Here is a 142,229-nt window from a genome sequence, read left to right on the forward strand (position 1 = left end):
ATTAAAGCATAGTGATTAATCACAAAAACAATAAGTAATTATATATGTGTTTTCCGATGGTCTTAGGCGACCCCTGTGAAAGGGCTGTTCGACCCCCAAAGGGGTTGCGACCCACAGGTTGAGAACCGCTGCTCTAAACCAAGGGACTTCCCACAATGACCCGCGTATCCCATCTTGGATCTGGAAACCACATCCTTCTACCTTGGGTGGCCCAGCCTTCCCTTGGCCCTTTCAAGCCTGATGCCATTGACTCATCCTGCCAAGTTTGCTGCCTTGGGAAAATGCTGGATCTGATTTCCCCCCTCTCCGATGACTGGGAGAGGAAGCTGGATTTCCAGATGCCCACAGCTGGTGCCAGGGCCCGATGATCTCTGTGGGAGCCAGCCCGCCAGCCTGGCCTGGCCTGACCCGCCGGCGCTCCGGACACCTGGAAGGAGGCTGAGGCGTGCTGCTATGCTCGGCCTTTCCCAGTGACATTCGGATGAAAATAGCAGCAATTTAGAACTAATTCTGCAGATGAACATTTCCAGTTTCCCAGATTTGGCCATATGCCTCCCCACCACCACCCTTTTCTCCACTTGAATTGAAAACTTGAAGATGCTTGGTTTTCACCAATATGCAGGGTAAGTAGGGACTGGCTGGAGACCAGGTTCCTCAGCCAGGTACCTAGGGCTCTCACCAGTCTCTGCACCCTCAGTTCCCTCCACTTTCCCACTGACATGCACCCCAAAAGGCCAAGCATGTTTCTGTCTCCACATCTTCCCATACACCCTTCCCAGCACGTGGAGTGTGTGCTGCTCCCAGATGGCCTAGGAGGCTCCTATTTATCCTTCAAAACCCAGCTCAACTATCATTTCAGGAGACCAACTTTCCTTGATTCCCTGTCTCATCCCTCAGATTTACTTTTTTAAATGTATTTTGATTGATTTCACAGAGGAAGGGAGAGGGAGAGAAATAGAAACATCAATGATGAGAGAGAATCACTGATCGGCTGCCTCCTGCACACCCCACACTGGGGATGGAGCCCGCAACCCAGGCATGTGTGCCCTGACCAGGAGTCAAACCATGACCTCCTGGTTCATAGGTCCACACTAACCATTGAGCAACACCAGTAGGATAGGTCCCCCAGATTTAATCGCTGCCTGCCTTCTGCTTCTTTCGTGCCAGGACATCATTTTCTTGTAATACTATCACACTGCATTCATAAGGGGCTTACATAGCCTTGTACCTGGCACACAGTAAATATTCAATAAACATTCTCTTACTTACCTCCTCGATGGAGCTGGAAATGACTCAGAGCAAAGTATTACAACTTGCTCTCTGAACATAAAGAAAATAGATACCACTTACATTTCATGCCGTAGCGTGGCTGGCTTTCAGCTTTGGCCAAAAGCACTAAGTTATATTCTTGGCCTTCTCAAGACAAAATGTCAAGAAGGCCCCCCTTACATAAATGTAAAAACACTCACATCAGTTATCAACCCAGGCCCGTAGCTCCTTTCAAGTCCACATTTGTACTTACATGTGCCGTGGCTGTTTGAGTTACTGAGGGTAACCCTACTCTGGTCGATTTGGGGGAGGAGCCTCTACTGGGGGGGAGTGGAGTCCTCCACCACCCAGGAGTTTCCCTGCTCCCAGGAGAAACGTGGGAGAGAAGGGCCCAGGGCAGCGCTGCTCAGCTCCCACCTCCTGGGCCTTGACTTCCCTCTTCTGGACGAAGGGGATGAGAGCAGTTCCATGTTCCAGCAGAGCTGCGAGGTGGGCAGACCTGGCACAGTCCTGGACACACAGGGGATCACCGGTAAGTGGGAGCTTCTTCCCTCTCTCGTCAGCTCTTATCTCTCACACAGCTGACCCTCTTTGTGTCCACATGGCTGGGCTGTGGAACCCCACACATGTAAGACTAACTCATGGACCAGGAAAACACTGTGGTTAAGAGCTCAGGCTCTGGGACCAGGCTCCTTGGGTTCAAATCTCAGGTCATCAGCTGTGTGGTCATTTAACCTCTCTGTTCTCAAAGTGAAGGTACTATTTACATAGATTCCCTCTGGCCATCCTCAGAGCCGTTCACACTTGGGCCTGTCACAATGATTTGGGGTTTGTGGAGACTTGAATTCCCGACCTGCCATTCCTGGCTGCCCTTCACCCCAGCTCCTGGCCTGGAAGTGAGCGGAACCGGCTGCCGAAGCGGTCCAGGGGCACGAGGTAGTGGGAAAAGCCCAGGCTCTGGAGTCAGGCCCAACCTGGGTTTGAATCTCAGCTTTGTCACTTCCTGGCTTGCCCACTTTCCCCCTCCAATCCAGTGTCCTGCTAAGAACCACAGTGTGTATGTTAGAGGGTGGATTCGAGGATTACAGGAGACAATATATGCACAGCACCCCGGACGGAGCCAGGCCCAGAGGAGCTGCTCGGGGAATAGCGAGTCTCTTGCCTCCCTCTCGCTGGCATTCTGCCCCCTCCCAGCACTGGCACTGCCTACCAAGTTCAAAAGCTGCTGCTGCAGCTGTCATGTCTGAAAATACACTCCCTGGCTGCTGTTGTCTTGTCATCCACGTCTTCCCCAAAGCCTTAAGTATTCCTAAATCCAGGTTTAAAAAGACAAAAAAGCCAAGCTGACCTATCCACACTGCTAGTTGGCAAGTGTCCCAGAGGATCGTACTCTGCCAGTCACTGAGCTTGACATTCAGTTCCCTCCGTCAAATTCACTCACATCCGACAAGATCAATGAGGGAAACAGGCAGCGATGATCAAAAGGGCCAACAAAGGCTCTTGGGGTAACTCTCCCAGCAGGATTTCGCGCCACACCGAAGTGCATGCAGGGGGTATTCCATAAAAGCGCCTGCACTCACAGGCATCCCTCATGGCCAGAGACACCAAAAAAGCGTTCCCATGACAACGCTGCTGCAAATGTTATATATAAATGTGTGTGTGTACACAGCCACACAGAGACGCACAGAAATAAACTCTTGGCACATTTTTTTTTTCCTGTTCCAAACATGAAATAACCTGCGAGGATTGATTGCTGGAAGACAGGACAAAGAAGGTTTTGTACAAACCCGCTTGCAGTGGTCTGGCTCTCGGTGATGTACACCTGTTTCGTTTCCTGCACCTGGAATACTATAGTGGATAGTCCATAAATAATCCTTGGACGAATGAATAAGCGATAGATAAATGGAAGAAAGATAGGAAGGGGGGAGGTAAGAGGGAGGAAGATAGAAGCAGCCTGGAGTGTCAGCACTGGAATGGCTCCTCCTGATGATTCAATGTAATCTGACCCCCTAGTTTTCTGTTGGAGAACCTGGGGCTCAGAAAAGGGAAGGAATCTTGCCAAAAGTTGCAAAAAGAACTACTAGCAGAGCCCCAGGCCTGGAGATCCATTAAGTCAGCACTGAACGAATGTGAGTCAAATTTCTGAATAACAAACACTCGTTAAGCAATTATGTTGTGCCAGCAACTGTAAGTACTTACGGACATTCTCTTAATTGGCAGCCATGCAAGCGGTGTGTTAGGATTTTCACTGAACAGAGATGGACACTGGGGCTGGGGATTGAACCTGGGTTGCGAACACCAAGTTCTGAGCCCCTGCGATACACAGCCTCTCTCTAAAATGAGGGCCCAGGGCCTGGGCCAGATGGAGGAGCAAAAGGGGAAACAGTGGCAGGAACTGTTAGCTCCATCTTGCAGAGATCGGGGGCTCAAACAGGTGAAGAAACTCTAGTACATCATGTGGGGCAGGGACTAAAACTCCCATTTCAGGCTGCCAGCCCAGGATTTCTTCAAGTTTACACACTGCCTTCTAACAAAACACCGAAGGAACTGAAGGCTGGCTCCTCCTGTCAGCCCTCTAACGGGGCAAGGAGGAGACTCCCCGGGGTGGCCTTGAGTCCCAGAATTCAGTCCCAGGGAAGTGGACTCAGGGCTGATTCCAAGCGTCTCCTTAGGGTTTTGCGCCCTCGGGTGGACATATCTTAAAACTAGAAAGAACCGACTTGCTGGAACTCCTAGCAAACTCCCTCCCCAGTGTGGGTTTTTGCCCTCCGTGCTCTGGAAGGAAATGGAAATGGTACACGGGGCCCCGTGCAGGCTCCCTTCTGCCCCCGATGTGCCATGCTCCCCTTTTTTTTCTGCGTCCTGACTGATCTTCCCGCTTCCACGCCAGCCCTCCTGCAATCCATTCTCTGCACAGGCAGCAGAACCTCTTTTTAAGAGCCCAAAGCTGATCAATGTCACTTCCCAGCGTATACTCACCAATGGCTTCCCATTGATTTGAGGATAAAGCCCAGTCAGTCCTCTTTAAGGCCCAAAGGACTCTGCCAGTGGCCACTGCCTGCCTTTCTCTCTTTCTGACTCTACGCCCTCCTTCTTCCTCATCTCCAGCCTCACTGACCTGCCAGTTGCTTGTTTCTCTGTTCAAGCTTCTCCCTAACGCAGCTGTCCCTACCGTGTGCTGTTTCCTTTGCCTGGTGCGCTCTTCCCTGCCCTTCACTTAGCAAGTTCCTGCTTAGTCTTCAAGCCTCAGCTCAAGGGGACTTCCTCATGACACTTCTGCATTCCCCTGCACCTCTGGGTGTAGAGTGCTCTTTACAACTGCAATTTCTTGACCTTCAATGCTATATTCCCGGCACCTAGCACAATTCCTAACACATAGTAGGTTCTCAACATTTCTTTTTCTTTTCTTTTTTATATATTTTATTGATTTTTTACAGGGAGAGGGCTAGAGAGCTAGAAACATCCATGAGAGAGAAACATCCATCAGCTGCCTCCTGCACGCCCCCTACTGGGGATGTGCCCGCAACCAAGGCACATGCCCTTGACTGGAATCGAACCTGGGACCCTTCAGTCCGCAGGCCGACGCTCTATCCACTGAGCCAAACCGGTCAGGGCTCTTTTTCTTTTCTTTCTTTTTTCTTTTTTTTTAAAAATGCATTTTCATTGAGGAAAGGAGAGGGAGAGAGAGAAAGAAACATCAATGATGAGAATCACTTGCCTCCTGCATGCCCCACCATGGGGATTGAGTCCGTAACCCCTGACCAGGAATCAAACTGTGACTTCATGGTTCATAGGTCGATGCTCAATCACTGAGCCATGCTGGCTGGGCTTGGTTTGTTTTCAATGTCCAATTATATTGCATTTGGTAAGAGAGCATTGATTTCACATTGTGGAACCTGTTAATGTTTTCTTTGTGTCCGGATATATTATCAATTTTTGTCTTGCAGTTTTCTTCAGCTTTATGCTTGATTTTTTGAGTGAGAATTTTTATCAGTTGAGATGCTCTGAATTGCATTTCTTTTCTTTTCTAACAGAAGTTTTGAATGCATGTGATCTGCCTTTTCTGGTTCCGTTCATTCACGGACAAGACTCCCCACACAAGTGCGCCCTCTGCTGTCTGTCCGGCTGTTCCTTACGATTCTTAATTTTTCCTTCTTTCCCTTCACTGCCACATCTACAAGGGTATCACCTTTACACTATAAAACTGGTTCTCCCCAAGAATCAGTGCTTCTCCAAGGCTGCCCTGTCCACACTTTCCAGACTCTCCCCTGTTGCTGGTGCTGCTGGGAACCGCTATGCCCACCAGTGTTCACTATTTCAGCCTTCGGTGCTGGACAGCCCGAGAGTGACTTCGTCCAAGCCTGTCTGAGTTCGCCACGCCCCTTTACCAGTTTTCACAATGTCTCGTTTTAAAAAAAATTTTTTTTTTTATTGATTTCAGAGAGGAAGGGAGAGGGAGAGAGAAACATCAAATAATGATAAGAGAGAATCACTGATTGGCTGCCTCCTGCATGCCCCCCACTGGGGATCGAGCCCACCACCCAGGCATGTGCCCGTACTGGGAATCAAGCCATGAATGTAAATCAACAAAGAGAGGAAATAAAACCACACATGAACCTGAAATTACCTGAAGTAGAGAAATAACTCAAATTCCAACAGAACTCCCCGTGTGTGCAGCTGCAAGCCTGTGTGCTCGGACAGTGATGGAGAGGAGGCTTAAGAGAAAAGGGGGGAGGAGGCGAGTCAAGAAATTAGGAAGACAGCATTTTCCTCCCAGCATGGGGGTCCTGGTAAATGCCCTTTAAATGCAGTAAACTATCAAATTAGTCCTGGCAGTGGGTGACAGTGCCCGGTTTCCTACATCCTCAGCAACAAAATACCAAACTTCATCATTTTTGCCAATCTGATGGGTGAAAAATATTACCTCATTGTGGTTTTAAATATATTGCTCATATTATTAGTGAGATCATCTTTTTGAAATTTTTTCTTTTGTCTTTTTTGTATTTCTTCTTCTCTGGATAGTCTGTTTAAATATTTTGCTCTCTCTTTCACCTTTCCCCCCCCCCAGTACATCCTGGATTGTTAGCTCAGTATGTTGCATTTCATTTTTCTCTCTTCTGTCACTTGTCTTTTAATTTTACTCACTGTATCCTCTTTACAAAAGAATTGTTTTTTTAGATTATTTTTGACATTTTCAATAACTAACATACAATATTTTATTAGTTTCAGCTATACAACAGTGATTACATTTATATGCCTTATGATCACCCCAGTAAGTCTAGTACCTAGCTGACACTGTACAGTTATTACAATACTAGTGACCTGGTGCACGGATTCGTGCACGTTGAAAAATTAATTAGAAGGTGGCCAGCAGGGTGGGACTGGGCGAGATGGGCCAGACACACCCTGGAGCCAACCTTCTGTGGTCCCTCCCAGGCTGGCCGCACCTGAGGTGCCACCGTGGCTTAAAGGGTGTCTTCAGAGTGAGTGGATCCCTCTGGCAGGTGGGGTCCCTCAGCCTGGCCTTCAGGGATTGGGCCAAAACCAGCTCTCCAACATCCCCCGGGGGGTTCCGGAGTGCGAGAAGACACTCTACAAAGTTGCTGTCATACAGAGTGTGGAACACAAATGCAAGCATGCAGTAAACCAGATTTGGGGCCAACAGTACCCCAGCAACAACATAACCCACGGCTGAATTTGGAATCATGCGGCCCTTCGAGGAATTGGGCTCCCTCCTCTCTGGTTTGAGGGTGCATCACCTGAAACCACCACTGCCAAGTCACTGCAGCTCAGCAGCTCCTGCCCCCTGGTGGTCAGTGGGTGTCATAGCGACCAGTCAGATGGACACTTAGTGTATTGGCCTTTTATATATATAGATTGACTATATTTCTTATGCTGTACTTTCCATCTTTCTATTTTTGTAACTGGCAATTTGTACTTCTTAATCCCCTTATCTTTTCTACCCAGCTCCCCAAGTCCCCTCCTATCTGAGGAGCATCAATTTGCTGCTATAGCCTTGCAGTATTGTTTGATATTGGGTAGCATACCTCCAATTTTGTTCGTTTTCAATATCGCTTTGGGTATTTGGGGTCTTTTGCGGTTCTGTATAAATTTTAGCATTATTTGTTTTACATCTGTGAAAAATGCTGTTGGTATTTTGCTGGGCATTGCATTGAATCTGTAGATAGCTTTGGGTAGAAAAGCATTAAGTTTTGATGTTGTGAGATGTAGTAATCTTTCACATTTTTTCCTTTCATTTATGTTTTCTTAAAGACAGGTTTGCCTACTCATAGTTTTAACACGTTCTGTGATACAGGTTACAGTTATTCATATGGAAAATAATACAATAGTTAATAAATAACGCAAGAATTTCATGCACCCAAAACTGTAACCTACTTTTGCCTCACCCTGTATGTTATGAGACTTCTATGGTTTTCACATGGTTAGTTCCCTAGGATATGTGGAATTTATTGTTGTGAACTACGTGTGTGAGAACTGTGTGAGGGGGGCAGGATCTAGATTCTTTTTCTTTTCCCACGTGGATATCCTAACACCACTCATTTAATGGTTCTTCATTTCTCAGCTGATTCGAAGGGCTCCCTTGATCCTACACGAAGCCGCCCCCCCCCCCCCCGCCCCCGAGAATGGTTTCTGGTTCTCTGATCTCTGCCAGCTGTTCAATGTCTCTGTGCGCACGCCAGCTCCGGCTACATCGTTCCCTGCAGCCTTATGACAGTTTGAAAAGGCCGGCTCCCTCATGGTTCTTTCTCAAAATGGTCTCAGCTGGCCATGGCGCATTTTCTCTCCCAGGTGCATCAGCTTTTCGAGTCCCGTGAAAAATGAACTCAGAATGTTGGCCGAGAGGACATTGAAATGACAGATTAATTTGGGGGAATGACATCTTTTGTGGTATGGAGCCTTTCCGTCCATGATCGGGGTATTCTTCTGCATTTATTCAGCTTCTCTTTAATGTTCTCCAGTCAAGTCTTACAGTTTTCTTTGTAAAGGTCTCACCCATTTCTCAGTGGAGCAATTATTGAACCAAATTCTTTCACGTTTAGAACCTTCTCTCATCCCTCCCTCCTTCCGCGGCTCCTCCACCCGGACAGGGCCTCTGCGCCCCCTTTACCCACAGGCACTATGACAGGTCGCACACAGTTCCCAGTGGTTCTCAGGTTGCATCTTACAAGTGTTTCCAATTCCTAACTGCAGGGTAAACCCCTCAGGGCCAGGCCAGGGACATGCATGAGCTATGGGAAGGTCTATTGCTAACAAGGGAGGAGGAAGAGGAAGGGGTAGGAGGGGGGGCTCCATAGCAGGGAAGCGGAAGGAGCCCGTTCACTTGGTCTTTGGGAAACAGGAAAAAAAAAAATGCCGCCCTCTTGAACCTTCAGCCTGTGTGGCAGGATCCGAGGCTTCTGCTCCGGGAGGAGGTGCAGCTGGCCTTGATGACACTGCGGGCGGGGGGGGGGGGGGGGGGGGCAGGGTGCCCGTGCCCTCCCATAGCCCACAGATCACACGCCACCCTGAGAAGTCACACACTCAGTCACGTGGCCCACGGTACAAGTACTTTATTTCAATTACAATAGTGCCACACCAGAACTACAGTGGCACAAGACGTTAAGAATACAAAAACCAGATTCCCAGCCCAAACCCACGTCCGTGTACCTGCAGACAAGCCAGCCCAAGGGCTCCCTGGGCTTCAGGGCCAGGGCCTCCTCCCTGTGCCCTCCCCCGCCCCCTGCCACTCACAGTGCACCAGGGAGCAACGGGTGCAAATGACAGTCCCTCTGGCTGGACCCTCGGCTCTAGGACACCTGCTTCCGCCGGGAGGTCCCAGTCCTTGGTGCTGACAGACACTGGACTCACAGGGAAGGCTGGAGGGCAGGGGGGCACCAGGACTGGGACAGCCTGCTCTAGCTCCTGTCTGGCTCCCGGGCCTGCTGCTTGAGGGGCTAGAAACCAGCTCTGGGGCCGATCTGAAGGTGGGCGAGGCAGTGGCTGAGCTGTGGCTTCTGCTGGGCAAGGACGACCTGGCCTCCCGGGCCAGGCAAGTGCGTGGAAGAGCGGGGCCTGCCAGGCGGCCTGGGCTGTGGAGGTGGGAGAACCACGGGGGGCACTGGCTGCTCCTGCCTCCGTCACAGGCACTGCTTCCCCAGAGGGCCAGAGTGGGGCTCCCATGAGCTCCACCTGGGGGGCTTCTGAACTGTGGCCTCAGGGAGGGGACAATATTCCTGCTCCCCGACACCACAGGCCAGCCTGACCGGGTTGGGGGACCCCCCCCCCAGCCTCCCACGGCTGAAAGCATTTCCCAAGAAGGAGTCCAAATAGATACAAGGATTGTCTGGATTCAACCCAAGGGGCTGAGGGTATGACGGCGCTTGGGGCAAGTTCAGGGGTTCCTGTCCCGGACCCGGCACACTGACCTGTAGGCAGAGCTCAGTGCTGGTGTGAAGCAGCTCTGCGGGCACTGGGAGGAGGGGGTATGGCCTTGTGTTCCAGTCAGGACACTTGGGGGCTTCACTGAGGAGGCCAAGGGACCCTGGGGGTGAGGGCTGCCTCCTTGGGGTGCGCCCAGGGTCACAGCCTCCGATAAGGCACCAGAGAACAGAGGGCGGGGCTGTGGCCGGGAGCCAGGCCCAGCCGGTGGAGGACGGAGCTCAGGGTGGGTCTGGGGCCTGTGGGGAGGAAGGCTATTTCCTTTTCCTCCTCTGGGGTGGGGATGCTGGAGAGGCCACGGCCCCCAGGACAGACGGGGGTGGGGGGGTGGGGGGGCGACAAAAGAGGGACAAGAAGAGCACATCTGATGGGGGGCGGAGGGTCACAGAGGCCTGTGGTCCAGATCCAGGTGTTTGGGCACCGGACTGGGTTTGAGGGCCCTGCCCCGGCCTCATGCTGCTACAGCTGTCAGTCCCCTGCTGCGACTTGGGGATCAGACCTTCCTCGCTGGGGTTCCCGCTGTCGGGCTCTGGGGACAGATCAGGTACGCTAAGAGGGGTAGTGCTCATGAGCTGGGCCCCCCCGAGCTGGCCCCTTCCTGGCTGGCCCCCAGGCCTCTCCTCCCTACACCAGGCGATGGAGGCGGAAACCATATACTCCAAGGGCTGAAGACCTGCTCAAGGGCCCAGGGGTCGCTGCCCCGGCTCAGCCTTGCAGCCAGTGAGGCAGAGAGAGGGGTAGATCAGTGGGGCTTCCCTTGTCCACAGGTTATTTAGAAAAACAGAACATAATAAATATACCAAGCCTTTCCTTAAAAAAAAGAAAATGTGTTTTAGATGCATTATTTCCCTGAAGATTTCCAGTGTATTCCACAATGCTTAAAAAATAGTTTCCCCAAAAATATATATTTAAAGCATTTGACACAGTGGTATATCTGGTGCTGGATGTGGGCGTGGGGCTGTGCCCACTGCCCTTGTCAGCATGGGGCCCAGGCCTGGCGAGCCACCAGCCTGACACCCAAATGCCCTTCAGAGTTGGTGCAGGCGCTGCTGGGGTGACAGGGTCTCCGCAGGGGATCGAATCTCGGGTTATGCCGAGAACCCCCATCACAGGCCCAGTTCCGGCTGAAAACCCTCCAGTGCGGGGGCGGGGGCCTGGGCGGCCAGAGGGGCTGGTGGCACCCTAGGCACTGGACGGAGGGGGCAGCTGTGGGCTCCACCCTGCGGGCCATCCTCAGCCCCGCCCCGCTTCCGTCGTGGCTCGCTGTCTTCGCCCCTCACCAGACTTCACACTTGTGATGCGGGTTCATGGGTGAGCCCAGCGGGCAGTGGAAGTGTTCCGAGAACTCCTTGGAGTTGGAGACGGAGCCGATGACCCGGAAGCGGGAGGGGCTGTGGGGATCCGTGATGAGCCCCTCGTGGGTGCTCTCGGGCGTGCGGACGGAGCACCAGACCTTTGTGAGGGCAACAAGGGAGAGGCCGGGTCACTGCGGGGTCCGGAGGCGGCCGGACTGCTCCATGTACAACAGCAGAGCAATGAGCCCCCACCTGGTTCTAGGAGCCCCGGGGGTCAGCCAAGTGGCCGAGAAAGAAACAATGGACTGGTGTGTCCCCTGTGCCAGCATCCTCTACGGCAGTGCCTCCTGCTGTGCTCCTGTCCATGCCGGGCATCTGTGCTAGATTTCATCTGAACAGAGGATTCGGCCCCCAAACCATTTGGAAAACCTCGGATTGAGTCCACGTCACTCACTTCCCAGACAGAACAACTGCCTAATGGCCTGGCAGCTCTGAGTGCCAACGGAAGGCTCTACGCTGAGTGCCGGCTCCAGGACAACCGGGGGCATACTGAGTTTAAGAAACTTCTGGGGGTTAGAGAGTCACCAAAGGTCTTGTATGCATGCATATTAGCATAACCAGTGGACACAGACACTGGGGTCGTGGGGGCTTGCCCAGGGTGGGAATGGCTGGGCAGGGGTGGGGGTTGGGGGGGAGGCAGGGTGTCAATTGGGGGAAAAGGAGACATATGTAAAACTTTAGACAATAAAAAAAAAAAATTAAAAAAAAAAGAAATTTCTGGAACCCAGAACCAGAAGGACCCTTAGTGGTCACCTTGTCCTTTCTACCGGAGGCAGCAATGCCTTTGCTAGCACGCCTGGCCCGTCCCTCCTGAATCTCTCCCGTGAGAGGAAGCTCGCCTCTCACAGGGCAGCTGCCCCGGGGCGGTTCAGTGGACTGGGGGGTTCTCCATCGGGGGGGAGCTTGCCTTAGGCTCTCAGAGCCCCCGGAACGGTGAGATGCCCGCGTTTGGCTTTTTCCTAATGAACTCACCTGCGCGAACCCCAGGAAGAAGAGCTGGTCGTTGGTGAGCCCCAGGGTGGGCAGCGTCTGCTCGGGCCCATTCCGCTTCACCCAGTTCCGGTAGGCCTGGGAGGAGAGGACACAGTTCAGGCTCCCAGGACACGAGCAGGCAGGGCGGCAGCGGAGGGGCCAGCGCGGGAGATCTCGGAAGTTCTAGCCGACAGCTGGTTTCTGGGCTCTGGCGTCAGCTCTGACGGCCCAGCTCAGCCTAGGGGTGCCGGTTCCTTTCCCTGCGCTCATTCTGAGACGAGCGCATCCAACCCCGTGGCTTTAAATACCATCTCCATGCCAAAGGCCCTCCAGTGCAGCCTTGGTATATTCAACGGACTCAGCTGGACCTCCAACATGCATCTCCAACTTAACACAGCACAGGCAGAAGGAAAGGGTACACACACACACACACACACACACACACACACACACACACGCACAAAGTGGTATTGAGGCCCAAACCCCAGAACTCCTCTGATTCTTCTTCCAACCAAAGCAAATACCCCAAATCTGACCACTTCTCACACTTCCCATTGCTCCATCCCATTTCGGGCCTGGACAACCTCACACAGCTTTCTAACTAGTCTCCCTGACTCAAACCAGTCCAATTCCAACCCTCCCCGCCCCGACACGGCAACGTAAGCCATCCTTATAAAACAGGGGTTGGCAGACTTTTTCTGTGAAGGGCCAGAGAGTGAACAGTTTCAGCTCAGGAGGGTGACTGGTCTCTGTTGCCACCCCTCAGTCCTGCCCCCGTGGCGTGAAAGCGGCCACAGACAACGTGGAGATGGATGGGCCTGGCCGCAGCCCCCCAATATTTACAAAACCCGGCTGAGGGCTGCGTGTGGCCAACAGTCTGTAGGTTTGCTGACCTCTGTTTTAGAGGATGAATTGGCCCATGTCATTCCTCTATTTAAAAACCAGGCAGCGAAACCCACGGTAACCAGAATAACACCCAAGCTCCTTGCTCTGGGCCCAGCTGCTCCTCCAACCTCACCTCCCCCACTCGGCCCTGCTCTCCCTCCACCCACCTCCTCTCCTGCCCTTGAACTTTCTCAGCTGTGTGTCCATCTTGTGGGCCCTGCACTCACTCTTCTTTCCCTGCCTCTTCCTCATCGTTTAGGCCTCAGTTCAAATGTCAGCTCCTGACCACGCTCCCCACTGTCCTTGATTACGGAGCTCTACTTGAAATGATCTTATTTGTTCCGGTGGGTATGGCCTTTCTGTCCCCTCCCTGTCCCACTAAAATTGTGACTTTATGAGAGCGGGACTCCTGTGTCTTGCCACAGAAACTCCAGTGTCCACAACAATCCACACGGTGGGGGAAGGCCTGCGATACCTAGTCACTGACCAGTGCACGTCACACAAGCCACCGAATGTTTCTGGGCTGTTTCCTCAACTGCAAAGTGGGGGCTGTGAGACCTACTTGTAAAGGTGTGGGGGTACATGGTAAGGCCTAAGTAAACGGCACCTCTTAGTATTTCTGTTCTTTCTACCTGGTGAGGAAGCGGTCGCTCTCTGATAAATGCCTCCTCCTTTTCTCCCATGGCCTGTTGTCTCTCCCACCCAATCAGCTTCCATTCCTGAACGACACTCTGGATCAGGCCCTGTCCCAGCTGTCACGTGTCACACCCCACGGACACAGGGTTCAGCCAAGCACCCCGAGGCTCAGAGGTCAGGCGACTTACTCCAGAACCAGGACTCAGTCCGGATCTGGCTCTATGGCCAGGGTCCCTGCCCTTCCTTCTGGGCCTGCTGCTGCCTGAATTAGTGGCGGCCACCCCTGCATAGGAAATAGGCAGGACTTCGGCGGGTCCAGCCAAGCCCTTTCCTGACTCTCTCTGTCGGGCTGGACTCAAGAGCAGAAACCCTAACATGTGCCCAGCTCTGTGCCAGGTGCCTTCACAGACACCCTCTCCATGAGTCCTCACCACACCTATTTCACAGATGAGGGAATGGAGGCTCACAGGGCCACTACAGCTGGCCCCAGCTCGTCTGCAATGACCCAGACCTGGGCAGCCCAGGCTGTGTGTGGGGAGCGGCCCTCTTACCCGATAGGCTGCCTTGAGGCCCCCGTTATCTGCGATGTTCTCCCCGAGGGTGTGCCGGCCGTTCACCGGCTCCCCATTCACGCTGTAGTTGCCGTACTGCTGCACCATGCACTCGGTCTGCCGCTTGAAAGCCTCCACAGACGAGTTCTTCCACCAGGGCCGGAGGTTCCCGTCCTTGTCATACTCCCGTCCTGCAGGGGTGGAGGGAAGCGCCAGGTCAAGGGGAGGAGGCGGCGGACTGGGACCTGTTGCTGCTGCTGCACCTCTCCTCCCATCTGCCACCCTGAGCTGGGGAGATGTGCCGCTGAGCCTAAAGAGCTGGGCGAATGAACCAATCCGGGTGGGGGCGGGGGATGGAGGAAGGTGATCCAGGCAAAGGACGAGCATGTCCAAAGTTTCAGTGGACTCGCTGTCAAGGCTGCTGAGGGCCTCTGACCCTGAGCCACAGCCCCCGAGGCCCTGCCTCCTCCTTCTTGGCCTTGGGGTCCCCCAGGCAAGAGGCAATGAGGAGGATTCTGAATGTTAGTTGGTGAGGAGGGAAACCTCAACTCCTTTGGCTGTGGTCTGACCAGAGAAGTCTCTGGAACAGTGGACAAGTGTACGCTCCCACTCACTACCCACCCCCGAGGACCGGACACCTTCCAGGAGCAGGGTGCTCCACGGTGCGCCTGACAGGTCCTCACAGTCACCATCATGCCCATTTTACAGACAAGGAAACAGAGGCCCGGAGAAACGATGGGACTCGCTACAGTTCATGCAATCGGCAGGAGGATTTGAAGCCAGCTCCTCTGTCTCACAGCTAAGTAAGACCCTTAGAAGTGAAGGAAGCAAAAGCAGAATCAGTGGGGCCAGGAAGCTGAAGGGAACCCCAAGGAACTCATACCTTGATCATCAAAAGCATGAGTCAGCTCGTGGCCCACGACGACACCGATGCCGCCAAAATTTAAGGCCCTGGAGGGGAGGACACGAAGGTGAGAGTGATGCCACGGGGGCGGGGGTGGGGGGGGGGGCGTGGATCACTGCTTCCCAGGCCTGGAGACACAGCAGAGGCCCACAGTGCTCTGCGGGGACATGGCCGCAGCCTGAGCCTGATGCCAGTCAGAAGCTGGGTGTGTCGGGTGTGGCCAGCCTGTGCCCACTGGGTGCCAAGCACTGGGCTAGATGCTCCGCAGAACTGCGCTGTCCTCTTTGGTCATCGCCAAAGAGTTAGGCGTGAGTAACCGACTCTATAGATGAGCTAACCAAGGCCTGGAACGGTGCGACCACTTTGCCCAAGGGCCACCTGGTCGGCAAAGCGAAGCCCGAGGGACCTTTCTGAGACAGCACCCTCAGCTTCCCAGCCCCGGCTGTGACTGCCCTAAAACACCATTAGAGGCACATCCCCCCGAGTTCCCGCTGTGCAGGGGCTTCCAGAACCAGGAGACCCTGGAGGGAGGCCCAGGGAGTGGGTATGTTCTCTCTGAAACTTCTCTGAATGTCCCAAGCTCCCTGGTGAGTGGGGCAAAGGGTGCTCAGTGAGACCGGTTTGATTGTGTGGTCAGCTGTGGGCCACGGGGCTGAGCTGGAGCATCGTCCGTACATGGGTGAAGAGCGGGTGTAGAACGGGGCCTGCAGGATTCCGGCCGGAAACACAATCTCGTTCTTGGTGGGTGAGTAGTAAGCATTCACCATGGGAGGGGTCATGCTCCACCTGCAAGCAACATGCATATGAAAAGTCAGGACAGCCTGGGGGAGGGCACGGGGTGGGGGGGGGGCAGCCCACCTGGAGGATATCAAGAGCCGTGAAAATGTGGATTCCCTTGACCCCAGACCCAAGCGCACACAAGTACAGGGACATCCACAGCAACACTGGTTTTGAGAGGGAAACCAGAAAACACCTAAATGTCTATAAATAAGGGATCGGCTAAATCTAACATCACACCACAATGCAACACCGAGGCTCTTACAAAGAATATGAGCCTGGCCGGTGTGGCTCAGTGGTTGAGCATTACCTATGAACCAGAAGGTCACAGTTCCATTCCTGATCAGGGCACATGCCTGGGTTGCGGGCTCGAACCCCAGTGTGGGATGTGCAGGAGGCAGCCGATCAGTGAGTCTCTCATCATTGATGTTTCTATCTCCCTTTCCCTCTCCCTTCCTCTCTAAAGTTAATAAAAAATATATTTTTTTAAAAAACATCTTCTCTAGCTGGTTTGGCTCAGTGGATAGAGCATTGGCCCGTGGACTGAAGGGTCCCAGGTTCGGTTCTGGCCAAGGGCATGTACCTTGGTTGTGGGCACATCCCTGGTGGGAGGTGTGCGGGAGGCAGCTGATCGATGTTTCTCTCTCACAGATGTTTCTGACTCTCTATCCCTTTCCCTTCCTCTCTGTAAAAAAATCAATAAAAAAAAAGGGAAAAAAAAGAACATCGTTAGTGATGTAGCCACATCAATTTAATTAAAGCCAGACCCTTGAGTACGAGACCTTCAGTACTATGTGACCACATCTGTACCCGAGAGGACAACTGACAAACTGACATTTCAGACGTGGGTACTTGGCAGACGTTTTCTTGAAACTGAATAAAATGAGCTTGTCACCTTGAGGAAAATAACTGACACCATTTGACGCCAACAATAAAAATTCAAGGTTAAAATATAACTAGATGTTTCAAGCAAAAATTAAAATCCTAGAAAGCTTGTCTCAGTCAGCTTCCCGACCTTTAAAGGCTTTTCTCGGCAGCTCAGTGGTGTTACTATCAGATGTGGGTTTTTTTGGATATTGTGTCATCAAAGTCACTATTTGGAAGATATATGAAACCCAGCGAGTCACTGTTTTCCAAACGACCAATGTGTGATGTTAAAAATCACGGGTGGGTAAAAGATGGATCAAAGTGCCAGACAGACGGATGGCTTTTAGTATAATGAAGTCTGAAAAGTTCATGGAGATAGTTTCTGATTCCACAGGGCAATTAGCCTTTAAGAAATTACCACTTCATGAATCTTGGTTTAATGTCAATAAAGAATGTGCCCTCGTATGAGGAAAGACTATTACAATACCCCCTTTCCAACTACATATCTGTGTGAGACTAGATTTGCTTTATATAGTTCAAAAAACAATGCACTGTAATAGGTTGAATATAATATAGAGTTAGATTGCATAACCAGATTGTATGTAATAAAGAAACAGATATGAGAATCCAGATGTCTATGATTAAGCCAGAGACATTAAGAAATCTGAAAGAGTAAAACAATACCTCTTTTTTCCTCCTTACACTTATAAAAGTTTCCCCCCCCCATAAAATGTGCATAAAAACTGATGTAACTTTTATAAAAAAGCTCTCTGGGTCCAATAGTTTTGTAAAAGAGTGTAGCAGGGACCCCGACGGTATCTGGTACTGAAACATTCGGGCCCTGGGTGATGTTTCTGGTGTGGAGGGGAGGGGACCATGAGGAGCAGAGCGAGACAGGAAGGACTTTCTCTCTAAGGGCCTAGAGCAGCCGTGGGCAAACTACGACCCGCGGGCCAGATCTGCCCGTTTGAAATGAATAAAACTAAAAAAAAAAAAAAAAAAAGACCGTACCCTTTTACGTAATGATGTTTACTTTGAATTTATATTAGTTCACACAAACACTCCATCCATGCTTTTGTTCCGGCCCTCCGGTCCAATTTAAGAACCCATTGTGGCCCTCGAGTCAGAAAGTTTGCCCACCCCTGGTCTAGATGGTCACTCTGTCTCTCCAGGGGAGCCCCACGGAGATGTGTTAAGGGGCACCCCATGAAAGGAGACTGAGAACCTGAAAACATCGTATTTGTATTAAAATAATCATGAATACATAAGTGGGGTAGGAAATGACACTTCAGTGAAAAATTGTAGCCTAATTATAACAGACCAGATAAATTCAAGACCCTGTGGCAGTACCTGTGCCGTATTCTGGAGAGAAAAGACTGCCTTCTTGTGCATTTTAGAGGCACCCTGGTTGTAGAAGGGAAACTTAGAAGAGACAGATGCTCAAAGCCCTGCTGTCCACGAGGGGGCACCAGAGGCACAGCGAGGTTGCTTTTGCCTCCTGGTAAGCTTTATTCTGCAAAATGTGTTAGGCATAGGGGGAGATTAGTCTGAGAACTAGTACTGGGCTGACTGCATCTGAGTTTTCTGGGGAGACTATTAAAACAACAACAGATATCGGGTCTCACTCCGGGTGACGGTGGTTTAAGAACGTCTGGGGGACAGGCCAGAAAGCTATCTTTTATTTTATTCTTTTACTTTTTAATGTTTTAAGAGAGAAATAGAAGGGAGAGAAGAAGTAGGGGGTGGGGGCATCAATATGTGAGACACATCAATTGGTTCACTCCTGCATGCACCCTAACCAGGGCCAGGGATTGAACCTGCAACTGAGGTATGTGCCCTTGACCGGGAATCGAACCCGCAACCCTTTGGTCCATGAGCCGATGCTCTAACCGGCCAGGGCAGAAACCTGCCTTTAAAAAAAAAAACTCCCCAGAGACTCCTGATGTGCAGTAAGGTTTGGGACCCACAGCTGTGGGGGGCCTATGTGGAACCTTCCCCAGCCTCTGGGGAACTGCCCTGGGATCCACCGCTCCTGCTGGGGGGGAATTGGAGGAAACTAGCCCTAGCAGAGGGCCTCCTCTGTGCGACCCCCGCAGAGGTCCTCACACTCGGTGGTCACACCAGCTCCGAGTGCAGAAGTGGTGCTGGGATGTGATGCCAGGGCTGCTCCACTCGAGGCCGGGCTACTCTGCCAACAGCCTGGCGCCGGGGCACACAGACCGGCCGACCCCAGCTCCTGCCTCGGAACACTTCCTTCATCCTTGGGCTCCTCGTCCGGAAAGTGGATGAGGGCCCTTAGGACAGTTATATCGGCACCTGGTCCACAAAGGTGAGCTCAGCCCAGAGCACCCCACGTGCCGGGAGCCGGGAGCCAGCACCTCCCCGAGGCCGGACTCACTGGTCTCTGTTGGGAGCTTTCCTGAGCTGGTCGGCAGTGACCCTCCAGGAGAAGTTGGAAAAGCGCATGGCGTTCTCGAAGTAGAGGTCCGGGACTGCTGTGTACTGGACGAGAGCAAAGCCACAGGATCAGAGAGGCCAGGCCCAGGCGCTCGGACCCTGGAGCCCAGACCTCTTCTGAAACCGAAGGAACAGAGCCCGCGAGGTTAAGGGGCTGGTCTGCAGGTCCGAAGCCAGAACGGGCCTCCCTCGGCCCTCCCCCTGCTGGGGCCTGGCACCCTCTCCCCACCAGGACACAGAGAGCTTGCCCAGGGCCCCTGACACCAGCAGACACCCCGCAGCGTCGCAGGCCCTGCAGCAGCGCGCTGTCCGGCAGAGCAGGCTGCGCTGACAGGCACGTCTGTGTCTGTGCTTTTCCTGTTAGACACAGGCCACATGTGGCCGCCGAGTGCTTCAGATGTGGCTAGGGTGGCTTTTAAAGTTAATCTAAACTTTTTTCCTTTTTAAATTTAATTTACTTTTAAGTAATGAGGCTTTGATGAATTAGCCATCTATGGCTAGTGGCCACCATACCGGACAGCAGAGATCTGATCAATCAGGCTAGATCCAGCTCGGAAGCGGCAGGCACAGGCATTGCTGGGCATCTTTCTCCGCCTCGGCCCGGCCTTCCTGATCCTTCCAGGCTGGGGTTCTCCCTCAGATCCTCGGCTTTCTAACTTTACAACGAGGATCTAGGGAAACGCTGGGCCCTGCGGCAGGCCTCCGTCCTCATGTCCAGGAGCCCCCGTCTCCTGTCCGGACGCGCTGGAGCACCTTCAGTTACCCTCAGGGAAAAAGGCTGCAAAAGGCACCTCGCATTCTCAGAGACGATCTCAATATCCTTGGGTTTTAAATACGACCGTGATGAGACGTTATTATAATTGCAAAAGTGCCTGAGTTTACGAATTTCAATCACAAAAGAATATAAAAATGGACCTTTCAGGGCAGAAGCACGATGCCCTGAAAGGAGCGATTTGTAAACGTTCTAACTACCAGGGACAGGCCAGCTACCTCCGTTGCCTAAATGAAGCTTCAGCATGCCTTTGAGATTTATGCTCCCTTTTTCCTGTTAGCATTTCAAGGGCCAAACCAGGGTCAGGTTTCTCTGGGAAGGTGGGCAGGGTCCCGGGACAGGAGGTAACTCTGGAGTAGGGAAGGGGGAGGCAGTATGAGGGGTTCACGCTGTACTCCTCTGATGTTTTAGGGGGTGTGCCAATGCTCTCTGCACCTTCTAGGGCAGTGGTCGGCAAACCGCGGCTCGCGAGCCACATGCGGCTCTTTGGCCCCTTGAGTGCGGCTCTTCCACAAAATACCGGCTTCTGTGCACGGGCCACTAAGTTTCAATCGCACTGTATGGCCTGTGCGTGGTATTTTGTGGAAGAGCCACACTCAAGGGGCCAAAGAGCCGCATGTGGCTCGCGAGCCGCGGATTGCCGACCACGGTTCTAGGGTGTGTCCTCCCACTGTCAGCGGGGCACGGGGCACTGTTCTGGCACTGACTGCGGGGCACTGGCTGCTGGTGGCTCCAGGGAAGGGGGCCTCGGGCTGGCCCAGGAGACCAAGGAGCAGGGAGCAGCTTCCTCGTGCCTGGCGCAGGCCCAAAGCCCACAGCTCACCATCTCAAGATGTCTTCACAATCCCGGTGCCTCCAGCGCCCCATCCGGACCCAGCCTGCCTCTCCCCTTCCCCAAATGGGGGCCCCGGGGGCAGCTGGGAATGCAAGGGGGCAGGCAGGAACCACTCACATCGTTGAACACTTTGTCGAGCTCCTTGGGGTCCATGATGAAGTTGGGGTAGCCTATCATGTTGTAGATGGCGTCCGCCTGGACGGGGAAGACACGGAGAATAGACAGTGAGTGCCCAGCCGTGCTCCGTGGGGGCCGGGCTCAGGTCCTGGGCCAAGGGGACACAGGGCCAGGCACCTCCCACCCCAGGGCTTCCTCGTCTCTTTCTGGAAAGACTCCTCTCCTGTCTAAATTCTACTTATCTCTTAGGTATCACTTAAACGTCACTTCTTATTTTTTATTTTTAAAAAATTTTTTAAAATATTTCTTTATTGATTTCAGAGAGGAAGGGAGAAGGAGAGAGAGAGATAGAAACATCAATGATGAGAGAGAATCACTGATCGGCTGCCTCCTGCACACCCCGCACTGGGGATCAAGCCCGCAACCCAGGCATGTGCCCTTAGCCGGAATTGAACCTGGGATCCTTCAGTCCGTAGGCTGATGCTCTATCCACTGAGCCAAACTGGCTAGGGCTATAATATATTTTTATTGATTTTAGAGAGGAAGTGAAAGGGAGAGAGAGATAGAAACATCAATGATGAGAGAGAATCACTGATCGGCTGCCTCCTGCACACCCCACACTGGGGATCGAGCCCGCAACCCAGGCATGTGCCCTTGGCTGGAACCGAACCTGGGACCCATCGGTCCGCAGGCTGACGTTCTATCCACTGAGCCAAGCCGGCTAGGGCTAAATGTCACTTCTTAAGGAAAGCCTTCCCTGGTCCTCACCCACCAACCACCTCAGGCCCTTCACCCTCCATTAGACACACGGCATCTCCCTGCACGGCTCCCTCGCACACTCAGCATGTCATTTCCATGCGGTCGTGAACGCCATCGCGTGCTCAGGCTGTCCCTCCATCCCGCCGGACTGTCCACCCGAGGGCGGGGCAGCGTCTGGATGTGGTCTCGCCTTCCCCCCACTCCCATCAAGCTCCTGGCGGGCCTCGCCTTCTCCTTGGCTGATTTCCGCGTGTCTTCATCCATCCACTTGAGGCTGCTCAGGCTCTCCTCAAACGCCTTCTTGATCTCCAGGATGATCTCGCTGGCCTGCGGAGACAGAGCTGGACCTGAAGGGCGGGCCGTGGATGGGTACCCACGAGGGAGGATGACGGCAGGCAAAGACGAAACTCTGGTCTTGGCTCAAAGCCTCAGGCTCTCCGGTGCTGGGCTAAGGGGGGAGAGTTTTAGCGATGTTCTGCCCAGGCTGGAGAGGAACGGGCATTTTCAAGGGCAATGTCACAGGCAGACCAGGCAGCGGAAGGGTCCGGACCAGGGGAAGGCGCAGTTTGCAGCAGGAAGAGCAGAGGGGCTGATGGCTGGTAGAACTGGACTCAGGTTCGGCACCAGACAGGCTACTTCATAGGGGTGAGTCTCCGCTGGCTAACCTTTGACTGCAGGTAACATCCATGTATTTAATATTAGTAATAGAAACGATACAGCAGCTACCTGTTATGGAAGCCTTACTTTGTGCCAGCTGCTCTTACACGTAGCATCTCATTAATCGCCCCTGTGGGATGCACACGTTACAGGGGAGGTGAGAACATGGTCCCAAGCCCCCCGGCCCAGGAACTGGTAAATCCAGGGTCGGATTTGGTGCCTTCACATGCTTAGCCACGATGCTCCTCTGCCCGTCCAGAACACACCTGTCACCCTCGGAGTAAGGAAAACGTCAACCCTCGGCCTAGAGCTGCTCTCCCAGCCTCAGGTCGCTGGCCCTTCAGACCCTTGGGAGTGGAGAGGGCGGGACCGGGTGAGGGTTAAACGAGATGACACAGCTAAACGGCCTGCACTCAAGAGCAGTAATGCTCACGAGGGACTCTCATGATTCAGGGCTTTAGGAGACGAGGCCTCGGAGTTAAGGCTGGAGCCCTGGGGAGGGAAGGTCCAGACCAGACCAGAGTGTGGCTGCCAAGCTCACGAGCAGCCATCGCCGGCGTGAAGCCACAGCCTGCGTCCGAGGGGAGGCACTTACTATGTTCTTGCTGTCCTCGGCGAAGGTCTCTTTCACAAACATGGGGCCCAGGGCGAAGCCCAAGTTGTTCTCTGTGTCACTCACGCACAGCTTCCAGCGAGGAAGGCAGGTCTGGAAACAGAGGGAGGGGTTACTGGACCCCGGCCTCCCTCCCAACCCCTGATCGTCTGGGAGGCAGCACCAGCTGGGGCCCCTGCTTCCTTCCAGAACTCCAGGGAGACCTTTTCAGACCCCGTAGGAGTTCTTTTAGACACTAAACCAAGAGGCCACAGAACGGCCCTCATCACGGCCATCTACTCTTTCCTGAATGCGGGCTCCGTGCACAGCACTTCGCAGGTGGTATTCCGTGTGGCCATCAGAATGACCTGGGCGGCAGGGGGGGGGCCCTGGCCAGGTGAGGAAACAGACTCAGCACAGAGGAGTCTCTGGTCTAGGGTCCCAGTGACCAGAACTCTGCCACGCCTGACCCCACACCCCACGCTCCCCCCTGCCCTACCTCCTGGGGGAGGATAGGAATCCTGGTGACAAAGAACCTTGGGAAGTTACCTTGTCAACCCTGAGTAGCAGGAGGACCTTCCCAGGAGGCCAGGACCCAGCCCCATTTAGAGCCCCCAGAGAAAGAACTGTCACAGCGACACTGCCAGACTCTGAAGCATCCCCTCGTCCTGGCCTCACCCTCAAGCCCAGTGGCCTGCAGGACGCCTGTGCCGTTGAGCCAGGCACCCGGCTGCAGCCTCACAGAGCACGGCTTGGGGAAAGCATGGCTCGGGAAGAAAGCACCGCGGCTAGTTTTGGCCCCACCCGCTCCCTTGCCCAGCAGCCCTCTGGGGACAGTCTGTATGATCTAAGTGGGGGCCCTGCTCCCATAAATCCGTCAGCTGCAGAGGAAGCCAAGTCCTCTCAACCCTGGACAACAGGTGGCAAAACCCACCCATGTCAGGGCAGCCTGCTTCATAACAGCCCTCAACTGAAAACCACCCACACTCCCACCCGCAGGCGGAGGGAAAACAAAACGTGGTGTTTTTATACAACAGCACACGACCTGGCAACAACAAGGACCAACTCCTGATACAGCACAGATGCACTTCACAGACACGCTGAGCAGAAGCCCGACACAAAGGGCACCTCGTGTATGATTCCGCTTCACCCTTCTACACCCACCTGGGGGTGCGGGGCGGGGCTACTGTGAAGGGGCACAGAGAACTGCTGGGTAAATGGGGCGGTAGTTACACGGGTGATTTCATTTGTCAAAACTCACTGAACTGTGTAATTCATACATTTCATTGCATGTAAGTAATACCTTCATTAAAGAAAAATATTTCTTTCAGGCCAGAAGTGAGAAAGGAAGGCAAAGGCACTCTAATCTTCTCTAAGTTTAGTCACCCAAGTTCTTTTACGCTTTCCCACCCAGGTGCCTACCTGGACATCTTCCCTCTCCCCCATCCCCACCCAGCCTTCCCCGGGGGGAAGGCCTCCTGTGTGCTCAGGGACACCTGGGCAGGCCTCTTCAGTGGTCTTTATTCTCTGCCTCTGTCCACCTCCCTCATGAGTTCCATGCCCCTGGAGGGTACCGTGGTCATGCCAACCCCCAACCTGAGGCCTGGCGCATAGTAGGTACTCAACCCGTGTTTGGGGGTGCATAGTAACAGGCTCACCTTCTTGGTTCCATATATGATTTCCATTAACTTCTCGTCAGCATCCTGAAAGCGCTGATCAAGGAAGCCAGTTGTCTTCCGCACCAGGGTCCAGATCATGTAGTTGTTCAGCAGGCTGGGGCCAGAGGAGACAAGACATGCTCAGAAGCGCCCAGGGATGGAAATGTTGCAGCACTCCCCCCACTGACCTCTAGGGTGCGCTCACACCCAACATTCTGATCCCACGTGCTCTTCCCACGCCCCCGTCTGTTTGTCAGGTAATGAATGCTCTCTAAGCACATGGACTGTCACTTCCAGGGCAGAGCCTCGGTCTGAAAGGCCCTCAGTGCCTAGTGCAGTGATGGCGAACCTTTTGAGCTCGGCGTGTCAGCATTTTGAAAAACCCTAACTGAACTCTGGTGCCGTGTCACATATAGAAATATTTTGATATTTGCAACCATAGTAAAACAAAGACTTACATTTTTGATATTTATTTTATATATTTAAATGCCATTTAACAAAGAAAAATCAACCAAAATAATGAGTTCGCGTGTCACCTCTGACACGCGTGTCATAGGTTCGCCATCACTGGCCTAGTGCATTAATCTGTACACCACAAGTGCTCAATAAGTGCTGTGAGCCTCAAACTGGAACCAGCAGGGGAAGGGGTGAGTAAATAGCCATCAGTTTTCTCAGTGGAATACTATGTAGCCATGAAAAAGGAGGTCTGCAGAGGGTTTGGGATGACATGGATAAAATGCTTATGATAAAAGTCAAGGGAGCCCTAACCGGTTTGGCTCAGTGGATAGGGCGTTGGCCTGCGGACTGAAGGGTCCCAGGTTTGATTCCGGTCAAGGGCATGTACCTTGGTTGTGGGCACATCCCCAGTAGGGAGTGTGCAGGAGGCAGCTGATCGATGTTTCTAACTCTCTAACCCTCTCCCTTCCTCTCTGTAAAAATCAATAAAATGTATTTAAAAAAAAAAAGTCAAGGGAGGCCCTGGTTGGGTAGCTCAGTCAGTTAGAGCGTCATCCCCATACGCCAAGGTTGCAGGTTTGATCCCGGTCAGGGCACATACAAGAATCAATCAATGAATGCATAAATAAGTGGAACAACAAACTGATGCTCCCCCTCCTCCAAAAAATCAATTAAAAACTAGTCCAGGGAAAAGCAGACCATACCTCGAGTCACAATGACGGGGAAAAAGGGATGTGCATTAGAAACCCCTCTCTGCCCTTCTCTCACATACATGCTTTCTCTCTCCAATGTGCACACCCACAAACACACACATACCATAAGATCTACATTTGTATTTTAGGTGGTAAATATAATGTTATTCTGTAGCTTTCAAAAATTTCTACAACAAAACTTTAAAATTTAAGAAAACATCATAAATGCTAATACGAGCTAACCTTTCCTGGGCCCATTTCGCATCCAGGCACTATACGAAAACGCGGCACATGGGTTATCTCACTCAAGTCTCACCACAACCCCACAGGGTAGGTGCCACTTGTACCCCCATTTTATGGATTCGGAAAATGAACCCGAGAAAGGGTAAGAAACGTGCTCGAGGCTACAAAGCTGGCAGGTGGGGAGCTGGGATTTGAACCTGCGTTCATAACCATGGTGCCCTGCTGCCTCTCATAAGACCAACGCCAGGGCCCACTTTCCTGAGTCAGTCTGTCATCGCCCGGCCATGCTGCCTGAGAAGAGGCCCGTCCCAGGCCGCCCAGTGCCCTCACCACTTGTCAGTGTTGTTGATGAGGGCGGAGACCTGGCTGAGGTACTCCTTGTCGTAGACCACGATAGGCTCAGACGCATTGATCTCCACAGGGGAGAAGATGGCGTTGAGGAAGGGCAGCCAGTTGATGGCGGGCGCCAAGGCCTGGAAGAGAAGAGAACAGCGTGATGCAGAGCCCAGGTCTCCAGAGCGTGTCATGGTGCCTCCATCCTCGGACAAAGCAGAGAGCTGGGTGCTGTCCCACAATGCACTGGGCAGATGTCAAACGAAGGCTGCCTGGCTTTCATCAGAGATGCTGCACGTAGAATTCTTTTTTAAAAAATATCCTCACGTGATATTTTATTGACTGACCTCTCTGAAACATGTTAGAACTCATATGGCTAGTTGCTCAACGTGACAAATTCCTAACCAAAAAGATTTTAATGTAGGAAATGAACATGTGGACATTACATTCAGGTGGCCAAGTTCAAGAGGAACATCAACTAGTGTATTTCTGGGTTAATGGAAAACAACAGCGTGACAGTCACGCTCAACACCTTGGTTAAGTAAAGAGAGAAATGCGCAGGGGTGTCAAAGAGGCATGTACCCCAAAATTGAACGTGATGTGGAACTAGAATGGGATAGAGGAGACTCAGCAGCAGCAGCAAGAAGCTACTGTTGCCCTAGCCGGCTTGGCTCAGTGGATAGAGCATCAGCCTGCGGACTGAAGACTCCCAGGTTCGATTCCGGCCAAGGGCACATGCCTGGGTTGTGGGCTCGATCCCTAGTAGGGGGTGTGCAGGAGGCAGCCAATCAATGATTCTCTCTCATCACTGATGTTTCTATCTCTCTCTCCGTCTCCCTTCCTCTCTGAAATCAATAAAGAAATATATATATATTTTTAAAAAAGAAGCTACTGTTGACCAAGCCCCTCCCATGCCAGGTGCCATGCCAATCACTCACACATCTCCCAACTGGTCCTCATGACAAGCCTAGGAGGCAGGTACTGTTATCCCCAGTGTATTGATGAGGAGACTGAGCTCCGACGGGACTTAATGGGTAAATGTGTAGAATCTGGAACCCAAGTGCCTAGGTTCGTACTCCAGCTCTTACTTATGAGCTGTGTGACCCTGAGAAAGATGAGGAACCTCTCTGTGCCTTGGGAATCTGGAAAGTGGGGATCATCATCATAACAGAACATACGTCATAGGGTTAGTGTGAAGATTACATGAGTTAATACTGTCTGTTAGACTCAACATATCGAACACCGATTGTATTCTGACTGGCCTTCTATACAACTGGTAAAGTCAGGAATGACAGCCGTGCCCCGGCCGGTGTGGCTCAGTGGATGGAGCATCGGCCCAAGCACCAAAGGGTCTCGGGTTCAATACCCGGTCAAGGGCATGTACCTGAGCTGCAGGATCTACCTCTGGCCCCGGTCAGGGCGTGTGCAGAAGGCAACCAATCAATGTGTCTCTCTCACAATGATGCTTCTCTCTCTCTCCCCGTCCCTTTCAATTTTTCTAAAATAAAAAATCATGTGTAGAATGATAACCTTCAGCAACAAAGGAAAAGCCCTTCGCTCAGCTGATGCGCCACAGGAAGCCCGGCAGCTCTATTTTAAGATAATTTAAATTGAGCACCTGCCCAGGGGCTCCCTCCCCACAGAGGCACAGCCAGCTCTGTGCAACTCAGCTCTTGGCAGGCCGCACTTGCTCCTGGCCCACCGTGCGCCCCGCTACCACGCTCAGAGCTCCCGTTCATTGCAGGGTCTCTGTCCTCAGCCAGCATTTCCGCTTCCCCCCAGGCAGCCTCCACCCAAGCTCTGTGATTTCTCCAGGTTCCAATGATTGTTTTGTGAGTGTTCTGATTACAAAGTTAACTCAACATTTAAAAAAAAAATTGTGGTAAAAATACACATCTAAAATGAACCCTCTTAACCTTTTTTTTTCAGTGTGCAGTTCAGTGGCATCGTTAGGCAACCATCACCACCACCCATCTTACAGAAATGAAACTCGGTACCTATTAAACAGTAACTTCTCCCAGCTCCTCCTCCGGCCGCTGGGAGCCACCACTCCACCTTCCGTCTTTATGCATCTGACTGACTGCTCACGTAAGCGGAGTCACACAGTATTTGACCTTGTGTGACGGACTTACTTCACTTAGTACTGCCCTCAAGCCAAGCTGCACAACTTTTGAGCGGTCTGCTTTAGACCTGTTTTCCCACATGTCTTGTTATTTTTAGTTATCTTTTTGTCCTGTAACTTTACAGAATGCAACGTTTTTGGGGACTTCACGTGCTGTTTTACAGCAGAAGTGCCTGCATGTGTCAATCACCTACGTCCTAGGATGGTATCTGGACCTTAGCAAGAGCTCAACCAACGTTAGCCGTTGTAATCACTGCTCCAGGTCTCCCACGAGTGGGACTGGGCTCACTCAATTCCAAATTCCGTTTTGTTCCCTCGGAAAAGTGCAAAATGCAAGAGGTAGGAAGGTGAGAGAGGCATCCTAAATGGCCTTCGCATGAATCAATCATGTAAAATCTGCCCAGCAGGTGTGGCTCAATGGTTGAGCATTGACCTATGAACCAGGAGGTCAAGGTTCAATTCCCACTCAGGACACATGCCCAGGTTTCGGGCTTGATCCCCAGTAGGGGGTGTGCAGGAGGCAGCCAATCAATGATTCTCTCTCATCACTGATGTTTCTTTCTCTCCTTCTCTTTTCCTCACTGAAATTAGTAAAATATATATTTTTTAAAAAAGGTCTTCTTTTAAAAAATAATGTAAAATCAGTCTGTAACATCAGCTGAATCTATAACCTGTTGGAAAATACCTACGGAGCCCTCCGTGAGAGAGGCAGCCATGAAAACCCTCCATGTAACAGACACTGAGCGACAGTGACGCTCCTGAGGCCACAGGGTGAGCCAGTGACTGTGCAGGTCTAACACCGGGGTGTGCTCATGCGTCTGGTTTTAAAGGGCAGCTCAGCTGAGCTGCTGGGGAACAAGGACCTCAGAGGATGGAGGAGGGCGGCTCCCGCAGGCCAGGGCTTGACAACTGGCTCTCAGTGTGGCTTGTATTTCCACCGTGACCTCCTGCAGACTTCCCACAGAGCTGGGGAGAGCTGTGCCCTGCGGGCTCCTGCAAATGTCTGCCTGCCCCACAGCGAGACAGCGGGGAGAGCCCTGTGCTGGCCAGAGACCACCCCGTCTTTCTCTAAAATGGGGACAATCCCCACTCCCCCTCCAGGGTGGGCTGCTCTGTGCCTCTCGGGACAGCGTGCTCAACAAACCCGAGTTTCCTGTCTTCCCAGCTTGTTCGTCCTGCTCTCTGGTCCTGGCAGGAGCCCCTCGGGCAGGCAACCTCGGGGGCGTCCCCTTAACATTTGTGGCTGCAAAACCTGGAGGTGTTTAGGTGAGATGCTCAAAGAGGGCTCAACACTTAGAGCCACCTGTCTACACGACCTGCTGGCAAAGACCCCTGGGAAATTGGTCAAGTTTACAGAGCATGACTGTGTACACGATAACACAAGCTTCACAGACGGCAGGCGACTGGGACTCTCCGATCAGGGCACAGCCATCAGGAGATACACCTCTACCTGCTTAACACAGACCTGGCCCTTCAGGGCACAGGTGCTCTGTGCAGGCCAATTCCCACAACTCTGCGGTAGGGTGTGCGTTGAATACCAGGATTTCCACATTTCCAGCCTCTATTCCTGTAGAGAACGCCTAACTTGAACATGTGTGCCTAGATCTGTCTCTAAGGAGATGGCTGCTTTAACCAACGAGGACACTCCACTTGTGACACAAATCCTTTGGGGCCCACCGATGAGCTCTATTTTCCATACCCGCAGCCAAAGAGTACTGCCGGTCAGGTCACCGACCAACCGGCTCAAGTAGGCTTGCAAAGAGAGAGAGAAAAGCAAGATGCTATCAGGCTTTGTCTCAGCTGGAGGATTTAAAGGGGATGGGGCTCGTTCCCAAACACCTTTTGGTGTGGAAGGTCCTGGAAAAGAATGGGAGGGTCCTCAGGCTCCCAGAGAAGCGACAGGAGGATGTCAGATACAGCGCTCTGAATTCAGGCTCTGCTGGGGGCGAGTCTGGGACCAGTGCACTCGGCGGGGCCAGCCCCACACTGTGAGGGCCGGAGTGCCTGCCCCGTCACCAGGAGGATGGGAAGGAAACCAGTTTCCAGTAGCCAGCAAACAAGGCATTCTCTACCCAAGGGTGGAATGAATCAAATGAGTTCAGCGCTGAAGACGTGGCTGGGATCACCCGTAACAAAGGATAATACTAATCATGATGACGAAGATCTATCTGAATTGCACGTATCGGTTTACAAAGTGACATCTCATCCCTTGCTTCATCGCACCCTCTCGCAACCCCGTGGGCAGGCCAGGCAGAAACTCTTATCCGGGAGACAGGTGTCAGGGGCCCGGGGCGGCTTTAAATGTAATTCTTTCTTTATATATATATATATATATATTTATTGATTTTTTACAGAGAGGAAGGGAGAGGGATAGAGAGTTAGAAACATCGATCAGCTGCCTCCTGCACATTCCCCACTGGGGATGTGCCCGCAACCGAGGTACATGCTCTTGACCGGAATCGAACCTGGGACCCTTGAGTCCGCAGGCCGACGCTCTATCCACTGAGCCAAACCGGTCAGGGCGAAACGTAATTATTTCTTATGTCCATGAGCCCACTTCCTCTGAGAGACACCACACAGGTTTCAGCCTGTTCCCTAAGGGGCCTGTCACTTCCAGCTGCCAGGGCAGGGGCTGCCACTCCTTTGTCTCCCTGGCACACAGCAGGGGTGAATGAATGAGCAAAGCCCCATTTTACAAGAAAGGAAGCCAAGGCTCAAAGAAGGGGTGTGTGACTTGCCCAAGGTCACACAGCTCATGGAGGGCTGGGCCAGAGCAGTCTTCTGACCCCGCCCAGGGCTCACACCACTCCAGGCTGCGGCCTCTGCCAGTCCTCCCCAGGGGAAAGCTATGCAGCTGGGAGGGAGGAAGAGCAGAATGAGAGCAACGGTGATAGGATGCCTGGGGGTAGAACCTGAGAGCCAGGCTGGGGCTGATGTGCCCAGGGCTACTGTGCCTTCCCTGCCGCTCCTGGTGTAGTCAGTTGGCATTGTGGCCATCGGGGGTGGGGGTGGGGGCTAAGGCCCCCCTTGAGCTGAGAACTGGGCAGCTTGTGCAAACCAAATTATGGTGCATAAACAGCACCTCCCTCGACCTGGCCTCAGAGCGGAAAAACAGTGCCAGATGGCACCCATCACAGGCTGTTGATCTTCCTGACTTCCCCCCCACCGCCCCCGCCCCCAGCACCACTCACCCTGATGCCAGCTTCTCGGGGGACCTAGAGGGCAGCTGGCACCCAGGAGGCCAGGTCTGCCTCCACCTGGGCTATGCTCACCCACTCTCCAGGCTCACCTTCCCCGGCTTCGCCCTGCCCCTGCCCTAGTGCCCTGCTTCTTTTGCTCAAAGCACTTAGCGGTGAGTTTGGGGTTGTTTCCTTGTTGGTGGCCCCATGTACACCTGTCAAAGGGAGGGACGGAGGAGAAAGGGGCAGGGACCTCAGTGTTCTGCCAGAAAAGAGAGTAAATGAGCCGAACTCTAATGCATGGGCAGGACTTGGCTGGTCAGGGGGTAGAGAAGGGAGGAGACATTTTAGCCTGTCCCAGACATCCTCCCCAGAGAGAGCAAGGCCCAGCCAAGCATTCCTGGGTGATGGTAGAGAACAGGAAGATGGGTTGAGGCCACTCGGCTGGCTTCCTCTGTGACCCCGGGGGGTGTGGGGGGGTTGGGGTAAGGCTGGACACTAACACCCATGAACTGGAAAGAAGGAACTTGGCAAATTGTGACCTGCAAGTCCCAGGCAGCCACCAGGGGGCAGCCTTTCACAAGGCTGAGCTGTGGAGGGACCTTGCTTCTCAGATGGGTCATGCTCAGTACAGAGCCTCACAGTTCTGACCCTTAACCTGATTCCACCGGGGTCACCAGGGTCACCGGGATCACGGTCAGAAGCAGAGCTTCAGTTAGCCAAGCCTGTTTCCAATGCCAAGCTCCCCTGTCACGTAGGAGCCTCATGGCCTTCAACATGTCCCCTAACCTCCAGGCTTAAGAAAGGGTGTAGGGGCCCTAGCCGGTTTGGCTCAGTGGATAGAGTGCTAGCCTGGGAACTGAAGGGTCCCAGGTTCGATTCCGGCCAAGGGCACATGCCTGGGTTGTGGGCTTAATCCCCAGGAGGGGGCGTGCAGGAGGCAGCCAATCAATGATTCTCTCTTATCATCAATGTTTCTATCTCTCTCTGCCTCTCCCTTCCTCTGGAACAATGTGAGCTATTATCATGACCACAGCCTCCCTGGCAAATGCTCTAACCGAAAAGCAGCCTGGTGCAGGCAAGGGACTAGCTTTGGAGTCTCTAGCCGTGTGGCCTTCAGCTGGGAAGTCCACCTCTCGGAGCCTCCGTCAGTCTTTCCATCTGAGAAGTGGGTAGAACAACCAGCCCTGCTTCAGAGGGTTGTTCTGAGGGCCTGATGAAGTGGGTGTAAAACCCCGGCCCAGCGTCCTGAAGCCCCCGGCCCAGCGCCCAGCGTCCTGAAGCCCTGTGGCTGCCCCAGACGGCGCTCACGTTACCTGCAGCTCGGCTGCTGTCACCTTGTGGTAGATGAGCTCCTCGTCTCTGCGCTTCTCCTGGGGGATGGTGATGTTGGCCAGCATCGTCTCAAAGTCCAGGATCTGCTGCATCTGGGGGCGCACGGCGTCCTCGTCCCCTCCGCCCAGCAGCTTCCCCAGCTGGACCATGTAGTTCAGGTAACCCGTCAGCACCTGTGGGACCCCCGAGCCTGTCAGTGGCTGCCACCACTGCCCCTGGTGGCCCAGCGCAGGGAGGGAGGGGCTGGTGCTTTCCCCGGACACCCACCGGAAACAGCTTCTAGAATGAGTTTGGCAGTGCACCGCTTCACGGCTCACATGGCCCTGGGGACCAAGGCCCCAGGTCCCCAGGAGGGTGGGTCCCTGCTGTCCAGGTCCTCATTCCCTCCCGCATGCTCCTCCCAGAGAGCCGTCTTTCAGGGCCTGGAACTCACTTTTTCTGAACTGTCCTCTGTGGCCCCCCCACCCCCCATCTAAATTAGGTCCCCAGGTTACCTTCTCAGTTCACCTTCCTTATCACCATTTGTCATTATGCCTCTAATTGGTGGTTAATTAACATCTGCCTCCCCTACTAGACCTGAAGCCCCATGGGGCAGGGACCAAGGCGGCCTTGTTCACCACTATCTCCCCAGCATCAGGCATAGCAGGCACTTGCTCAATACAAGTGGGTGGAATGATGAATGGATAGAGGAGGAACCTCAGGCCAGGTCTCCCCGGGACACCACGGATGCAGCCAGGGGGATGGGAAGGCGTGGGTTTTAGAGTCTGCAGGTCTGGATAGGCATCTCAGTCTCCATCAGCTAAGTGACCTTGATCAGATCAGTATTGCCTCTGAGCCGTACTCCCTCCTCTGAAGTGGGCAAGGTAAAAGTAATACCCAGGGACAGATGAGGCGAATGAAGGGCAGAGGAGACGTTCAGTATCTGCAGGGCCACTGGAGGGCCACAGGTGCTGTGCGTATAAAAGGCCCAGCACCCCCAGGTGGCAGGGCTGTACCGCTGCATCGCTCTAGAATGGGGACACACGACACCTGCTCCTGCCGACTGTGCCCATGATGCCTGGATGTGAACCAGCCTCACTCTGGAACGGGGCCATATGACAGCTGCCCTGCCAGGGACTGCGTGTCACCTATCAGGTAAGTGACACCTCTGGGTTCCTGTTCCTCTAGCTTCAAAGACCTGAACACTCGGGGGACACGGGGTGGGGGACAAACCACGGGAGCTGGGGGCGGAGCCACTCCCTTTGCAGAGGCCCACTCACCTTCTCATTTTCCGTTTTGTTCAGGTAGTAATCCCTGGAGGGCAAGCCCAGGCCAGCCTGGTCCACCTGGAGAGGAAGGCGGGAGTGAGCGGGAACCGCCTGGGGCACACGCACCCTGCAGGCCTCCACCCACCGGAGGAGCAGACAGAGGCCCGCTCCTCTCTCCACACCCCCGAGGGCCGGCAGAGCAGCTCTGCTCCGTAAAACACTGCCCAGGACGGAGCCATGGTGCAGAGCCCCTCACAAGCTGTGGAACCTTGATCAAGTCACTGACCCTGCCTGACCCCCAGGTTCCTCATCTGCAAAACAGGGGGGAAATGGCTCTCCCTCAGGCTGGAAAGGGGATTCAAGGAGACAGTGCCAGTAAAGGGCTTGGTGAGTGGGGGGCTGGTGAGGACTGTCCATTCCCAATAGTTATGGCCGCACCTTGTCAGACCTAAGCAGGTGTTATTATAATGCGTTGGATCTCTTCTCGGCCATTTGGTTAAGATCCAGTGTACAGTTCATTTCATTGGAAAGGAAATTGAAGCTCAGAAAGGTTGAGGCACTTGCCCAAGGTCACACAGGGAGTGAATGGAAGAGATCGGTGGGAACTCAGCCTTCATGGAGAGAGATGGACTCAAAGCCATTCCAGGCAGAGATACAAAGGCTGGAGGCTGAGATGGGGGGACCAAGACACGGCTCCAGCTGAGACTAGGGCAGTGGTTGGCAAACTCATTAGTCAACAGAGCCAAATAGCAACAGTACAACGATTGAAATTTCTTTTGAGAGCCAAATTTTTTAAACTTAAACTATATAGGTGGGTACATTGTTATTAACTTAATGAGGGTACTCCTAAGCTGGCCTTTGCTAAAAACGTCCTCAATCTGATTGAGGTACGTTCGCTGAGGTCGACCCCTTCCAACTCTCCCATCCACACTCGTCTTGTGTACCTGTTTCGTCTGTCTCCTTTCCGAAAACCGACTTCTGCGCATGGGCCACGAAGTTTCAATGGCACCGTATGTGCGCGCCCGCACGTGGTATTTTGAGGAAGAGCCACACTCAAGGGGCCAAAGAGCCGCATGTGGCTCTCGAGCTGCGGTTTGCCGACCACGTGACCTCATCCCTGGAGCCCACGGTGACAAGCAGAACCCTGAAGATCCCTTGGTGTTGCAGCAGCCACACCTACCCCAGGAGGCAGCCTGTCCTTTCCAAACTTCTTGCCGGTCAAGCTCTCACCATTGGGAGCCAAGACTGTCTGCCAGTCCAGGGCAAGTCCCCTCCCCAACTGCCCCAAGGCAGCGCTTGCTAAACTCAGAACAGCCCATGAGGTCCTGCCGCTCCTTCCTGGAATTCCAGGTCAGCTCACCTGGATCACGTTGCTGTTGGAGTTTTTGGAATCGGCACTGACGTAGACGGAGAAGAGGGGCGAGGTGCGGTAGCGGGATGTGACCGCCTCCAGGATCTCCTGGAAGTTGTCCTTGTCCCAGGGCCCTGTGATGTTCCAGCCCCCGAGCTGTGCGGAGGAGGGAAACAGGGAGGGGATGAGACGGCGGGGAGACCCCGGTGTGAAATGCGCTTCTGAGGCTGACAGGCTCTGTGACCCTGGTCAGCCACCTGACCGCTCTGAGCCTCAAGAGCAAATGAAAGGGAGGCCGTTGTTACCCAGAGTCCCGGCTGGAGCAAAGACGCGCCCTCGACAAGGGAGCCGCGGTCCACGTGGCGGCTGCTCCCTGGTGGCCGGGGCGGGGCCGGGAAGAAGGCTTTGCCGGGACTCTGTTTATTTTTCTAGCACTAAGTCACATGAATGTCATTCCGACCGAAGCATAAGTTCAATTGTGCCTAAAGCAACATATTTCATTTATTTTAAGTTGTACTTATTTATTTTTCCATTACAGTTTACTTTCAATACTGTTCTATATTCTTTTCAGGTATAAGGAAAGCTCTATATTTTTTCAAAGATTATCTATTTCAGTTTCTCTCAGAGTTAGATTTTTAAAAATCTCCTTGGTGTTCCTGGTTGGGCTCATGTTGGAGGGGGAGGGACGGTACAGTCCCCGGTACCCACAGCTCCCCACCCGCCCCAATGCCTCCCCTTCTCCCCGCAGCCGAGCCGGGAGGCGGGCAAGGGCAGCGAGAAAACACCCTCGGCCACCCCTGTGTGTGCGCCAGGCAGCCTGGCAGCCCCGGGCCAGGAGGCCATCCAAGGCTGACCGGAAGGTGCCCAGGAAGAAAGACTCTTTCTCCTGGTCAGGGGGCTGGGGAGGCCCTGGTCAGAGGGAGGGCTCTGCTTGTGCTGCAAGACTTCCTGTTGCTCCTTGTGGACACACCCCTGTCACACACAGACACCCTCTGAGGACAAGGAAGCAGCAACACAGAGAACATTTTATCTGTAAATACAGCCCCTGCCCCACACGCAGATGCAGAGGCACATGTGTGTGACAGACCTCCCCACACAAGTACACACACAGATGCCCAGCGGGGTCGCCTTTCCCGAGTGCTCCTGGGACCCTGCCCTGTGCTCTCGCACGGCCCTCAGCAGGTGGCATCTGGACCAGGGCCCAAGGACAGGGAGGAGGACAGTCTCCCAGGTGTCCCAGCGTAAGGGGCTGTGACGCTGCCCACTGGGTTTGGGAAGGGAAACGGCAAACGGCCCCTGAGTCTACTGTTAGTCATGGTTCGATTCCCGGTTAGGGCACATAGGTGGTGGTGGTGGTGGGGGGGTGGGAGTGGGGGGGGTTGGGGGTTGATCACCAGTAGGGGGCGTGCAGGAGGCAGCCAATCAATAATTCTCTCTCATCATTGATACGTCTATCTCTCTCACCCTCTCCCTCCCTCTCTGAAATCAATAAAAATATATTTAAAAAAATAACAACAAATACACACCGGACAGTCCCACCCACAGAGAGATGAGCATGTGCACGCACACGCACACACACGCACACGCACACAACCCTGGCACTGCCAGCAGACAGGCTCCACCATCCACGGCCGGTCCTGGTGGCAGCTTGGCGCTGAGACAGAAGCCAGAGGGGCAGGCAGGTGGCACGGGCGGGGGAGATCGGGGAAAATCTGCTGGAGGAACTCACCCTCTCAATCATCTCCATCAGGGGCTTGGCCTTGAGCTCCTCGATCTTGGTCTCGTTCATACACGCGCGATAGTACACCTGGGCCTTCTTTTCTGCTTCGCTCACACTGGCTGTGGAATTTTCTGGAATGACAAGAGAGCCGTTTGCAACATGCCCCCCGTCCCGCTGGGAGCCCTGGGTGGTCCTCTGCAGGCCTAGGGCCCTGCCTGTCAGGGCAGCGGTGAGGAGCTGTCAGAGCAGGTCCGGGACTGCCCCAGGGCACAGCCTGGCAAACGGAGGTGCCCCTGCTTTGAGCTGCCCGAAAACAAGAAGAGAGTAAATACACTGCTTCCCCCGCCCTGGTGGTCGGGTGTGCAGATGTGTCCCTGGTTGGCAGCGTGGGTGCCCAGCTGGGGGCCGGTCTGCTTCCCCGCCGGCCGCAGGGCCCCAACACCCCCGCCTGGTGCATGGGACAGAGGCCTGTCTAGGCTTCAGATCCCAGCTGGCCTTCCCTGTGATAAAGACTGGAGTTGGGCAGCAGCCTGAAAGGCCTCATTCATTTTATGAATTTCAGCTTCTTCCTCTGAGGGCCTGGGCATGTTCCTCAGACTAACAGTAGACTCAGGGGCCATGCCGTTTCCCTTCCCAAACCCAGTGGGCAGCGTCACAGCCCCTTACGCTGGGACACCTGGAAGACTGTCCTCCTCCCTGTCCTTGGGCCCTGGTCCAGATGCCACCTGCTGAGGGCCGTGCGAGAGCACAGGGCAGGGTCCCAGCGGCACTCGGGGAAGGCGACCACTTCCTGCTGTTCAGGCCACAAGGACCTACTATGTGCCTGAGCTTTCGTCTCAGGGCCCCGACCCCCAGTTCCCTCTGTCCAGCTTGCTCCCTGGGGGGCTGCTCGCTGCTCTGGCCACTTTGCCTCAGTTCATATTTGTCTTTCCTGGACCCTGAAACTCCTTCCTTTGCTTCCTTCAAAAATACCCCAAACCCACGTCCTCCATGAAGACTTTTTTGGCGGAAAGTTACCCATTCATCCACTAAACAGATGCTTACTCTGTGCAGGCTTTGGGGGTGCAAAGACAACCTCCCTGTCCTCTGGAAAAAAGCCAGGTGGGGAGGGGGACGACGAGAGTGGGCTGGAAGAGGTTTATGGGGGAGAGGAGGACTATGTAATACTTTCAACAAAAAAGATTAAAAAAAAGCCTACCTTGGCCCTTCTGCATGGGACACTGTCCAACTCTCCTCGGCCTTCAAGGCCCTTCAGGGGGTTCCCAAGAGGTTCATTCATGTAGGCTCTCAGCACTGAGCACCTACTGGGTGCCAGGCACTGGGCTGGGCACCAGGGTTTACAGCCACGAATAAGACCTGCTCCCACCCCCAAGGAGCTCAAGGTCTAAGAGTAAACACAGGCGTACAAAGATGTGGACCTGAACACAGATGTACAAAGATGTGGACCGCGAAGCACCAACGTGCTTTAAGGCAAATGGTTCTGGAACCCAGGAAAGAAGTCACACACTTGGGTGAGGTGGGGCCCGGGGGCCTCCAGAGGGCGTCCTATTTGAGCTGCTTCTGGAAGGTGAAAAGTTACTCACCAGGTAGGAATGAGGGCGAGCGGCACTGGGTTTGGGGGGAGCTGGAGAGTGTGCGGAAAAACAAGCATAAAAGGGCATGCAGTTTGCAGAGAAGAAATCCATTCGCAGCCAGTTGGTGCAAAGGACACGAGTCACTTCCTGGCTGGTCTGGTCAGCTTGCCCGGCCCTCATCCTGAAGCTCCCCGCCCCCAGTTCTTACCCTAAACGGCACCACGGTGTCCAATGGTTGCAGAGTCAGCCCTGCCTGGCTGAAGTCAGGGGACAGCCCGAGAGGGAGGGGTAGTTTGCAGGGCGAGCGGGTGACAGCGTGCCAGGGAGCAGCGATGAGGAGCTATGGGGGCACACTGCCCCGCAGGGCAGCACCAGCATGTCCCCGTGCCCCTCCCCTCCGAGCAGGAGAAGAGCTCCCTGGAGGAAGGGCAGGGACTTGTCCCTGCTCCTCACACTCAAAAAGCAGCAAAGCGAAGTGTTCCCCACTCCCTCCCGGGGGCTGCGTTTCTATGACAACACCTCCCAGCAGCTCGGCTCCTGGACGGGAAAGCAGGAATCCTCACTGGCTGGCCACATCTGGCTCTGGCCATGACCCTGAAATGCCAGGGCCAGCGTCAGGGGAGGTACACTCCGTGCGCTCTGGCCCATCAAGGGGCCGGGCACCTCCCTCCCCCAGTGCCCCAAGGCCACCCAGATAAAGGCCCACAGAAAGGCTCCAGGGACAAGCTGGCTGGCTCATTACAGCAACTTCCAGGCGGCCCCCTCCCCCACCTGTTTGTAGGAGGGGCGGGAAAGCAGCCAGCCTCCTTCTCCTTCGGGGTTCAAACTCCCCCTGAGCTCCGCACCCTGGGTGTCACTCCACCCATTTCCCCACAAATATTACCAAGTTCTTATGGCTTGGTGGCCACCAGGCTGAGTGCGGAGGTGGCATAGGCAACACGGACGTGAGTCTGACGCCATAGGGCCCGCAGCCCGCACAAGGGCGAGACAGGCAGGCAGCCATGACAGTCACAAAGGCCTGGGATTACACAATGGGGCACCTGTAATAAGAATGACCCGAGGCTGTGGGGGAGGATGGCCCGGAGGCAGCGATCCCTGTGAGCTCTCGATGAGCTCCACGTGGAGTGGACATGGGCTGCCTCGCCCACCAGTCCGGGCACTGGTCGTGCCTGCTCCCCAGGGCCGGTGGGCACACAGTAGCCACCAGCGACGTCTGCTGAAAGCACAGAGCCCAGTGTCTGCTGCTGCTAAGACGGGCACAGCATCTGGGGGGGCGACAGGGCGATGAGGTGCAGCTGCACGCTGCCCGGGGAGGAAATGAGGCAGGTGGGGCAGAAAGGGACAGGAGTGAGGGTCCCACCAGGAGTCAGTGTTCATACCCCGATTCCCTGGCTGACCTGGCTGGGGCGGGAGCCCTGGAGAAGGGAAAGCCCCTCCCCTGCTCACCCACCTCCTCACAGGGCACCTACTACCTGGCAGGCACCAGGGGGACAAGAGCTGAAGGGAGATGGCCAGGTGGGAGCCACTGTAACAGTGAGCGGTGAGGGGCTGGGCCAGGTGGCAGCAGAAAAGGGGAGAGAAGCAGAGGGAGTGGGAGGGAGAGGAGTCAGTCCAGCATGCTGCCCAGGTTTCTTGGTCTGAGCAAAGCGTTGCTACTGAGGTTTGGAAGGCTGGGGTGGGGGCAGGGGTGGGAGTGGAATAGCTCCTCAGATGTCTATTTAACCTGAGGTGTCTATCAGGCATCCAAGCGGACCTCTCTCTGGGTGGGAGTTTACAGAGCCGTGTCTTGAACTACTTGGAGTCCGAAAGGACCCTGGAGTACACAGACCCTGGCGTATACAGACACCTTAAACTTGGCCACGAGCCCCAGACCACTCATTCGCAGCACGGGCAATATTGCCCCCAAGGGGAAGAGAATTGGTTCTTAGGGGGTAGAAACAACTTACTGTTTTTATTTTTAAAGGAGTTTGTTTTTTTTCTAACATATTTTTTATTGATTTCAGAGAGGAAGGGAGAGGGAGAGAGAAACAGAAACATCAACGATGAGAGAGAATCACCGATCGGCTGCCTCCTGCACGTCCCACACTGGAGATCAAGCCCGAAACCTGGGCACATGCCCTGACTGGGAATGGAGCTGTGACCTCCTAGTCCACAGGTTTATGCTCAGCCACTAAGCCACGCCAGCCGGGCCCAACTTACTCTTTCCATGTGTACATACAGTGCCTAACAGGTTTACAGTATATCTGTGGTATTGAACTTTTAGGAGGAGGCAATAATGAAAAAGGTTGAGAAACACTGCTGGGGCTGATCTGGGCCCTGCACCTCCCAGCTGCCACCTGCTACCTGCCGCCTGTCTCCTCCTCTCCTCCTCTCCTCGTGTCCACGTTCCTGCCCCAGGGCCACGGTGCTCACTGTTCCTCCTGCCACACTCTTCCCCTCACACCCATGTGGTCTGTTCGCTCACTAAATTCAAGTTCCTGCTCGAATGTCCCCCCCTCAGAAAGGCCACCCCTTCTCTGCTTCCTCTTCCCTCTCAGGCCACACATGTTCTTTGCTTTTTTTTAAAGCCCTAATTCTTCATAATCATATTATTTACTCATTTATTTGCTTACTGTTTGTCTCTCCTGCTGGAATGAACTTCCACAGGAAAAGACTGTCATATTCCTGACACAATGTCTGGGACCTAGCGATGTCTGGTACATAGCATGCAATACAGAGTCACTGAATGAATGAATGAATGAATGAATGAATGAGTGAATGAGTGAGTGAATGAGCGAGTGAATGAGTGCGTGCTCTGGCAGCTCCACAAAAAGAGGTGTCGACCACTTCGGCCTGAGGGAGGAGGCTTGGGTTCAAAGTGAAAGGAGCCACAGACAGTTTCCTCTCTGGGAAAAGCGTGGTTTCCTGTAAGACACCCTAGCCGAGAAGGTTCCATGGGACCAGCAGGGAGGAATCAACAGGCAGTTCCCAGAACTGAGTCGGGAGGTGGTGGCACTGCCAGGGCCCCAGTGGAGATAATGTGGCTCCCAACTGCCTGGGTCCTTCCTCCTAGCGAACCCGAGTTCCAGAAACTTCCTCAGTCACTTCCCCAAAGTCCCAGGGAGGAAAGACAGCACACCATTTAATCGGCCTGCTTCTTCCTCTGGGAGTTTATACTGGCACAGCCCCCACCTCCCGCCTCACTCCCCGGGAGGAAAAAATGCCCAGGCAGCTGGGCGGCTGCAGAAATGGGGGTTACTGGGAATTCTGGCCAGGAGTTTTGGGGGGGGCAACTCCACATCAGAGCAGGACCAGTGTTTGTCTTAGATAAACCCACAGACTCAGCTCAGACAATCCCAGCCCTCAGGAGCCCCACCCTGTGAGGGGATGTGGGGACCTGATAAAGGAGTGCCTTTTGCTGCAGAAGAATCAAAAGAATAATAACACGGCCACCACTTCCTGTGCCTACTTCAGGCCAGGCCCTGTGCTGAGACCTGTTCGTCAGCACCGACACCCTGGGGTGCACAGGATCACCTCCTGTCAAGGCGCCTGCCTAGGACAGCAGAGCATCGTCGGTCAGCCTCCCAGAGAAAATGAGCTGCTTCCTGTGTGTGGGCGTGGCTGTATGTGCATCTTGTCATAACCATCTCCACCAGTGGGTGTTAGTATCACGCCCAATTGATAGGCAAGGGGTGGGGGAACCGGTCCAAGGTCACACAAGTGAGTTCCGAGGCTGCCAGGATGGGAGCCCGAGCTCTCTCTGCTTTCCCTGCCTTGCCTGCAGGCCGGACACCCCCTCCCACCCTCGGGCCAGGTCATCCATCAGGCCATTTAACCGTCCTCCAAACGGGAGGGAAGGGCTGGCGGCTGCAGCCACGGCACTGGACAGAAAGCATTTCCTACAGGTTCCGGATGATGCAGGAAGATGAAACTACATTAGACAGTAAATACTGGAAAAATAAATCCGAATGAAAATACAAGAGCTGTCACAGGTGACAGGATTAATTGCCCAGTTACTGACATGGACAAATTTAATGCTACAGGAATAACTCTGTATGTGTTTCTCGGGGAGACGTGTCGGGAGGAGAAAGGCAGGCCGCTAACTTTTTCTTCATGGAATCTGTATTGCCTGAATGGTTACAATAAGCAGGCATGAATTTTTTTTTTGCGTATATTACTCTCATAATGTAAGACGTAGTAAATGTGACGGCTACACAAAATGTAATTGTAGCTGAAGCCCAAGAGGCCCTTGGGTAGCCATGGGAGGCATGAGGGAGGAACAAGTTTGAGAAAAGTCTCGCAGGACTGAAAGGGGGTGGGGTCGGGACTCTGGATGGCAGAACAGTCTGTGCTAAAAACACACGCTGGCAAGCCCAGGGCAGCCCAGCCCGAGAGGCGATCCTTCCCCTGATAAAGGGAGGACACACTCTTGTCTCCCATGAGGACAGCCCAAGCTGGCAGCTGGGTGGGCAGCAGTGTCTCATGGACGAGGCATCTGTCTCATGCGGCTGAGGTCACTGCCCTCCAGCCAGCAGGCTGCAAGGACATGCCACAGTGGCACGAGGCCTAGTTCAACCCACCTGCTACAGATCTGCCTGGATTTCCTCTGAGGGGCTAGGGCAGCCGTGGGCAAACTACGGCCCGCGGGCCGGATCCGGCCTGTTTGAAATGAATAAAACTAAAAAAAAAAAAAGACTGTACCCTTTTATGTAATGATGTTTACTTTGAATTTATATTAGTTCACACAAACACTCCATCCATGCTTTTGTTCCGGCCCTCCGGTCCAGTTTAAGAACCCATTGTGGCCCTCGAGTCAAAAAGTTTGCCCACCCCTGGGCAAGGGTGAGCTCACTGTCAGACAGGGGAGGTCTGCCCAAGGTCACGTGCAAGCTGATCCTTACAGCTGCTCTGCATGGCCAGCTGATAGTCCTCACCGGCACTCTGCCTGTGCCCTCTCCCCCTTCCACCTGGGGAAGCTCACCCCAGGCCAGCTGGGACAGCCTGCCCCCGCCCCTGCCTGGTCCAATCCCCATCAGCCTCAGCTCCCTCCTGAAGCCCGCTGGCTGACCCCTCTGTCTTGGGGAAGCTGAAACCAGCTTGGCCTTAAGCCCAGGAATGCACTGGCCCACGCTCCTGGATTTTTTGTCACCCACTCACCTGTCTCCTGGCTTTTCAGGCATTTCCAGGTACCAAGGCCTGAAGGTGAAGGGCCAGTTCCAACTAGTTCCCCGTAATGGGCCTGGAGCGAGAGGACCCCAGGATGTACCTCCTGGGGAAGCTCCTGGTCAGTGTGACATGGGGGTGGCCCCAGCTACTGTGTTCACCAGGCCTGGGCCAGGTCTGGCCCAGCCTGGAGCTCAGCCACACAGGAGCTTGAACCACTGTGGCCGCTCCGCAGCCTCCACGTGGTGAAGGTGATTCAGCAGAGTCAGTGGAGAAAGCATGTGGGTATGAGGCCCCACAGCCCTGGGGCTGAACCCCAGCTCCACCATTTCCTAGGAAATACGTCTCCTCTGTGTTTGTGAGCCTCATCTGTAAAATGGTCAGATACAGCCTACGCCGTGGCTTTAATAAAATACAAGCAAACAGCCCAGCACGATCGTGGACTGATAACCGGCGCAGTCCGGTGCTTCCGTAAGAAATAACAGAAGCAATAATCACTCTTCAAACCCCGATGAACCCTTAGGACATCTCTCCTAATGCTCTGAGCTAGTCCCCACTTTCCAGGTGGAGAGCTGGGGCCCCGAGGGCGGAGCAGCCGCTCTGCAGTCGCCCGCTTGCTAGGCAGAAGTCTGGGCAGGAAGTCACCGCCACACCCGCAGGTGAGCGACCTCCTTGGTGCCCGGCTCTGTGCTAAGCACGCTGAACCTCACATGCAAGTCAAACCTCACAGGAACTCTGTGTGTTCGGTGGCATCATCACCCCCTTTTTACAGGCCATGAAACGGAGCTGGAGAGAAGCTGGTTCATCTGTTTGAGGCCACACGGGTGATAGGCTCGCATGCCAGGGCTGCCTGACCTCCAAACCCTGCAGTGTGGCCTCCTGATACCACCAGACCCTGGACCGGGGTCAGGGGCTTGAACGCATAGCTCTGGCTGTTCTGTGCCCAGCTCAGTGCAGCCCCCCAACCCCCATTCCTGACCTTCAGGGACAGGGTGGATGTAAGGCCAGAGCCCAGGGCTGCAGGCCACTCCTCATGGGCCCTGCCACCTGGGGGTGGACTCAGGCACAGACCCAAGCTCCTCCTGATAAGAACCAGCCCCAGAACAGCAGGGTCGGGATCACAGGCACCGTACACTGTACACAGGGGCCAGTTCTGGGCCTAACTGGGAAGTTAAAAGGCCTGCCCATCCGCCTTTCTTCCCCTGTCCCCTCTCGGGGCTAACGGCTCCCCGAGGCTGGAACCCCTCTCCATCCTGACTGGCAGTGTGTCCTTGGTAAAGTTACCTAAGACTTCTAAGCCTCAGTTTCCTCATCTATAAAATGGGAACCACAGTGCCTACATCCCAGGGCAGCTGTGTGGACAAGGGGTGGGAGGGTAGTATAAAGAGATTGGTCCAGTGCATAGCACGTAGCAGACACTGAGTAAATGTCGGTCTCTTTCCCTCTTTCCTTCACTCCCTCAACGCTCTGAGCTGTCTGCCTGCAGGTTTTCTCCAGGGCACGAAGGAAGCCACACTGTCCCTTGTACCTGAAGGAGGTGGTGTGGACAGGGGAAAAGACACACGACTGGAAGTCAGGCAAGTCCCAGCTCTGCCACCTACCAACCTATCTTGAGGATCTGTTTCTTTTCTGTCAAGCGCTTCCTAGCTTCTACCCTGCATGATCAAATGGATGATATCTACAAAAAGACCTCTGTAAACTCTAAAGTGCTGTGCAAAGGTCAAGGGTGGAAAACAGTAACACCGTCATAAACAGAGCCTCCATAATATGCCAGGCTGATTCAAACAAAGCACTTTATATGTATTTTCCCATTTGATTTTTATAACCTAAAGGAGGCATAGTTCCCATTGTACAGATGAGAGACGAAGCCCAGAGAGGTTATGTAATTGACCCAAGATCGCACAGTAAGAGGACGAGGCAGCATTTGAACCCAGAGGTCCTAGCCCATCTTGTGCTCTTACCTGGACGATTCCCCCTCTTTGGTTGCTAGTGCTTGCCCAGCTCCCGGCTGTGTCTTTAGGTGCTGGGAAAGGGTATTCCTGAGTTCTAGTCTGGCTACCACAGACAAATTTGCCTTTTAAGCTCCTGCTTCTGAAGTGAAGGGCTGTGTCCCTTTCAATGGCACTTGGGTAGCATAAAGCGGGCAGGGGCTTTGCTGTCCTGACATACAGAGCGGCAAACCCCGTTCCACTCCTCAGGGATACAAGCAGGAGGCTGTGTTACCAAGGGGGCTGCCTAGGGGCCCTGCCCAGGAGCTGCTGGGGGCCTAGAAGGGACGGTGGGTGGGTTTCACCCAGCAGCAGCGGCGCCCCCTGGGAAGGGAAAGAAAGGAAAGGTCTCCTTTCATCTAAAAGACACAATTGCCGCCCTGGCCAGGTAGCTCAGTTGGTTAGAGTACTGCCTCAAAAGGCCAAGGTTGGAGGTTCAATCCCCGGTCAGGGCACATAGAAGAATCAACCAATGAATGCATAAATAAGTGGGCAACAAATTCATGTTTCTCTCTCTCTCAAATCAATTAAAATATTTAGAAAATAATTTTAAATTAAAAGACACAGTTGCCTGAAATTCATAACTGTCAAATTAGAATCCTTTCTTATCTTTTAGAGAACTTTCCCACCGGAAGGTTTGTGACCCTTTGAGATGTGTCCCCTTTTAAGGTACCTTCTTCTATTTTACCTACTTTTAAAATTTTTATTGTATTCTACCTACTTTTGAGTATCTTGAGGGTTGGTTGTTTTGTTTTTAAACTTAATATGTATTTGTCGAATTAAGTTCTCTTATTGATGGATTAATTGACTGGCTTTTCATGATCTAACCTCTCCCACCATTTGGGGCCCCAGGATGGGGTCAGCGAGAGAGGAAGATGGCCAAGATATCGGTTGCTAAGGGGTTCAAGCCAGGACCTCTATATGTGACAGCACAGAGTATCATGATTTCACGCAGAGGACGACCCAACAGGCAGATGTTAATTCAACACACATGATCTAGGGATACAGCTGCAAACAAGACAGACATGGGCTTCTAATCTAAGCATAAAACCATCAGCACCAAGGTCAGCTAGAGGTGCTGAAAGCCTCACAGGGAGCAAAGAGAAGAACTTCAGTTAGAGGCTTATCCATTTTCAGGAGGCCAAGGAAGACTGCTGCCTTCAATGAGTAACTCTCAGATAAACTGTTAGGACTTTTATCTGCTCACAGCCTTAAAATCTAACCTCGTGTGCTCAGCCTGGATTCCTTTCACTCACAACTTGCAAAAAAGCAGTCAAAACTAGTCAACGACTAAGTTGCGGCTGGAAGTCACAAAAGCTAAGACCACGCTGCTAGTTTCTGTGCACCTACTATGTGCACACATGCCATGCTAACACTCTACATGTGTGCTCTCTAGTTCTCCAGACTCTGCAGCTTGGGTATTATTAGTCCTGCTTTACAGATGAAGAAACTGAGGCTCAGAGGTAAGTAACGTAGGCACACAGTGATGAGACAGGTATTCTAGCCCACTTTCACATACTCCAAGGCCTCTGTCTTCCCCTCCAGCCAAGCTCCTCCGTTGACTGGCCTGGCCAGGTAGGTCCTGCTGACGGCCCTCGTGCAGCCCATTCATTGGTCCCCCTGCAGGGTGCTTACCGAGGAGGTGCTTGATGATGGCTTGGTTGTGTTCCCAGAGGTGGCTGAATGTCCCCCAGCGCGAGTGGCCATCAGGCACGGGGTTGGTTTTGATCCAGCCGCCGCAGGCATAGGTGAAGAAGTCCTGGCAGGGGTCCACCCTGGGGTCCATGGAATTCAAGATGGAGCTGGTCACTGAGACGCAGCCCTGGCTGAGGCACACCGAGGGCGTTCCTGGCAGGAGACAAGGACAGGAGGCTAGTGCAGGGCGGGCAGGGAGGAGGCTACAGGAGTACCGTGCAGTGACCAGGGGCCCTGTTGCGCCATGCCCCACCCTGGTCCACACAGATGAGGAGTTGCATGGTCCCTAGACCCCTCCAGAGAAATTATCTCAGTAGGTTCTCTATTTCTTGGCTTATAAACTAAGACTTCTGTTTAGCTGCCTAAAATTCTTTCTATAGCTTAAAAGTACCCCGAAACAAATCCTTCCCTCTACAAATATTCATTGACTTTTTAAAAATATATACATTTTATTGATTTTACAGAGAAGAAGGGAGAGGGATAGAGAGTTAGAAACATCGATCAGCTGCCTCCTGCACACCCCCCTTACTGGGGATGTGCCCACAACCAAGGTACATGCCTTTGACCGGAATCGAACCTGGGACCCTTCAGTCTGCAGGCCGACGTTCTATCCACAGAGCCAAACCGGTCAGGGCTCATTGACTTTTTATTGTTCCCTGGTGTTCAACAAATTCATTCACTCATTCAATGTTCAACAAGATAATTACTGAGTATCTTTCAGGTTCTTGCTGAGTGCAGTGTGTGTGTGTGTGTGATATGAAAGGTGTAACCCTTTCCTTCAAGAGCTAATAAGTTAGTTGGGGATACACATCATAAAGGAAAAGTCAAAAGACAACAGTAGGAGAAACATGTCATTCATTCTACAAACATAAGCTGAGTGGAGTTAGTATGTGCCACACGGTGGTACAGACTCTATGGTGCCAGGACTCAGGAAGAAGAAAGACTTTCAAGAATAGAAGGAACTATAAAAAAATCATCCCCACTGAACACGAGGCAGGAGGGTGACCTCATCAAATCCTAAAAACAACCAAAACCGAAACAACCCTGAAATTAATTTTTTTTTTTTAACCCTGAGATCATTTTGCTTACGGCCATTTTTGCAGAGGAAACTGAGGCACAGAGAGGCTCAGCACCCTGCTTAGTGGCCAACGGGATCTGAAGCCCACTCTCTCTGTCTGCTTTGGCCTAGAAGGGAGCCCTCCTGGTGAGGACCCCCCTGGGGCAGCCCAACCTGTCAGGTGTGGCCTAAGAAGGGACAGCAGTTGGTGCAGATGGGCAGTGGGCAGGGCTGCAAATCCTACCAGTGCCCCCCAAACACAATGAGCAGAGAAGTCAGCTTTCTCTGAGCTGGTTTTCACAAACTCAGGCAGAGGTGTGAGGGCTGTCTGAAGGCCAAGGGCAACAGGAGGGGGCTGGATCCCTGCCTCAAGTTCGATCAGCAGGCTCTAGCGAAGGAACCGAAGTGTGGGCGGCCTCAGCTGTGGCCCAGCCCGAGGTAGGGAGATGAACCTGACTGCAGGAGCCAGAGGCTGGAGCTCCAGGCTGGTGACTAAGAACAGGCTCAGCGGAATCGTCTGTTGACACAGCTGTGCCGGCGACAAGAGGGACTGTTTCCTGAACACAGCTCTGCACCGGATACTTCACGCACATTCATGATCTCATGTAGGCCTCAGGACAAGCCTCAGATAGAGGCGTCACGGCCCGATTAAAGATGAGGAAACTGAGGCTCTGAATGAGAGAGGGGGACAAGGTCACGCAGCTGGCGGGCAGAGCAAGACTGAACCCAGCCCGTCCTGCTGCAGCAACTCTATGGCCGGGGGTTCCCGCTTTCCCTCGCTGCCTCTTTGCCAGGAACACTGGGGGCTACTACGACCTCTGGTGAGTTCATCTCCCCCCTATACAGGGAGGAGGCAGGGCAGGCACTGTGAGCACTCAGACCCGGGTTCAATTCCCAGCTTCTGCTTCTGGCTGTGGGCCTCGCACATGTGACCTCATCTCTCAGAGCTTCAGTTTCTCCATCTAGAAATGAGGGAGAACAGCAGGACCAATTGCACAGAGATGATGAAACGATCTCACGGCCAGGCACGGGGGCTCAGCTTGCTAGTCTTAGGGTCCCAGGCTCCCAGGCCAATCTTTAGAGAGTAGAAAAGAACACACCGGCTGGCCGGGGCAGAGCTCACCTCACTAGGAAACAGAATGCCAGCCGGGGTTGAGGGGCCGGTAGGCAATTAACATCTGATGAAAACGCAAAGGCCTTCGGGTTGAGCAAGGGCTCGGAGGAGATGCACATCATCACAAAAATCAGGGAGACTTTATTTTGAGGTAATGACTTGTGTTGAGATGCCTATACAACAATTAAAAATCATTGAGCCACTAGGCATGAAAACAGAGGAGAAAACGGTAGGGATCGCTCTAGATTGATCATCTTAAGCAAAGTTGCATGCCCCACTCCCCACCAGGGAAGGCGCCGGAATCTTTACAGGAGGTGGAGGTGGGCAAGAGAATTTCCGTGTAGTTTGAAAAAGCCTATTCACTATTATGATATAACTTCATATTTGGAAAAGGAAAATAATACTTATTGTTTTTGTACAACAAACTACAGGAAGTAAAGCCTGACAAAATCTTGGCTGCTGGGAATACCCGGAAGACAGCATGAGAGGGTGATCCTCAGAGAGCAAGATCCACCAGTGTGTGTGTGTGTGTGTGTGAGTGTGTGTGTGTGAGAGTATGTGTGTGAGTGTGTGAGAGTGTGTGTGTGTGAGTGTGTGAGAGTGTGTGTGAGTGTGTGTGAGTGTGTGTGTGTGTGTGTGAGTGTGTGTGTGTGTGTGAGAGTGTGTGTGAGAGTGTGTGTGAGTGTGTGAGAGTGTGTGTGAGTGTGTGAGAGTGTGTGTGAGTGTGTGTGTGTGTGTGTGTGTGTGTGAGAGTGTGTGTGTGAGTATGTGTGAGTGTGTGAGAGTGTGTGTGTGTGAGTGTGTGAGAGTGTGTGTGAGTGTGTGTGAGTGTGTGTGTGTGTGTGTGTGTGAGGGGGGGGGGGAGATTTGTAGGACTTGGGTTTAAAACGAAGTAAGAAAACAGCACCCGGGAATAGCCTGAGTTAATCACTAAGCACTTTAAGCACCTACTCCACTAGGCACAGGGCAAGGTCCCTCGGTGGTGCTTAAGCAATAAGCTTTGATTATTTAACCATTTGATGGTTTGTAGGTCCTTTACCAACCATTCCTAACCCAGAAGGTACTTAATGCACATTTGATTAATTAGTTTCCAGCCTCCCTCCCTACCTCATCTAATGTCAAGGTCAATACTCAAGGCTCCATCTCCTTGGGGAAACCTTCCCAGACCCTCATCCCTCTCTGGCTGCCTGGGTGCTGAGATCTGACCACGGACTAAGGGGTGTCCTGGCCATCTCCCTGTCTACCTCCCCCATTGGAATGTGAGCGGGAGGGTAGGGCAGCATCTTATGTGCTTTTATACTTCCTTTGCTCAGCATTGTATATGGCACCTACCACTGTCCAATACATGCTTGTCGAATGAATGAATGAATGAATGAATGAATGAGCAAGCTTTGTCCAGCACTTGGTCACCACTTGTGGAGGCAGAAAATATTTCTCCCCTTTAGGACGGGCATGATCACTCAAGAAAGCAGGGACAGGTCCCGGGCACTTGTCCGGACAGTGCCTGGCCTCCACACTGAGTTTGTTTTGCTGAAGCTGTTTGAAAAGCACCTGCACGTTTCTAGAAGGGAGGGTGCAGCAGGAAGGGGAATAAATATGTACTTAAGAGCCCAGACATAACGTATAGGTGGGCCTTTCGGAACCCTCAGAGCATTTGCTTTGTCTGGCCTTCTGTTTGCTCAGATGTGGCCCGTGCCAGCACCTGCTGCTGGGTAATGAGGTAACTGTCAATATCCGGGGTGGCCACTGCTTTCCCAGGCCCGGGCAGCTAATGAAAACACATGGGTTGGCTCAGGGATCACCTGATCCTGACCCAGCTCCACCCAGAGTTCCTTTCACCCAGGTCCAGGCTGGGAAAACCCTTCTACGTCCCTGAGAAGGCTGAGATCGAGGCAGAAACAGGATTCCTTCCCGTGGGCCCCTCTGTGGCCCCATCACAAGGAGCCACCCTTTGGGGGTCCCTTCTGGTTTCTGGTGGAGAAACATCCTGGGAACTCCTGGGCCAGTCTCAGGGCGACACTGGCTGCTGGAGCCTCGCCTGCTCCCCAGGCACAGGGCCAGGAGCTGGGCAGAGGAGGGTGGGCAGAGTTCACACCACCCGGCAGAATGTTCTGAATGGAAACTGATATTTAGGCAAGATAGTGCCTCGGGCAAGATGGCGCCTACAGGACAAGAGTGATTGGTAGAGAAAGGCTTTCCCAGCTTTTCCTCCTTCTTGCTCGTTGTATCCTTTATTTATTCAATTTGCAAATGGCTTGCACACCTACGGCAGTGCAGGGATTATGCTGAGTGCATATGCTTAAGAGCGTGGAAATCTTGAATTAATTAATCAAATGTGGATTAGCACCTGGCGGATGAATGAATGAATGAATGAATGAATGAATGAACAGATGCTTGATACAGGAGGGATTAGGGGAGACTCAGATAAGACCTGCCCTCTCTCCAGGCCCCCAAACTTTTTCCTGCTCCCAGTCCAGCAGGGCCACCCAGGAGGGCCAGCAACTTCCCAGTGGACAAGGCTCAGTGAAGCCTGGGTGGCAGTTCCCAGATCCTGTGAAGGTTCACAATCTCTCCGATGGGATGAGTGACCAGGTGACCAAGTTTGTGGAGTTGGGCCCTCCGGTCAACCGAGGCTGTTCAACGAGGTGGACAATCTGCCACCGGAAGGCTCGGCGCTGGGGCACAGGGAGCGAGAGGCTTTGAAATCAGCTGGACTCCCCACCCTCGTTTTTCACTTGGATCTGCCCTTTCCAGCTCCATAAATGCCTACTGAACACCGAGTCTGTGTGAGGCACTTGGCTAGATACTCTCGGCCACACACAGAGAACCAGCCTCAGGCCCCGGGCAGCAGGATGGGAAAGGCCCCGATCATATCGCTACGCAAGATAGAACCGAGAAATGCGATTACAGAGGTACACACAGGTCAGCTGGGTCACGGGAGGACAGCTTTTCTGGGAGTCCTCACACTGATGCACCCAGATTACAAAGGGAGGCAGAGCCTGGGCTCTGGGGCCCCAGGGCCTGTGGTTGAATTCCACTTCCCCCGTCCCTCCTGTAGTAACCTCGGGCAAGTCGCTTAGTCTCCCTGCCTCAGCTTCCTCACACGGAAAATGGGGCCAAAAGCAGCCACACCTCATCGGGTTGCTGTCAGGAGGAAATGAGACTACGTTTGTAGAGATGATGTGCGGTACTTGGTCCATGAAAAGTATTAAGTAAACGGAAGTCATTATGGCTGTTTTGTTGGAACCAAGGATGGTGGACAGTGCCAGCCTGTGTGAATCACCAGGCCACACATCCTAACGGCAACAGCACCCACCGCTAAGGTTAAGGAGTCCTGGTAGGCACCAGGTACGCGTACACGTTATCTCTGACCCTCAAAGCCACCCCCAAACTGGGCACCATTTCCCCTACTAAAGTAGAGAAGACACAAACTCTAGGAGATTAAGTGACTTGTCCAAGGTGATCATACAGCTGTAAATCCTGCTGGGCCAGGATTTAGACTCATGACCTTCTGACACCAAAACCTTCACACCACCCATACCACCACCTTCCAGGTCCTAGGTCATCTCAGTAACCAGAGTCCGCCGGACTTGGCTCTCTCTGGGGCCTTGGAGGCCAGTCCCAGGGGAGCCCCTTGCCCAAGTGGACAGAGCTGAGGGGAGGAATGAGTCAAGCCCACAATGAAACACAGAGGCACCTACTTGTCCGGTACTGGACGCCCAGCACCGCCACACAGGCCACCAGTCCTGCTGCCAGAAGTGCCACCAGCACCACCAGCCGCTTCTCCACCTGGGTCCGCTCGGCCCAGCATCTCTGGCCACTCCGGGGGCTGTGGAAGTTCACCTGCAGGGAAGGAGGCAGGAGGGGTGGGGAGGACATGAGCCCAGGGCCCCCCCTCCCCAAGAGGAAGGGGCTCCGGGGCAGGCCCAGGCCCCGGGGAGACATCGGGGTGGCCCTCCTGCCTCAGGGGTGGTCCGGTTCCCACGGCCTGGGTCCTAATCCAGGAAAGAAACCGCCACCCTGCTCGGCAGCTCAGATTTGCTCCTAAACTTCTGAGAGTCAAGTAGCTCAACCCAGCTGGGCTTGTGTTTTTTTGTGTCACCCGATATGGGCAGGAGGAAAAAAAAACCAGCGCTCCCCTGTTTTTCCAGTAAGGAGCCTGAAAAAGAACAGGATGTTTGGACTTGCAGGCATCCAGTGAGTGTCCAGCTTGGCTCTCCCGAAGCCCCAGCGTCGTTTGGCTGGGACGATACGCCACAAGGAGGGCAGCACCACGGCTCACACTTCCCAGGAGCGTGGGAACCCTTATTTAGCTCATTAACTCCCCACAACCCCACAAGCGCTATCAGTTCTCTTTTCACAAATGAGGATGTGACAGTCCTGAGAGGGAAGACCCTGCTCTCATTACACGGCCGAATGGGCGGCCCTGGAACTGACACCAAGTGTGTTGATTCTGGAGCCACCAGCGGGTCAGAGATTTGAGTTTTGGGACGATGTCAGGAGATGTAATGGAGAAAGAGCTCTCTCCAGGCAGGTCCTCAAAGGGAGGAAAAATGTCCCCCGCCTCACAGTTTAAACAGGAAGGGAGGCACAATGAGAGGAAGTGGAGGGTGTGGCGGGGCCCTTGGGGCTCCCCTCTGTTCAAGGGCCACCATGCAGGAGGGGTCCCCTGGAGGCGGGGCTTGGTTCAGTGACCTTATGGCTGTGTGCCAGCAGCTGAGTGCCAACTCAGGGCCGGGCTGGAACTATTGGAAGGAAGACAGACTCCCTGGTGTTCAGGGGCTCACAGCCCAGAAGAAAGGCAGATAAAGACACAGACTGGGGTGGGCAGGGAAGGCTTCCTGGAGGTGGGGGCTGCCTGGGTGGGGTCTTGAAGGATAAGTAGAAGCTGGTCAGGTGAGTGGGGAAGGGAACTGGGGGGGTGGCAAGGCTGAGATCCTAAGGGGCACTACGCTGGTTTAAAGAATGCAGGCTGGAGTGACATGATTGGATCCGCCCTTTGGAAAGGCCCAGGTGAAGGGAACAAGGCTTGGTGGCAGGGACACCCACAGCCTGCCACGGGGTGGGGAGGCAAAGGAGTCGCCAGGGGAGATGGGGAGACCCAGACTCTGACCTGCAAGTGCCCCACCAACAGGCAGGGCACCCAAGGGCCTCACACTGGCACTGGGGGAATCTAAGGCTGGCCACGTGGGAAAGGAAGGGCACTGAGTGGGCTTGTGGTCATCGGGTTATTTTCTGGCCAGGAAATGACGAGGAATTGCCGCACCAGAGAAAGGGGAACACAAGAACTTCTCGTGAAAGGAAAACTGGTTTCTGAAAAACGAGAAAAGGAACTTGGGGCCCAGTCACATTTTCCACAGAGATCCAGGAGGCTCAGAAATCGAAGCAGATGCATCAGTGGGGGAGGGGTGCCGCCCTCTAGAATCCTTTCAGAACCTTTTTTAAAGGTGAGAGATGATAATTCTGACCATGGTGCTACCAGGAAGTTAACACTGGGCTGGGAGGGCCTGGTGCGCAGACAGAGCCCGGGATGATGCTAACATGTCCGTCCGTGGCACGGGAAGGTTTAGGAAGTGCCTCTGCCCAGGCATCCATTTTCTCGCACAGTTTACCTCGTATTCAAAGGGGTCCCAATGGATACGAAGCAGGTGCTGACACCTATTCTCAGTCGTCCTGCTGTCCTGCCCCCGGGCTTGTGCCACATTCTGCCTCCTATTTGAGGCCTCTCAGTGCCCCACGATCACGGCTTAGCTCATGGGGGGGGGGGGGTGTGCAAAGAGGCGGGGAGCCCTGTGCCTGGTGCGGGCTCTAAAAAGCTGGGGAGCACAGGCATCAGGCTGGGGGAGCAGGAAACCTGCCCTTATGTAGACAGAGCAAGACTGCGGGACAGGTCGGGAATCTGAGGAGGTGCAAGGCGAGGAGAAATGAAAGGAACAGAGGGAAGGAGGAAAGGAAAAAAGAGGACTAAGGCGGCTAATATTTGAGTGCTTTCTGTGTGCCCGGCATTGTGTTAATTACACTGTGTTGCTGGGTGGTGCTATTCTTCCTTCACAACATCCCTAAGAGTAGGTACTAGTATTAGGCTAGAAGAAACACGGGAAGTGGCGAGGGTGGAGGAGAGAGTCGGCGAGAAAGGCCGCCTCTTTCCAGAACCCGCAGCCTCTGCCGAGGGCTGTGCTGCCCCAGGAGCAAAGTCGAGCCTCGCCTCGCTGTTTAATGACAAGCATACAGACAGTGTTCACTGAAAAATTCAATTAGAATTCAGTCAGAATTAAATTAGAAATTCATCGTGCCAGGCAGAAATGGCAAACGGAATTTGAAAATAGAGTTTTTAACTTCTGTAACGGTTTTTGCTTGACTTGCACAGCCTGGCTGAGGGCCTCTTGGTTTCTGGACAAGCCCCAATCCCATCTCTGAGGGCAGAAGGAACCCAGAGGCATCCCCTGGGCAGAAGTCACCTGGAGGCACTGGGCCCCGGGGCTGAGCCCTCTCCAGGAGGGGCTGTCCAATTCCTGGGTGTACATCTGAGCTGCTGGCCAGTCCCTTCTCCTCGCTGAGACCCGGGGTCCTGCCCCGCCTCCCGCAGAGGACCTGGCAAGACAGTTCACAGCCAGGGGAGGATGCGCGTGCTTTCTCAGGCTCCTTTGGGAAAGGAGGGCATGTCAATCACCAGTCTGCGGCGACTGGCAGGGTAGGAGTGTTAGTGGCGGGCAGCCCACTCCACCTGTCGGCCCCGGTGCAGGGCTGATGCTTAGAAGATGGAGCTGAGAATTGCTGTAAATGCTCAGGTCCTTGGTGGGCTTCATATCCCACTTATTGTCGTGTGAGGCAGAGAGAGAATGAGACAGAAAGAAAAGGAGGCCCTCAAAAGAGAGAGGTAAAGAGGGAGACGGAAGGAGAGAGACAGGCAGAGCCAGAGAAACAGAATGGGAGTAAGAGAAACAGCGAGCCATGCAGTCTGGGTTCCCAGGGTTTCCACAGCCAAGGGAACAAAGCCCTAATGAGGGATAAATATTCGGTTACAGAAGTGAGTGCCTGGCTCACCGGGGCTTACAGCAAGAACGAGTTCTGCAGGCAGTTCTGCGGGCAAGGACAGGACACCACTGCCCGGGGCCCAGGAGACAAGCCAGCAGCAGGAGTGGGCAGGCGGGCAAAGCCCGCTTTTCAGACAAAGCAGGGGGTCAGGAGAGACGGCAGTGGCTGAACACCACCAGGCCCCCCAGCGACCTGGGCTTCATGAGCAGAAAAGAGGAGTCGGTCTGGCCCAGGGTTTGGCAGGGAGCCCACCCCCTGCAGCCCAAGAGCTTGGCCACCCCATGAGGGCTGGCAGGGCGGCCAGGCTGCCTGCCTCGGAGTCAGCCTTTCAGAGCAGACAGACCATGACAGCTTGGCCCTGTGTGGCACTCTGCCTCCGTGAGGGTGTTAGGTTGGGGAGGTTTCTTCTAGAAGTTTCCATATGGCAGGCTTCTGGCTGAGGACACTGAGGCCGGTCCGGAGCACAACCGTAAGCCCTCTGGTCCTCCCCATCTCTGAGCCCCACCCAGCCGCCGGCTCCCATGCCTGACTCTTTCAGTGACTGATAACAGCTTAGAGGAGCACCTGTTGCAGGAGACAGACCTTGCATCTTAGACAGAAATCGAAGTCTGGTATCCAGAGAAGCACCCCCAGTTCCCTTTGCTTCCCAGAAGGAATACCAGGATGCCAATGGAGCAAGAGAAAAGGTTGCCCTGGACTTTATCGAGACCCCACGGGCGTCACTGGGCAGCCTCTGGGTCTTAGTCTCCTATCTTTAAAATGAGTACACTGACCCGGCCCACATGGCTCAGTGGTTGAGCATCAACCTAGGAACCAGGAGGTCACGGTTCGATTCCCGGTCAGGGCACAGGCTTGGTTTGCGGGCTCGATCCCCAGTGTGGGGGGTGTGCAGGAGGCAGCCAATCAATGATTCTCTCTCATCATTGATGTTTCTAGATCTCCCTCTCCTTTACTCTCTGAAATAAATAAAAATATTTTTTTAAATGAGTACACTGGAGGAGGTCCCAGGTCTGACCATCTCAGATTCTAGAACTCTAAGGCCAAGAGTGTGAGTCTCCAACAGGTGGACGGAGTTGAAAGAGCCTCCTGATGAGCAGAGAGGTCTCTCAAAGTAGTAAGTGGGACTGTCCCTGAAATCACCCTTGAAAGACAGATCTGTATGTCGCAGAAAAAAAAAAAAAAAAAAAAGTGAAAACCGCCACTAAGAATTAAATATAAAATATATTTAAAAAAGCTTTTCTTTTTTTGTGAAAAAGTGGATTTTTAGAAGCCACTGGATGAGTTTCAAAGGTTTTGGTGAACGGTCAGGGCCAGCTGCTCCCCAGTTGAGGCTGCAGGAGTAACTTTTCTCCTTTTAAGCCACTGACGTGGCATGCGCTGGGGTGTGGGGAGCCCGGGCAGCCAGTCGGAGCAGAGCACAGGCTCCCAAGAGAAAAGCTACTCTATGTAGGGCATCACTGAGACATCACGCCTGGTGAGTTTCGATGATAATCCTGATAACAGCCAAATCCCTTTTCTGCGCACTATATAAAGGCTTTACTTACACTGTCTCGTGTCAACCTTTGCAACAGCTCTGAGAGGTGGACTAATAATATTAACCCCATGTTGCACCAAAAAAAAAAAAGCTGTCTAAGTGAGTTGATTCCAGGTTTGAGAGCCCACGAGAGGCAAGGCTAGGGCTCCGTGTCAGAGCTAGCTGACTGTAAATTCTGCACGCAGGCCACAGTGACTGATTTTGGTGACTTGCAATGAACTTGTGACTAAAATATGAGATGAAGGAAAAGTAAACCCCTTTTAGGTGAGGTACAGGAAGAACTTGGCTCTGGCTAAATTCAACATTTTGTTGGTATATTTTTGTGAATATACCAACATGTCATAGTCAGGGCACATTTTTGCGGGCTCGATCCCCAGTAATGAAGGTATCAAGTTTGGCTGAAAGATGGAAGTTTTCATTTGCTAGTATCAGCATCAGTAACTGGAGTTCGTAGAACCAATGGGCTTCAAAATCTTGAAAAATCAAGTAGCTTATTTTTCTAGCTGCCTGTCAAGAGAGAAAGCTTTGGGAAGGCTGGGTCCATTTTAAAAAGCTTAAACGGGAGGGTACAGTTGTGTTTCTAGCAACCAACTCATAGGAAATTATCCAAAAGGCTAAAAGATGGTCAACAGTAGTTGTGACAGTGTTTGGGCCTATTGTCCAGCTATAGAGATTGACTACATTTTTATATATTGGTGCCATGAGGTACTATGGTTTTTAAAATATATTTTTTATTTTTAGAGATAGAGAAAGGGAGGAGAAAGAGAGAGAAACATCAATGTGAGAGTGAAACATCAATCTGCTGCTTCCTGAAGGCCCCTACTCGGGACTGAGCCCAAAAGCCAGGCATGTGCCCTGACTGGGAATTGAACTGGCAACCTTTTGAGCCACACTGGCCAGGGTGAGAGACTATGTTTTGTAATGGTAGCATGTTTTGGAGGTTTTTAACAACCTCCAAATAGAAAAATGCTTATTAAGTAGCATTACACGAGAAAAGCAGGATGCAACAGTGTGTCCTCAACTATGTTTAAATATACTAGAAGCCCAGTGCACGAAATTCGTGCATGGGAGGGGAGGGTCCCTCAGCCCAGGCTGCACCCTCTCCAATTGGGGACCTCTTGGGGGATGTCTAACTGCCAGTTTAGGCCCAATCCCAGATGGATAGGGCCTAAACCGGCAGTTGGACATCCCTCTTGCAATCCGGGACCGCTGGCTCCTAACTGCTCACCTGCCTGCCTGCCTGATTTCTCCTAACCACTCGCCATGCCTGCCTGATTGCCCCTAACTGCCTCTGCATACCTGCCTGATCTCCCCTAACCCCTCAGCCTGCCATTCTGATCGCCCCTAACCGCCTCTGCCTCAGCCCCCGCCACCGTGGCTTTGTCTGGAAGGAGGACCGGATGACTGGAAGATGTCCAGTCAACCCAATCTAATTAGCATATTACCCTTTTATTAGTATAGATATACATGCAAATATAAATACCTAGAAGTGGTTATCTGCGAGCAGTGGGATTACTGTTTATTTTAAAATCTTTTTTAATACTGGACTCCCCTCTGCCCCCCACAAAGGAGCATGTAAAGTTGGTATACTGGGGAAAAAACCCAATGACTAAAAACATAAAATTAGCCCTTGCCAGTTTGGCTCAGCGAATAGAGCATTGGCCCGCGGACTGAAGGGTCCCAGGTTCGATTCCGGTCAAAGGCATGTACCTTGGTTGCAGGTTCCCCGGCCTGGTTGGGGTGCGTGCAGTAGGAAACCAATCACTGTGTCTCTCGATGTTTCTCTGTCTCTCCCTCTCCCTTCCACTCTCTCTAAAAATCAATGGGAAAAAAACTCCAAAAAACAAAAACCATAAAATTAATAGAAAGCTCTGCTTTGTAAGAGGGGCTGGACAGGCTCTCGACTCTTAGGAGAAAAAGCGCTGGGGATGGGGGCAGTGGTGGAGGCTTAAGGCAAACCAGACTGGGTACCCACAAAATGCCCCAAAGCCTGGGGGCAACTTTTTCAGCTTTTCCTGTATAAGAAGTGGGCAGTGCATGCGGGTTGGTGTAGGGACCCCAATACTGCACTCCAACCCCCATGGTAGCTCTGTGAGCACTGGAATCCCCCTGATCTCGCTCAGACTCAGCTTTATCATGTGTGACATGCCGCAGGGGCCCTTACCCCATCAGTCATAACATCAGCAATCATAGCAGGCCCTGTAATCTGCATTACACCCACTTTCTCTAACGCCCATTTTACAGATGAGGAAGTTGTGGTTTAAAGGGAGTAAGCAACTCCCCCAAGACCTGAGTGGAGTCAGAATTTAAATCTACCCCCCTCCTCCGTCCCACCTTCAGGGACTGAGCTGCCTTCACTGGGCCAGGCAGCCTGGGGGGGGGGGGGGGGTGGTCGTACTCTGTGACCTGAAAAAGGCTAGACCCACGTGGGCTGCTATTGTGACGATAACAACACGGCACATTATTTTGTTGTGAATTCCACATGCTTTTGTGCTGATATATTTAGAACCTTCTGTGGAAGATGAGACTACAAAGATTGCTGATTAGATTCTGTTTTGATTGGTGAAGGAAAAAGTGCCGGCCACAGAAATCTCATTTCCTGCTGGATTTAGCCTTTTTTCGAAGTGTCCGCAGGGAAGAGGTGCTACAGACTGGGTTTGATTTCTCACTCCCAGATTTCTAGCTCTGTGACCTCCGGCAAGTAGGCTTCCCTTTCAGAGCCTCCGTCCCCTCACCTGGAAGTGGGAATAGTAACCCCTACAGCTCATGGGGTGGCCCTGAGGCTAATTGGACAATGTAGGTAAGGGTAGGGTCATGAGTTCGGATCTCCCTGGACCAGTGGCTCTCAACCTTCTGGCCCTTTAAATACAGTTCCTCATGTGGTGACCCCCAACCATAAAATTATTTTCGTTGCTACTTCATAACGGTAATGTTGCTACTGTTATGAATCGTCATGTAAATATCTGATGTGCAGGATGGTCTTAGGCGACCCCTGTGAAAGGGTCGTTCGACCGCCAAAGGGGTCGCCACCCACAGGCTGAGAACCGCTGCCCTGGATCTATGTAACTAGCCTGGGGGAAAGACTCAGTCCCCGCAGGGAAAGAGCACAAAGCAGCCCCGCTCACTGTTGAGCCACAAGGCAGGGGGTGGTGGGCTGTCTGGCTTCTGGTAGGTGAAGACCTTAGTGGGGCAGAGGATGCCCCCTTTCCGCCCCCGCCACCCCGGACTTCAGGTATTTGGGTGGAAAGAGTTAGAATAGAGTAAGCCTACCAGGTAGGGCAACCAACTGCCCAGTGTGCCCAGGACTGAGAGGGGCTTATGCCAACAGTTTTAGCCTCTGCCAGTAACAACAGGCTGTGTGGCCCAGGGCAAGTCCCTCAGGGCCCAGGAACTGCCTCCCTGTGAATGGGAACTGGACCAGTTCAGCCCCAGAGGGTAGGGGGTGTGGGCTTCTACTCTGCCCCCTGGGCTGTGATCCCCCAGTTGGTGGGGAGGATTCTGGAGGATTCGGGGAAGGGCAGAGCTGGCGAGGGGAGGCGGGTGGGGAAGCTCAGCGCCAGGCGCACTTCTGCACCAGGACGGCATCTTCCCCGCGGAGCCAGTCTGCCTGGAGCTTTGGAAGGGCACAGACCCTTCTGGGCTGGCAGGATGGGGGCGGAGGTGCGCGGGAGGGGGAGGGTGGGAGGAAGGGGAGCACCAGTGCGCATGCCCAGCCCCCCCCCCCCCAACGGGGGAGTCGCACAGAGGGCCGGACTCCTACCTGCAGGCCGTTTGGGTACCCGTCGCCCTCGGAGAGTGAGTCCACCAAGTCCTCTTCATCCAGCGTGGCCCGCTTGTAGGTCGACATCTGCAAGGCCAAGTGCAGCACGGACTCCCTCAGCGCCTCCATGGCTCTCACACCCGAATGGGGGAAATGGGGAAGCGCCGGGCGCCGCTGCCACCGCCACCACCACCACCTCCGCCACCGCCTCCGCCGCGCCCCGCCCCAGCCCGGACACCGAGACCAGCCCACCGACCAGCCCGCCGCGGGAGGGGGTCCCGCCTCCCACCACCCTGCGCCTCGGCCACCCGCCCTCACCCCCAGCGCCGACAGCGCGGCCGCCAATGCGCCCCACGGCCACCCGCTCGGCATGCTGCGCCCCGAGACGCCGGGGTCCCCGCCGCTGCCGCCACCGCCGCGCACCCGGCAGGTCCGGGCGGGCTGGGCAGCGGGCGGCCGGCATTGCGCCACCTTCGCAGGCGGAGCCAGGTCAGCGCACAGCGCAGGTTGCCTCCCGGGGGCCCCCAGGAGACCCCAAGGCCCCAGGGGAGACCTCCCTTCCCCCGAGATCAGGGCGCGGCCAACACCTAGCCCCTGGCAGGCGGAAAGGGGCTGGCAGCAGCCTCTCCCCGTGAGAAACCTTAAGTCCCCTCCAATAATCCCAGTGGCGGCTACCAAGAGGCAAGAGTTAGGAAGGTGCCCGCCCCCCGTTTGGCCCCCAACAGTGGGAGGTTCCTCCCACCACTAGCCTTTAGGGGCGGCGGGGGTCCCCCATCTGAGCTGCAAAGATGAGTGGGCAGGAAGAGGTAGAATAAAAAAGACAGGCTCTCCCCTTCCCCCTTCCTCTAGCTCGAGGGTCTTGAAGCCAGAGTTCATGAATGATTTCAGAAAACTCCAGAGAACTCCCCTGACAGAAAGAAAAAAATGCTGAGTGTACATGTGGGTGGCTGGAGGGGACCCAGTGCTTGCCTCCAAGCTCAAAGTGGGACTTCCTCCGAACCCTCAGCTTCAGGTCTCAAAGGAGTCAAAAGCCTCCAGCCCCCCCCCCCCCCAGGCCTCTCACGGGCCCTGTGACCTCCGCTGGAAAAGGGGGCTCTTTCCGATGTGGGGTACTCAAGACTCTGGACACCCATTTTCCCTTGCACCCAAGACCCTAAACCAGGGGTGGGCAACCCCTGGCACGCGCGCCAAACATGGCATGCCAGTAACTTTTGCTGGCACGCGAAACCCTCTCTTATAATCTTCCATTTACAATTTTTTTCTTAATGTCAACTTTTTTATTTTTCAGATAAATTCAGTGTAGGTGCATCTTAGGTAAATAAATAATTTTACATAACATGTATACATTAAAAAATAAATGTATTTTTCATCATCATATACTGTGTTTTTGTCGCTCGAAGGAATTTTATTATTTCTTCAAGGTTCTTCACATACGTACACCTTAAGAGATATCAAGTAGGCGTAACATATTCTCAAAAAATTAGGGTTGGCACGCAGAAGAATTTTGAGTCAGAGATTTTGCTGGTCTTGGCACGCACTCACAAAAAGGTTGCCCACCCCTGCCCTAAACCCTACACTTCAAGTGAGACCTGGACTCCCCTACCTTTTTCCAGCTCCCCAAAAGCACTTCTGTTCATCCCCCTATTTGATGCTTACAGCCCAGATCTGTGTGAAGCCACAGGCTCAGAGAGGGCCCCAGCCACAGTGACAGCTCCTGGTCCACTGCTGCCCTCTCAGGACCCTCTCAGCAGCCACAGCGAGTCTTTAGAAAGGGAATGCGGATCCTGTCACTCCCTTGCTTAAAACTCTGTAGGGACAGCCCCCCATGACCCTGCCCACCCGATCCTCACCTTGGGCTGCTCCCCACCTCACTCCCCTAGACCTGCGGTCTGCAAACTGCGGCTCCCGAGCCACATGCGGCTTTTTGGGCCCTTGAGTGTGGCTCCTCCTAAGCCAGTGATGGCGAACCTTTTGAGCTCGGCGTGTCAGCACTTTGAAAAACCCTAACTTAACTCTGGTGCCGTGTCACATATAGAAATTTCTTGATATTTGCAACCATAGTAAAACAAAGACTTATATTTTTGATATTTATGTTATATATTTAAATGCCATTTAACAAAGAAAAATCAACCAAAAAAATGAGTTCGCACGTCACCTCTGACACACGTGTCATAGGTTCGCCATCACTGGCCTAGACCCTGTGTGGCCCTCACTCGGTTGTTCAGATTCCCCAAGTTCCTCCTCCCCTCCACCCAGACATTTATTGATTTAATATGTTTTTATAGATTTTTGTATAGAGGAAGGGAGAGGGAGAGAAGCAGCGATGTGACAAACACCTATCGGCTGCCTCCTGCATGCCCCCTGCTGAGGATGGAACCTGAGACCTGCTGGTGCATGGGGCCACGCCCAACCAACTGAACCACACTGACCAGGGCCAGACCTTTATTATTATTATTGTTGTTTGTTTGTTTTTAAAGATTTTTTTAGCTCTAGCTGGTTTGGCTCAGTGGATAGAGCGTGAGCCCCCTAATTGAAGAGTCCTGGGTTAGATTCCAGTCAAGGGCATACACCTTGGTTGAAGGCTTGACCCTGGTCAGGGCGCATGGAATAGGCAACCAATTGATGTGTCTCTCACATCCATGTTTCTCTCTCTCTGTCCTTCCCCCGCCCTCCACTCTCTCTCTCTAAAAACAAACAAAAATCAATGGATAAATATCCTCAGGTGAGGATTAAAATAATAAAATAAAAAAATTTTTTAAAGATTTTTTTATTGATTTTTTTAGGGAGAGAGAAACATTGATGTGAGAACAAAGCATCAATCATCTGCCTCCTGCACACTCCCCATCGGGAATCAAGCCCACAACCTGGGCCTGTGTCCTGACCAGGAATGGAATGGGCATCCTTTCAGTGCACGGGATGGCGCCCAACCAACTGAGCCACACAGGCCAGGGCGACCCAGACCTTTATAGCCCTGTTCCCTCTATCTGGAACATTCTCTTCTCATCTCTACTCCTCCCCTGGTCAGCTCCTGTTTTAGATCTCAACTGAAATGTCATCTCGTGAAATGTCCTGACTGCCCCCTTAAGTAGCCCCTCAAATTCAGTATCACAGCACCCCATTATTTCCCTTTTAGTATTTATTGCAGCCTGCTACTACTACTTTTTTGTTGTTTTTGTTTTTTACATTTATCTCCTGCCCCTTCCCCAGAATTGTGAGCTTCATCTGGGCTGGGGCCTGGGCTGGCAGAGCATCCCATCACCTGGCTGCTGTAGGTGCTCAGTAAGCGGTTAAAGTGAACGATGGAACAAGTGGAGGGGAAATGACAAGTCCTCGGCAGTGCCTATACGTCCTTCTGCATCTAACCCTGCAATGCCCAAGGACAAAGGGCACTTGTGGAAGGGGCACAAGTCCGGCGCAGCCAGAGTACTATGGCAAGAAATTTTTTTTTAATTCTCATCTGAGGATATTTTCCCACTGATTTTTAGAGAGAGTGGAAAAGAGAGGTAAAGACAGGGAGAAATATCGATATGAGAGACGTGAGAGAAACACATGGATTGGTTGCCTACTGCACTAGCCCCAACCAAGGCCCGGGCCGGGGAGGAGCCTGCAACCAAAGTAAGTGCCCTTGACTGGAATCGAACCCGGAACGCTTCGGTCTGCAGGCCGACGCTCTATCTACTGAGCCAAACCAGCTAGGGCTTTATGGCAAGAATTTTAATTCCGGAGCCTTCTGCCTCACTCCCATTGGGTGAAGGAGAGAAAGGGCTCCTGGCTTCTTCACTTCACGCTGGGTTACAGCTGAGCCTTTTCTGAAACTAGGACACTCGGTTACACTACGATACAGGTGTCAAACACGCATGGAAAAGACCCTTAAGAAAGAAGTTCGGTTCACCAAGCAGCTCCCCTTCCTGGCACAGCAGATACTATTTCCTGGACACCTAGGGGTAGGAGGTATTTGCCCGTTCGTGTACCCATCATCTCCTTTAAGCCTCTCACCCTTCCCTCTGAAGCAGGTACAACTGGCCCCTTTCACAGAGCCTAAGACTGAGGCTCAGGGAAGAAACCTGCCCAGGTGCAGTAGAGCAATGGCTCCTCCCGCTTCGTCTCATTTCAGAGGTCACCCTTTCTGGGAAGCTTGCCTGTCCACCCTCCCCTGACCCAGGCGGCCTCTGATCCCTGCTCTGTATTCCCCCCGACACGGCCTCAACCCCATGTTTCCTTCTATGGAAGTACACAGCACTTTAGACTCTAAATGGGAGAATTCTGAAGGCAGGGATTGAATCTCATGGGGGCTGGGGCTGGGGGTGGGGGAGCGAGGCTGGGCTGCCCCTGCCCCGTGCCCCACTGCAGTCTGTCTGCAGACGAGGAGGAAAGCTCACATACCTCCCAAGCAGAATGCAGAGATGGAGAGCTGTTTATTTTTCAACACACAAAAGACGAGGGGCCCTGAAGTGAAACTAAACCCACCGCAGGCGTGGGAAGGGCTTAGAGGGCTCTGGGCTCTGTTAGGTGGGAGCGCCGTAGGCCCCCTGCAGGTGAGTGACATTCCAGCAACAATGGCAGCCCTATCTTTGTACCCGCCCACAGCCAGGGCAGGGCCTGCCAGTCCCGGTCTTGGATCCCCACACCCACCTAGCGCCTCAGCCTCAGCAGGTATCACTTCCATTTTCCAAGAGAAGTGGCAGGGGGTGGAGGGGGAGACCCCACACCTACTAAGTGCAGCTTGACAAACTCTCTCCTCACCCCACAGCACTCTGTGAAGTGGGCACCAGCACCTCCACTTTACCTACGAGAAGACTGAGAGTTAGGGAGGAGATGGGACTTGTCCTCTGCACCCCTCCCCAGGCCCCACCCAAGTCACCTGGCTCGACAGCCAGGGAGCCAGGCGGTGACTCCTTGCACACTGACTTCATGGTTCTGCCACCAGAGAACCCCAGCAGCATAGCTAGTAGATGGCAGCGCTGGGCCTGGAACCCGGGTCCTGACTCCTGGTCCCATGCTCATTGAGGAACGGGACTGAGCACGCAGGGCGGCCAGCGATTTCCCTAATTGCCTCATTTGTAGCTGTGGGTGCCACGCCTGGCCAAGAGCTTGGGGGGAGGGGGGGCACAACCTCTGCTGTGTGGAGCCTGTACCTTGATCTGCTGGTTCCTGTCCCGCCCCACCCCAGAGCCCAGAAGGATAATCTAGCCTGAAGTTCCCGAGAAGGGCTCGGTGAGACCAAGGAGGAGGAACCGCAGCAGCACAGGAGGTGAGGAGAGTCAGATGCGGGTGTGAAACCCCACCCTGTGGAAATCACAGGCCTGGGGTGAACAGAAATGAGAAATATAGATGCTCACGTGGCTCTGACGACAAAGGCCTGACGGCTCTTGTGGTTGGTTTGCCCAAGGCAGGGGATCTTCAGAGAATTCTGGAGCATGTCAGAGGCAGGAAGGAGCAGCTCCTGAGTGAAACTCACAGGCCTGGGACTCCGTGGCCACACCCTCCAGTCTGTTTTCAGGGTGGATTTCTAAGCCTCAGCTCCTAGGGGTACAGCCCTTTGCGGCCAAGGGCCCTGTCGATTCCTGCCTCGCTGGTGCCAGTAATTAGCTGAGATTTGTTAAATCCTTCTATGTCGTCTAGTACAACCACTCACGTTACATGTTAGTTAAATACTTGCATTTGATAGACACAATATGGTAGTACGTAAAAGCTCTAGATCCAAACCTCAGTTCAGATCGCCGCTCTGCCACTTCCCAGCTGTGTGACCTTGGGCCCGTGACTCGGCCTCTCTGTGCCTCAGCTGAATCATGTGTAAAATAGGGATGATAACAGCAGTACCTTCTTCACAGGACTGTTGTGATGCTTAAATGAGTTAATACGTGTTTAGAACAGTACTGGGCACACAGCAAGTGACTACTACGTGTTAGCCGTTATTATTTGTATAATTGTTTCTTATAAAACACAGCTCAGAAACTTTCAATTGACCCCCACCTCCTAAAGAACAAAATCCAAACTCCTTAGCTTGGCATTCAAGGACTCCCCTATCTAGCCCAAACCGACCTCTCTAGGCTCACCCTCCACAGACCCTTCAGGTGTGTGGTCATCACTCTGACCCCAGATCTATCTCTGTGGGTGTTGAGGGCTCAACAGGAGTTCACCGAGGCCTTGATGCTTATCAAGCCCTGTGCTTCCAGCTGAGGCGGGTAGCCCTGCATAGGATACGGTCCCCACCCTCAAGGGATCTGCACCTGATATTCCCCCTCTCAAGACTGTGAGTCCTCCACCCCAACTATTGTTTTCCATCTCTGGCCTACCTCCTCCTCCATGAAGCCCTCCTCTCCTCCCCAGTCTGAAGGAATTATGCCCTGCCTGTTGGTGGGCCCCTGGTATAGTACCTGCATTACATTCAAGCTTTTGTCTAGGCATCTTTATCCTGGAATAGAAAGGATCTGGGGGGTAGGCAACAATCATCTTATTACCCTCTATCCCTGGTGCCCAGCACAGACCTGGTACATAGGTAACTGGTTAATCTGTGTCCCAGCTTGTCACTAGGGCATAGGCATCTGTGACTTCCACAAAGAAATAGAATTTAGTTGCTCGATAACAATCAAATAGGACAACCATGGCTAAGGGGCAAGATAGTAAAAATATGGCCATCACTCCTGAGCGTGACACCTTGTGACATCTATTACATTATCCATTACATTGCTCAGTGTCTTTCACATGTGAAATTTCCATGTGATTAATTTCTTTTTAAATGTGCCACAAAGTTCCTGAGAGAGTAAATTGCTTATTTGCTTTCTGATTACAGGAATCATAGGAATTGGCCCTATCCCTTTTTTCCTTGGCTGCCAGGAAGCTCATAGCCAAATCAGAAACTCACCTATGGGCATTTTCCTGGCCTTTATGTTCAGCTTTTTCTTTACCCTCATTTTCCACTGTATTTTCTCTTATCCTGTTTTCTATTTCTACTACATATCATTTTATGGAATGCATTTTAATTATCACCCATCCTGAACAGAGTGAATTAGAAAACAAAATGTGTTAGGAATACCCCTTCCCTGACTGATTCTTCTGTGAAGGGAGTTTCAAAGTACTTACTCAACACTGGGAGACCAAGGCAGTAAAGACAGACCCAGGTTTGACCCCAGGTTCCCTGGCTCATGTGACCATGTCATTTTCCCTTTCAGGCCTCAGTTCCTCATCTGTAAAAGGGGTTGTTATAAAGAGTAAATGAGCTGAAACACAAGTTTCCTGGTATGTAACATCCCATCCCAAAGTGAACTGGTACCTGACAGACATGCTGAAGCATCCACCTCATACCTGCTTTTCTTTATTTTCCTTCACTACTTTTCCATTTGCTTCTGCCCTTGTCCATATTTTCTGACCTTGGTCTTAGTTCAGCCAACACTTGGCATTCATCTAGCCCTGCTGCTGTACTCAGGGCAAAAATAACAGGCTTCCCAGGCAATCAAGGTGAATGTCAACAGGGAGAAGTCCAATCCAACTCACCAAGAGCAAGTATGCACTTAGGATAAATGTGATGTACACGGTACTTTACCTTCCGCCTAAAAACACATTACCCCAATCTGATCACAAGAAAAACATCACACACATCCCAGCTGAGGCACATTCTACAAAATAGCTGCCTGGCACTTCGCAGAACTGTCAAGGTCATCAAAAACAAGGCAAGTCTGAGGACTGTTGCAGCCAAGAGGAGCTTAAGGAGACATGCTGGCTGAGTGTGATGGGGTGTCCTGGATGGGATTTTTGAACAGAAGGAGTATAGTAGGTAAAATCTAAAGCAATCTGAATAATGATAGACTTCGGTTCGCAATCATGTATCAATATCAGTTCATTAATTGTGAGAAATGTACCATAAATACAGGGTGGGGCAAAAGTAGGTTTACAATTGGTGAGTACGTGAAACACAGTTTATTCTTGTATTATTATTTATTAATTCTTACATTATTTTCCCCACAAACAACTATGAACCTACTTTTGCCCCGCCCTGTGTAAGATGTTAGTAACGGGAAACTGGGTGTGCGGTGTAAGGGAAATCGCTGCACTACCTTTCCAACGATGCTAAAAACCTAAAACTGTTCTGAAATAAAATGTTTATTACAACAAAACAAAACTGGCTGCCCCCTAAAACAGAAAACAGAGTCGTCAACCCCAACACAAGCCCAGCACTGCCTATTTCTCAAGGCTCTTTTATACACTTATCTTATTTGTGTCTCACAATTACCCTGTGAAATAAGCCCTGGGATCCCCATTTTACAGATGCAGAGACTGAGGCCAGAGAAAGGAGGCAGCGTGCCAGCTGGCGGCAGAGCGGGGTTCAACCCCAGATCTTCCTGACCCTCTCAGGGCCCTGCCTCTTTTCTCGTGCCACCTGAGAACCTGGCTCTCTAGCCAGACCTCCTTTGGAGACGACAGGCTGCTGCAGTGGAGATGTGGGGAACTGGGAGGGTATGACAGAGGGTGGGGGAGGGAGACTCCACTTTGTGCCACCACGGGGTCGGATGGAGCTGGAGGCCTGAGCATGGAAGGGGGAAGGTGGGCAGAAGTTATGGAGAGGGATGGCCTAAAGGTGAGACTGGAAGGCCAAGAGCACGGAGCGTACGTGGGAGGTCAAGGTTGCTAACTGCCTCATGGGGGAAGGTGGCAGCCCTGCCAGCCAATGAGTCAGTCACTCTGGTCTGGACCAGAGTCCCAGGCTGGGCTCCCCCTAATGTGTGGGCAGTGAGAGACTCGCCCACACACGCAGGGAACTGGAAAACACTCAGCCACTTGGCCAGGTGCTGACTCACCTGCCTGGGGGGCCCCCGGAAGGCACTGAGAGCCTTACCTAGTGCTGCCAACTGACAGCCTCAGGGCCCGCGGAGGCCATCCCACACCCACAGCTGGCCAGCAAGTCTGCCTTTGTCCCTGACACGGCCACTCATCACACCGATGACCGCCCAGCCCCGTGCACGGCTGCTACCATGCCTCTCTCCATCCCACCCGCCTGACAGCCTCCATCTGTCATCTCTGCCCTTCGGTCCAGGCCCACGGACTCTGTCTCCTCCCCCCGAAGCCTTCCCTGTAGCCCTGGACCCCCCCACTTGATCTCCAATTATCATCCCCGCTGCTTCCCCCCTGCCCTCCAATCACTCTCCAGTCCCTCACCTCCCAGTTGGCTGCAAGCAGAACCTTCTAAATTGCCTGATATGATCCTGTCAGTCTCCTTCACACACTGGCTCCCTGGAACTGGCAGAAGAAAGCATGCTTCCTGGCCTGGCTCCCAACCCCCTCCTCCCACCCCCAGGATCTGGCTCCTGGCTCCTCTCCAGTCGCTCTCTCACCACTTCTCCCTCACATGTTCGAACCTCAGTAAAATATGAGTGTGCTTCCTGCTTCCAGGCCTTTGCGCATCTACTGCCCTCTGCCTGTGAGGCCTTTCTTCTCATCCTTCCCCTGGCTAATTCTTCAGCTCAGATGCCTCTTCCTCCAGGCAGCCTTCTCAGACTTCACTGTGACCCGTCCTGCTAGCTCCCCAGCGGCAACCTGCGTGGCCTCCTAGCAACTCATCCCAACAGACCGCAGCCCAGTGCAACTGTGTGACCTGCAGAAAGGCATCCCACTTCCTTTCTGGGCTTTGGTTTTCTTGTTTATCAAATGAAGATGATAATGGTACCTACTCCTTGGGGTCTGTATATACATTAAATAAAAGACACATAAAGTCCTCAGCCCGGTGCCTCACAGAGAAGCAGCACTGAGTAAATGTGAGCGTGTGTGGTGGTGGGTTCAGGAAGGGCTGGCTCTCCCGGACACACTGAGCATGAAGGAAGACGGGAAGGGAAGGAAAAACTAGGAGGACCTAAGACATGCCAGGTGCTGGACCTGGTACCTGCTGACACATATCATCGCCTTGACTCTTCCCTGTTGCATACTGTGAAACAATTGCAATTTCGGGCGGGTTAGTAACTTGCCCAAGTCATAGATCTGGTAAATAATAAAGCCTGTATCTATCCCCAAAGAGTGTGGTTTTGCCATTACAACAAATTAAATGGCAGCCCCAACGCACTCCATCCTTACCACCCGAGGCATCACCTCCAGGCCAGGTTAAAGGGGCTGAGTTGTCCGCTCTGATCTCCGAGCACCAGGTTGGAGACAGAGCAGAAACATGCAGCTTGCCTGAGCTGTGCAGGACAGCCAGGTAAGTCCTCAGCTGAGGGGACCAAGTGTGCCAATTTGCCGACCTAATCACATAAAACTCAAGACATTAATCTGTCTCACTTAATGATATTTATGAGGACGACGACGATGACAGAGCTGCCCAGTAATTAGGCTCAACCGGGGAGCAGCTCATGGACAGGGTTGTAATTAGTATTTGTGTTGCACAGGGGCAGGTGAGGGCTGAGAAGAAGGAAGAGGGAGGAGGAAGCAGGTGGGGCAGGGAGGGGACTCCTTGGATCCAGAACTGAGTGTGGCCAGGGCCCTCACAGTTTGTGCCAGGCCCTGTGCCCACCAACTCATGTGGACAATCCTGCTGAACGTCCATGATAACTCCGTGATGTGGGCCCTGTTATCCCTTTTCTAAGGTGAGGAAGCAGGCTCAGAGACGTCCGTTCACTTGTCCAGGGTCACACAGCCAGTGAAGAACAGAGCCAAGATTCACAAAGAGATCCCCCTCCAGCCCAGGTGATGTCCTGGACAGCGGGAGGTACTCAGGGCTTGGGCTGGAAGGCACATCTCTATTCTGGTCCCAGCTTGACACTGTCCTACCCTAGGCCTCAGCAAGTGACTTCCCCTCTCCAAAGAGGAGGTGTGGCTGTCAGACTGGGCGTGGCTAAGAGGGTGGACTTGGGAGCTAGGCTCCCTGGACCCTAATCTTTGGGCAAGCTACTTCACGATCTGAGCCTTAGTGTCCTTATCCGTAAAATGGAGGTAAGTGTTGCCCTCATACGGTTGTGATGGTTAAATATGTTTAAAAACTTAGAACAATGCCTGAGTATTACTATGATTTATGGGGAAAATATGGGCTTTGGAGTCAGTTTTTCCATCTGTAAAATGGGAAGGCAGTTGCTGAATTAGACAGTGGTTCATAAGCATATGCCTTTTAATCTCATAGAGCCCTTTATTTTAAAAACTTAACATGGCAACCCAAATAGAAAAGAGATATAAGTGGGGCCCTGGCCGCTGTGGCTCAGTTGGTTGGAGTGTCATCTCATGCACCAGAAGGTCGCGGTTTGATTCCTCATCAGGTTGTGGGTTTGATCCCCTGTTGGGGCGTGTACAGGAGGCAACCAATCGATGTATCTCTTTCATATCGATGTTTCTCTCCCTCTCCCTTCCTCCTTCTCTAAAATCAATTTTTTTTTAAAAAAAGATAGAGATATAAAGGGGACTGCCGCTTATGTATTCAATGACCCATACCTTAACCCCAAACCTGGCCTCCTCAGAGGTTCCAAGGAACGGAGTTTGAACATCACTCCTCTACATCCCTCTCAGAACTAATTCATGGCTCCAAGGCTCTGAGAAGGAAGGCACAGTGGATGCAGGAAATGGGCGCCTGAGCTGGCTGGGACTGCGCTTGCCCAGCGGAGGTGGAGGGGGGCACAGGGAGGCGTGGGACAGGCCTGGCCATGCCCGTGGTGGAGTTTGCTGGGCCTGCTGGCGGCCACCATTCGAACTGGATAACCATCTCCCCTAGAGGCAGCTGACGCAGAAGGAAGAACAATGGACTCGGTCAGGTGATGGACCCACATTCTAGCCCAGCCACAGGGCCCTGGGCAGCTCATGCCACCTCTCTGGGCCTCCCTGTCCTCACCTGTAAGGTGAGGATGACAGGACAAAACCCAGTCACATGCATGTACAGGCTGCGCAACTGTGAAAGACTGCCCCAAATCAATATTTTCACTTTTTCTAGATTATTTTCCCTTCCTAAGAGCACCAAGTTTAGAGCCAGACTATGAAGTTCAAGTCTCAACTCTGCTATGTACTGGCTGTGCCAGGGTTAGGTTATCGAACCTGTTCCCTCCTGTGTATAGGGACGAAAAGGGCTTAGCATGGCGTTTGCTGCTCTTGGATCTGGGGGATCCAAGGGTAAACTTGCTCCCCAGTGCCCTTGTCCAGTGCAGACATAGCTGACGAGGGGCGAGTGCTCCTGGCCCACTAAAGCACGCAGGTGCAGAGGCAGTAGTTGGAATCTTGTCGGTTCTATGCTAAAGTGTGGCTGGAGCTTCCCTGGGCTACCCTGGGGATATGTCTGTCCTGTCCTTAAAAGACCATTCAATCCCATAGCTGCTGCCTGGAGGTTCTGTGATTCCTGTTTACTGAGCACCTATCATATGCCAGGCCTTCACCATAACCCTGTATGGTAGGTAGCACTGTCCCCATGTGCCAGATGAGGAAACGGAGACTCGGGGAGGTGATGTGACAACCAGCAGGCTAGGTGCCCCTTCACAACGCTCAGGATCTGGAGCCAGGCCCGGAGGACTTCTCTGGTGTGGAGGCCGCTGGCGGGCTTGTGAGGGCCCTGGGGGACCAGCCCGCATCACTTGGAATTCTGGCAGAGAGTGGCATCCTCTGAGAGAGGAGACCCAAGTGGCATTAGGTCTTACTCAGAAAACAACCTTGACCTGAGCGGAACCAGCAGCCTGAGTGGCTGAGTCCCCTAAAGCCCAGTGCCATGCTACCTCCTCCAGGGGGTCCTCCTGGACCAGTCCTGCCACCTCATTGCTTCTCTGGCCCGTGGTCCACAGCCCTTTGCTAGGCACCAGAACACTCTACATACCTCACTTATTTAATCCTGCCAACCACTTTCTGGTTGATCTCTACTTCTTTGAGCCCCGGCTTCAAAAACAACAATAATAATAAGCGCTTACTTCCTATGGGAGCCTGGCTAGGTGACACAGATAAGGGCTGAGAGGAGTCTGCCCTCTCCCTGCAGTGACCGCAGACGCAGACCCTCTTTCCCCACAACTGACTCCTGTCCTGGGGAATGCAGCCAAGGGCAGCAGAAGGAGCAGTGGAGTGGGAGCCAGGAGCGCAGGTTTGGGTCCTGGCTGTGCCCTCTCTGGGCTGTTCCCTCTCGTGCCCCCACCCCCAAGGTGGGAGGGGATGATGGAAATGCAGTCCTGTTTTGCCAGGCGATCCTTATCTTCTCCTTCCCAAGTGATAGGCTTGTCTGGACCAAACACCATGGGGTGGGGATGCCCCAGTCACCAGCTCCCCTGGCAGCCACAGCCTGGCCCTGGGCCCTGCCGGCTGATTCTTTTCCTCTCCCCTGCCACCCTCCTGGGCCTGCGCTCTCCCTCTGCCAGGTTCCTGCTACTTCTGCCCCTACTTGCCCAAGTGCTCGCTGACACCCTCCTCAAGCATCAGCCGGGCTTGCACCTTCCCAACCTCACCCCTGGCTGCTTTCCTAACATTGGGCTCTGCTCCCTGACAGCCAAGGTGCCTGGACCTGAAAATCCCCATGCCAGGGCAATCACAGCGGCAGGGCCGAGGTTCCCACTGCTTGTCCAGATTGGTAGCACCCTTCATAGCTGGCAAATCTGCACCCCAAGTAGCATAACCATCCCTGGCAGCCTCACTCTCTCTCCCCAGGGGGAGTATGTGTAGTGGTTAGGAGCACGGACTCGGGAACCAGTCAGGGTTCAAGTCCCAGCCAAGCACTCACTCTATAACCTTGGGCAAGTCACTTAATCCCTCTCTATGGCTCAGCTTACTCATCTGTAAAATGGATTATTAACAAATTGTTAGGAGGATTAGATGACTTAATAACACCGAGCACTTAGCCTGGGACCTGAAACAAAGGACCCACTCAACAATATCAGCTATTGCGACTCCTAACCCTCCGATCAGCCCAAGGCAGGGCTCCCAGCTTGGCAGGCCACAGGTCGAGTCTGGCTCACAGAGGTGCTCTCAAAGGTGTTGAAATGCCGACATTGAGAAGATTGGACACCAAAACCTGCATTTTCAGCTTTCCTTAACAAACACACACACACCGAAACAAAACACTTGACAATGCTGGGCCCACATTCTCAAGTGGCAACCGCCAGCTGGAGCCGAGGAGTGGCTGTCCCCCCTGGACAGGCCTCGAGTCCCCGGGGCACCACGGCCACCCCACCCCAACTCCTCGTCTCCTCCTCTCTGGGGCCGAGCGTCGGCTGCCATTTCCCTCATGCTGGTGCTGGTGCTCACAACGACGAGAAAAGACACCTTTCCCGTACCCTCGTCTCGGTGGGAGATGAGTTGTGTGAGGCTTAAACACAGGCAGCACGCGTGTGTGGTGACCGACATCAGAACAGCCATCGCCCTGCGGACGGGACTTGCTGGAAAGGGGCCTGCGGGGACTTTCTGGGGAAATGGAAATGTTCTGGAAATGTCCTCTATCTTGATGCCCCTGTGGTGACACGGGTGTGTCCAAACTCATCGAACTGCTTGCTTCTGGCCGGTGCATTTTATTCTGAGTACGTGACACCTCAATAGGAGAAAAAAGGTGGAAACGTGAAACATAGGTCAGGAGGGTCTCATGCTTCAAGCGGGACAGTGGCTGACTCTTTCTAGCGGGTGTGAGGGAAACGCCTGTGAGCTTAATACACTGACAATCATGAAAATAGACACAACCTCAGGGACCCCTGGGAAATCACCCCAGTTGCCCTGCCCATGTTTGCGTTTGAGACCTGCAGTCTAAGGCTGCGAATGACTGCTCTCCAAAGAGCTGTCTAGATCCACGAGGTCCAACACAGAGGCCACTGGCCACAGGGGGCTATTAAAACGAAAACTAATTGATTAAAAAGTAAATTCCTCCTTTGCACCAGCCACATTCCACGTGCTCCAAAGCTACACGGGGTTAATGGACAGCACAGATGCAGAACGCTTCCATTTTCTCAGAGAGCTGTACTTGTCAGCGTTGGCGTACACGCCAGCTACAAACGCGGGCAAAGTTCTGGGTCCGCTGCCAGGGCAGGCGCCATGGTCACCGCCGTGCAGCGCCTGACACAGAGCAGGTGCTCAGTGAACACGAGCTAATGAATGAACAAAGGCACACGAAGCCAACAGTAAAACCGGGGCCGCCCTCACCAACGCCAATTGTGGGGCCCCAGGGCTGGTCTCTCCTCCCTTTTGGACAAGGCACAGGGACCCGTGTCCTCAGGGGCGCTGATGTGCCAGCGGTCCTACCTGAATCCAGAACAGCACGGCAGTGGTGGGAGGGGTAGCTGGGGCATTTCTGTTTGTGAAGTAGCTTTTGAAAGGGGGGGGGGGCAGGGGCAGGTGGTGAGATAAAGCAGGCTGGGCCCAACTCTGCGGGTTCAGGAGGGAGGGCTGCTGAGCACAGGGAAAAATCTACGTTAGCCCCCATGCCTGGGTGCTGGAATCTGAGCTGGGCAACAGCATCAGACACCCACAGACACTGCGGTGGTCAGAGTGGCTGGACAGGGAGCCACCTCGATCCCCAAAGAAACACCCCCATCCTCTAGGGCATGAATGCCCTATGAGGGCAGGCCAGAAGGGGACCCACCATGGGGCTGCTGGGAGCCCAGAGGGCTGGATGGATCCTGAAAAAGGAGCTGGCCCAGGGCTGTCTTCCCAGTATCCGTCCTCAATAGCCAGCCCTAGGAAGCCTCTTAGGAGTGTCACTGCCCATCTGTCCATTCATTCACTAAAAAAATATGTATTAGGCACCTACTGTGTGCCAGGAAATGAGTTCCATGCCTGATACACATCGGTGAACAAGACAAAGTCCTTGCTCTCAAGCTCGAACTTTAATAGGGAGACAGATGAGAAACAATGTTGCTAAGAGTTATAACAACAATAGCATTCAACACTTATTGAGAGTTCAGTGTGTGCTGAGCACTGTACTAAGTGCTTTTCAATGCATTTCTCATTTAATCCCTACAAAAATAATGTGTGTTATTATTGACCTTATTTTACAGGTGAGGAAACTGAGGCACAGAGAGGTTATGGCCAAGATCATCCGGCTCTAAGTGGTAGAGTTTGGGATTTGAACTCGGCTAATTTGACTCTGGATCTATTTGTGTTATAAGAAAGTTCAGCAGGGTGGGGTGGTAGAGACGGCCCGGCTGGGGGAGGAGTCCAGGAAGGCCTCTGTGAGCAGGTGACATGTAAACTGAAACCAGAAGGACGAGGTGTCAACCAGCGACAAGGACACGGGGGTGGGGGGGGGGGGAGGGTGGGAAGGGGTACAGCAGGAGCAAAGCCCCCGAGGTGGGGCCTTGTAGAGGGTTCAAGCAGCAGGAAAAAGGGCAGTGTGGTTAGAAGGGAGTGAGACAAGGGGATCCCACCTCACCCCATTCTAGAGATGAATTAACTGACACCCAGAGACGGGAAGCCCCCTGAGAAAGCTGAACCTGGGTCCCTGCCAGGACCAGACGCCTCTGGACTCTGTCTAGCGCTCCTTCCAAAGCTTGGCCTGCTTGTGCCCGAATGCGAAGGGCTCTGTGGTGAGGACTCCGCCAGCTTGGGCTGAGGATGACTGAGGGCAGCTGGTGGGCTGTCGTCTCCCTGCACCCAGATCCCCCCTTCCTTCTCGGTCCAGTGTCAGCTCCGGGACTGGGTGCTGCTCAGGACTCCTGTTTCCCCAGCCAGGGCCGCATTCACGGACTGCCTCTCATCACTCCCGATGCAGGCCCCTCCCCTTATCTCGCTTTTTGGCTGCTGGGAGGGGTCGGGTCGGAGTGAGGACTTCTGTGTCATAGATGGAAGGATAGGTTTTGAAGACAGATACACGCAGCTTAGCTGGTTAGTAATTACAACACTGAGTGAGTCACGTCATGGCCTTGAGCCTCAGCTTCCCCCTCTACACAAGGAGGACAGTATGGCTTCCTGGAGAATTGCTGGTTGTGTCAAATGAGACACTGGACAGTGGCAAGCTCAACTGGCCTGCCAGGACTGGGGCTCTCTGAACCTCTGATGAGAACAGCCCAGGGCTGGAAACGGCAGCTCTGCCTCGCCAGCCAGAGCCCACACCTGCGGCCGTGCTGTGCCCACGTTGGGGGCTGCCGCTCCCGGGCACTGGGCCCCCGACAGGAACTGGGAAGGGACAGATGAGCCTTTGTGGAAGGCAGCCAGGCAGGCCGAGGGGACAGGCCCCTGCCCAAGTTGAGCCTGAGCCCCCTTGAGGGGCAGATCTGGGGCAGGGTAGAAGAGAAAAGCCTGGCTCAGTGTTTTCCTAACAGCCCAATGGGTCACAGCCCTTCTGGATCCCCCAGAGGGTCCAGGTGGGTCACTTCCAGAAACCTGCCTGCCCCACTTCTGCAGGGATGCATAACTCAGCTCCTCCCACCCTCCTGGGAGCTGTGCCCTGGAGCAGGCATCCACTTCTCTACCACAGGGCCTTTGCTTATGCTTTCTTCCACCTGGAGAGCCTTGTCCCCTGCTCTGTTCTCAAGGGCTCCCTCTCTCACGTATCCTGCCAGGGCTCAGACACAACCTAAAGCCTTAGTCCCCAGCCCCTGCCGCAGAGGCTGCTTGTGTAGAACTCGTAGGGGCTGCAGGGCCTTCTCTTAGAGGAATGGAAAAGACTCTCACACTGGGGGGAATCCCTTCTGCGGGGCTGGTGTTAAGAAGAGGAAAGGTGTCTCGTGGGAAGGGCCAGGGGCCCGAGGGAGCTCTGGAGTGTGTTCCAGAAATCCCTCAGATCAGTCGAGGTTGAAGAGCCAGGGGGTGAGGCTGTCCGGAGCCTGAGACTTAGACCAGGAAATCTGGCTGTGTGACCTTCGGCAAGTGACGTACCCTTGCTGATCCTTAAACTTCCCACTTATAAACTGGGGCTGCTATTCCCTAGATCTGTAAACAAGACACTGGGAGGCGGTGAGGGCATGTGCCAGGGGCTAGGGGAGACTGGGAGAAGGTCAATTGGAGAGAAAAAAAGGAGACATATGTATTAATATTTGTAATACTGTAAACAATAAAAAAAAAAAAAAGAGGGGAAGGGCCTGGGCACACAGAAGGTGCTTGAGCCGGGGGCAAGCTGGAGCCATGGAGCTGATGCTGACATCCCCAGGGCTCCGCTGGCAAATGCAGCAGCTCAGAGCACCCCTTCCCTCCGGGCCTCCCTCACGAGGAGCGTTTTTTTTTTTTTTAAATATATTTTATTGATTTTTTACAGAGAGGAAGGGAGAGAGATAGAGAGTTAGAAACATCGACGAGAGAGAAACATCGATCAGCTGCCTCCTGCACATCTCCCACTGGGGATGTGTCCGCAACCCAGGTACATGCCCTTGACCGGAATCGAACCTGGGACCTTTCAGTCCACAGGCCGACGCTCTATCCACTGAGCCAAACCGGTTTTGGCAACGAGGAGCGGTTTTAAAAACTCCCCAGCACCTGGCTAGAAGCCAGGGCTTCTTAAAGTTACTTACCTCCCATCGAGGGCTTAGCGGGACCCAGCCAGAGCCCATCATTCACTTTCTGGAGATTATCACAGCTTGCAGAAACAGCAGGGCACCTGGCAGGAACCGCCTGGCTCCTTCCTAGCCTGGCTCGGGCTGAAACTGGGCCAGGAGAGCACCCACTTCCTCTGAAAGAATCCAGAGCACTCTCCCTCCCCCTCGGCGATCGCCACCCCCCACCCCCATCCTAGTCATGAGCCTGCAGTCTCCCCCTGTGGGCAGTGAGACACGGTGCTCCCCGTGGAAAGAGCTCAGGGGGTGCTCACCCCCCAGCCTGTAGTTAAGAGAATAAATATACCACTAGGAAAATAAACCTCTAGAGCCAGACTTCCTGGGTTCAAATCCTGGCTCTGTCACTTAGCAGCTATGTGACCGTGAACAAGTTATTTAAATTCTCCATGCCTTTGTGTTCTCACCTGTAAGTGGTGAAATTATGGTGCCTCCCTCACCAGGTTGTTAGAGGAGGATGGAATTAGTTCTTTGTAGAGTGTTTATAACAGTGCCCGGTGCACGGTGAGTGCTGGATTGGTTGGATGGATGGATAAATGGATGGAGGATGGATGGACAGATGGATCCAAGCTCTGCTCCGGGGCACATGGGGCCCTTTAAGATCTTCCCGACACAACACCTACCATCCCTCCATGCAGGATATGATCATGCCCTTCCCAGGAACCCGCTCTGCCTGGCACCATCCTGCCACTGCTGTTATCCTGAAGAACTCCTTCAACAGGTCGGGGTTCAAATGCCACCCACTCTGTGAAGCCTCCTTAGTCTTAGTCAGGACCCTCAGGACTGTAAGTGACAGGAACCCAGCTCTAACTGGGTTTTGTCACAGAGCAAACACCCTGGCTTGCACAGCCTAACAGAGAGGGAGGATCAGGCCTCAGGCAGGAGGAGTTCCAGAAGTTCTGATGATGCTGTTGGGTTCTCTCCCCTCCCTGATCCCATCCCTTGCTTCCCCGTGTGCGTCACCCTTACTCGCATCTCCTGAGTTTAGACGTCCTTCATGCCTGGAGAACTGGGCCCGGCTTACCACCTGGCAGCAGAGAGCCTTAGAGAAAAGAGCCTTCCTCTCTCTCTCTCTTGAATTATAAAGTCCAGGGAAGAACTCTAATTGGCCAGGCCTGCTTCATATGTGCCCCGCAAAAAGGAGGGGTAAGAGCCTATGACTGGCACCCCACTAGTACCATGAGGAGTTGGGGAGAGGCATTACCCAAAGGATGGGGCTGCTGTTAGTAGGAGGAAGGGAAAGGGCAAGTTGATAGACAGGGCCCGTGTCCATGCCAACCCCCTGACACTCAGCATGCTAATTTTCCTCCCGCTGCGCTCCCACGGCACTCTGCACACCCCTCCACCAGAGCCTACTGGGTAGGATGTGGCTGTCCTGCCTGCTGGCCCAAAAAGCCTTAAAGAGTCAAGGCTCTGGTCAGCTTGGCCCTCAGCACTCAGCTCTGCTCCCTGGTCGTAAACTGCGTTTAATAAATGAGGCAAATGAGGCTCAAGAAGTAGAGGGGGGTCACTCAAGGGGCCAACCAGGACGAGAATCGTAGTCTAGGCTCTTCGGCCCCTCCCTCTCCCCACAATCAACAAAATCATCCTGTAAAAACTCTTTGACAAGGAGACTGTACCCATCCCTCAGGAGGCAGGAGATGGGCCCCAGGCTGGCACCCCGTGGAAGGCGCTCTGGCTTTGCAGTCCGTTGGACACATGTTCAAAACCAGCTTCTTTCAAAGACACACGTGATGATCATGGGCAACCAGGGCGGCTGTGGGGATTAAATGAGAATGTGGACCAAGCGTGTGTATGTGTGTGTGGCGCGCACAGCAGGGACTTGAGGAATGGAAACTACTGTTTTCAGAGTGGGGCTCCCTAGCCCTCTCAGGGCAACAGCGGGGTCTGGCTGGCTGCCCGGCCTGCCGTTTGCCCATTTATAAGCCTGGCGGCCCATCCCACACGCCACCAAAAGCACAGGCTTTGGGGCAAGCAGCACGGCCAGCTGACACAGCACTTTTCTCAGACAGCGTGACACAGTGTCACTGACAGGCAGGACAGTGTAGCAGTAGGAGCCTGGTGGGCCTGGGACTGGGCAGTGTGGGTTCAAATCCCAGCTCTGCCTGCTACTCCCTGTCTGACTTGGCAAGTGACACCATCACCCTGTGCCTCAGTTTATCGGTAAAACAGAGACAACAGCACCACCATTCTCACAGGGCTACGAGAATTCAGAGTTTATGTGAAGCCCTCCGAACACTGGCACTGCTGTCTGACTTGCACGTGATTACCTCGGTACCATCACTGCCTCCGTTTTGCAGAGAGGGGCAGAGACCTTCCCGGGTTACCAGGCCGGAGAATGGCAGAGCGGGGCCTGGACGCAGGGTCTGTCTGGCTCTGGGCTCTCTGTTGGCACTCTGCCCCCGCTATTCCCTCCAGGGCTCCGAAACCCTGTCTCAGCAAGAGTGCTCATCCCCACCTGCCACCTCTCCCGACCTCAGGGAGGGCCACTCTCCACGTCCAGCCCCAGCCAATCAGGGTGGACCCTCGGCCAAACCAGATGCTACAGAGCTGGCGTTGCCTCAGTGACCAGGAATGTTCCCCTAACAAAGCCCAGCCAGGGCTCAGCTTCCCATCTGGTCCCCATTACCCCTCCTCACCACACATGTCATGCTTGTCTGGGGGCCTGGGGGAGCCCGGGAAGATACGCCTGGCGGGGAGAGGAGACAAGAGGCCCAGAGGGGTCCCCAGGTGCAGAGCCAAGCCAGAGGGGGTTGGAGAACCAGGGACGGGGGACATGTCCGAAAAGGGAGTGGAGGGGTAACTAAAGGGAAGGAGGACGCCAGGCTCAGATTTCCTGGAACAAGCCATTCCCATCTTTGGGAAGAGCAAGGGTTTTGGAGCAGACTGACCTGGGCTTGAATCCCTGAGTGACCCTGCGCAAGTCGCCTCACCTCTCTGCACGTTTCCACGTCTCTAAAATGGGGACATTCGAACTTATTTCATAGGGCTGTAGTGAGAATTAAGGAGGTAGACCACGGAAAGGTACACAGGAACTCAAGTTCTGCCTCCTCCCAAGAGGAGCCCTGAGGGTACAGGCTGTGACGCTGGACGTAATGTGATGGCACTGGAACGTCCTGGCTAATGGAGAGATGACACCTGCTGCTGGAATGACCCTGGTGTTCAACCTGAGCCTCGGCAGGGCCTGGGGCCTGGAGGTGGTGGCAATGGTGGCATTGATGGTGGGGCTGCTGCTGCTGAATGACGAGGGCAGGAGTGACAAAAACCATCACCTGAACAATGACTTCATTCCGGGCCCTGTGCCAACTGCTTTCCTATGTAACCATCATAACAACCCGATGGAAGAGAGTGTGAAAGTAGAGGCACAGAGAGGTTAAGTAACCAGTCCAGGGTCACACAGCTGGGGAGAGGATATGATTCAAACCCAGGTCTACCCAACTCCTAGGTACCACCCAATGGAATGGGAGCTCTGGGAAGAGATGCCCCACTAGGCCAGGCAGGCGTCCCTGCCTGGGACACCCGCACAGTGGCATTCCCAACCCCCTTCCCAGGCCCCTGAACTCCTGGCTGTAGCCATCCAGCCGGGGCTCCTCCTCCCCTCTCTAGGGCTTGGCTGCTCCTCAGCCCAGCTCAGGAGCCAACTGCAATTGCACAATTAACAATTGGGAACAACTTTTCTTCTCTTCCGAGGGAGAAAACAGCGTAAGACTTGGTGACAGGGACACAGCAGGACTTGTCCCAGAATTCATGAGGTCTGTCCTCAGTCCCCTGCCAGGCTGGGGAGGGAGGCTCCTTTCCTGACCCAGCCCAGTCCAGCCAGGAAATCCAGAACCAGGCAGCCCCTGAGCCTCTAGTCTTCCTTTCTCATTTAAATCCTACCCACCCCCTCACCTTCCCCCCAGGGAGACTTACTGGCTGCCCCAGCCCACAGTTTTCACATGTCCCTTTGACCCCAATACCACTGGTTGATTCTTTGTCTATTTAGTCAGCACCACCTTCACGGGATTGTATCTCTAGCAAACTGTAAGCGACTCGCATTTGCTTTAAAATTTTTCTTTGGTAAGCAACACTATGCTATCCATCTCATCACCAAGCCTAGTACAGGACACATAAAAGCTGCTTGATCCGTAGTCTACTCCTTGGCTTGGAGAACTCCTATTCACCCTTTAGAACCCAGGTCAAATGTCATCTCCTCCATGAAGTCCTCCTCCGTGGCCTAAGCTGCCGCATCTGTATGTATCTCTAGTAGAATAGCCTTCCCTCCGGCTCTGTGATTAATAACTACTGGCCAGGCAGGCACTGTGCTAAGACTGCTACACTCGATTCCAAATCCATCAATAACTCTGCCAGAGAGAGTCGCTCTCTCCAGTTAACGGATGGGGTGATAAGGCTCAGAGAGGTTGAAAAACTTACCTCAAGTCACAGCTAACAAGGGGCCGGCCTGGGATTTGAACTGAGGTCTGTTCCTGCCCCAAACAAATGACTCTTCTATTGGGTCAGGCTGACTCCCCTGTGACGGGTCTCTCCCACTGACTTCATCTGAATCCTGAGCCTAGCACGGTTCCAAGCCTTGTGGTTCCCTCACAGATCAGCCCCAGAAGTGAGATGTCACTCATCCCCAACCCCACGGTGGCATTCCAGGCCAAAGGTACCTAACTAGCTGGCCCAACCTGTCTACCAGCCTCCAGGACAACCTCAAAAGCTCTAAGTACTTGTATCCAGGCCATTCCCCTCTCCCCTTTCCCCGTATCCCAGGCCTCTGTGAATCCGTTTCCTCTGTCAACAAGGGCAACGGTCAGAGAGGCCAGGGCTCAGGAAGGAGTGCAGGCTCTGGAGTCAGCTGACTTGGGTCCTGGCTGTGGCACTTGGGGAACATGACTTCACCTCTTCAAAGCCTTAGTTGTCTTAGCTGTGAAGTGGGAAGGACCCTCCTCACAGAGGACTGATTTTGATCTCGAATGTCAAGTGCCTTCCACACACGTCCACTCGTTCAGCCAACAGATATTGCTGTGCACTGACATGGCGTTTGATGCTGTTCACAGCAGCAAAGCAAACAGAGTAACATTTCTGTCCTTAAAGGTTTTTAACTCTGAGCAGGAACCCCTGAAACTGTTGGTGGACCCTCTCAGCAATCTTAAGATACAGTGGGCTTATCGGATTCCACTCCTTAACCTAAAAAACACATACACACCTGGGGAACTCTCCTGGGGTCACCGGGAGACACAGACCAGGAAGCCCCACAGCCCTGTTTAAACAGTGAACGAGAAAGACCTAAATGGCTGGTTCTAGCAGCCTGGATATGGCAGGCTAGATCCATAAGGTGGAATACGACACAGCACCGACAACGAACTGGATACAACTCAGACACAACATGAAGAGAGAAAAGCAAGCTTCAAAGCCTCCAACCAATCACCTAAAGTTTTAAAACTCCTGAGCAATACCATAGTATGGTTTGGAAAGCAGAGATAGCTAATGAAAGTAGCAAGGCGGTCATTCAAGAAAGCAGGGTGTTTGTCCGTTTTTCTGGAAGAGGGGGAGGGGAAGGGCGTCAGGAAGGGACATGTGTGGGAAATCCAATTGCATTTGGAATGTTCTGTTCTTTAAGTTGGGTGGCTGGTTCACCAGTGTTTGCTTTTACTGAACTCGATGCTTTTTGTGTGTCTGAAACATGCTGCCACACACCCAAAGAGGCGTGGGCTTTGGAGACAGAGACTTGGATTTCAAACCAGACCCGTGCTTTGCTGCTGTGTGAGCTCAGTTTTCTCCTCTGTGAAGTGGGGATCATTAATACCCACCACTAGCTCCCAGGACTCTTCTGAAAATCAGACAAGGTAACGTCTGAAAGGAGCTGGCGCACAGTAGGGCCTGGAGCACAGGGAAGGGGGCCTGGTGTACATGTGGGGGCAGAGAATGGAGGGGAGGGGGAGATGGTGCACAGCAGCCGCTATTGTTCTTGCTGCTGGTGGGGAAATCTCCCAAAAAAGAACAGAGGGGGAAGGAAGGCCAGGCCACAGGCCTCCGATTACGGGGGACAGGGTTTACTGGTTCCAAGGCCAGGCTGGCCTTCAGTGAAACTAGTGACACATCCGGGGCCCTGGCAGTTGGGCAATCTTGGTCCCTCGACCAGAACACATGAAGTCATGGCCAGGGCTGGCTGGCCTCCCTCCACCGCCCCCACCCCTTCTGACTCCCTATTGCGGGCCTTCTCGGGACCCTCCCCTGCCCTGAGCTGGGTGGGAAAGCTGGGCTCCCTCCCTGCCCAGTGCTCCTTGCCTCTCCTGAGACCCTGGCTCCTCATTCTGAAGGTGGAGGCTTAGCCCCCTTGCATCCGAATGAATCTGTTGGAGACGTCAGCAGGTCCCAGGCTTCAGCAGGTGTGGCTGAGCGTGAATCCCAGGCTCAAGTCCAGGCTCAGGGTGTGCCCTCAATATTCTTCTCTATGAAGTGGGGATCACAGAGAGAATCAAACAAGGTGCATCCCTCTTGAAGTGGTGGTGAAGAAAGCTGCAGACAACAGGGTCTGCACCTCAACAGGGCAGGGGCATTAGAGGGCACGTTCTAGGTACCCAGGCACGGACTGCTGTTCTATTTAAATGATTCCTCCCAGCTTTCGCACAACCCAAGCGGCAGTTCTGCGGGACTTGACAATGACCCAGGGTGAGGGGGAAAGTGTGGGGACAGAGCAGGGCAGACCTGGGGTGAAGAGCAGCAGGAAGTGGGAGCAGGGAGCCCTGCCCAGGCTCTCAGCCACCCAAACCCTACGAAAACACCCAAAAACACCCTGCTGGCAGGAGCACAGGAATCTATCAGTGTTCCCGAGGGCCCAAGGGCACTTCTGGGGCACAGCTTGGAGAGGGCAGCAGCAGGGCGCGGGGCTGGCTGTGACATTTGATTTCAGATCATGACGCATCTGGGGAACATTCCTGTCCTTTCCCAAGCCTGTCCCACCCCCGTTAACAAAGGTCGGCCTGGGCTAGGGGTGTCCTTGGAGACCGGGCCCCAGTTCTGCCTCGGCCACCCACAGCGAGTCTTTCGGGCAGACATTTCCCCTCTCTGGGCTTGAGTTTCTCCATCTGTAAAAGGAGTGGGACACTATCTAAGGTCTCACCAATCTGTGAGACACGCTCTACAGCCTATGTAACTAGCAGCCAAAGTCCCTTCCCTGCAGGAGGTCAGCCTGGCCCCCTCAGCCCAGCCAGTGCTAAAAAGTAGACCAGGGAGTAACTGACCACAAGAACTCCAGCTACAGGCAGGAGAGAAAATGAATTAGGGTCCCTACAGCGTTTGCCTGGAAAGTGTGGCATCAGCAGAGGCGGATGCACAGGAATACGGTCTAAGTTACACTTTCACAAACTCATCCTCTCGGCAAATCACATTCCACGGGCTTTTGACGGAGCTGGCTCTGTGTATTTCCCAGGGCTCGGTTTCCTCATCCGCTAAGTAAAAATAATAAAACAGACCAAACAGGTCTATCTGTTGTAAAGATGTGATAAGATGTTGTGTATACACGACTTGGTACGTACTAGATGTTCAATAAATGCTGGCTCCACGCCACCTCCCTGCCCATCTGCGGAACCTCCAGCACCAAACTGGCACCGGGAGGCCCTGGTGGCTGGTCCCCCAGCTTGCCTCAGCCCCCCGCCAGGCTGACAAGCAGCCCGGATGTTTACACTGGCCAGTCAGGGCCCCCTGCCTGCCTGGTACAGGCTGAGTGAGCACAGGCAGTACCTCGGCACTGCTCCCCCGTCTGCGTCCTGCAGATCACTCGCCTCCTAGGCTGGTCTTTCACTTCCACAGCACCATCACCCACCCCAGATCCTGTTTACAGATTCTCCTCACAGATGATACTGGTGTTTGCTGAGTCCCGCTGCTACCTGGCAGGACACTCTAACCCAGTCCATGTTGCCCTCGAGCAGGGGCAAGGTGAGAGCGGGCCAGGCTCTGGCAGTCCACAGCCGGGTGAGCTTGGGCGGCTTCCTCGTCTATAAATTGGGGTGACAGCAACAGGACTATTCCACAGGGGACTGTGACAGTTAAATGGGGTGATGTGGCGAAGGCACTCAGTGCCTGGCTCATGAAAGGCGTTGGGGAAATAAACTCTTAAAGACTTGTATTAGTGTTTTATGGGCAATTGAGGAGTTTGCCCAAGAAATCAGTGGGCCCTGAGAGCACATCCTAAAAATAAATAATACAAAATTCTTGGCCAGATTGTACCAAACACTTTCTACGTACTATCTCATCACTTCTGCAAGGCAACCCAGGAGATGTGATGCACCATTATCCCCAGTTTCACAGGTGGGGAGCAGAGGTTCAGAGAGGTCAAGCCACTTGCCTGGGGTCACACAGCCCCTGGTAGGTGGAGGAAGCATGTGCCTTGATCCAGAGCCTGTGCTCAAACCTCCACACTGGCCCATGTCCCTGTAGGGGCCTCATCTGTGACTTCCCTCCCAACCTTCCTTCTGGGCAGGCCTCCTGAGGTCCTAGCCTCCTCTAGGCCATGAGGGTCCTGGGAGCCGCCAGCAGCCTGGGGCTCAGCTGTGTAGCCCCTCCTGCCCATTGCCTGGGTGGTGACTCAAACTCAGTCACTGACTTGTAGCCACAATCCTGGCATTCACCAGGCTGCCCCTGTCTCCACAGAGGAGATAAGACATGACACAAACAACCTAACACAAACCAGAAATCAATTTAAGGGCCTTCAGGAAGGCCAGATAACAGGCTGGGACATTTACAGAGTGGGGCTCGGCCTTCCTGGGTAAGTCTGTGGCTGAATAACACAGGAGGAACTCCCCATGGGGAGGGGCACGGCCTGGGGGTGCCCAGCAGCCATGCCAAGAAAAGGGTTTGTTGGAGACCCAGGCCTGGGCAGGCAGGGCTAAGCGTGGAAATTCCCTATAGTTGTGGCCGGTCGGTGCCTTCACAGGGGACCAACACAATGGATTATTTTTATTTTAGAAAAGGAAAAACTGAGGCTGAGAGGGAAGGGTGCTTCCTTAAGACCACGCTGCTTGAAGGGGCAGAGCCGTCCAGTTCCCAAGTCCGAATGAAACAGAGTTGTGTCTCTGGTCACTTCTCATTGGTCTAGTCCTGCTTTCCCGCTCTTCTCTCTGGCTCCCAGGATGGCTTCCCTGACCACTGCCCCCACGTGGCTCACGCAGGCTCACACCCCCATTTTACAGATGAGGACACTGAGGCTCAGAAAGAAGTCACGGGGTAGCTTCCCAGTGAGATGGAGTGTACGGAGACTCAACACCTCACCTGAGCCCAGAATGCTGCTCCCCCCTCTAAGGATTGGGACAGGTCAGTGCTGCCCACCTCGGGCCTCCTGACAGATGCTTCCTATGACTGTAGGCACCCTGTGGGGAATTTGGTGGCCCTTCACCCAGCAGCAGCCAAGGGATTCTGGCTGCACAGTTGCCATGGAAACACCAAAGGATGCTCTGAGGGCAGGAGACCAGTCAGTCTTCCTCAGCTGGCTAGTGCAAAGAGCAGGCCAAGGGCACAAGCTGGGGCTGTGACAGGGCCCTTACCCCCATATGTCCCACCCTAGGGCCCCAGATCTTATGACAAATAAGGCATTGCCAACTGTTGGCATAGGAGACAAGGAGGTGGTGCCAGTTTGGTCCCAGGAGTCAAAAGCTGATCTAAAAATTTTTTAAATTGTTTTTTAATTGATTCTTTTTTTAGCGAGAGAGAGAGAGAGAGAGAGAGAGAGAGAGAGAGAGAGGAAGGAAGGGGGGGAAGAAAAGAGAAACATGGGTTTGAGAGCGAAACATCAATTGGCTGTCTGTTGCACACCCCCCACCGGAGATTAAGCTCGTAACCTGGGTATATACGCTAACAAAGAATTGAACTGGCAACCTTTCGATGCACAGGACAATGCCCAACCAACTGAGCCACACCAGCCAGGCCTGAGATTATCTGATAAAGAATTTTCTTGCCCCCATACTTGCCTCGTATGGATTAATAGGTATTTATCATCCACCTACTATGCGCCAGGCACTGTCCAAGGTACTGCAGGGACAGTGGAGGTCAAGCCAGATACTGACTACACTCATGGAACACATTCTAATGGCAGGAAACAAACAGAGAAGGCACAACATATACAAAGGGCTGAGGTGGAGAGAAAAGTGCTGCACTGTGGGGACTGTAGTTTGGCTGAAGCAGAGAGGATAGGACCTGGAAAGGCCAGAGATGGGGCTGGAGAAACGGACAAGACTAGAGTGTGAAATGCCCTAGAATTGCTATGGAGGAGTCTGACTTGCTCCCAGGGTAATGGGGAGCCATGGGGAGCCAAGAAAACGTACATTGTGCAGAAACTGGAGACATCAGAACAGAGTGTGGCGTTTAACTGTAATGTACCAACGCTGGCTTCTTAGTTTTGACAAATGTACATGGTCGTGTAAGTTATCAGTGTTCGGGGAAACTGGGTGAGGGGTATATAAAAACTCTGTATCATCTTTGCAATTTTTCTGTAGACCTAAAATTATTCCAGAACAAAATGCTCATTTTAAAAAAGGTTGCAGTATTCCTGGCCCCGGGTTGACTCTCCTGAGAAAAAGAAATGGGGAGGGGCGTCAAGAAGGCGAGTGGGCCCGGGCCCAGGATGAGATGTGTCGGATCTGCACCCTGGCGGAACCGTGCGCGTGTGCGGAAATCTCCGACGGGGGCTCAGGAGGGAGGGCAGGCCTGGCGCTGAGGCTGGGATCACTTCCAGGGTTCCTTGCACTTTCCCAAAGGTCCCCAGAGAGCGACCGGTACCCAGGGACATCTGAGGACACAGCTAAAAGCCTTCACTGAAGCCTCGTTTATTTTTATCTTAAAAAGTCGTGCCAATTCTGCATTCTACTCCGAAGCAGTACTTTAAATTTTACAGCTCCCACTACATCCCCCAGGGCAAGCTCATGCACTAGTACGAAATGCCCACATATAAAAATTAAGTGTGAAACCTCAAGAGTGCATACACTGGCCTTGAGACAGTGGGGAGGAGAAACGACTGAACCCCCAGAATAACAGCTGAAGAGGAGGAGGAGGAGGAGAGGGAAACCAAAGTATACCTGGTCCCCCCAACTCCTTTCTCCCTTCTTTCGCTTCATGCTTTTGTTGTTTTTCTCACTTACTCGTTATTGTCTTTTCTTTTTAGAGAGAGAGAAAGAGAGAGAGAGAGAGAGAGAGAAACATCAATTTGAAAGAGAAACATCGATCAGCTGCCTACCATACACACCCCAATCAGGATGTGCCCTGACCAGGAATCGAACCCGTGACCGTTCGGTGTACAGGACGACAGTCCAACCAACCAAGCCACACTGGCCAGGGCATGCTCGTGTTTTTTACACATATTTACGTGCCTACTGTGTGCCAGCACTGTTCTAGGTGGAAATCCTAGGGAACAAGACAGGCAGAGATGCTTATTTGTTAGTGGGAGGAGACAAGTAAGAGGGGAGGATGCTGGACTGTGGTAAGTGCTAAGGAGAACAGTCAGGCAGGGAGGGAGGACAGAACATGGGAGGGGCAGTTTTCAGCAGGGAGGCGGGAAAGCCTGTCTGAGAAGGTGACACCTGAGCAGAGACTAGAAGGAAATGAGGCTGCTTTGCAGATGTTGCCTCATTCATTTTTCACAGCTGGGGGGGTGGGGGGGAGATTACGATCCCTGACTTCCAGATGAGAAAAGTGAGCCTTGAACAGGTAACATGGTTGCCTTAAGGTCACCTAGAAAACAGTGGGGGAACTGGGGAGAGTGTAAGGCTGAGCCCAGGCCATCAGTTCCTCTGGGGAAGATGACTGGGAGCACCTCTGCCCGCTCCCCCTGCACCCCTGTCCCCAGCAGACATCACTAATTGATCAAATCCATCCGCTGAAGCCAGATTTCCAAGTCCTCAGAACAGCCAATCAATGGGGTTGGCACATGCCCCCTGGAGGTGGCTGAAAAGACCAAAGGGAACTTAGGAGGAGAGGACTAGGGGGCAGGAGGGGGGGGCACATCTTCCAGGTTATACGGAGCACTTTGCTACCCCCACGCCTTCTTACGTTGATCACGTTTAAGAGATAGCAAGCCGAAACCGGTTTGGCTCGGTGGATAGAGCGTCGGCCTGCGGACTGAGGGGTCCCAGTTCGGTTCCGGTCAAGGGCATGTGCCTGGGTTGCGGGCACATCCCCAGTGGGACATGTGCAGGAGGCAGCTGATCGATGTTTCTCTCTCATCGATGTTTCTAACTCTCTATCTCTCTCCCTTCCTCTCTGTAAAAAATCAATAAAATATATTTAAAAAAGAGAGAGAGAGAGATATCAAGGGGTAGAATGGACCCTCTCTCCCAACTGAGGGCACTGGGTGGGCAGAGGAAGAGGGCGGTTGGTCAAGGGGATGGACCCGCTCCCTGATCAGCCTAGCACGGTTCCATCCAGGGTGGCCCAATGGCTGTCACAGCTGAGGTTAGTGACTTGACTGGGCCTGGCTGCCCCACCCACAGTCACCCGGAATCCCTCCCGCCGTGGCCAGAGTGTTCTTCCCAGCTGAGAAACAAGCTTGGAGGGGCCAGGAGGGGCTCTCCCCCCGTCTCCTTTCTCCCTTCTTTCCACAGGGAGAGAAACAATCGGGGCTGAAGAAATGACTCGTTTTCCCTAGAGAGGGCCAGGGCCGGGCTGAGTCAGGCTGGAGGAGCCTGCGGTCACCACCGCCTGCACTGGCTGAGACGGCTCTAGGCCCAGGAAGGCAGGGACAAGTGGAAGTGGAGTGTGCCCGTCTCTCCTTCCCCAGCCCTGGCGTGTCCCTGGGGTCACCCAGCACTGCTACACGGAACCTGGTGGAGAAGAAAAACCCCCTGGCCTTTCCTGACCGCCTGCCTCCTGGGGACAGCCAGGAAACTCAAAGTCACGGGGGTGGGAGGTCTGTGAAATCTCTTCCATGGAAGGGATCAGATCGCCAGCAGAAACACTCACATGTATTTTGTTCTGGGTCTTGTTCTTCTTTCTTTTGGGGGGTGTGTGTGGATGGGGAGTGGTTCTTGTTATTTAAAGAAACACTGCACAATAGCTAGGGGTCAGAATGGGTTGCAACGTGCAGCTTTCTGTATTAAATTTTATTTCTCCATTAGCTGGCATTAACGCTGACAGAAGGGTCCCTAGTGACAATATGAACAATATACCGACTCCAGAACTACCCAGGAAAGCCTGTCCTCCATCCCAGTTCTAGCCCTGAGGTGCGCCCTCCCTCCACGCACCTGCCGGGCAGCTGCTGGGGGCAGGTATGCCGAGAACACCAGGGTCTGCCCTCGAGGACGCCCCCACCAGGACAGAGAAGTAACAGTCACACTTAAAGGACATAAGTGTCTGGAGGACAGAACAGTGCCAGCTCCTCATCTAGCTGGCACCCTGCCCAACCCCTCCCAAAAGGGTACCACCTGCTCCCGCCGGAGAGCCCTAGATGGGGTTCCAGAGCAACCTTCTTCTCACCTCCTGTGCTGGCTTCCTCTCTCCTTGCTGCCGAAAGACAGCCTTTCTGAGCCCCTGGCACACCCATCCCTCCACGCAGAGGTCAGACACTACGCAGGACCCTGCAAACGCTGGCTCGAGTCAGCCCGAATACTGGCTCGGAGCTGTGTGGCCTTGGCCCAGTACCTTGCCTCAGCAAGCCTCAGCTTACTCATCTGTTAAATGGGGACACAACTGGACCCATCCCTTTAGAGTCGACTCTATGAAATGAGTCAATGCACAGGCTGCTCCCTGCACTGCGGTTCCTGCCTCCTGCTCTATGGAGAAGACAGGTAAGAGAACATGAGGGCGGATGTTAGAAAGCGATGCACATGAACACAGGGTCCTGGTACTGTGCTGTCATCAGCCAGAGGCTCCAGGAGATCCCAACCAACCACCAAGCCCTGCAAGTCTGCCCTCAGTATCTCCATCTGCTTCTCTGTGAGGCCATTAGTAAGTGGCTCTCTCGCCCGCCTACCTCGTTTCCAACCTGATGCCCATTTCCTACCAGTGCAATGGTTTCCATAACTGAGTCCCCTGCTCTGACTGGTCCCAAATGTGCCCCACCCTGACTCAACGGGACAGAAGGCCCAGGGGGCTGAGCCCGCAGCACTGAGTGTTTTCCCGCCCCCTCCCAGCCCTCATCTTTCTCCCTCCCAATGCTCTCAGCCAACGTTAGCCGCGTCCCAGTCTCCATTATCACACAGCACACAGCTCCGAGCAAAAATACCCACGTGGGAAGCTAGGAGGGGCCACGGAGTTGGGGCTGCGGGAGGGGTGGCAGGAGGAAGAGATCACATTTCTTGAGTACCTAGTACAGCTGTGGGCAAACTACGGCCCACGGGCCGGATCCGGGCCCATTTGACATGAATAAAACTAAAAAAAAAAAAGACCGTACCCTTTTATGTAATGATGTTTACTTTGAATTTATATTAGTTCACACAAACACTCCATCCATGCTTTTGTTCCGGCCCTCCGGTCCAGTTTAAGAACCCCTTGTGGCCCTCGAGTCAAAAAGTTTGCCCACCCCTGACCTAGTATGTGTCAGGGTGAGAAGGGCTCAGTGCTGGGGGGGGGGGGGGGCGGGTACAGAGCCTCAGGAGACTGTGGTGTGGGGGGGCGCGGGGGGGGCCTAGTCTCCAGGGGACCCAGTCCCAGACAGAAGTCAGGCCAGGGCCCAAGGTTTAGGGGCAATTGTCAGGGAGAAGGGTCCTGAGGGAAAAGCAGGCTCTGGAACCCGAGGAGAAAAAGGGGGGCCTGCACCCCAAAGAGGAAAATAAACGTGGGTCCAAATATAGAGGAGAAGCTCATGACAGGGAGCTGTGTCTGTCTTGGGTCCCAGGAGGGGACGGCTTAGGCCAGGAGGGGAGATGGGGAGAGGCCTGCCGAGCTACAAGTCCACGTGCATGAACATTTCAGAGTCTTATTCGCCAGACAGGGTTAACTGGGGGGACAGAAAGGACATCTTCAATGGCAGCCAGCAGTTTCCAGTTCAAGAGGTTTGGAGGGGGGGGGCTTCTCCCTACCCCTGGGGAGACCCTCTTGGCCGAGGCCCAGGCGTGGCCCAGTCTCCTTTCTCTCTGTGGCAGGAGTCTCCTCAGATCCTCGGGCCGCCCCCCACCCCGGCCAGTGAGGGGCTGTCTGTGCACAGTGGCTCCAGCCCCCACCCCAGCCCCACTTCTGTGGCTCCTTCAAAGCCTGGGGAGGCCCTCAAGGCCCCGAGGTCACAGAGAAAGAATCTGAGGTCAGAGCACAGCCCCTCCCTTGCTAGATGCCTATAAAGCCTCCTTCCCTTGAAGCCACCAGACCTCGCGGGGTGTGTGTGTGTGTGTGTGCATGCATGTGTGTGTATGTATGTGTATGTTGGGGGGGGGGGGTGTTGGGAGGCACGGGGAAGGGCCTGGAAGAGAGACTCCACAAACGCAGTGACCAGGAATCTGGGCCTGGGTCAGAGCCTTGCTGGAAACCCTGGGACGGGAGTCCCTGCCACTGACCCAACGCGTGCCCTGACCCGCATCAGCTCACACACCTTTCTGGGCTCTGTTCTCACCTGTCAGAGCAATGAGCTGGATGCCCTGCCCCGTCCCCGTCCATCGCCAAGCCCTGGGGATGCTTCCCCTCAATATCTCCATCTGCTTCTCCCTCGCCACCACCTGCCACCCCCTTCTCGCCCCTCCCCAAGTCCTTCCCCATTCAGCAGCCAGAGCGAGTTTATCAGAAGGCAAGTCAGATCCTGTCATCTCCTCTGCTGGCACCCCTTCCAGAACCCTCCACCCTGCCAGCTGTAAGTGTCTGCCTTTTCTTCCTGTGCGGGCTTAAATGGGGAATCTGGTGCAGAAGAAAACAAAACCTAAAGTTTACGGATTTGAAAACACACACACACACACACACACACACACACACACACACACACACGGCTTTCCACTGCTCCTGAGATAAAGTTCAAATCTCTCACCTGGTCTACGTGGCGGGTATCCACTCCCTGGTGACCCCTCAGCCTCACCTGGCGCACTCCTGCCCTGGCTTCCTACTCCAGCTACACCGAGCATCAATAAGGTCGCCCATTTCAGACCTTTGCACATGCTATTCCCTTGGCCTAGAACAGGGGTGGGCAAACTTTTTGACTCGAGGGCCACAAGGGGTTCTTAAACTGGACCGGAGGGCCGGAACAAAAGCATGGATGGAGTGTTTGTGTGAACTAATATAAATTCAAAGTAAACATCATTACATAAAAGGGTACGGTCTTTTTTTTTTTTAGTTTTATTCATTTCAAACGGGCAGGATCCGGCCCGAGGGCCGTAGTTTGCCCACGGCTGGCCTAGAATCTTTCCTGCTCTATCTTTTTACCTGATTAACACTTAACCCATCCTTGGCACAAATCCCTAAGACCCCAATCCCTTCCAATTCCACCCCTGCCAGGCGCTGGGAAATCCACCTAGTAGTAAAATCTAGTGCCAGGCGGCTTCTGTGTGGTAGGCATGGGTCCCAGCACTTTGCAAGAATTATATTGCTTGTTTAAACCACTCCATGAGTTTGGGTTTACTAGTATTCCCATTTTACTTATGTAGAAACAGATAAATAAGGAATTTGCCTGAAATTGCTTAAATAAATGGCAGAGCTGGAATTCAAACCCAGGCAGGCAGGCCGTGGGGTGGGGGAGGGGGGCTCAAGCTCTTGATCTATGTCAGCGCCTGGAGACAAGACAGGGCAGGGAAGTTCGCCCGAGGTGACCTGTGCTCTGACAGAAGGCAGTCTGGGGGTGAAGGGGGTGAGGAGGGCAGTGGGAACGCAGATGGGTGGGCAGAGGGGTGGTCAAGAAGGTTTCTGAGAACAGCTATGGGACGAGGAATGGGCCTCGTGGTTTGGGACGCATGTCACTGTTGCTGTTAGCGACACCGCCTCTTAGAGTGGAGAACTGAATGTGCACACTCGGGCCGGGATCAGATCTTCTCTCCTTTAGTGTTTGCGACCATCCTGAGAGGGGGCTGCTATCCCCACTTTACAGGTGGGCAACCCAAGCCTCAGAGAGGAAATTTTACCTGCTCAAAGGGCCTTTACAACAAACAAGTGGTGGATCCAGCGCTCAAGTTCAAGTCCCAGACTTCCATCCCACAGCCCCTGCTCTTAACCCCCAGGCCACACTGCACACACAGGAATCAGTAAGTGTGTGGTAAGGATCTGCTGCAGAAGGTGGGGGGCCTCTTTTCCATCCTGGGCCTGCATTTAGTGCCTGGCTGCCCCATGCAACCACACACACACACACGTGTAAACAGCAGTAGAGGGGCTGAGAGAATTTCCTCGCCTCCCTGCCTAACTGCATTCACCACAACTGGAAAGCCACTTCAGTGAAGGCTAGCACGCAGGTGTTCTTTCCAGCTCTTTGAAGGCTCAGAAGGACAGGCCCCAAAAGTAATAACGTTAACAGGAGCTCCCATTTACTGAGAACCTATTACGTGCACCGTCCTATAGGCTTTAGAGCAGTGGTTCTCAACCTTCTGGCCCTTTAAATACAGTTCATGTTGTGACCCAACCATAAAATTACTTTCATTGCTATTTCACAACTGTCATGTTGCTACTGTTATGAATCCTAATGCAAATCTCTGATATGCAGGATGGTCTTAGGCGACCCCTGTGAAAGGGTCGTTCGACCGCCAAAGGGGTCGCGACCCACAGGTTGAGAACCGCTGCTCTAGAGCCTCACACCAACCATTCCAGCCACTCTTCATAACCACGCCATGAGAAAGGGCTGCCCTCATCCCACCCACACAGGGCAGGACCGAGGCTCAGAGGTGGTCACTGCCCCAGGGTGGCCCATCTGGGACTACGTGCAGAGCTGGGACTAGGAGGCCGGTCTGCCGACTCCAAAGTCCACATTTTCACCAGAAGGAGCACGAGATGAGGAGCCCCAGATCAGGGTGTAAGTCGTGCTGCTAACCGCCAGTGTAGCCCGACAAGTCTCTTTCTCTTTCTGAGCCGCCCGCTGTGTCCCTGCGAGGAGGTTGGTCTCGATGCTGTGATGATGTCTAAGTCCCACCTCCCCCAGACCGTCGGTGGCTCTGTGAACTCCCTTGCCCTCCCCTTCTCTCCGCCCACCACCCCGGAAGCCCAGCGGGATGCTAGGTAACCACTCACTTGACACTCAGGGGCACGGAAAGATGAAGTGCCGCCTTCTCATGGCTGCCTCCTGCCTCGGTTCGGCCCGGGACACCCAGCAACCACAGAGCCACAGGATTCCCTGAAGCCAGGTGGTGGGAGCCGCAGCCCAGGGGGCGGAGGAGCTGGGCATCCCCCGTGGCCATCACTTCCTCTACCCTCACTTCTCAGCTGTGAGGAAGTGGGGGAGGCAGGCTTGGCTCTGTGCCCGCCCCATTTCTCTGGGTCGCAGGGCCTGGTGGTGGGAATGTGGTCACCCTGGGAGTCCTAGGCTCACCCTGGAAGTCTGAGTTCAAGCGGAAGTGTTAAGACAGATCTGACCGGCTCCACGGGCAATCTGTGTCCACCACGCTCTGCGGTCAGAATGTCTTGCAGCCTCTGCGGTGCCCTGTCCCCGTCTCCCATCCTCTGAATTAGCTGCTAAAACCCTAGATCCTTGACTAACATAAGCCTCTTTGCTCTCACCCGACACCAGCCTCCCTGCCTCACTCCTGCCCCCTACAGTCCATCCTCCACACAGCAGCCAGGGCCTTTTTTAAAAAAAACAAACCAAGTCAAATCCCCCTGCAGTGCCTTCCATCACTCTGAGGAGGAAATGCCAGCATCACCATGCCTGACAGGGCCCTGAATGACCTGGCCCCTCCCTGCCCACCTCTTCCTCCACCTTCCTCCCTTGCTCCCTCTGCCCGGCCACATCGGCCTTCTTGCCACCCACAACATGCCAAACCCCTCATCCTCTCTCAGGCCTTTGCACGTGCTGTTCCTCTGCTCAGAACTCTCCTCTCCCACATCTTCGCTCGACTGCCGTCTCCTCAGCCTTCAGGTCTCAGCTCAGATGTCACTGCCTTCCTTGCCCACCCATGGGGGTAGTGCCCTCCCCAGCTCACAGCCACTCTCCACGGCATCGCTCTTCTATTTCCTTCCCTTTCTCTGAAGCGATCTTGCGGTCGGCGGGTGGGTGGGTGGTTTGCCTGTGTGGTCTGTGGCCTCCTCCCCAGCATGTATCTCCGCAGGAGCAAGGATCTGTGCCCCATCCACGTCGGTGCGCACAACGAAGCTGGTCCTCATGTCACCCTTACAACCCTGCAGATGAGGATGCTGGAGCTCAGAGAGGTGGAGTGACTTGCCCACGGTCACACAGCCAGGAATCGGCAGAATTCACACCCAGGTCTACCTGGTGTCAGGGCCAGCTCTGCAAAGCCTTCTCCATGGATGGGGTTCCCACAGCCTGGGGCCGAGCTGGGGGGCTCCCACCAGGGAGGACTTACTCACCCTGAGGCTCTTAGGGAGGGTTCCAAAAGAGAACAGCCTACTGCTTACTCACGTGGTCCTCCCTGGGAGATACGGGACAACTGGGGTTCATCAGTGGGGTAGGTGCCACCCTGGAGCTGGGGAAGCACAGAGCAAATGGCTCCCAAATGAGGGGAGACCACCAGAAATGAGGAAACCATCAACCTACCCAATGTTCCGCAGAAGGGGAGACTGAGGACCCGGGAGGGGAAGGACTTGCCCAACATCACACAACCAACATGGCCTCAGGGCCTGGGAGCTCCAGGGCCAGAACCTCCTCCCAGCCATGACGAATGCCAGGAGAGACCCACAGCCCAGGGTCCAGGCAGAGGGCCCGCCCAGAGCTGCCCGGCCCTGAGGCCAGGGGCAGGGCCCACCAGAGAGGACCTGAAGCCTTAAGACAAAAAAACACTCAAATTCCTTCCTTCCTTCAAAAACACTCATCAAGGGCTTCCTGTAGCCTTGGGTAGGTGGGTGGGCAAAGAGGTGAACAATATACTCTGAAAGTGGAGCCCCCTCCCACCAAGGGGCAGTTTCTGTGAAAGTTAAACACACATGACCCTCTGACCCAGCAGCTCCACAGAGACATGCAAGTGACACTGCAGTCCAGACTGGAATCGGTCCAGATCTCATCCATGGACATTGACAAAGGACCCACCAGCGGGAGGCAAGGCGGCCTAAGAGAGGAGCAGATGCTGGTCCCGGCAGCAGCACGGACGAACTGAAAAATATTCAGTGTTGACTGAAGCTAAAGAAAACCAGACCAAGCCCGGCTGGCGTGGCTCAGTGGTTGAGCGTCGACCTATGAACCAGGAGGTCATGGCTCAATTCCGGTCAGGGCACATGCCCGGGTTGTGGGCTCGATCCCCAGTAGGGAGCGTGCAGGAGGTGGCCGATCAATGATTCTCTCTCATCATTGATGTTTCTATCTCTTTCTATCTCTCCCTTTCTCTCTGAAATCAAAATATTTTTTTTTAAAAAAAAAGGAAAACCAGACCAAGAGTATATGAATTCATACAGATCAAGTTCAAAACCAGGCAAAACCACCTGGAAGGGGGATTAGTGGACGGGGCACACGGAAACTCTGAGGAGGTGAGAATGTTCTCCTTTTGGATCGAGGTGGCGGCTACACAGGTGTGTGCATTTGTAAAAATCGAGCCGTACAAGGTATGTGCGTCTTACCCAAGTAAATTGCACCACAATTTTTTTAAATGCACAATCTTGCTCTCAAGAGGCAGAGTAGAACCCAGACTGGCGTGTGGTTCTTACTGTCATGCTAGGAAGAGAGGCTGAGATCCACTGAGCCCCCTCTGTGTGCGGGACAGAGCTGGTCCTTCTGAAACAGCATCTGGTGAAACTCTCCCAACTGCAGTACAAAACAGGCTCCCACAGCTCCAGATTAAAGCACCGAGAGGTGGGAATACACTTGTCCAAGGAGACACAGCAAAATGTGATGGAGCCGGGTTTGAACCCGGGCCCCCTGGTCTCGAAGGCCCACTTCTGCTATATGGGCAGCCCCACCTCCCTGCCCGCCCCCCAGCCCCTTCCACCCCTCCAGGTTGCCAGGCCCGGCCCCACGCCCCCTCCTCTGCCTCCTGGAGGAAACCCCGAATGTCCTAGATGTGGTGCTTCTGTGAAAGCTCCTTAGGAAATGCCTCCTCCCCTCCTTCCGCCTCCTCCACCCTCCCTCAGCCTTGTCACTGCCACATCTCTGAGGTCACTGCTGCCCTGGAGCTCTGCCCAGTGAGAAGGCACCCCAGAGGCTGGGCGGCTGTGTGTGTGTATGTGGGGGTGGGGGGCAGGTGAAGGGGGTGAGGCATGTGTTGACCAAAGGGCTTTCTCAAACCCCAAGCTCCCCCAGCCCAGCCTGTGACCCCTGAGCACCAGACTTGAGGTTGCAGTCCCCACCCTTGGCTCCAGCTCCCAAATGACGCAACGCAGTGTCCAGATTCAGGGAATCATAAAACGTCTACTTGGAATAATCACCACCACCATTTATTCACTTCTTATCCTGCGCCAAGAACCGTCCAGAGTTCTCTCATTAATCCCCACCAACGACCCTCCAAAACAGGTTTATTAGGCTCTCGTTTTATCGATGAAGAAACCAAGCTCAGAGGGAGGTCAGTGACTTGCCCACAGTCCCACAGTGAGGAAGTGGTAGAGCTGGGATTCAAACCCCGGCCTGGCCAACTTCCAGGCGGAGCTCTGAGCCAGAGAATTACGCTTGCAATCCTACATGCCATTGCTGGAAAGGCCCCTTCGGTCAGTCTGTTCCAGGCGGGTCATTTTACAGAGGAGAAAACCGAGGCCCAGGAAGGGAGAATGCCCTGCTCAAGGCCAAAGGAAATGCTAATGGCAGGGCTTGGGCTGGAAACTCAACCTCCACCCTTGGCCTTGCTTTCAATGACCAGATCATAGCACCAGCGTCGGCCGGCCACGGGCACCTGGACGGGCAGCCCCGTGGGAGGCTCTGGTTCCAGGCAGAGGTAAATATTGACATTCGGTGTTTACACTGTAACCCTACTCCTCTCCTGGCTGTCACCCCACGCCTGCCCTCCAGTCTTCCTCTCCAAGAAGGCAAGGAGCCATGGGGAGGAGGATGGGGGAGAGGAGGGTTCTGGACCAGGGGCGGCTTCTCATGCTCAGGGGGGCATCTCCAGTCAAGGGGCTGGGGTCTCCGGGCAGCGCCAGGAGCTGGGGAGCTGGGGGTCGAGCTGGGAGTTACAGGCTTGGGGTTAAGTCCCAAGACCAGTCGGTGGTGAATGGGGAGAAAAGGGCTTTACTGTCAAGTGCTATGTAAAGGTGAAAGACAAAAAAAAAATCAGTATTTCTGCCGAAATCGGTTTGGCTCAGTGGATAGAGCGTCGGCCTGCAGACTGGGGGGTCCCGGGTTCGATTCCGGTCAGGGGCGTGTGCCTGGGTTGCGGGCATATCCCCAGTGGGGGATGTGCAGGAGGCGGCTGATCGATGTTTCTCTTTCGTCGATGTTTCTAACTCTCTATCTCTCTCCCTTCCTCTCTGTAAAAAATCAATAAAATATATTTTTTAAAAAAAATCAGTATTTCAGCCTGGCCAAGGTACAACCCCAATCAGCAACCAAGGCCTTTGGCTACTGGCTAATTGGTCCATCCCTGTCCCCGGGGCCTTTCTCGGGAAGGCAGCGTTCCTGCGAGGTTGAGTGGCAGCTTGGGCCTGAAGCCAGAATCTGAAGGAAGCCGGGGGTCCCTGCCCAGCTGCAGTCCCTCCTTCCCTAAGCGACCCCAGAGACCCAGCTTTTACAACTCTGTAATGGGGATAACCTGCTCCCTCGGCTGGTGTGAAGATCGAGAGGTTACATTTAAGTGCCAAATGCTGGGTGCTCGTTTCACCCTCAGTCCGCCCATCTTCATAATGGGGGATGTGAATTAGGTGGTTATGAATCCATCCCCCTATTACATTTTTATTTATTGACTTTAGAGAGGGAGAGAGAGGAAGGAAGGGCGGGGGGAGGGAGAGAAACATCCATTTGTTGTTCCACTTATTTATGCATTCATTGGTTGCTTCTTGTCTGTGACCTGACTGAGGATGGAACCCGTAACCCTGGCCCATCGGGATGATGCTCCAACCAACGAAGCTACCCAGGCCAGGGCCTGAATTCCCTTCTAACGCAAGCGCTCCATGGTTTTAAGAAGACCAAGCAGCCAGGCCCACCTCCCTGTCTCTGGGTCCTGAAGTTAGATCCTCCTTCAGATAATTTCCTGAATGTTCTCCAGAAACGTACTCCTTTGTTGACATCTCCCCCTTGAGAACCCCCAGTGAGCCAAAACAGGACAGCGGGTATCCCAGCCACCCATGCCCTCAGGGCCCCAGAAAGGACAGAACCCCCAGAGCCTAGACAGTGGGGTGCAATCAGCATTGGGTTATTAAAACTTTGCCCCCCCCCCCAGACTATAACTCTTACTAAGGAGAATATCTCCTTATTTTAATTTCTCCAAACCTTGGCTCCTAGGAAGCATGTCATTCCACTAACTGAAGCTCGAATGCCATCTCTTCTGGGAAGCCTTCCCTGATACACACCCACGGCCGGGCGACTTTGGATCTGCATCCTCAGGTTGATACCTGTCATTTTCTACCTTGTTCAGAGGCTTTTAGGACCGTGGCTTTTTCTCCCCTAATAGACTGAAGTTCCATGAGGCCAGGAGCCTTGCTGGTTATTTTGTGAAAGGGCGGGGAAGGTCAGTGTCCACAGGGAAAGGGACTTGTGGGCTCTCTGGGGACACAGCTGCCTTCTCTTTACTGCCCACTTTGGGCAGCACGATGGGGGTGTGGTGTGGGGTGAGGAGGGCAGCGACTGGAGAGGACAGACCACCACGCCTCTCCCAGGGCCACTCCAGCAGTCTCCGAACTGGTTTCCCAGCCGGCAGCAGGCCCCTCCTCTCCTCCAATCCTCCACAAAGCAGCCGGCATGACCATCTCAAAATGCAAATCTGCCACGTCACTGCCTTCGCTCTGAACTCCTGAGTGGCTCTCCACTGCCCTTAGACGGAGCCCCAAATCTGTAAGACCCTCCCTGTATACACCTGCCCCTGGCCACCGCCCAAGCAGTGCCTGCAGAGCCTCCAGATGAATTAATTCTCGAATGTTCTGGTCAGTCGTGCACATAGCTGCCCCTGCCTGGAATGTCCTGCCAGGTCCCATTCATTCTCTAGGCCACAGCTCTAATGTCATGTCCTCAGGAAGCCTCTTCTGATCCCGGGCCTGATTCGCCTATCTGCGACACAGCACCCTGCCCGTCTCCTTGGTAACAGTAATTGCACTTGCAATTTCCTGCTCCATATCTGCCTGTCCGCCAGACTGTGGAAGAGAGACCCCTCGGTCTCATTCACACTGACCGCAGCCCCAAAGCCTTATATTGTGCCTTGTTTGGTGAATGAATGAGTGAATGAATGAATGAATGAATGAAGCAGTATGACTATAGCAGGAGTGCTTACCTAGTTAACTGAAAAGAAATAATTGAGAGGAAACACAAAAAAGTCAAAAACAGTTGCTGATGGTTCCTCCCTCACTACAGACATAGAAGTGTGGACTTTAGCCAAGGTGGTTATCTTGGCTAATGCCTGAAACTCTCTGCCAAACCCACCCTGTAGCCTTCTTACCCCTCCTCTGACAGGGCCTGGTCTCTCCGCTTCTTTCTGGGAAACAACCTATTTTATTTATCTTTAACAAAAGCTGACAATATGCGTGTTTGCCAAAAATCATAGCAATGCAATGAAAATGCTCTGGGACCCCCAGACGGCCATGTGGCCTCACATCTTCAAATAATAGCACTTTCCCTCAAGTTCTCAATGGTCTGCATTTCTACACTGTATCCTAGATTGTGTCCTCATGATAGCCCGAGAAGAGAGCAAATCTGCCCCACCTGGTCGGAAAGGAAGTAGGTGGCAGATCCAGTATTCAAACCCAAGCGCTGGACCCTGTCCCCGACTGAGCCACTTGCAGCAAAGATGGTTCCCACCCCTCAGCGGGGCTTTAAGCTCAGTCCCTAGCTTGGAACGTGAAGGAACATTCTCAAGTTTCCCCTGGCCCCCAGGTTCCTAACAGGACTTGGGTTTGGTGTGCTGTTTCCTGTTGTCCTGGCTGAATTTCCCTGATGGTCCCCAGCTCCCCACCCAGGTCTCTAACCCCTTGGCAGGTAGTTCTTAAAGGCCTCAAGTGGAACCTCCCCCTCCACCTCACTCCCCACCCCATCCAGTGCAGGCTTGGGGTGAGGGTTCCAAACAAGCTTTTTATATCTTCTCTCTACAACATGGATAAACACAACAGCATGGTGCCCCGATAGCAGACTGGGGAACACCGGGTGGGCCTCTTTCCCTGAAACCCATCTGCCTGGTGACCTCCAAGCATCCAGGAGGTTGGTGGCCTCTCTGACACTATCTTGCTGTGTGACCCTGGGCAGTGTCCTTCACCTCTCTGTGCCTGCTGCTGGGTGGCATGAGGACAACTGGAGACAGAGGTATAAAAAGCTTGTTTGGAACCCTCACCCCAAGCCTACACTTGACGGGGGTGGGAGGGGTGGGATGGGGGTGGGGAGTGAGGTGGAGGGGGAGGTTCCACTTGAGGCCTTTAAGAACAGTGCTGACTACCTGCCAAGGGGTTAGAGACCTGGGTGGGGAGCTGGGGACCATCAGGGAGATTCAGCCAGGACAACAGGAAACAGCACACCAACGAGTCCTGTTAGGAACCCGGGGGGGCCAGGGAAAACTTGGCCATGCTGGAAGGGAGGGAGTGCTGGATTTGTTTAAAACCCATGGAACAGGAGGTCCAAGGAATAAACACTTTCGCAGCCCTCGATCACCCCCACCTCAGGAATGAGCACAGGGACTAGTGTTTAAGGGAAACCACAGTAAGGGAAGAGGCCTGACAGCAGCCTCCACCCCACCTACACACGGGTCAACAACCCATAGGGCAGCGCCAACTCCCCAGCCAGCCTAAGCCTTTGCCTATCTGGCCCCAGCCATGTCCCTGGCCCACTCTCTCTCCTCTTCCCCGGCTCTCGCATGCCCAGGCGCCAGGCAAGCCCCACTCTGGCCTTCCCAAGGCCCTCTGTTCACACAGGTCTTCCTACCTCGACATTCTTTCCAATTCAGATGCCACCTGCTCAGGGAAGCTTTCTCGCATCCGTCCAGCCAGGAGGCATCCCTGGCCTGGCACGATATCTCTACTCTCCCAGAGAGATGCCACTTAGTCTGACGGTCCACGCAGATATTTATGGACTGGCAGACGCTTCCTTAGCGCGGTGTTTATGACAGGTTTTTCCTCCCTAGCCCAGGGCTTGGCGTATCGTATGTTGCAAGTATTCCATAAGCCTTTGCTGAATGGTGGACAAGTGAATACTCTGGTAACTATCACTGTCTGCTTCTTCTCTCTACAACATGGATAAACTTTCAGATTAACATATGTCAGGCGGAACTTCTCCACTTGAGCTCCAGGCTGGACAAGGAAGGAAACTGGGCAGTATTTGAGCATCGCACTCTCCCTGGGCTATCTCACCGAATCCCCACACCATCCCCACGAGATAAGACTTATCTCCTTTCGCAGATAAGGAACCTGATACTCAGAGGTGAGGGTGCAACTTGAAGTCTCTGTGGGGAAGTGGAGGGGCTGGAATTTGAGCCTGAATTTGTTTGATGCCACAAAGCCTGGGGTCTTTCGGCCAATCGGGGGGGGGGGGGGGGGGGGGCCCTCCGGTTGTACGGCTCTGGAAAATGTCGCCAAGGCCAGGTGACCACTCTGGGGGGTTTTAAGGAGAAAGACATTGTCTTTCTGAGCAAAGAGGTTAGGTTGGACTTGGAGGCAGAGTGGGTAATATGACCTCAAAGTCTCACCTCCTTTTATTACCCAAATCCTGAGACCTTAAATCAAGTGCCGGTCCACAGGGAGTGAGCTCTCTGCCACCCAAACTGTCCAAGCAGAGCACGCCAGGGAGAGGTTCCAGACCAAGGAGGTCGGCTAAATCCAAAATGATCTACAAGCACCTCTGGGTGTGGGGCCAAGCGTAACTTCATTATTACCGACTCTGAGGCAGGTCGTGGTGGAGGGGGAGGTAGGTATTAGTGAGGCGAGGAGAGAGGAAAGGGATGTTTAAGGGGACCCCAGCTCTGGGCAGGGCAGGAGTTGGCCCTGAGGAGTCACTGGGGGATTCTTCATGTCTACGGGGGGCCCCATCCTGCCCCCACCTGGACCCCCTCAGGCTTGGCAGCATTGCCACAGAGAAGTGGTGGCTGCATCCCTAGAACTGTCACATGCCCTCCTCAGGCCCTGCGTGGTGACTCTGGCCACTTCACAGGGCAGGCACAGAGCAGGACTAGGAGGGAATCAGCCGGGCCGTCCAGAAGGAAGGAAGCCAAAGAGAAGTAGGTGGCCTTGGCCCCCATGATGGAGAGTCAGACGTCAGGTTAGAGAGGTGATTTAAAGGTCTTGGCTTTCCTTCCAGAGACAAGCTCCCTCCCTAAAACAGCCCCAACAAGCCCAGACCAACGGGTGTCTACCCTGGGGCTTCAGAACGCCCCCCCCCCACCCCAATCCTGAAGTCTCCCTCCCCAGCTCCCTTCCTCTTGATGCTCAACTCCTCCTCCGCGGACCCATTACTGGAGATGCTGGGGAGACCGGACTGCTGGGCGCAGGGTCCCCAGGTGTCCCCCGGGTCTCTGGCAGCAACCAGCCTGTCTCCCCAGCCTCCGCCTCCACGCCTTGGGCCACAGCAGGACCGCATCCCCAGTGTCCGGACCATGCCCTCCGAACGCGCCAGCTCGGCCACCCACGATGCCCCCAGCCGAGCCAGGGTCCAGGCCCACCTGGCGTCCCAGGACACTCAGATCCGACTGGACCCAGCCGCTTCGGAATGGTCCCCGACCCCCGCTCGGACCCAGCCTGGATAACCGGGTCTCCAAGCCCAGCCGGGTCCAGGGGCTTCCTTCTGGACGCCCCAGACCAGAACCAAAACCGAACCGACTCGGCCACCTCTAGCCCTCCGCCCTCGGCCGGGCAGCTGCCCAGAACCAAGTTCGGCGTGGCAGCCCCGACGGAGCCGAGCGCGGCGCCGCCCGGCGAGCCGAGCCTGCCCGCGCGCCCCGGACCCCCCGCCTTCCCAGCGCGGCAGCCGGCGCCCAGCCCCCGGGAACCGGGCGTCACGGCCCGCACCGTCGAGGCGGGGCCGCCGCGCACTCACCATAGCGCGCGCTGCGCTCCGCGAACTCCCGGCTCCCGGCTGCTGCTCCCGGCCGCGCTCCGCTCCTCCGACTGCGCGGCTGGCTCCCGGCGGCTCTCGGCTCCCCGCGGACGAGCGGGGCTCTGGCGCCGAGACCCGGGGGCGGGGGGCGGGCCCGGCGAGGAGCCAATAGCGGGGCGCGGGGCCCGGCCGCGAAGCCAATCACGTGTGGAGGCGGCCTTCGCCCCCGCCCCCTTCCCGCCACCCGCTCCTTAACCCTGGGTGCGCCGGGGCTGCAGCCCGAGCGGGGAGTGGACCGCACGCGGGCGGGGTCTCCGGCTTCCGGGGGCCGGTCCAGACGTCGCGCAGACGGGCTTTGGGGAAGGCGGATCCCGGGGAGCAGCCCGCTGTGCCCGGTGCGCGGCGCCGGGAACCTCGGCGACCTTTGTCTCCTGCATGGCGCCAGCACCCGAGTGTGACCAGGGCGCTGCAGCTTCGTGTGTTTGTGGGGAGAGAGAGAGAGAGAGAGAGAGAGAGAGAGAGAGAGAGAGCGCGCGAGCAAAAGCAGAGGAGGGATGAATCCCGCGTGCCTGCGTGTTTGTGTGTGCCGGAAAGACCGGCTGACTATATTTGGGGTTTGTTACTGCGTGCTTCTGTGTGTGTGTGTATGTGTGTGTGTATGGGGGGGGGGGGGAGAGAAGAGAGGGGGTGGGAGGGAAGGAGGGAGAAGGGCCGAGGGCTCTCTGTGCCTGTGTACTTGCATGCCCAGGGGACAAACTCTCTCCACAGGTATGTCTGTAAGCGCACTGAGCGAAGGAGGAAGGCGCAGAAAGGGATGTGTGGATGCAGTGGTTGTGTGGTGTGTGACCTGTACATTTGGGGCCCACTGTGCATGCATGTTGGTGTGGTGGAAAGAGACTCTGTGTCCCTGATGTGAGCAGGTAGAGACCCGGTCCCTGTGGCTGTGTGGTGTCCCGTGTGCATGGGACCACGTGCTCCTGGCAGTGTGTGCGGCAACCTGCAGAGCAAGGAGGGCGTTCTGTGGGCGTTACTCTCCCCCCTTCCATTCAACAGCGCTCTGAACTCTTCAATGTGGAGGAAAAGACACGGGGAGGAGGGTCACCTATCGAAACCCACAAAGCTGCTGCGTGCAAAACAGGGAAGCGTGGTGGAGAGTGGAGGGTTGGGCTGTGCCCTGAAGGGGACAGATGTCTCTGGCCAAGACACTCAGCTGCCCAGACCAGGGCTGGTTTCAGATTCCTGACTTTTCCTCAAGCATCTTCCTGAGAACCTCAGCTTGATCCCTAGGGGGACATTCTGAGATCCAGGAAGACACGAAGATGGAACCCAGTTATCCTGCTCTCCATTTGCTAACAGTGTGGTGGGGGATCCCAATCCCCAGTCTGAGCCTCAGTTTTCTCCTCTGTAAAATGGGATTTGTAATGCCTGCCCACCTCCCTGTACTGACGGGAAGATTTGAGTTACTATACACGTGGGCCCTTGGTAAGCTTCAAAGCACTGGAAAACATTAAGCATCCTTCCCTTTATATAAAGTTCAAAAATAAGCAAAATTAAGTTATGCTATCGGAAGTCAGGCTAGTGTTAACTTTGTAAAGGGAATGACTCCAAAGGGGGCACCAGGGGGACTTCTGGGTCCTAGCAAGCTTGTTTTGGGGTGGAGGGCCTGGGTACAGGGGTGTGCTTAGTTTGTGCAGTATCCTTAGAACCTGTGTGTGTTTTTCTCTAACATGTTATAGTCCAACCTGTTCCCCAAAGAACAGGGGAACAGGTTTCCCAACCTGTTCCCCTACCCATATTTTATTCACTCACACAGGGGGCATAACACTACATCAGCAAGGCTCGAACTGGGTTGAGATTTGGGGATACAGCAGTGAGCAAGATGTGATCCAGGCCCCGCTGGTGTGGCTCAGAGGTTGAGTGTCAGCCCAAGAACCAAGAGATCACTGGTTCAATTCCTGGTCAGGCACATGCCCAGGTTGTGGGCTCAGTCCCCGGGATGGAGCATGCAGCAGGCAGCCGATCTATCAATGATGTTTCTTTCTCATCCATGTTTCTATCTCTCTATCTCTCTATCCCTCTCCCTTCCTCTCGCTCTCTCAAAATCAATAAAAACATATATATTTTTTTAAAAAGATGTGATCCTCGCCTGACTGGTTTGGCTCAGTGGGTAGGATGTCGGCCTGCAGACTGAAAGGTCCCAGGTTCGATTCCAGTCAAGGGCATGTACCTTGGTTGCAGACACATCCCCGGTGGGGGGTGTGCAGGAGGCGGCTGATCGACGTTTCTCTCTCATCGATGTTTCTGACTCTCTATCCCTCTCCCTTCCTCTCTGTAAAAAATCAATAAAATATATATTTAAAAAAAAAAAAAAAAAAAGATGTGATCCTGGCTCTATGAAGAACACAGGAGAGAGGTGTGGCTTTCTCCCTTCTGAAAGAGACATGGGAGATTAAAAATGACAGCAGAGTAAGTGGATGCTGCATGGACATGCTCCCAGGAACAAACTGGAATCACAACTAAAATACAGAGAAGCTTCCTGAATAATCAAGGAAGACTTGCGGGAGAGAACCCTGATACCCGAGGACCGAAAGTGGAGACCGCATAGAGACTGGTAGGAGGGGCAGAGGCGTGAAAGGCTGGCCAGGCACCCACAGACGGCAGTTGAAGTCCCGGAGAGATATCTCAGCTGTGGAGGGGGTGCCACTGAGAACTCTGGGATCTAATCCCCAAGCTGGGCCCCCCAGCAGAAACCACCACAACTGAGAAGGGCACCCACATTACATCTGGCTGTGAAAAGCAGCGGGGTGCTGTCTGTCAGGGAGTGACAGCTGAAAACTCAGGCACCCTCTTAAAGGGCCAAGGCACAAAATTCCCTGCGGAGCCACTCACCTTGTGCTCTGGCAGAGGGAGGGCAGAGTGGACTGGAGCTATGTGAGCAGAAGCCAGGACTGGGGACTTGGGGGTTAGAGCTCAGAAGGCAGACACCCCCAGTTTCCTGGGTTGAGTCATTCCCTCACACAGCAGAGGACATCTTTCCCACACAGACATTTGCCTTGCTTGGGTGGAAAGGCCAACCTATTGGAAAACACTTGGCCTTGAGGCCACTTAAGAATTAAAAGTAACAATTAGCCTCCAGGCAAAAGCAACTACCCCACCCTGTTGAAAAAAAACTCACCACACCTGAGGACAGTTGCCTGGGGTCCATTCTAATAGGAATCCTATCAGTCTGTAGGCAGGGGCGGTCTCTGGAGGCTTTGAGTCTTTGCCTGAAACAGCGTTTGACACTGTCCTGCACTAGAGATTGAGAGGCATACAGGATATACCTAATACATAGTCACAAACCCAAACAGGCAGCCAAAATGAGGAGACAAAGAAACAACCCCCAAATGAAAGAACTAGAGAATTCTCCAGAAGAAAAGATAAATGAAGCAGAGATAAGAAATTTATCTGAAACAGAGTTCAGAGTAATGAGGGTAAAGATGCTCAACAGCATAAAAAAAGATATAGTAATTATGAAAAAAGAACAGTTGGAGATAAAGAGTGACATAACACAAATAAAGAACACCTTGGAAGGAATACACAGCAGATTAGGGGAAGCTGAGGATGGAATCAGTGAATTGGAAGACAGGGTTGAAAAAAATCACTCAATCAGAGAACCAAAATGAAAGAGACATGTTGTCAGTGGTGGGAGGAGCTTGCCCAAAGCCACTCCCTGGAGCTGGCACGAGCACTAGAACTGAGGCCTCCCGATGTAGGCTGAGTCTTTTCCATCGCACCAGGCTGCCCCAGCAGAAGCCATCCCTGGCCTTATTGCTCTCCAGGGGAAAACAAGTGAGAAGGTTGGCTGCCAACTCTGACCCAACCCCAACTCCTTAGGGATCCTCATAGCTCGCCTCCTCCAAACAGCCTTCTGGGAACAATTCTATGTAGTAGGTCCCATGATTCTCACCCCAGCCCCTATTGCAAGTGAGAAAAATGAATGTTCAGAGAGGGAAAGTGACTTCCCTAAGGAGGCACCGCTCACCTGAGGGGATTCACTCCTGGGCTGGCATCATGCCACTTCCTGTTGGCATTCGTGGACTCTGCTCTCTGGCAAAGCTGGTGGTTGTGTGGCAAGAGAACATGTTTCCATTGTCAGATTCCTAAAGACTGGGTGGTGAGCATTCTTCCAAATGCTCAGGTCTCATGAGGGGAGGTGTGGGGAGGGACCGGAAATTGCTTAGTTGGAGCACCAGGGCTCCAACTGGCAGAAAATGCAACTTAAACTGGGAAATACAGGGGATAGAGCTAGCTTTAGGCATGGCTCCACGGAGGAGCTCAGATGATGTCATCAGGGTTCAATGTCACTCTCTTTGCTTCTCCAGACTGTTTCCTTCTCTGCTGGCCTCATTCTCTGGCAGGATCTCTCCTCATGGTCACAAGATGGCAGCCCACAGCACCAGCCAGGCATCCTAGACTCTCAGTAACACTGCAGAAACGGAGACGTTTTATCAACAGTTCCAACAACATTCATTTCCCAAATGGCGTCTCACTGGTTCTTACTGGGACATGTGGCTGTTGCTCAGCCAGTCGCTGTGGCCAAGGGTTCTGAGTGGCCAGGCCGCAGAGATTGAGAGTCTCAGGGGTACCTGACATTTGAGTCTAGATGTGGTTTCTAGCCAATCCAGCCTCAGGATTCACCGGGGCCCAGGAAGAGCCCCCCAGAATGTGTGGAGAGGCTTACATTGTACAGGCCTTCAGGAAATGGCAAGCAGTTTTATTGGGATTCTTTGTTCTGCCTGTGTCATCGTCGTGTACAGAAAAGATGTTCAGTAATGTCTAGTAAACAGTAGGTGATTGACTGGTATACTTTTTGGACTGGTGCCATGTAACCAAGTCAGATAGAGTCTGGATAAACCGAGCAGCCCACAGGCATGCAGACCGAACCAGACGCGTTATAAGAGCTATTTAATTTTTAAATTTTGTTGTGTCTTCCATAACTAAACTGAAACGACAGTCTAGAGCAGCGGTCGCCAACCTTTCGGATCTCATGGACCACCAGTGGTCCATGGACCACCGGTTGGCAACCACTGGTCTAGAGCTCCCAGGGGCTCTTCACCCTCTCCAGGAATAGCTTACACACACACACACACACACACACACACACACACACACACACACACCAGCCTGTCTAAGAGAATGTGGTCAGGAAGGCAGCAGGAGGAGCCCATTAGGGGGCTGCTTGTCAGACCCAATTAGACTATTGCTTGACTCATCCAACCCTGCAGAGAAGTCACCCCGGGTGAAGCTGGGGACCAGCATGTCTCGACCTGAGCTCTTTCCTCTTCGGTTACCAGCAACTCTGATTCAGTTGGGCAGTTTGAGTTTCTGTGAGGGGTTGAGTGAGGCTCGTTAAGCCCTGCTCAGTACTAGCTGCTGTTTATCAAGTGTGTGCCAGACCCCATGCTGGGCACGTTACATGGTGTAAACACAGGACCAATGGAATATATTGTAGATACTCCCATTATCCCTGCTTTTGGTTTACTTTTCCTACTACTTCCTCCCTTTGCCCTGATTTCCATACTTAAATTCAAAAGTAAACTAAAACAAGTCTGTTTATTTTCTGCTTTCAAATGCAGTTGGGACATGCTCACTGTAAAATGATGTAAACAATACAGAAATGAATACAGTCGGGAAAGTCACACTCCTCAGGTAGTAGCGACAGCTGAGTCCGTGATGTGATTCTGCGTTTAGCTCTATTAGCGGATGTGTCTGTTTTGTGAGAGGAAAGCATTTTAAACTGTGTCTAGGCCCCCTGCCCTGCTTTGAGGAAGCAAACTTTCAGAGCAGGCAGTTTCTGCTGGGCTTTGTCCTGTGGATCTGGGGAATGGGTGGAGGGAGGGGACAAAACAAGGGAGGAGAGAAAGGGCAGAGGTCGCTGGTGGGAAAAGACAGGAGAGGCTGTGGGAGAGGACCCAGGAGGGAAGAGCCAGTGCAGGCGGAGCTCCGAGAGCTCTTGAGGGACTCAGGACCCAGACTTGGGGGCCGCGGTGCTGTGGGCAGAAGGTGGGAGGGGAAGTCGAGAAAAAGAAACAGAGAGAAGAAAAAGAATGCTAAGAAGTGCGATTGAGATTATGAATGAAACCTGCTTTAACATTTCAAAAGAATTGAACAAATATTTAAATTGCTTTTCAAAGTGTTTTACTCATTTTTATTTTTGAGGAGAGGAGGAACTGGTGTTTCTAATTCAATAGAGATCTGAGCCTGACCTCCAGGTTACTTTTGATAAACAAAATATGAGAGTCCATAATAATAATAACTACTAAAATGTATTGCCTACTTACAGGCATTGTGCTAAGTACCCGCCCACATTCATTTATTTACTGCTGCAGTAGCCCCCTGGTGGCAGGCACTGCCGTTATCCCATCTTACAGATGAGGAAGCTGAGGCTCAGAGAAGTGAAGCAACTTGCCGAAGATCACACAGCCAGCAGGTGGGGGAGCTGGGAGGAGAGAACACCTACGATTTTAATCTTCTGGTAAATGTAGTTTTATTTGACTTCTGTAAGCAGTTTCAAATCCCTCTCTGCTTGAGATCAGGTAGGGACAGACATAAATAAAAGTCCAGCGTGCGCTGTCATTGAACCCACTCCTTGTGGTCAGCATCGTCACCTTTTCCTACACTAAAAACCCGAAGCTGAGTGGGACGTGGTCACTAACCCGGGGTAATGCCTGGATTTTAAGTTGTGTCGTGGGATTTAAACTTAGCTGTGTGTTCTCCGAAGGACATACCGGAGCTGGAGTGGTGGCGGCAGTCCAGGCTGCATCTCAGTTTCCCAGAGGCACATTCAGAGGCTCGGAAGGCTGGACCTGAGTGAGATGTGAAAAGTTATCAATTCTAGTTCCTCTTTTGATTTATGAGTTTCTGCAGTTTCCCCCACAGGGGTCACCTGGCCCAAGTCTGAACTCCTCTGCTGATGGGAGACCTGCTGCTTTTGCAGAGCCCAGAGCTGGGGAAAGATAGTGAGAAAGTAGGCCAGGCTGGAGCGGCAGAGCAGGAAAAATACCTGAGAATTACCTGGGATGAATACAGGGGAACCACCGGAGGGGACAGGAGTACAAAGAGCGAGGAAACCCGTTTCCTTAAAGGCCTTTCCTGCTAATAGTAGCTGTTTCAGACCCAGCTCCTCTCAACGAAGGGAATAAGGATGTGTTTTTTTTGCAAAGGACCAATTCACTTTAGAACCAAATTACTCTAACAATGTATTTCCCCTTTTGCCATGGCTGCCAGGAAGCTCTTTGATAAATTATCTGTTCCACCTCAGTAACTAATTTAGTACAGATGCCTCATAGACTCCTTCCTATTTTTTTTTAATATATTTTATTGATTTTTTACAGAGAGGAAGGGAGAGAGATAGAGAGTTAGAAACACCGATGAGCGAGAAACATCGATCAGCTGCCTCCTGCACATCTCCCACTGGGAGATGTACCCGCAACCCAGGTACATGCCCTTGACCGGAATCGAACCTGGGACCTTTCAGTCCGCAGGCCGACGCTCTATCCACTGAGCCAAACCGGTTTCGGCATCCTTCCTATTTTTAATGGCTTTCGATCTCTCTTTTAAAATTGATGTCTTGCCGAAACCGGTTTGGCTCAGTGGATAGAGCATCGACCTGCAGACTGAAAGGTCCCAGGTTCGATTCCGGTCAAGGGCATGTACCTGGGTTGTGGGCACATCCCCAGTAGGAGGTGTGCAGGAGGCAGCTGATCAATGTTTCGCTCTCATCGATGTTTCTAATTCTCTATCCCTCTCCCTTCCTCTCTGTAAAAAATCAATAAAATATATTTTTTTTAAAAAAAATTGATGTCTTATAATGTTTGCTTTAACACTAAGCATTTTTGTAAATGGAGGGGCTGTTGATTATAAACAAAAACATTTTGTAGTGTGACTTTGTTGGCTGACAGCTAGAGTCAGGTCATAGAGGAATGGGCTTAGGCAATTGAAATTTCTTTTGAGAGTCAAAATTTTTAAACTTAAACTATATAGGTAGGCACATTGTTATTAACTTAATTAGGGTACTCCTAAGGCTTAGGAAGAGCTACACTCAAGGGGCCAAAGAGCCGCATGGGGCTCGCGAGCCACAGTTTGCCATCATGGGGCTAGGGCATAGCACCAGGCCAAGATCGGGAAGGTGGGTCAGGCAGGAGGGAAAGGATGTCAAGACCAACTTGGCAACTGTGATTGGTCACATGGGGGAGAGGTGCCTGGGCTGGAGATATCTGAAGTGGTGGAGGTCAGGGGCGCTAAGGACGGGGTAGCTGAGTGTGAAAGATGAGTTGCCCAGATCAAGAGAGAAGGAAGAGTGCTCCAGGCGATGAGAACAGCCTGTGCAAAGACGGGGGTGGGGGGGGGGCATGGGGAGCATGGGGGGCATGGGGAGAGAGCAGGAGGCAGGCAGAAGCTGTCAGTGGCTGGAGAGCCTAGGGCAGTGAGGACAGGGGTGAGCTGGGCAGGTGGGTGGCAAGGCCTTGCCATTCAAGGAAGTGGCTTTTATCCTGAGGCCTGAACCTTCATGTTCTTAGGAGCTCTCCTGGGGAGCTGGCCTCAGGGCAAAGCTGCGCCTGGCAGTCCCAGACCAGGGGCTGCTTCCCCATCCTGGGCTTCTCGGACAGAAGCAGCTACACTCTTTGGGGTGGAAGTGCAGGTAAGGGCATGGGAAAGGCATGGAGGCAGATGCAGAACCAGGCTGCTCAGCTCCACTGACCCAAGTGGGACTGGCCAGGGGCTGCCCAGACAGTCAGGGCCAAGGGAGAAAACTCAGGGCTTTGACCAGGCCAGTGGGTGGGCTGAGACCACCCCCGGAAGACCCCCATCTGACTAGGGCTGTGACCGTGGATGAGCTTCCACTCGGGTCAGATTCCCTGAGTCAATTCTGGCCTCAGCTGAGTGAGCCTGAACAAGGCTCTTCACGTCTCTGAACTTGGTCTCTACAATGGAAGTGATAGAACCCACCCTGAACAGGGTGTTTCGAAGGTCAGGTGAGTGAACAAACGCATGTCCTCACTGCCCTCACTCCAGCCACTGACACCTCCTGCCTGCCTCCTGCTCTGTTCGCCACTCCCCCCCCCCCCCCCTGGGTCTTTGCACAGGCTGTTCTCATGCCTGGAGCCTCTTCCTTCCTCTTGACCTTGTGCAACGCCATCTTTCACACTCAGCTACCCCTCCTTAGCGCCCCTGACCTCCCCACCACTTGGAATATTTCCAGCACCAGGCACCTCTCCCCCATGTGACCAATCACAGTTGGTCTGGACATACTTTCCTTCCTGTCTGGCCCACCTTCCCCACTGATTTAAAAGATTAAACATAAACGAGTTCTTCAACAAATTCCCAAGCCCAGGTGCTAGGAAAGAGGCCCTTTGTGTAGTCCCCCTGTACCCCACACCCCCTGTCTTGTCACAAGTCTGATTAGGGCTCCCGCAGCCCCTGCCCCCTGTATGACTGCTATGTAGCGCCTCCCACTCTGCCTGGCCCAGCTCTGACCCAGCTCCGTAGCCCCAGAAACAGGGACTAGTTGGTGCTCAATGAATGCCTATCGAACTGCACCGGAGGTCTGTTCTAGGGGCTGCAGCCTGTTTAGTGAGCACCTTCTCTCTGCTTCCACTATCTTGTTTAGCCTTCACATAACTCGTATTTTCACAGGTAAAGAGCCCGAGGGTCAGAGAGGTGAAGTGACTTGCCCCAGGTCACACAGCCCCCAGGATGCAACCCAAGCTTGACCCCACCTCTAAGTGGTTTCAAAGCCCCTCCTCTTAACTGTTGCTTTATTTGTCCTCACTGCAGTCCTTCCCTCAGAAGGGGGAGTTTGGAGACCACGGCTGCAGCTGGGGGCTGGGGAATCTGGGGGCTGGGGAGAGGCACTCAGAACTTCTGGCCATCCGTTTCCTCTTTTACAAAACCAAGGGGGTGCATCCATGATTCTCAACCCTGGCAGCCTATTCAAATCAACTGGGGAGCTTTTATTTTTATTTTTTTTATTTTAACTGGGGAGCTTCTAAAATCAACCGGCGCCTGGACCCCACCTCAGGTCAACGGAACCTGAATCTCTGAGGGTGGGTCCCCAAGTTTGTAAAGATCCTGGCTGACAGGACCAAGACACTGAACTAGCCCCTTGGGAGGGCCTCCCACGCCACCTGGCATGGTGGAAAGACTAGGGCTTCCAAGCCAAGAGGCTGTGGGTTCTAATCCCAGGTCTGCGCTTTCTCATACACCAGCATCCTCCTCCAGCAAATGAGGAGAAGGCTCAGTGAAGTCCAAGGTCACACAGCTAGGAAGTGGCTTTGTGGAGGTTTGAATCCAGCTCTGCCCTCCGGTCCTGGACAAGGAGAGGAGGAGGTGTGGTCAGGCAGGTCCTTGGACGGCCTGAGCCTGGGTGGGGCAGGTGTTGGGGCAGCATAAGGTATTGGGGCAACACCTCGGCTGCCTTCTCACCTAGCACGTGCCCAGACACCTCTGCCACCCGCTGTGTCCCAAGCCCTGGGCAGAGGCAGGCCAGTGTAGACATGCCAGTCAGCTGGTATGTGACTGGTGTTGGCCTCGGCTACAAGAACATACTGGAGGAAGGCTGATGCCAACTTAAGCCACAAGCAGACCTTGTTTTAAACACCCGCCCCATCGCTCACGTGCCATGTGGTCTTGGCAGATCACACACCTCTTTGAAACACTCCAAAACGGATGCATAAGTACAGCTTTCACTGGAGTGCCCACCCCTTCTCCCTTCCTCGAGGCCTCAATCCAAATGTCACCTCTTCAGATAGGCCTTCCCTAGCCGCTGTCTCTAAGGAGGTTCCCCTTTCTACTTATCCCCTATCATCGTACCCACAGTATCTCCTTCATTCTATTTGTCAGAATTTAGAATTCTTTAAAAAAATTTTTTTTTATTGATTTCAGAGACGAAAGGGAAGGGAGAGATAGAAACATCAATGATGAGAGAGAATCATTGATCGGCTGCCTCCTGCACACCCCACACTGGGGATCATGCCAGTAACCTGGGCATGTGCCCTGACTGGAAATGGAACTGTGATCTCTTGGTTTATAGATTGATGCTCAACCATTGAGCCATACTGGCCGGGCAGAATTTGTAATTCTATAATTCACTTGCTTGGTTACGTGTTTATTGTCTCTCTCCCCAGTTAGGCTGTAAAGCCCACAGATGTAGGGACTGTGACTTTTTTGTTTTGTCATGTCTCTTAATGGAGGTGTAACTTGCATGCCACAAAATTCGCTCATTTTAAGTTGCACAACCATCATCCCAGAAAGATCCCTCAGTTGATTTCTGCTTTCACCCTCATTCCCAGGCAATCACGGATCTGCCTTCTGTCTGTCTAGGTTAGCCTGTTCTGGAAATGTCACATGAATGCAATCCTAGAACACACAATCTGTGTTTGGCTTCTTTCACTGAGCACAAAGTTGTGGCCCCTCATCCATGTTGCATGTTCAATAGTTCGTTCCTTTCTATTGCTGACCAGTATTCCATGGAGTGGATGTCCTCTGTTTTGTTTACCCATTCACCTTTTTGATTTTTTTATTGCTTCCGGTTTTTGTCTATAGAATAATGCTGCTATGAACGTCCACCTATAAGTTATGGAGTGGTCATTCATTCTCATTTCGCTAAGGTAGACACCTAGATACCTATGAGTGGAATTGCTGGGCTGTATGGTAAGTATATGTTCAGTTTCTTAAGAAACTCATCAACTGTCTTCCCTAGTGGCTACATCATTTTACAGTCCCACTAGCAATATGTGAGGTGTCACCAGGTTGTTTACTTACCAAAATATCACAAGGATTTAGCCTGAATTCCCCGCACAAAGTAAGTACTCAATAAAACGAATGGGTAAATAGACGTTGGCTGAATTAACAGCTTGCGGTTAAGCCCCAACGAGGACCCACATATAATCACAATATGGGACCGTGTAGGCAGTGGCTGTCTTCCTCTGGGGCCAACATAAAACCAGCAGAACACTCTACACCCAGGCGACACTGGCATCCCCTCCCCAGAAGGACCCTTACTGCCTGATGCCTTCCTAGTCTACCTTTGACTCTCCTGGGAGATCACGGAGCAATTCCCTCCGCGTGTAGCAAAGCATCTCGGTGTTGCCTGTCAAAGGCTGCTAGAGAGATCGTCCAAAATGCAGGGTCACACAGCACCACCTGTGTGACAGAGGCTTCCTGTACTTTAGCATCCGTTAAGGCTCTTTCCCAGCCGAAATGGGCTTTATTCTTTCATCCTGTGTCAGGTGCCATTCATCATTTTTCCCTTTTTGCCTTGGCTGAGAGGAGGCTCAGAGCAGCCTGGGGTTGACTGTGACCTGGAGGGCAGGGACTGGGGCCTCAGGCCTCTGGTTCCCCAGGATCTAGCATAACTCTTGTCCCAGAGAGCTTTCTCAGAAAATGCCAGGTGGGTGGGATGAAATGAAAAAGCAATAACTTCATGGACTCGGAATATTTTTATACAATATTTTCCAAGGCTCCGAATGTTTTTTAAACAGTCTGTATGTGTAGATTACTGTGGATATTGTAAACGTTACTGGGTGATGGATAAACTGGGACAGAATAACAACGAAGGAAAGAGAGTTCCTGGTATTAAAACACTAACATCTGGAGGGAAAGATCAACTACATACACACGCACACAGCTGGAAAGGAAATGGGGACGTGCCAAGTGCCATACGGGAGTTGTTCAGGGCTATTGGAGTCCAAAGCCCAGAATTTGGCTGAGGGGGAAGGAACAGGAGAGGTGAGGGTGTAAGGGCAGGTAGGATTCTAGAGACAGATGTTCCTAAGGAGAGAGGTCGGCCATATTTGGGGAAATTTCCACTCAGGTGGGAGTTGGAAGCTGGTGGAAAGAGCAGTTCATTCAAGAATCCCCGGGGTGGTTGGTCTTGAAAACTCACATCTCTTTTGCTTCAGAAATTCTACCTTTAGGAATTTCTCCTCCAGAAATAATTAAAGATATTCCCTTGCAGGATAGATTTTAATAAGAACTAATTATGCCCACCGTACTTACGCTCAGAAATTTGGGGCACAGTTTCCATAACCATTAAAAATATATTGATGTAGGATATTTATTGAAATGGAAAAATGTTCTCGACTTGGGATTGCATTGAGCAAAAGGAAGGTATGCTATTGCACACGGCCTGCCGCTCAGCCATTCTATCTTGGGTGTTTATCCCAGAGAAACTCGCCTTCCCATACACAAGAAGGCTTGTGCCAGGATGTCTGTAGCACAGTTTGCAAAAGCAATCGTCAGTGGAATAGGTACAGAAACCGTGGTCTATTCATTCCACGGAATCCTGATGGCAGGCAGTGTGGATGAACAAACTTGGGTGACACGGCTCGACATGAACACTCCTCCAGAACGTGTCAGTCCATAAGCAGCTGCAGAAGGCTGCATGCAGAACTATGCAACTCACGGGGAGTTTAACATCAGCCAGAGCAGCAGAGGCAATGATAAACCCCAAACTTGTGAGAGGTGGACCCTGGGGGCAGGGGAGGGAATGAAGGGGAGGGATTGTAAAGGAGTATCGGGGGCTTCAACATAGCTGTTGGGTTTTATTTATTTTTTCAAAAAAAGAGCTGAAGTAAACATGCTAAAAATGTTAAGGTTCGTCAAAACTCAGTTGTGAGTATGACTATGTTATAGTAGAAAGTCTGTATTTTTGTTTGCTTATAACACTTTATTTGAAAATAACATTCTTTATATTTTTGTTAATATAAACATACATGGGGAAAACTGAAATTTAAAGAGTGAAAATATATATTTCAAGTGTGAATTAATTACACTTATTTTTGTGTGCCAAGATTACTGATTATTTCTGTGGTGTGTTTTTCTTTCTGATTTTTCCTGTAGTGAACATGTGTGACCTGTGTAATGTTTTAAAACCTTTAAAAACAATAAAAGAGTCTGAAAATCTGCAGGGAGAGCATCTGGGGCAGAGACAACAGGAGGCGTAGGGGCTGGCCCTGGAGAAGGCCGAGCACCTGTGAGTACTGGATGGGGCGTGATGGCCAGAGAAACCTCTGGAAGGGGAGCTGGCCCCACAGTGTGCAGGACTTGAGTACCAGGCCAGGGCTCTGCAACTTGACCTGGAAGGCCATGGGGCTTCCAACGGGGTCTCGGGAGCCTCGGATGTGGTCCCAGCCACGTGGCTTCACAGGGATTATCTTGCTTTGGGACTTTTATTTTCAGTGATAATCTAGAACGAGTATGAGCACCTGCTGACTCCTTGGGAATGACCCAGGCCTCAGGACCCACACCACCAGCCCGCTTTAGTGCCCGTGGTGGTCTGGGCTTGGGGTCAGGTTGGCGCCGACTGCCCCACTTTCATCGTCTCGGGCTGATGGAGAAAGAGAGAAGCAGGCTCAGCTCGGCTGATTTATTTTCCGGGGCCAGGAGCTCAGCCCTTGGGCCTGGGAGAGTTCGAAGGGCCTAGGAAATGTTTCAGACCTGAAAAAGGAACCTTTAGGATTCTAAAGTAACAACAACAACCACCAAAACAACAACCACACAACCCTATTCACCGAAATCTCTTCAATTGCAGAGTTATACAAATAAATCCCTTTTTACTGCAAAAAGTTCATCTTTGATGTGGGGTGTGGGTACATTTTAATCTGTTTGACACGGGGCGAGCAGAGCCTCCCCAAGTAAGAAGGCTGGGGTCCATGAAGATCCTTAAAACAGCGGGTGGGCGTGCCCAGAGCAAGGGAGGCCAAGAGACACTCTGTGTGCTCCCGGGGCAGGTCTCCCCGGACCCAGATGGGAAAAGAAGTGGGCAGGCTGAGTCAGCCGCTCAGCAGTGTAGAGGCTCCAAGTGAAAGCAAATCGCAACCAGGAAACAACAACCGGCACAGCCTTACAAGCCCTGTGAGTGCAAGGCGCGATTTAAAAGAAAAAATATTTTTACTGATTCCGTGGTAGCCTTCAAAGCTGAGTGATGGACTTCCACGCACTTCTGCCACCACCTCTCATCTCCTGCCCCCTTTGCTCACTTAGCTCCAGCCACACTCCCTGTACTTGGGATGCCTGTCCTCCAAGGCTGAGCAGGTGGCTCCTTCTTACCTGCTAAGTCTCATCACAAATGTCACCTTCCCAGAAGGGCCTTTTCCCGACTCCTGGATGATGCAGAGACACCACCGCTGCCCCCCCGCCCTCCCTTTATTCTGCTTCAAGTCTTCAGCACACTTACCACTTCCTGAACTTGTCTGTCAATGTGGCCATTACTCCTTCCACATCTAAATCTGTAGTAGATCTTGAGCCCCCATGAGAGCAGGGCCATCTCTATCTTGCTCACCGCTATGTCTCCAGCACCTAGAACAGGGCCTGGTACACAGTAGGCCCTTAGCAAGTTTATTGAGTGAACAATAAAATAACATTTACACCCATTAGAATGGCTATAATAAGAAAGGAGAGGATGTGGAGAAATTAGAACTTTTATACTTTGATGGGGGTGTAAAATGGTGCACTTCTATTTGCTAGTTCCTCAAAAAAAAATTAAACACAGTTACCATATGACCCAGCAACTCCACTCCTAGGGACATATGCAAGAGAAATGAAAACATATGCCCACACAACACATTGTTCATGCCTGTTCATAGCAGCACTAATCATAATTACCCCAAAGTGAAAACAACCCAATGTCTACCAGCTGACAAATATACAAATAGCACATGGTTGCAATGCAATATTATTCATCAACAAAAAGGAATGAAGCAATGATGTGTCATACCATGGACAAACCTTAAAAACATATACTAAATAAAAGGAGCCAGACACAAAAGACCACATATCAAATGCTTTATTTATATGAAAGGTTCAGAATAAACACATAGAGACAGAAAGTAGATTAGTGGTTTCTAGGGGCTGGTGGGAGGCGGGGAATGGGGAGTGACCGCTAATGAGCACAGAGTCTTTTTTGGGACAATGAAATGTTCTGGAATTAGTGGCGATGGTTGCACAATTTTGTGAATATACTAAGAACCATTGAATTGTATTTTTATTAAATATATTTTTATTGATTTCAGAGAGGAAGGGAGAGGAAGAGAGAGAGAGATGGAAACATCAATGATGAGAGAGAATTATCAATTGACTGCCTCCTGCACGCCCCCACTGGGGATAGAGCCGGCAACCGTGACCTCTTGGTTCATAGGTCAATGCTCAACCACTGAGCTATGCCAGCCGGGCTGAACTATATTTTTAAAAGGGGGTCCCCAAGTCGCCACGTTGGGCGCCAGACTGCCCCAACCCGCGGGACAACAATGGGGGAACGAAGAGACACCCTAGGAGAATGAGACAAACAAGGGACACGAAAGAATGGAGGCAAGACAGTGTTCTGATCAAGCCTCAAATTTTATTCTTACAGCGGCAGGATATATACTGTTTTAGGGATGGGGGGTGGGTAAAGGGGTCTATGGGCAGTAACCTATTACTAGAGATTTATTAGGCTCCGGATGGCTGTGCTTATCAGCAGAGATGTGTGATTTAGCAGGCTCCGGATGGCTGTGTGCTTATCAGCGGAGATGTGTGATTTAGCGGCTGTGTGAGGGTAGTTTATCTTTTAACTGCTGGACAAATTGCAAGACACAGGTGGTTTCTGGTAATTAGAAGTTTCTGGAGGAACCAGAAACTTATAGTTCTTAAGATGGCTTTGTCTAAGCCAATATCTCTAATGGCTCCCAACAGAGAGGAAGAGAGAGAGAGATGGAAACATCAATGATGAGAGAGAATTATCAATCGGCTGCCTCCTGCACGCCCCCACTGGGGATAGAGCCGGCAAACATGACCTCTTGGTTCATAGGTCAATGCTCAACCACTGAGCTATGCCAGCCGGGCTGAACTATATTTTTAAAAGGGTGAATTTTATGATATGTACATTATATCTCAGTTAAAAAAACTTGTACACAAATGTTCAGACCAGCATCTTTCATAGTAGCCAAACAGTAGGAAAAACCCAAATGTCCATCCACTGATTAATGAATAAACAAAGTGTGGTCTATCCATACAATGGAATATTAGTCAGCAACAGAAAGGAAGTACTGACAGATGCTACAACATGGGTGAGTCCTGGAAGAAGCCAGTTACAGAAGACTGCATGGTCTGTGAAACTTACAGACTAGGTAAAGCTATAGCAGTGGTTCCCAGCATGGGGCACACGCCCCTCAGGGGGGCAATTTGTTTTGCAAGGGGGACAATTTGAGAATGAGTTATTAACAGTGAATTTTTTGCATTTTTTATGGTCCTAGGGGCCTCATATACAGTATATAAATATATATATTGTGACATATTTATGCATTTCAGTTCTCTATTATATGTTTTGGAACCTTATTTGCTATTTTTTCATATTGCTTCATATTATTATTATTATTATTTAGCAATTTCTTAGTGGTTTCTTCCTCAGTAGTTCAACTGTCCTTTGGTTCTTTTCTTTTTTCTTTCATGGATGCCATGTCCTTTGGAAGCTTGTTTAGACCAAGTTAATGGCCTGTTAGGCTCCCACCACGTGGATAGGAGTTCACTTTTTGAATAATAAGAATTATATGTGTGTGTGTGTGTGGGGGGGGGGCGCATCAGGATTTTAGAGACACTTAGGTGGGGCGTGGCCAGAGAAGGTTGGGAGCTGCTGATCTGTAGAGACAGGAAGTGGTGGTTGTGTAGGTTAAGGAGGAAGAGAAACTGCCGGAGTCCAACCCCAGCAGGTCCAGGGGTCCCCAAAGGTGTGGATGGAGTCGGCGAAGAAGGAAGGACACGGAGACAGTGTTCAGTTGACCAGCAGCCTAGCCAGGATCTCCAGCCAGGATCTCCAGCCAAGTTCTGGTCTGGATTTCCAGAGAGGTTCTGCTCAGGATCTCCAGCCAGGTTCTGTATCCATGTTGTCTTGCTAGGTTCTCCAGCCAGGTTCTGTCCAGGTTCTCCAGCCAGGTTCAGTTACCAGGTTCTAGTCAGGTTCTCTTGTCTCTAGAGAACGTTCTGTGTAGGTTCTGTGCCTAGGTTCCGTCTTCTTCGTTCTGTGTTCTAAGCTCTGAGTCTTGCTGTCTTGTTACATCTGTATTTATACCAGTTGATTCAATCCTATCAATCTCTATTACAAAGGTTAGGGCGTTTCTTATCTCCATTCCAGGGAGTAAAGATTATGTGGCTTAAGCATGATTGTTCGTAGTTAAAGTGATTAATTACCCGCCTGGCACTTAGTTAAGAGGTTTTATTCCCTCCCTAACTTCAGGGGAAAATCCCTACCTGGGGAAACAACCTTTCTCAGAGACCTTGGTTAAAACACATAGTGCCAAGAAGGTGAGCAAACATATTAAGAACAGTATGCCATATATGCCAGGTCCCTTGAAACAGCAAGCATGGACCGGCTCCCGGCAAGAAACGGGGTGGAGGAGTGAATGAGGAAATAAAGGAGGAGGAAGACAATGGAGAAAAGCATGGAGAAACTCTTCCCTGCGTCCAGAGCAGGTGAGCCAGAGGCACTTCCCTTCCCCTCTTTCTGCTTCTCTCCCCTTCCCGTCTCATGGTCTGGAAGCCCAGGCCCAAGCCGGGCTGGTAGAAACCTCAGACGGAGCACGACTGCCCCCTAGTGGTGAAGTGAACACTTGGGAACGTGGTGGAGGCTGAGAGCTTGGGAGAAGGGCAGGCATTAGCCAGCTGGGGAGGCCTTGGGGCAGAAGAAACTGCCGGTTGCCTGGAGACGGAATGCCAGGGAGGATGCCTGGGACCCGTTGCTAAGCTTCTGAGGCCATCAGAGTTCATAGTTATAACTGGGCTCTTCTCTGTGTTGTTTCCTGCCTCCTTGCACAATGATGTGGGCACCAGGAGGGCAGGGATGTGTCCTTCGGTTCATTCACTTCCCCAGCTGCCGGCACTGAGCCTGGCACTTAGTAGGCGCTTAATAAAAATGTGTAGTAGGAAGAACAGACGGAGAAGCCAGGGTGTGGATCCAGAGTACTCTCTAACCCTGTGACTTTGGGTAAGTCACATGACCTCTGAGGACCACCTGTGACATGAGGAGAAAGTCCCTCTCCTTTCAGAGTTATGGTGAGTTCAGATGATGGGCAGCTCAGGATGATGAGGGAGCACTTTACCAGGGTCCGCGGGCCTGGGTGACAGCCCAGAGCCGCACTGACTTGCTGGTCTTTCTTGTCTGCTCCTTTGACCCCCTTTAGTGACTAGGAACTGAGCACCTACTGTGTGTCAGGTGCTGGGTTGTGCTGGGTTCACAGGGAATAAACAGCCACATCTGTCTCTACTCTCGGGGAGCTAATGACCCATGAGCGAAGCCATCACCAGCCGGCCATCCCGTACCCAAACGTATCCTTACAAAGGGCAGCTGAGGTTTATGAAGAAGGACGAGCTGCTGGGAGAGGGGATGGAGGGGCCTCTACCCTAGGTTAGGTCCAGGGAGCCCCCTCCGGAAAAGGGCATCCACGGCGAGAGCAAGGGGAAGTGAGGCTTGGTGAGAAGAATGTTCCAGACACGGGTGAAGGCATTTAGGTGAAGGTCTGTTCATGGAGTCACAAGGAGCCAGGGCTGTCCGAGCCCAGAGGGGGTGAGGTGGCAGAGGTGGGCGGGACGGACCTATGGGCTGCTGGGCTTCCTTTAAGATTTGGATTCCATCCAGTGTATAACAGGGAGTTATCAGTGTCCTGAGTTGGGTTGAGTCTTGGTCTAACTTAGGTCTTGGAAGACCACTGTGGCTGCTGCAGGGAGAATGGCTTGTTTGGGGTGAGATGCAGACATCCAGGGGAGCGATGGTGGTCGGGGGACGGAGAGAAGTGGACCATTCCCAACTGGAATGTAGACAGAATCGTGGGACTTGGGGAGATGGCTGGGGGGTGAGGAGAGGGCGCTGGGGTCCCTGCTTCAGTTCCCAGCAGCTGGCTGAACAGAGGGGCCATGGACTGAGCTGGACAAGGCGGGGCAAGCAGCCTTGAGAGGGGAGAAGAGAGCTGGGTCTGTGACTTTTCATGCGGGTTAGTTTTGCGACGTCTGTTCAACCACCGAGGAGGGAATGGCAAGTAAGCAGCTGGAGAGCAGGGTCTGGAGATCGGAAAATGAGATCTGGCTGAAAGCCCAGTTGACATTTCCAAAGAACCCTATTAGCTCTTTTTTTTTTTTTTTTTAAATTGCCAAAGTAATACATGCCAGTCATCCCCAAATCAAACCATTCAAAAGGGCACAGAGAGATGAAACTCATGCTTCTCCAGCCCCTGTGCCTCCTCACTTCCAGGTCAAGTCCATATTGACTTAGCTCAGGAGAGGGGCTCCAACTGGGGCCAGGGGGCTAAAAACTCAAAGCCATTGGCAGCCTGACCCAGCGCGCCTACCCATGTGGGAGGCCACCCTCTATCTGAAACAGAGGACATTTGCTAAGGCAGGCATAGGGCGCACATTGCCGCACAACCCGAAGTAACCAAATGCTGATGCTCCCTTGTGGCCAGAAAAGAGGATTTGGTTCCATCGGTGGTTGTTAACCCCAGCAGGCCCATCAGAATCTCCAGGGGAAGTTTAAAAAGGAGCAATCCCTGGGATCCACACAAGTCTTCCCACGTCAGAACCTCCTGGGTGTGGAGCCTGAAAGCCTTCCTTTAAAGAGCGTCCCAGGCGTCTGAGGCAGCAGGTCCACTGAGAAAGGAGCGATGCCCTTTGCACAGAATGGGAGGTTTTACGGGAGAAACAATATTACCTAAACGCTGTGCTGACCCGCGTCCTATTGTTCAAGGTGAAGAGGAGTTTGCATAATGGTATGTGCAGTAGGATTGTTTTTTCCTCTTTTTGCTTGTGTTTTCTGCTTTTTCACAACAAGCAGGGATGAAAGGAATGAGAGCAATGCCTTTCGGGGGTGGGGGCGGGGGCAGAATAGGTCATGACTCCGATGCTTCTCCAGGCAATTCGTTGTGTGGCCAGATGGGAAGATAGGGTTTTACTCATTCTGTTCTTTGAATATTGTATTGACCTCTCTAGGTGCCTGGCCTGCAGCACAAATGTGTTCCTGCTCAGTGGGGACTTAGTCAAGTAGAGAGACAGACATTCCTCAGGCATCGCATGGACGAGTAAGGAAATTACAAGCCGAACTAAGTTTCCTGCAGGAGAGAGACTCTCTCTTTGAGAGGGTTAATCATGGAATTTGACCCAGACTCCGGGGTCATGTAGGGTCTCCCTGAGGAGGTGACCTCTGACATGAGATCTAAGATGAAAAGATCGAACTGGGTGAGGCAGAGGCAGGAAGAAGAGGGAACCGCATGTGCAAAGGCTCTGGGGCGGGAAGGAATCGAAGAAACAGAAATAGGGCCATAGTGGCTGGAGTGCAGGGGGGTGCGGGACCAGAAGGGCCTTGCAGGCTGTGTGAGGTTTGGGTCTTGATCCCGAGAGCAGTGGGGAGCCACCCGTGTTTCAAACAAGATGTCCCAATCAGATCTGCGTTTGGATGGGGCCCACTCTGGCTGCTGTGAGGTGAAAAGATTAGCAGGGGTGGGGGGGACCCAGAGACAATACTGGGAGACCAGACAGGACACCTTTTTTTCCCTGCCGCAGGTTTGTTTGTACAAACAGCACAGGAGGGCACCAGTGCCACGCAGACAGCAGCCCAGGGGCCCCACCAGTCCTTCCGTCCTCACTTCGGCAGACAGAGGCCTCTACTGTGGGGCCTTCGTGGTGGCCTGGGCACCTTTGGGAGCCTGAGCTGCAGCCGCACCCGCACCCGCAGCCTGGGGCTTGGTTTCCGCCTTGGCCTTGGCCTTTGGCCGGCAGAGCCTGAGCCCCTTGGCGATGCGGGCACGAGCACGTTTCCCAAGCTTGGGGTGAGCGATGTAGGGAGGTCGACTGAGTTTGTGGCTGCCGCCCTTTGGGATATTGGGCCTGGGCTCCTTGGGCTTGACCAGGGCCTTGATGGCCTCAGCGCCTGCGCTCATGGCCTTGGCGTTGCTGGCCTGCATCTTCTTCGGGCCCTTCTTGTTGTGCTTCTTGGCACAGCGCATGTTCCTTAGGAATTTGGGGTCTACCCCCTTAAGAGATTCATATCTTTGTGACCAGGGTTTCTTGATGCCGTTTCTGTGCCATTTTCACCACTGGTTGTGCATGATGTGGTTCTTGGACTTGCCCATCTCTGCACCGAAGCCCGTGGCTCCCAAAACGCCAGGGACCGGAAGAGAGCCAGACAGGACGTTTTTATGAAAGCCTAGGCCAGAGATGATGGCACCTGCAGTCGGGTGTTAGAAAGACGCTGAGGAGAGGAAATGGGTAGTCCCTGGTGATGGACGGATATTGAGGGAGGGAGAAGGGGAGAGGGAGGGGGGGTGTCCCGGGGGACTCCCAGGTTGTGGCTCAGGCAGCAGGGTGCAGCTGAGGCGGACTGAGGTAGAGGATCAGGTGGGGAGATCACGTGTTGGACTGGGACTGGTTGAGCTTGAGGGATGTCTGAGAGACCCACGTGGAGATGTGGTACAAACAGTTGGATGTACCCACCTGGGGCTCAGGGAGAAGCTGGGCGAGAATGAGGCCCTGAACCTTGACATCAGAGACACTTGAGGCTGGGATTCTGTGTTGTGGGGACCTGCCTTGTGCATCGTGGGATGTTTAGCAGCAGCCCAGGCCTCTCTCCACTAGGTGTCAGTAGCAGCCCTCTCTTGTGACAACCACAAATGTCTCCCCACATCGCTGAATGCCAGCTGCCTCTGGTGGTGATACCCTGGGCTACAGGTACACACCTGGGAGTCATCAGCATCTGTGTGGGTGTGGGTGAGATCCCCCAGCGAGAGAGAATGAGATGGAGGGAGAAGAGGATCCGGGAGGAAGTGTTGGGTGCCAGCGTTTAATGGACAGATAAATTACAACGGGCCATCCACGAGTGAGGGGAGGCCGAGAGCCGGGAGGAGAGCCAGAAGCCAGAAATACACCCGAGGGAGTGTTTCCAGAAGGAGGGGTGGCCATGGGCATTAGGTGCTGCTGAGAGCAAGTGTCCCCAGCCTGAACAATGTCCACTGCGTTTGCCTGGGAAGCCATTCAGGTTTTATAGCAGATTGACCATCAGGGGGCAGCACGACCTTGCAGGCAAGGACGTGGTGCAAGCCCTCAGGTTTGGTACCCAGGAGAGCAAGGCGGTGGGCTGGAGGGGGAGCCCCAGTTGGGTGGGGAATAGGGTTAGGAGTGGGTGGGGTGCCCCAGCTCAGGCGGGGTGGGGAGCAAGCTGGGGAGGACTCCTGGGGTGTCTCTGGAAATAGTCAGGACCGCTTTGTGGGCAGAGAGGAGAGCAGCCTGGATGAGACAGAGGGAAATAGATCAATACTAGCTGTTTCCCTGGACCCAAAGGGGAACTGTGCTGGGTGACCAGAGGGTTCTGGGGAGAACGAGATGAAGAGCTCAGCTGAAGAGTGAGCCTTGCTGAGGGGGTTCTGGGAGAGGGAGAGGGAATTGGGCTGAGTCTGAAAGGGCAGAGTTCAGGCTGGGATTGTGGTTGGGCAATGAGGAGTGGGGAGTAGGGCTTTGCAGGCTGGAAGTTAAGAAGCAGAGTTGGCAGCCAGGGAGCTGGGGCAGAGAAGCAGGGTAGAGGGGCCCCAGGAAAGGGGGGGGGGGAGGGGAGGACCCAGCAAGCCTCTAGGAGAGTTAGGGCCCCGGATGCAGCCTCTGAGTGTCCCCAGCAGCCGGAGCAGGCTGAGCTGACCCCACCGACCTTAAGCCCTCCTCTGTCCGGATGAGGCCTCTGGAGGGCCAAGGAGCTGGGGTAGGGCTGGTGCCCACCAGGCTTGACTCTCCTGCCAGCAGGTGGCATGGCAGCATCCCCTCCTCCCCTCTCCAGGCCCCTTCCCTTCCCTGCTGTTGTCTCCGTGGGCACCTCACCCAGAGCCTGTTCCCTCAGACATGGCGATCCATCCGCACGAGCCTGCAAGCATGGTCAAGGCTGGGGTGACCAGCCAGGCCCTGGCAGCCTGTGTGGACGGGGCTCCGGCCAGTATTGCCCTTCTTCACCAGGTCCCACCTGTGCCCTGAAGCTGGGCCTAAGCCCCAGGAGGGTGTCTGAGAATGACAACGGCCTCGATCGCGGGGAACAGAACAGTTCCATTCGCCCCCGTGTTACAGGAGGAAACCAGAGCACACAGTCAGCGAGGGAAGCCTTGTGGCAAAGCAAGGACTTGAACCCGAGACGCCCGGGTTCTTTTTCCTGGTGGGCAGCGTGGAGTGTGATAACCGGGCAGAAGCGGAACACATCTCCAAGGGGGATCTTTTCGGGACAGAACACGTCACTCACTCTCTGTGCCATCTCTGTGTCTGGGCACCAAAGTGTGGGAAACCACCTATTGTCTTCACTGGCAGAGAAGTGTAGACAGAGAACCCAGAAGGCTGGTGACCCTTGAAGCCCTGGCAAAGGTCAGGGCTGTGCACCCATTGTTAGTCCAGACAATGGAAGCCGAAGCAACTTCCCCATTTATTATTATGTAAATCCTTGCTGATGGGCTAGTCTGCCTGTTACTGGAAATTGCCTGCCTAAGGGCTATGGGTGGATCCCAAACCAATAAAAGGTTGGTGCGGCCTGAGCACCAGTGGAAGTCCTTCCTCTTGAGTTGGACTTACCCGCCTGGTCCCCCAATATTTCCAAATTATCTCTTGTCTCTTCTCTTTCGTTTGTGCGCGGCTCCTCTTCCAGATCCTGAACCCTGAACCACGCCGGACGTGGAGGGAAACATTTACAACACAAAGTCTCAACTCCAAAGGATCAGAAACAAACGGAGCTGGGGACTGCTTAACACATTGTATGAGGTGGCCGCATCTTACTTTCAAAATTGGAAAAATAAGTAAGACAAGAAAAGAAAATTATAGGCTCATTTCCCCGATGAACAATGAAGATGAAAATCCTAAATAAAGTATTGGCTCCTGAATCCTATGCTTGTTTTTAATCATGGCCAAATGGAGTTTATCACAGATAAGAAAGGAGAATTAACCTCAAAAATTTCATCCATTAAGTTTTTCGTGGTAATAGACTTGTGGACGAAAGGGGCCACATGCTGACCTGACAAGCTCAGGAGAGGCCTGCATGGCAGTTTTGCAGACTCGGAGACCTAAAGTAACCACAAAGGATGGTCTGAAATTAAACCTTAACTAAAAGCAGTTATGGTGGGCAGTTACGTCCTAAGCCGATATCTTCACTGAAAAGGTCAACCTTTACTGTAACTGAGCCTATCTGTCTTTTTGCATCTATGATAACATGTCCTTGGGATGTCTGGGTAACTTGTGATTTCCCTGTATCTGGAGCCTCTGGGGCACAACCAGGTGTGCTAAGCCCAGGACAGATGCAGCAGATTCTTTCATTTATCATGTTAATTGTTCCTGCACCCACCTAAGTATGTGTCCATCATTTTACTTTTTATCCTATCACAGAGGTTTCCCCCACTTCGCTTAATCCCACCTCCTTAAATGTGTCACCAATGAATTTCATGTATAAATACGGATGTAACCCTGCCATTCTCCGGAGCACTATCTCAATTCGTTGAGGTTCTGCTTCCCGGCATATGTCGACAGTTTGGCTCAAATAAACTCACAAAAATTCTTTACAGGTTTCAATGGTTTTTTTACATTAACAGACTCAAGGAGGGAAAAAAAAAATCACATGATTATTTCATTGTAGGGACACACACATAAAAAGCTTTTGATAAACTCAGCAATTATTGATGATTTTAAGTCTTTAGAATATTCTTTTTTTTTTAATATTATATTTTTTTTCTTTTTTAAATATATTTTATTGATATTCTACAGAGAGGAAGGGAGAGAGATAGAGAGCTAGAAACATCCATGAGAGAGAAACATCGATCAGCTGCCTCCTGCACATCTCCTCCTGGGGATGTGCCCGCAACCCAGGTACATGCCCCTGACCGGAATCGAACCTGGGACCCTTCAGTCCGCAAGCTGACCCTCTATCCACTGAGCCAAACCGGTTTCGGCAGAATATTCTTAACTAGGAATAGAAAAATAACTTACAAAATTTTGTAAATAGCCCTAACCGGTTTGGCTCAGTGGATAGAGCATCAGCCTCCAGACTGAAGGGTCCCAGGTTCGATTCCAGTCAAGGGCATGTACCTTGGTTGTGGGCACATCCCCAGTGGGTGTGTGTGTGTGTGTGTGTGTGTGTGCAGGACGCAGCTGATTGATGTTTCTCTCTCATCGATGTTTCTAACTCTCTATTCCTCTCCCTTCCTCTCTGTAAAAAATCAATAAAATATATTTTAAAAAAATTTTGTAAACATTATATGCTAAAAACTTAGAGCAAATAAATTCTTAATGGGCAAAATGATGCCTCTAAGATAAGAAAAAGCTGCCCAATATCACAGCCACTATTTAACTTGGCCTTGGGGTTCTAGGTGACATTACAAAGAAAAGCAAAAGAAGCATAGGATTGGAAGAGGTAAAACTGTCTTTACCTGCAGACTATAGTTACCAATACAGAAAACCCATGCAATAATTATCAGATAAAAGACCTACCTATAAAAATAGTAGCATTTCCCCATATTTCCTGTAACCATTTGGAAAATATAAAAAATATTTTTTAAAAATATAAAAATAGCCCTAGCCAGTTTTGCTCAGTGGCTAGAGCATTAGCCTGCGGACTGAAGGATCCCAGTTTTGATTCTGGTCAAGGGCATGTACCTCGGCTGCAGAATCCTCCACGGCCCAGGGCCCTGGTCAGGGCGCGTGCAGGAGGCAACCAATCAATGTGTTTCTCTCACATCGATATTTCTCTCTGTCTTTCCCTCTCTCTCCACTCTCCCTAAAAATCAATGGAAAAATATCCTTGGGTGAGGATTAAAATATATATATATTCATTCTAGGAAATTAGCTTCCTCTGCCTTTTTCTTCTTTGCCCTTACCAAAAAATTTAGTCCTAAAGCCATTAGATGGGGTACAACAAAATGACATCTGTGCAGAGGGGCAGGCTGGGTGGGGTGTTGGGGCCCAAGCTGGGTAAAAGGAGTGACATATATTTCTCAGCTTGTCCACTGAGAGGGCCTGGGCCGGGGTGTGGGGGGGTGGGGGGTGGCGGGGGTGGGGGGCAGTGATACTCCAGCAGCAATGAGCACACCTAGTACTCAGATCCTGGTTTCTAAATACCGGTCTCCACTAAAAAGAACCAGATCTCCTTGAATGAATGGCTGATTCTAGGATTGGGGGGAAAAAGTAGAAATGAGCCTAAATCATGTTGTTATAAGAGAAAACAAGTAATCGCTCAAAGAATGATGGGGACATGTCAAAAGATCATGTCCAACCTGGAAACGCTCCCTCTAGTAAAAAATGAGTCAATTTGAGAGCAAAATAAATAATAGCAGCAGATTAAATGAAATAAAAAACCATGCGTCCATATTACTATAAATAAATACATGAATAAATTGAAAGTTTGATGAAAATAGAATATTTATATAATTTTAAAGAACCATTGTGCAAAATACATTTAATTACAAGGGGGAAAAGTGTAACTTTACAATGGCAAAACCATACCACCTTAATCAAGGGATCAAAGTAAACTCCATTAGCAACGAGACAAATTGAATTGCTGGGTTTAATTACATCAAAGAATTCCGTTCAGTAAAAGAGCCTATAAACAAAATTAACAGATGGAAAACTGATTTGTAAAAGATGTTTTAAATACCTAAAGCTGCAGGGGATTAATATCTAGACTATACATGGAACTCCTGCAAATCAACAAGAACAGGAACCAGAACAGAGAAAATGAGCAAAGGACATGAGCAGGCAACTCACAGAAGGGGAACCCAAACGACTAACAAGATGTGAAGAGATGCTTAGATGCAAACGTCATCAGAGACACAGCATTGCGATGCCATTTCACATCCATCAGGCTGGCAAAAATGAGAGTTGGACAATTCTGAGCATTGGTGAGAATGTATGGGGACACCCAGCCTTGTGAATTACGGGTGGCAAGTGCAGCCGCTCTGGAGAACAGTCTAATAGTCTGCAGGTGAAATGAAGCATGCATATGCTCTAAGACCCAGAAAGCTCAATACTGAGTTAGTATCTGGGTAGATTGAATAATCATTCCAACTTGATGCTCGCTCTCTTTGCCCCAGCCTCAGGATGGGCAGAGAGAATTTCCCCACCCCCAGACTTTGGGCTTGGTCATACAACTTCCTTTGACCAATAGTGTGTTAACAAGTGAGGCATGTAGATGTTGGAGATGTCCTTGTGTTTGTTCTCTTGTCCTTCTTCCATCACCATAAGACCCTCAGCCTAGGCTGGAGAGCCTGCCCAAGAATTGCATGAATACAGAGAGAAGAGGAGAAATAAAAACAAACACATAAAGAGCCATTCCTGCAGCACCATTTGAACACCTAGAGCCAACTGTTCCTGAAGCCAGAATTCCCCCTGGACTTTTCAATTATGCAAACAAATAAACTGTTTTATTTGCTTAAGCCATTTGGATTTGGTCTTCTGTCATTTACAACAGAATCCTGAGTAATTCATCTCCCTTACAGTATTTTAACTCCAACCTAACTGAATTACTCATCATCCCTTAAACATTCAGTGTCTCTCTGCTCTTGTCCAAATTCAATTTAGCTAATACTTTTATGAGCATATACCACATAAAAGGTATAGGGTTCCAGGAATAAGTCCCAATACCTTGCCTATGTTAGATTTGACTTACTCAAACTAATTAATTTTTTCAAAGAACCAACTTTTAGTATTGAGTTGAATTTACTGCTCTTTTTCAGCTTCTTCAGATGGATGCTTTGTCCTTTTCTAATATATGCATTTGAAGGCTACAGATTTTCCTCTGAGAACTGCATTGGCTGCATCTCACAAGTTTTACTATCTTCATTATCATTCACTTTCAATATTTTCTGATACCCATTTTGATTTTTTCTTTGACCACTGTAATGTTCAATTTCCAGGCAGCTGAGGATTTTCTATTTTTCAATTTATAGTTTAGTTCCTTTGTGGCTAGAGAACACAGCCTAAATAATTTCAACCTTTTAAAATGTGTTGAATCTTTTTTATGGGCTAATACATGGTCAATTTTGATACATGTTACATTCACTTGTAAGTATGTATATTTTGAGTCTTCAGGTCAAATTTGTTAAGAAGACATCTCCAATTGATAATAACCCTTCTTATATTATATACCAGAGACAACCTCAGAGTCCTTCTCAACATAGGACTCCAAGCAGCCATTATCAACTGGCAGGTGTAAAGCAATCAATACCTATTTCCTGTTTAGTGTTCAGATTACAGGCCAGGTATCCGATTATCTGCATTCAGATCTTAACTCTGCCACCTCCTTGCTGTATGATCTTGGGCAAATTGACCTAACCTTTTTGATCCTCAGGTTCCTCGTCTGAAAAATGCTGCTAATAATAGCTCCCCTGCTGCCTATAGTTTTGAAGATTAAAGGAGAATAAAGTGTTTAGCTCTGTGACTGTCATTTAGTAAGCACACTCTAGCTAGACATGTAGGCCCTTGTCTTGGGCTGAACTCCTCCACCCTACCTCACCCCAAGGAATAGAGTGAAAAAAATAAAATGGAATCACTATCGTCAAGCTGCTAAATTACTAAACGTAGGTTGAGGTATGTGGAAACAATGCTATTCTTGTTTTAACTAGCCTGGGAACTTAAACATCTGAACTGCTCAGTCTGTGCCAATGCCTGGAGATACATCAAACTTCCAGATAACCCTCTGGTTACACCTGAAGGACTGAGGAAAGAATGTTCAGGCATCCAGACCTCTGGTCACCTAGAGGATCGCCATCTTGGACCAATGCAGAGGCTAAGAATGCAGGACTGATTCTCCCCAAGAATGTACCTTTTACTATAAGAATTCTTAGCTTTTCTTCCTTCTTCAGGACACTCTGGGTGCTGCCTCCTTGTGTTTCTGGGTTGGTCTTTATCATTTATTTCTAGGCAAAGCCTCCAGGCTCTTTCTGAATTTATTCGCCAACCCCTTCCAGCCTGAATCTGATCATCCCTTAATTAAGGCTCAGGTAGGATCAATGCCTCTCTGGTAAGCAGTGGCTATTAAGCCTTTGCCTGTTCTTGTTTGTTTTTGCTGCCTGACAACTGAACCTTTGTTCCTATTCTAGAGAAATCCCTTCCTTTGGAGTCATGGCAGCAGGCAGAACTGCCTCCCCCTTTAAAAGCAAAAATCTACAGATGTTTGTTTTCCCAGCTTTCCTTGTAGACTGGACATGGTCATGTGACCTTGGGTCTGCCAATCAGACATTCCCACTGCAGACTTTGAATCTGAAGCAGGGACAGAGCAGCTGGTCTGGAAGTGGCCTCCCTCATCTGGTGCCAGTGTGGGTCAGGATTGGCTTTGGGGCTTTGCTGTTCTTACCTGACCAGTCCTATGGGTAATTTTGGTGGCGTCTTCGCCCTGAGGCCTCTGAGCCTGTTTCTTCTCCCACCTCCCAATACCCTGGAATGAACCTAATACCCTTGTATCAAGTTCCTTTGCTGCTTAAATCAGCCAGAGTTGGTTTCTCTTGTAACTAAGACCCCTTCCAGGAGGTCCTCCTCCTCTCTCACCGCTAAGGCTCCTGCAGCACCCAGGGTCTCCCCCACTCCTTGCACCCGGCAAGCCTTGGATTGGACCCCAGTCATATCAGTTTATGCCTCTATCATATTTCCCCACTTCAAGCTCAAAGTTCTCGACTGAAAACTCTTGGGGCCAGAGGTGATTCCAAATTCAGAATTTTTCAGATTTTAGAAAGATGATATGGTGCATGTTCGGGGGCCACGCCCAGTAATCCCTACATTCATATATTCACAAACGGTGAGCTGTCCCATGTAGACTATAAATAGCTTGGCATCAGCTCAGATCAGGCTTTGCCATCAAATGAGTTTAGGTGGTAAAGTTAGAAAAACACAGTGAGTTTTCAGAGCTTTATGAATTTCAGAATGCAGACAAGGGACTGTAGGTCTGTAGTAAAAGCTAATGGCCAGTAGTAGCTAGCATTTGAGCACTTACTATGTGCCAGGCACTGTGCTAAGTGTTAACCTTCACTCTCATGCCATGGTTTTCATGCCCATTTCACAGCTGAGAAAACTGAGCCTGAAATGTGAACAGAAGAGCGGAAACTACCTGACACTGGGAAGGGATGTTATTTAAATGGGTGAGAAAGTGGAGGCTCCGTGAGGCGAAGCAACCTGCCCTGGTTCACAAAGCACGGAAGCAGCTGGACAGGACTCTGAGCCACCCAGCAGTCTCCCGTTGAAAGAGGGCAACCCAGTGCCCAGGGCGCCAGCCCAGCCCGTCACCCCTGCCCCTGCCTCTGCCTCTCCTGCTTTGCAGAGCCTCACCTCACCTCACCCTTTCCCTCCTTTGTCCCAAATCTAGGTTTCCAGGAGCAGATAAGCACAGGAAGGACATGCTAGAGAAACAATTGTAAGCGAACAAATGGCTTCTCAGAAACTCACTCCCACAGGCAAATGTTGGCTTTGGCTTTGCTGACTGGTTATGAACATGCAGGTGCTGGGGAATGGACTCCTGGGCGTGGCTCTCTCTTCCCATCATCCTCCCTTTGAGTGTCTTTTAAGGCAGTAGTTCCCAGACTTGGGCTTTCACACACCTGCACAGTGTCAAAAGACACAGGTACTGACGTAGAATTACCACATAAAGGTATTAAAAAGCCACAACTCCCAGCAAACCTGCTCCATCTTTCCAGAAATTAAGGGCATTTTAATACCAGCACAGAGGCACACTTAACTTCACGAGATTTGCTCTTTTTTTTTTTTTTTTTGCTGTGGGCAACATTTAGCCTTTAATCACCAACACAGCTATCCTGGTCCCCCAGCAGTTGGCTGACCTCTGTTTATGCGGGAAACTCCTCCAGGTAAGAAGCCGCACAGGTAACCTTCAGCCTCAGCCATCCATCTCTCCCTCATTCTGGAACAATCCCAGCTGCCTGTAGTCAACGCTCACTTTGGGCTGGGACCAGAGCTCAGCGCCTTCCACAGCACAAGAGGCAATCCTGGTTCCCAATCTCATTTTCCAGTGGAGAGACCAATGGCTCCGGGGTAAAGTCACGTGGCCAAGGTCCTCCATCTAATTAAGTGAAAGAGCAGATATTTAATCTTGAGTCCACCTAGCTCCAGATCCACACCCCGTAATACCTTTCCGAGAAACATGGACGAACAGGGTACAAAGAGCTCTGACTGTGCACAGACTTTAGTTCAGGGAGAGGGTCCTGGGAACTCCTCCAGGGTGGGGCAAAAGTAGGTTTACAGTTATTTGTATAGAAAAATAATACAATCACTAATAAAGAATCATACAAGAATAAAACTCTGGGTGTCGCACACTCACAACTATAATTTTGCCTCACCCCGTATTTGTTAACAAGCAGAACAGACCGTTGGGACAAGGATCTGGAAGTTTCCAAAGAACTTGGATTCACATGGTACTTGGACAAAAGGAACGCACACTGGGACTATCTGCCATGCTCCCATCCCTCTGTTGAAAGAATATTACAGAGGCCTGTAGGCTTCACCAAGAGTTACCAGTTGCTAACGTTGTACCACCTTTGCCTTCTCTCTGTATATGTCAGTACTGGCTGATAGAAATTTCGGTGATGAAAGACAGGCTTATGCCAACTGGCCATACTGTAGCCACTAGCCACATGTGGTTACTGAGCACTTAACATGCGGCCAGTGGAACGGAGGGACTGAACTTTAAATTTTATTTATTTTTCATTAATTAAAATTTAAGCATAAAGAGCTCCATGTGGCTAGAGGCCGCAGTACTGAAAGGCACAGCAGCAGGCCAATACATTCTTTTATTTTGCTGAACCACTTTAAAATGAGCTGGCCCTGGCCAGTTTGGCTCAGTGGATAGAGCGTCGGCCTGCGGACTGAGAGGTCCCAGGTTCGATTCTGGTCAAGGGCATGTACCTGGGTTGTGGGCACATCCCCGGTGGGGTGTGCGCAGGAGGCAGCTGATTGATATTTCTCTCTCATTGATGTTTCTGACTATCTCTCTCCCTTCCTCTCTGTAAAAAGTCAATAAAATATATTTTTTTAAAAAAAGAAAAGAAAAGAAGCTGTATACATCATGAGACTTCATCCCTAAATGCTCCAGGCTGTGTTTCTTCAGAACAAGACATTTTCCTACATAGCCAGAATACATATCACATCTAAGAACCTTTTTTTTTTTTAAATATGGTTTTTTATTGATTTTTAGGGAGAGAGATAGAAACATCAATGAGAGAGAAACATCATCGATCAGCTGCCTCCTGCACGCACTCCTCCTGGGGATCGTGCCCACAACCGGGCAGGTGCCCTGACCGGGAATCAAACCATTGACCTTTTGTTTCCTGGGTCGACACTCAACATCTGAGCCACACCAGCCGGGCCCAAGAACTTTTTATAACAAGTGTATTGAGCTATAGTTCACATACCATATAGTTCATCCACTTAAGGTATATAATTCAACATTTTCAGTGCTTTTAGAGTTGTGAAAGCATTGCCACAATCAATTTTAGGATATCTTTGTCACCCTAAAAAGAGACCCGTGCTCATTAGTAGTCACTTTCCACTTCCCCCGACCCCCATCGAAGCCCTAGGCAATTGCAGTCTACTGTCAGTCTCCATAGATTTGCCTCTCCTGCACAGGCCGGATAAAT

The 142,229-nt window shown here is 52.6% G+C and overlaps 1 protein-coding gene and 1 pseudogene across 7 annotated transcripts; both read right to left on the reverse strand.

Moving 5' to 3' along the window:
- Positions 1–8,824: 8,824 nt before the first annotated feature.
- Positions 8,825–108,738, reverse strand: ECE1 (endothelin converting enzyme 1). 7 transcript variants are annotated; one of them, XM_036347315.1, is made up of 19 exons: positions 108,592–108,738; positions 62,080–62,166; positions 53,452–53,593; positions 47,520–47,732; positions 37,190–37,311; positions 35,470–35,616; positions 34,122–34,187; positions 32,844–33,035; positions 26,224–26,366; positions 24,503–24,617; positions 22,848–22,958; positions 21,824–21,922; positions 20,837–20,914; positions 19,054–19,157; positions 15,687–15,797; positions 14,991–15,058; positions 14,108–14,298; positions 12,036–12,131; positions 8,825–11,161 (listed from the first exon to the last, which is right to left on the reverse strand). In XM_036347315.1, exons 1-19 carry the CDS (start codon positions 108,592–108,594, stop codon positions 10,985–10,987), a joined length of 2,265 nt encoding a protein of 754 aa, XP_036203208.1. In that variant the 5' UTR covers positions 108,595–108,738; the 3' UTR covers positions 8,825–10,984. The 7 variants fall into 7 exon arrangements, with proteins under 7 accessions (XP_036203208.1, XP_036203204.1, XP_036203203.1 ...); XM_036347311.1 differs by lacking the exon at positions 108,592–108,738 and adding an exon at positions 99,482–99,514 and having other exon boundaries at positions 32,865–33,035; XM_036347310.1 differs by lacking the exon at positions 108,592–108,738 and adding an exon at positions 99,482–99,514.
- Positions 108,739–130,253: 21,515 nt separating this feature from the next.
- LOC118677448 lies at positions 130,254–130,721 on the reverse strand (annotated as a pseudogene).
- Between the last annotated feature and the right edge of the window lie 11,508 nt (positions 130,722–142,229).

This window comes from Myotis myotis, unplaced genomic scaffold (assembly GCF_014108235.1).
Source record: "Myotis myotis isolate mMyoMyo1 unplaced genomic scaffold, mMyoMyo1.p scaffold_m19_p_2, whole genome shotgun sequence".
NCBI classification, from domain to species: domain Eukaryota; kingdom Metazoa; phylum Chordata; class Mammalia; order Chiroptera; family Vespertilionidae; genus Myotis; species Myotis myotis.

What these genes read in the sequence shown, in the direction of transcription:
- ECE1 (XM_036347313.1), bottom strand. Translation starts at nt 62,451, where the DNA reads ATGCCGAGCGGGTGGCCGTGGGGCGCATTGGCGGCCGCGCTGTCGGCG. An exon ending in ACAAAACGGAAAATGAGAAG is followed by an intron (nt 33,036 to 34,121) that starts GTGAGTGGGCCT and finishes GGGGTCCCACAG; the next exon opens with GTGCTGACGGGTTACCTGAA. An exon ending in TCTTCCTGGGGTTCGCGCAG is followed by an intron (nt 11,162 to 12,035) that starts GTGAGTTCATTA and finishes GCCCTCACAAAG; the next exon opens with GTCTGGTGCTCCGTCCGCAC.